At 41.0% G+C, this 141,839-nt stretch overlaps 4 protein-coding genes and 2 long non-coding RNA genes across 9 annotated transcripts; 4 read left to right on the top strand and 2 right to left on the bottom strand.

Annotated features, from left to right (window-relative positions):
• Nucleotides 1-24,360: 24,360 nt before the first annotated feature.
• On the bottom strand, nt 24,361-29,142 carry LOC132072008 (uncharacterized). 2 transcript variants are annotated; one of them, XR_009418279.1, is made up of 2 exons: nt 29,045-29,141; nt 24,361-24,701 (listed from the first exon to the last, which is right to left on the bottom strand). It is a non-coding gene; the product is annotated as an uncharacterized LOC132072008 (long non-coding RNA). The 2 variants fall into 2 exon arrangements; XR_009418280.1 differs by lacking the exon at nt 24,361-24,701 and adding an exon at nt 24,779-25,053 and having other exon boundaries at nt 29,045-29,142.
• A 13,228-nt stretch (nt 29,143-42,370) lies between these two features.
• Nucleotides 42,371-47,199, top strand: CDKN2AIP (CDKN2A interacting protein). Of its 2 annotated transcripts, none has more exons than XM_059470963.1 (3): nt 42,371-42,594; nt 42,690-42,820; nt 43,555-47,199. In XM_059470963.1, exons 1-3 carry the CDS (start codon nt 42,371-42,373, stop codon nt 45,120-45,122), a joined length of 1,923 nt encoding a protein of 640 aa, XP_059326946.1. In that variant the 3' UTR covers nt 45,123-47,199. The 2 variants fall into 2 exon arrangements, with proteins under 2 accessions (XP_059326946.1, XP_059326947.1); XM_059470964.1 differs by having other exon boundaries at nt 42,403-42,594; nt 42,690-42,789.
• A 9,912-nt stretch (nt 47,200-57,111) lies between these two features.
• On the top strand, nt 57,112-62,072 carry ING2 (inhibitor of growth family member 2). Its single transcript, XM_059471271.1, has 2 exons — nt 57,112-57,564; nt 60,812-62,072. Exons 1-2 carry the CDS (start codon nt 57,375-57,377, stop codon nt 61,480-61,482), a joined length of 861 nt encoding a protein of 286 aa, XP_059327254.1. The 5' UTR covers nt 57,112-57,374; the 3' UTR covers nt 61,483-62,072.
• A 1,747-nt stretch (nt 62,073-63,819) lies between these two features.
• Nucleotides 63,820-83,874, top strand: LOC132072593 (uncharacterized). Its single transcript, XR_009418352.1, has 2 exons — nt 63,820-64,315; nt 83,577-83,874. It is a non-coding gene; the product is annotated as an uncharacterized LOC132072593 (long non-coding RNA).
• Nucleotides 83,875-85,549: 1,675 nt separating this feature from the next.
• On the bottom strand, nt 85,550-96,895 carry RWDD4 (RWD domain containing 4). 2 transcript variants are annotated; one of them, XM_059470961.1, is made up of 7 exons: nt 96,763-96,895; nt 96,436-96,516; nt 93,957-94,066; nt 93,703-93,847; nt 92,828-92,942; nt 91,617-91,671; nt 85,550-87,174 (listed from the first exon to the last, which is right to left on the bottom strand). In XM_059470961.1, the coding sequence occupies exons 1-7, from the start codon at nt 96,784-96,786 to the stop codon at nt 87,018-87,020; spliced, it is 687 nt and encodes a 228-aa protein (XP_059326944.1). In that variant the 5' UTR covers nt 96,787-96,895; the 3' UTR covers nt 85,550-87,017. The 2 variants fall into 2 exon arrangements, with proteins under 2 accessions (XP_059326944.1, XP_059326945.1); XM_059470962.1 differs by lacking the exon at nt 85,550-87,174 and adding an exon at nt 89,454-90,490 and having other exon boundaries at nt 91,622-91,671.
• Nucleotides 96,896-97,186: 291 nt separating this feature from the next.
• On the top strand, nt 97,187-120,249 carry TRAPPC11 (trafficking protein particle complex subunit 11). Its single transcript, XM_059470919.1, has 29 exons — nt 97,187-97,503; nt 98,472-98,641; nt 99,059-99,129; nt 99,974-100,088; nt 102,373-102,472; nt 103,213-103,286; nt 103,510-103,606; nt 104,420-104,553; nt 104,855-105,002; nt 105,455-105,548; nt 105,900-105,979; nt 106,075-106,153; nt 106,235-106,289; nt 107,238-107,383; nt 108,406-108,467; nt 108,570-108,702; nt 109,288-109,418; nt 109,921-110,076; nt 110,558-110,745; nt 110,948-111,096; nt 112,673-112,794; nt 113,472-113,591; nt 113,951-114,016; nt 114,116-114,272; nt 115,859-115,967; nt 116,209-116,300; nt 117,190-117,323; nt 117,686-117,853; nt 119,313-120,249. Exons 1-29 carry the CDS (start codon nt 97,297-97,299, stop codon nt 119,355-119,357), a joined length of 3,402 nt encoding a protein of 1,133 aa, XP_059326902.1. The 5' UTR covers nt 97,187-97,296; the 3' UTR covers nt 119,358-120,249.
• The last annotated feature ends 21,590 nt before the right edge of the window (nt 120,250-141,839 follow it).

Here is a 141,839-nt window from a genome sequence, read left to right as displayed (position 1 = left end):
CCACAGGACAATGATCACAGAATTTTCTGCTATTGTGGTAAATGGAAAAATGGTGCATTATAGCCCTCCAAAAGTGCAAGTGAATTTCACTATCTGACCTATATGTCCAGCTATACAGACTGTAACCCACAGGAACACCACTGACAGCAGGCTGCTGAAATGCTTTCAACCAGGGGAGTTTCCCCAAAAAGGTAAATTAAATCACATCTAGCTTCCATACAAATTCAAACAATCAGTAAAAGTCACTTTTGTCCATCTCTGTCTTACAAGACAAAATGAAGCAAATGACAACTAATAGACAGTTACTTACCTTTCCTTTAAAAAAAAAATCTCAGCTGACAGAATAAACACAGCATTCCTAATAAACCTGTTCTAATGAAGCACTGGATTATGGATTGTATTTCCGAAGGCCATGTTCATGTTCTCACGTTTGGTCCTCCCTTTATAAGCAACGCTGAGAATCAGAGGATGCACACTGTCAGAAGGATGGGCACAGTCTGCTCTCTTACAAACCTTCCTCTTGTTGCAATCCCTTAAAGGAAGTAGCATTTTTTGGTTGTTGTCATCATTGAATCATATTCAGTTTTTGATTTGCTGTAATTTTAAATTCTGGTCTAATATTCACATTTCTTGCAGCACACATACATCCTCTGATGATGTTGATAAGATAAAGCCCTTCCCCAGCTCCTAGCAGATGCATGGAAGATGGGGACTGACAATCATTACCCTTCCTCTACTCCCTGCCAGTATCCCTCCATGCACCATGACAGAAAAGCCCTTGTTTCTCACCTCTGCAAGCGGTCCTGCTTGTAGAAATGTCCACTGAGCTCCCTGTTGAGCTCTTATTTCATCTCCATAAATGCCAGCCTTTCTGAGATTTCTGAATCAGAATTAAGCTATGTCCAAGTTGTGAAAAGCTAGAAATTAGGTGGGGTGAGGAAAGGGCTGGGAAAAGATATAGCCTGGGAACATCTGATTAAAGATCTGGAGCTTAGTTCCTAAATACTGTGCCCATGTGATGCATAGTGCATATGTGAAGAAAAGATGTGTCAGCATGTAGCTGTGGCACTTTTCCCCCCTTAATAAAAGAGCAGTCACATCTCTTTGATTATTTTCTAGAGCACAGAAAACCTTAATGTGCTCAAATGATCTCCCAGGTACCACACAGAACATTTAGCTTCGATGTGGTCACATTGTGTACCACAAAGTACAGCAAATAAACTTATTGGGCTTGTACAGGAAAACATGGTTTTACCTCCAGCTGATGTGGGGCAGCCCAAGCTGCAAAGCCAGCAATCCTCACAGGGCTGAGGAGAGCAGCTGCAATGAAACTAGTCAGAGGAGGGAACAGCTTTTATCAGAGTACAGCAATTGTGCTGGACACAGCCCTGAACTCCCAATGTAACAGGCAATGGTTGTTACAGACACACTGCTGACTACAAAGCTACATGTTTTGTGCAAGACCAGAAGCGGGCCATGGAAAAGTTTTCATGTTCCCATGGCAAAGAGATAACAAAAACAAATGTCTCCTTTGTCTTTTGTATGATTTAGCTTTTTATCAGAGAACAGCAGGACTGAAAACACACTGATAGAGCCTGCTAAGTGACCTAAACAACCAGCAACAGGAAAAGATCTTTGAGTGTGATTGAAGATACTCAAGTTTCAATAGATGGATCTACAGTGTCGGGTACTGCAGCACAGCCTGGGACTGCCACAATCCCCACTGCCAGTTGGAACAGGAATTAAAGGCAGAAATGAATGACTCTTGCAAATGAAACAGAAGCGACAAATGCATAATTTGGGAGTTCCCAACTGCTCAGGGAAGAAGCAATAACTGATAGAAAGCTAAGGGCTGCTGAGAGCAGCCTAACATTTCATCAGTAAAGGAAGATTTACAGTCAGCTGGGCAAACTGGGACAAGAAACTGTCTTTGGGAATGTGCCTCACAGAAATGCTGCAAACTGAAGCATAAAAAACATCTTTGAAATGCTATGCATGTGAAGCATTAGACAATTAATACAGAAAACTTCAGACTCTGCAATGCCATGAGCATCTGAAACAGATAAAAACCTGATTTATAGAGACATATCTAGGGCCCTGGAGGCACAAAATAAAATAATTTAGATCATAAAGCAAAGAAACACTGGTGTTAGAATTTGGTATGATAAGCAGTTAAGGAAGGGGGTTGTCACAGGACTCATAATGCAGTTTGTATCTTCATACATCCTGAACTGCCTTTGACTACCTTGTTTTACTTTGGTTTTAAATGGTGGCCAAGGGTGTGGGTTGGAGAACCAAGAGCTCAAAGCATTTCAACTGAAAACATACTGACAGCCCCAAGTATTAAGAAAAGTCTTCTGTTACCCAGACACATGCAGGTGTGGCCAAATCCAAGAAGGAGCACTAAGAGCACACATTACAGCCATACACCAAAGCACTGCTTAGCCAGCATCCTATTTCTGTCAGGGACTGGCAGAACAACAGGGTAAGGACATAATGCTGTATCATACCCTCAGTACCTTTTCCAGCTTTCACATAAATGCAGCTCAGGGGCTTCCTAAGTCTACAGGTTGTGTCTTTGTATTTAATGGCTTGCTCATCAATTGTCCAAGCACTTACTGAAATTATATTTAACTACAAAAAACCTTCTCAGGCCAACACTACAAAAAACTCTTGCCTGTAGAAGTGTTAGTGAACAGTGAAAGATGGTCCCTTCCTCCTCTTTTAAAATCAGCACCTAAATAAGTTTTTCTGGTTATTTCCATTTGAGGGACTAAAACAGACAGTAAGACACAATAGGAGAGCTTTCTAGTTCCAATATCCTATCAAGACTATTCAAGTTTTCACAAAAATAGGCAGATGACAGAAATATATATTTAAATAATGCCCATAGAAATGAAATATTTATATATAAACAAGCATATTCCTTCTAGTATTTCATTTATAAAAAAAAAAAAAGCAAAGCTGTTACACATTTCCTTCTTTTTTTTCTTTTCCTTTCTTTTTTTGGTGTATCTAGGCATCTGCTTTACTTTCAGAAACTGAATGCTGTTTCCACTAGCCTCATCTATCCTTGAAGCATATAACTTACACTACAAACTATTTCTTGGTGTTCTGAACAGTGCTTTGTGCCTTCTCTTTGTTTTGTTTTGTGCAAAGTAAACACTAATCCCCCTCCAGGCAAAAAAGACTTACTGCTTCTATCGAAGTGACAAGAAACTCAAAGATAGCCTAAAGTTATTGTCTAATAGAAATCTGAACCATAAAGCCACATCAGTCTTGATCCATGGGGAAAATATATAAAAATATATCTAGGTAAATATACAAATAAAGCATGAACTAGGAGAGTTTATACAATTGGCAATGAGAAGTCCTGAGCTTAAGTCTGGACCTCCCCACAAACTGGACCACTAATAAATCATCACAATTCACAGTCTGGATTCAGTGTCTCTACAGACCAAGGAAAGCAGTATGTAACACACAGAACATGGAAGATGACCAATGGCTGGAAGACAAACTCCAGCCTTTTTCTTAATTCTGATAACAGACACACTTTTAAGAAGCAATTTAACTACATTTTCTGCAAGTACTGTTTTCCTTCACCTATAAAAACTATTCCACATTTAAGGTGGCCAGAAAGAACAAAACAATAACTGTGGAAAATATGTGTACAACAAGCAAACTAATTATGCATATTTATAAGGCAAATCGTTTCACTTTCAAAAAAAAAAAGGCTTTATTGGATGAACATTTTAGTGCACAGTACATTTGGCAATAAGTCTAGCAGTGTCAGTATTCTGGTGAGGAAAACAGTCCTAAGGGTAGATACATCTAATGACTATAGGAGAATTGATAGTAGAAGAGAATTCTTTGATGTTTTATTTAAAATTTTGCTCAATAATTCAATAAAAAGATCCATTATAAATCAGGAAAGAGTAAGAACATGCCACAAGTACAATCCAGTAATGAATAAAAATCAAACCTACACAAGGACAGCAAGTATCAGTAATTTAGGCAGCATATAATTCACTACTTAACCCTAGCAAATTAAGTTATCTGGGGTATAAACCAAGATGGATCTAAACAGTGCCCCGTTGTAACTGTGAGAGTGAATAGATGAAAAGTACATAGCAGCTCCAATATTTTCCTTAACAGACATACATGATATGTCTGTTAAGGAAAATACAATGGTCTCATTTTTTTGATCACCTATTGATGCCAGATTTTTTTTCAAGATTCCAGGTGAGGCAAACATAAAAAGGAAAAACAAGGGGTATGTTTTTTGTTTTTTATATCTTTTTCACTCATCTCTGACCAAGCACTGGCAGCTCAGATAGGTATCCAATGCCTATTAATAAATCAAAACTCTGTTGTGCACAAATTTCAAGAACATGATTCAATAGGATTCAACCCAAAAAGGGGATATACCTTTACTTTGTAGAAAAATACATTGCTTTATTGCTCCTAAGTCTCAAAAAGAACATGCTGCATAATAGGATTGGATTTCTAGAATCTCTGGTGAACACACCTCCAAGGACAACTCATTTTCCCCTCATGCTGCCTGTGTTTATTTTCACACACAGATGATTAAAAATACTAAACTCTTACATTCCAACATACCTAGACATTCTGTACTTTCTAGTAGGAACTACAAAATTATTTTGCATAACCTCACAAGGAATCTGTGAGCATCAAAGAAACCAAACCAAATTAGGAAATTTCCTAATTTCCACAGAGTCTTCCATCAAAACACTGCAAGTATGTACATTTTCAACAACTCAGCATGTTGCTACATTGCCATTTGCCCATAAATTCCAATAATACATAGCTCTGGGATCCCACTAGCATCCTAGAGAGTAAATAACAAGTGAGCTATGAATCTCAAGCCCCATAATCACAGTCATTGTTACCCTATCTTTGAATCCTAAAGATTTTTTTAAATTGCATTAGTTATTTTTATTTTATTTTTGTGCCAAAATAAGCAATTCTGAATGAAATTACACCTTTTGGTGTCAACTTCAACTGTAACCCTGTTATCAAACATCACTCTCTGTAAACAAGACCTCCAGGTAGGGGGAAAAAAAGGAAAAAAAAGAAAAAAAAAACCAACCTCAGGATCTCCTATTACAGCAGCAACATCTCAACTAGATATAGAAGGCTAAGCACTGTGTGCTTCCTACCTTCCCACAAAGTAATAATGGTAATATTTATTCTATTCCAGGCAGTCCTGATTGTCCCTTTAGAATACATCATAATTGGTCCCAGATGCTCCTATGTAGGTATTGATTACTAGTAATAATATGACTCAGGTACCACTGAAGCACCCAAGGTCAATATCAACACAAACCAGAACTTAGAAGGACATGACAGTGGCAACATTTGCAAGTATACAAGATTTTGCTTTAATCAATCTCCTACTACTTTATATTCCTAATCTGAAGGCAAATGCCACTAGGTTGATATGCCTTCAGGTAAAGAATATCTGCCTCCATTTTATTATCCTAACAGGATTGTGGAAAAAAAATCAATTAAGAAAATCCATGTCTCTAAAAGATTACTTAGTAACAAGCTCTGAGAATTGTATAAGCCTTCCTTATGCTACAATGTAAGGCATAACTCAGAAGCCAGGTAAAATGAGAAACATAAACCTGAAGAACTAAATGCAAGTGAAGCAAAATTAAACCACCTCCTGCTAAGCCTCTATTTCTTCTTGCTTCTGTAAAGCTGTAGTAGAACCCTATTCTGCCTACATATATGGCAGTGGAAGTTAGAATTTGTTATACTTGCCGTTACATAAATTCCTAAAAGTCAGATCGGACAGTCATCTAAATTATGTTAGAAGTTAAAAAACAAAAAGTTAGTGTTGTAAAGGTAACATCTTTGAGCTTATTATAACTGTAGTGTTTGGGGTTTATGCTAATGTTATCGTATCCAGGTATTCATTTTCAAGAAGGCTGGATTAATTTACTGTACCATGAACTAGCTCTGACTTGCCAGATTTACTTCTTCTCAAGTAGAGCTTGTTCTTTTAAACAAATCACGTAAAAACATCATTCACATACACAATGTCCTCTGTTGCTACATATTTGAATAAGCAAAGTGTAAAGGCATATTTCTGCATAACAATGATCAATCAGTAGTAAAGTGATGAACAACCATTCCAGGTGGTTTGCCCACAAATAAGTTTCCTCTCCACTTAAATAAGAGACAGTTAGGAGGTTATTTCCAGCTACAGTTTATGTGTATTCATAAACAAAACCAAATGGTTACCTCAGAGAAAGTTACAACTGATATTAACATTACACTTACTTCTCCTACATTACAATTTCTCTTATGTCATGACCTAACCTGAGTGTTTTCACAGACTTTCAGTTAAATGCAGCTTGACTTCTTCAGCATCTGAGAGACCAACATCTGAACACCTTTATTATGTAGTTTACATTTTATTGCTAGCGCAATAGTGTGCCATAAGCTGATGGTTATAGCCCAAACATGAGAAGGGGCATATGGCTCCTGTCAGACTATTCCATTTATTTCATCTTTACAGCTGTTATGGAAGCAAACAGAAATTTTAGGTTGAACTCTCAAAACTTGAATTAGTTTCTGTATGCATAGCTATTTATGCTAAAACATTTCACTTAAACAAATACCTCATTGCAGTTGGCACAATCAAAAGCAATTGAGTTTGTTTTCCCTTTCAGGATACGACTTGTCAGTGATCCTTCACACAAATGCAGCAGTGCTTTGAGACATGCTATGACAACATACAAAGTGTTACTGCCTGAGCCTCAGAACTTTCAAAAAGAAAGGATTAAAATCTTCTGTAAGAGTTTCCCCAAGGGCCTGATGAAAAAGCCACATTTAATATTACTGCCAAAGTTCACTGGGGCTCCATCCAGTGTACAATAAAAGTAGATATTGTGCTAAGTAACAATATTTGCCTCAACTTTCTCTGGTCTTAAGCTGGGTCCCCCTACCAGGAGCACAGCCCACAATCAGATGGGAAGCCTGGGGCTACTTAAAGAAAACATTCACTCTTGTCAGCTTTCTGACAGCTTTTAAACAAGAAGATTAAAACTGCTTCCAACTTTTGAACATTAGAAATGGTCTCAGCAAAAACAGATCTGTAAGGCACAGAAGGTTGCTGGCAGTGAGAAACAAGTTGAATTGATGAAATTTACTGCCTTGCCATCTGATGGAAGAAAACACATTTCTTCAGACTGTAGCAAATAGATGCAAATATGTTTTATTCTAGCAAAATATTTGTTTCATCACATCTGGAAAGATTACAGCATTGCTCCTTTCCTTACCAGCAAATAAAAGCAGCAGCCTAGCAGTACAGGCAGAGAAGATTCATGCCTGGAGTACCAGCTTATGGAATCCTGCAATTTCATTCAAATCTGTGCTTCCGGTTTTTGATCACCAAACACAGCAATGCATGCCCAAGCATGCAGAAAGCCTAATTTAATTGCTTTAACAAACACCTCTCTTCTCCAGGGCTGGGCTGTAACCTCAGGCCCACTGCTAGACCCACAGGACATGCATGCCTTCCAAAACAGAGCTGTACACATCCCAGGGGCTCAACCAACACTGTTGCTCTTCAATCCATGCACTTGCTACTTGCTTGCTACTGCTCCCAACACCATTCTACAGGGGCATTTGGCAGCATAGAAGGGCTTCACAGCTTGGTGTACAGTCAAGCTTTTAGAACAGAATGCTCTTAGGAATTGACTGTGCCCATTCTGGGTGCACTTGTCATCAGCATATATCTAGCAACCAAACACATGCTATGAAAACACATCTGTGCCCAGACAGGAGTATTAATAACCAGGAGGAATAAGTGTGCTTCACATTTCTATTAACTTGCTGTAAATATTAACTTTGCTGTAGTTTAGACAGCTAAATGCAAATTAATGGAAAGCTTATGGGAACATAAAGAGACTATGCTCCTAATGATGCTCTTAATACTATCTTTCAGCATACCAGTGGGAATTATGGAGAGATGCATTGTGAGATACTATTTCTAGTGCCATTAGAGCCTTAAGACACATGGATAAAAGTATAAGATAACATAAGTATGCATAAGGAGGATTTTAGTAACTCTTAATAACTTCTTAATTATAAAAGTGTTTCTAATACAATTGTTTCCAGCATGTAATTTAAATTTAATGTTTAAAAGGAATAGAAGTAATGAGCCAGTTTTATTAGGATTCCTTATTAGAATATGTCAGTTCTGCAAATTAGCAGAAGCTAATATTTCGGTATCTGCCATGGTAGAAGACAAATGGTTAGAAGACAAACAGCAATGATTCTTTGTTCAACTATGTTCTGTAAGACAAATCAAGCACCTTTTCTAATATATGCCACTTAAAAGCATTGAGAGTGAAGAAAGAAGAAAATTTACATCTATAAATTAGTAGGGGAAAAGCAGCTGAATAACTTTATAGGGTAAGACAAAATATGTATCCTAGTTATAAAGGAGACCATTTTGTTTTTGCAGAAGAGATAATTGTTCTGGACAAGAGTGGAATAGATCTTCTCTAAGTAAATTAAATGCCTCCTTTTTAAGTTACTTCTAAATGGAACCATTACAATCTGGCAAAGTTCCACCTGATGAAAGCTCAAAACAGTTGTTTCTGCAATTACCTACATTGCCTAAATTTAGACCAATCCCATGCAAGAGTCTTGTGACAAGGTTCAGCCCTTACACCACAAAAGTATGATGAAAGACACACAGTGTCATGGGCAATAAACTCTACAGCTACAGAAGGGCCCCAGGTAACCAACAGACTTCCTCACAAAGCCACTATAGAAGCAACTCACTAGCTTAGAAGAGAAAGCCTTACATAATTTTTGTCTCTTTTTGAGAGTTGAAGCTAGTTAGAAGTGTGTGGACAAAAAAAAGCCCAGCTCCCTTATTTGCACTTTCTGGTGAGGTACACGGGGAATATACCAACAGATCTTTTAAGTCATGAGTTCCAGGTGCAGTTAGGCCTATGAAGCAAAAAAGTCAAAAGTTCCCAGTGGTCTTGACCAGTCTGTCAACTCTGCTTCTTGTATCTTTTCTGGAAAGCAGAGTTTCAAAAGCCTCTATCTCAGGCCTTAGAAAGAAATCCATAAGCACTCATTCCACATACCTGAGTGGGGACAGAGAGGACACTGCTTATGAATGCCAAGAAAAAAGCAAAAAAGAACTGTCTTAGAAGCATGAATACCAAAGCTATGTAGCATCCTCTGCCCTGCCATAGGCATGCAAGGACCTTGCTACATCTTTTTTTTTCAGGAAGGAAAAAAGCTTAATGTTATTTGTGGGGCAAGTGATCAAAGGTATCAACCTCTCTCCAAGAAACCACTCAACTTTTCCCTTTGTTCAATCTAATCTCTACGTGCAAACAACAACTTTCCACACCAGTGCTGCCATAAAAACCTTGCTGGACTGTGCAAACTGGAGCCTCAGTCAGAATTTAAGTGCAAGCATCACCAAAAAAAAATGAGCCTCCTTCTGGATGCCCACTAAGGCCTTGCAGTAACACTTCTCACAGGGGAGCAGAGGCTTCTCAACTCTCACATCCCTTGCCAAACACCACTGCAGATCAAGTAGGTCTGCCCCTCTCATGGCACAGTTCTCTGCAGACCTCCCATTTGAGCCCAGCCTTTCCTTACTCAAAGCACAAACCATAAAATTCCAGCTCTCAGTTTGGTTCCTCCAACTCCCTGTTTCCTCTCAGTTCACGTGGACTGTGATTTTCTTGCAGCCAAGCACTATCACTAACTACACTACATGGGTTTTCTTCTGTCATAGTCTTTCCTGCCCACCTCCTCGGCTGCCTCCACAGGCTCCTCAAACCCCCAGGCACAGCTGAAAGCTAACTAGTCTCAGGCTCCATTGAGCTTCCTTCCTGCTAATTAAGGTTATACCTCTGCAGTGAGCCAACCCCACAACAATTTTCCATCCCTATTGTGAAAAGAGGGCAGACTTCTGTAATGCGTACAGAAGACATTAAGGAATTTTTAGGTTGCATTTTACATGGAAGAAGGCAGGAAACAGACTGCTTTCTGTCACTGCAAAGATTTGCAGTGGTTTCAGAAACACAAGGTTTTTTGCTTTGAGATAAATCCTTATGCTTTAAAACCCTACAGGAATAAAATCAGATAGACCTGTTAATTCCAGAAGAATAAATAGTTTTAGTTGTTCAGCTGAGATACAAGAGACTCTATTCAAACTGATTTTGACCTCTGTCCCTTAGATTTCAAATGAGTGTCCCAGCTGTTTGTGTATGCTTACACACATGACATGTACTCACTTTTGACTATGTCATTGAATGTCATTTACACTGGAGAAGTTTCCAGTGAACAGGTGTGTTCTTGTGGATAGTAGTTACCATACTAGCCCTCCCAACGGCAAACAAAACCACTTCCCTCCCCAATAAAACATGAGATTTTTGTCTTAAATACTGCAAAACTGAACACAAAGTACTCTTGCCACCACATTTTACCAAGTTCAGAAACAGCAGTGAGGAGCTGCTCCTTAACCCAGGATGAAAGTACACAATTGAATGGCCCAGTTCTTAATTCTTGCAGGCAAAGGAAGTAACCTCTACAGCCTGGTGGTTAGATCTGCTCAAGAGGGGGCACATGGATTTCAGTCCTTCTTTTGGCAACTATCCTATGTCAACTATTTGGAAGAACCAAGCTCCCTCACCTTCCCTTTTCTTTGGGAGTCCTCTCACCAGCAAGTGACACACTCCCTCTTCCTGATCCAAAGCATATTTAATCATTTCATGCAAAACTTCAGTAAAAGGAATTCAGTAAGCAGAATACTTGAACATTTTATAGTCTCACGATTAAGGCATTGCATTTGGAATTCCTGCAGGCAGTAAATTAAATGGACTTTGTGCACCTACTGTGTGCATTAATGCTCTAATCATTAAGCCCTTGGATAAACAAGGAGAGGGTACAGGCCACTCTTCCACTTTCACTACTCCAATAAATAAAATTTTTCTATGTAAACTTCATTTTAAAAACAAACAAAAAATATGTGAAGCAAGACAACCCGGCAAGCAGCAAAATACTTTTTCTACCCTTTCTCTACCTGACCCTTCAGACCACTGTGTAGGAATGCAAATGTGTCACATAGGGTCACCTGGATATCCACATCCTCTGAACATTCATCCCTTCCAGAGAGACTTGTCTTTAGACCACCCACTTCTCTTTCTAGACTGGTATCAAAATTACACAGTTAAGTATGAATCAGATATCCACTGATTAGTTTATTAAGTATTGTGGCTGTTCTCCCAAGCCTATAGAATACCCTTTGCTCCATATTTCCTCCACTAAAAAGTACCACTGTTCCTGAGCTACTGTGTTTTACACGGACCCTGAACTCATTAAGTCCAAAATGGTGACAAGATTAATTTCCAGTTATGAAGGAGTTATCTCATTGTTGAACATCACTGGGACCTTGTCACCATCATATTTTCTGAAAAAGCCTCTTTGCCCAGGATTTCTCTCCTGGGAAGCGGAGAAGCCTCAGAGAAAAGGGAAAACAATATTACCTCATTTTCTTCTCCTGTGTTTTGCTGCTTTGCAATGTGGTTGGAGATTGTTTATCCAACATGTGAATTGTTTTTACTTAATGACCAACCACAGTCAGCTGCATCAAGGCTCTGGAGAGAGTCATGAGTTTTTCATTTGTTAAGCCTTCTGTCTGTATCCTTTTTCTATTCTTTAGTACAGTTTTAGTATAGTATTCTTTCATATAATATAGTAACATAAAATAATAAACTAGCCTTCTAAGAACATGGAGTCAGATTCATCATTTCCTCCATCAGGGGACCCCAAAATTACCACAGGACCTCTATAGATGAGAGAGCTCTCCAGCACCACCAAGCCTGAGACACCCAAGGGCATGGCACATGGTCTGTTGGAACTTTATTATCAGAGAAGCAGCACCTCTGGGTTACTGATCCTTCAGTGCAAAATTTAACATCACATACATAAATACCACTTAAATCCATTGGTAGATCTAACCTTTGGACCTTTAACAAAAACCCCAAAACTTAACTTCAGCATGTATATTTCTCTTTTTTGCTATGTTTCACTTTCCCATCTCACCTGGGAATTAAAAGAGCCAACAGGGCTGCAAACCAAAGTTTGGAAATTAAAAAGACAGAAGACCAATTTGCCTAATATATACCCCATGAATGAACCCCAAATTTCTCTGGCTTTTATCCTTAAAGCAAGCTTGACAATGGGGGAGCACGAGGCTGAAATGCTCAAAGGCAGAATTGTTCTGAGATAATCAGTTTATGCTCATTGCCAGAGTGTGCCAGTCATTGTGTGCCCAGCACAAACTCCCTGCCCTGCTAAAGGACAGCAAGGCTCTGGAGGTTACTGAAGTCTCACTGTGTCACGATATAAGCTAGCAAATCTGTAATGAATCCATGCCAGTGCATTACAGTGAAGGACAAAATAAAAAACAATGCAGACTAGAAATTCATAGGATAGCTGCTTCCCAGATACTGAAAACCTCTAACTAAATGCTACTTTGAGATCTGTGCAGCAGGCTCCTTGACTAACACTTGGCTCTCAATAAAGAGATTACTGTAGGATTAAGCCTTACCTTGGGAGGTAGAAAAGAAACAAATCTCTAATTATCTCTACTCTTGTACTCTGGCCATGATTTCTCTTTCTCTGGGGAAAAATAAGCTTTGTACTGTCTAAAGTTTAATGTGTGCATTCTTTCAGTTTATTTTAATGTATTTTAAAGTATTAATTAGATAACTTGTTACTTTTATATTCTAGTTTTTATATGTACTTCCTAATAGGAATATTTTTTGTGATTGTTCTTGCAGCATATACACATGCTCATGCTAAAAAGCCCTTTTATAAATATTTTACTCTGTAACCTCAAATTCCCTTTTATGTATGGCCTAACCACTTGAACCACTGCAGGAGAAGGAATTTTCGATTTGCAATCACACAGCTTACTTTTTGTTACTATTTAACCAAATTATTGACAAATATTTGCAAGGCAAACTGTCTGTTAATGACTAAACACCATCAAGAACAGAAATAACCTTACTCATGTAGAGAGGAATGCCATCTAAGAGGCAAAACTACTATCTAGTTCTTCCTCCTAGGGGCAAAGTTGAAGCTGGAAGAATAATAACCGAGGAAAAGCCCCCCAGAAGTCTTGATCTAGAAAACTAAAATCACAGCTGTGCTGAGTGAAGAGGGAAGGAAACTGAAGGACATGCTTTATAATAATGTGAGAGAAGACTCAGTATGTCATTCTCAGATAGAAAATGAGAAGTTCACATCAGGCTGGAATTGCAGTTTTAAATAACATTAGAAAAATGCATGAGAGAGTGCTTTTGGTTGATTTGATAAAAAGGAAAGAGAAATGCAGAGACATGAAGAGAAAAAAAATAGAGAAATGAGGAAAACTAACAAGGCATCACACGGAGGTATGGGAAGATAGTAAGAAAAAAACATTAAGATGATGTGAGAGAGAAACAAGGATTGTTGCATGAGACAGATAACCAGATACTGCACGTGCAGAAGAAAATAGAATAACCAGGAAAACTTACTAAGCTACACTAAAGAAACAAGCCAGAAAAGGAAAAAAACAACATGAAAAACAAAGAAAACCATAAGTTATCTGTCCTTTTCTCATTTGTACTAAACCTAATCTAAATTACACAGAATATTGTTTGATTTAGAGGAAGGCGGGAAGGTTCTACAAAATGTTTTGCTTTGCATTTCCCTGGAAAAAAAAGTGTCCAAATCACAATTTTCCTTAACTATTTCTATTCTGTTAGGAAAAGTAGAACAAAATCTATTATGCTGAGTTAAACTGAATTGATGTTTAGTTTGCCTAACCAATCAATCCCCTTGTCTGGGGTTAATCTATAACTAAACTTCTCCTGGGTGAATTGTTGCAGAGCTTCTGGGGAGTTATTGTTCAACTACCAATGGATTAGCTTTCCCAAGGAGAATTGCAGCTTTCCATCTGCCAAAACCGTTACATTATACAGTACTTGCAAGAAAATCCATATGTCATGGGACACAGCACCTAAACAGACACGTAGTCTGGAGATGAAAATGGGAATAGGCCACAGAACACCTTCAGAGATGTCCCTATTCCCACTTGTAGTTATTATTTGTTTCCAGTCCACAGCCTTATAATGGTTTTCTATTTCCTACTCTCACATCCTTTCACACCCAAAGATACTTTTCTAGGCTCCATGCTCTACACCTCTTTCCAAATTTCTGCCACCTTCTCTCGGTTCCCTCCTTTATTTACTAGACACTGCCTGCTAGACAGCCTAGTATGTCTGCAATGAAAAGTAATATTCTCTCCTTGGCATTTTGGGCACATCAGCCTGTCCAGGAATCTTAATTCTCAAATGGCTGCCACTCAGACCCTTTTCATGAGCCCATAAAACAAGCCTCTTGGCTGATGCTAGTTAAAGGGTCGGTAGAATATGTGAGTAAACCATTACGTCCTTGGTGTGTGCTGGCAAAGAGCATACATATTCATAGGGTTTAAAAAACAAATAAATAAATTTTTTCAGTGATGTGTTGTGATGTATATACCCAGGAATGTAACATGTAAGTATATGTTGATGATAAGAAATGCTTTCAGCTGCCACTGATTTTTTTCCTTGTCCCTAGGACTTGCTACAGATGTAAACAGATTTCCAAAAATCTATTACAAAAAATATAGCACGTACAAAAGAAATTGTGTTGGATTATAGATCAATTGTAATTAGATTACTTCTGTTTTGTTTTCTTTAAGACAGCAACTTCATGTATTTTACAAACTAAAGAAGCCTGCATGTAAAATTAACTTCTATGTACTGAAATGTGTAAGTCATTTTAGCCCTTCCTTCTGGAATCAACAAACCTCACAGGAAAAACCTTTTCGAAGCTTCCCTCCAAAGAACACTTGTGTCTGAATTATGAGAGACCTAAAGGATGAACTAGTCTAATGTTTTCCAAATCCAGAGCAAATCATCTTTGTGTTGGGGAGGAGTTGTCTTCAACCCCCACAAAGGGATTTCAAAGGTGCGAGTTACTCAATGTACTTGTATTTTTCAACAGAAATAACAGATGTTCTCAAGTTTCTCCAAGCTGTGACTCCAACTGTTGTGCTGAAAAAAGTCATGACCTAGCTCCTATTAAGAGCTACATACAAACATATTAAAACTGATTTTTTCACTTTAAATTTTATTAGCCAGTTGCTTTGCCTATTTATACCTTTAAATGTGATGATTTCAACGACAAAGGGACTCATCACACACTAATTGAAACCAATGTCAGCACTCCAACTGAGAGCCAGAGTCCTTTACAAACATTGGCAAGCATACTCAATAAACTCATGTTTTGAAAAAGTTCAATCTTTGCATAAATTCTAATGTCTCATGCTATTCAGAATACATAAAGAACAGGTATAGGAACCACAGAATTTAATCAAGGATCTGTCCCTTTGTAATTACATCTCAAAACTGCAAGATTAGACCTGCTTTATCCTTATTTTATAAAAGAAGTATTATTAGATTATATTGTTTGAATAAAGCTCATAGGAACCAGTGATGCAACCATGGTATAAATCTCATGAACTGCTAATTTAGGACTGGACTAAATCAAGTACACAGTGGATAAAAGCACTATTTTAAAAATAGACCGCTATCATTTTATGTACATTTTAGTCCACCACGAACCCTACCCAAGAGCATGGCAAGATACAGCACATGATGTGTAATTGCTGAGTTAGACCTATACCAAGTGGTGATCTAGTGTAGCTAAGGAAAATGGCAACAGCTGAGCCCTTTCCAGAGGGACCTGGACAAGCTCCAGAAGCTGGGCCATGGGACTCTCATAATGTTTACAAGACCAAGTGCAAGGTGCTGCACTTGGGTTGGGGCAATCCCTGATATCAAAACAGGCTGGAGGACAAAGGGATCAAGAGCAGCCCTGCCAAGGACTTGTGGATGTTGGTGGATAAGAAGATGGATATGAGCTGGCAATGTACTCTCATAGCCCAGAAAGCCAAACATGTCTTGGGCTGCACTAAAAGCAGCATGGCCAGCAGAGCAAGGGAGGTGATTCTGACCCTCTCCTCTGCTCTGGTGAGATGCCAAGACTCCACCTGGAATGCTGCATCCAGCTCTGGGGTCCCCAGCATAGGAAGCACATAAACCTGTTGGAGTGAGTCCAGAAGACAGATGCCAAGATGATTACAGGAATGGAATACATCTGCTATAAGGAAAGGCTGAGAAAATTGAGATTGCTCAGCCTTTTTGGAGAAAAGAAGGCTCTGGGGACACCTATTTGTAGCCTTGCAGTACCTGAAGGAGGCCTACAGGAAAGCCAGAGACCTTTTATATGGACATGTAATGATAGGACAAGGGGGAATGGCTTTAAACTGAGAGACAGTAGGTTTAGATTAGATACTAGGAAAAAAAATCTTTACAGTGAGGGTGGTGATACACTGGAACAGGTTGTGCTGAGCAACTGTAGATGCCTCATTCCTGGAAGCGTTCAAGGTCAAATTGGATGAGTTTCGAGCAACCTAGCCTAGTGGTAGGTGTCACTGTCCATGCCAGGGGGGGTTGGAACTACATGATATTTAAGGTCCCTTGCAACCCAAACCATTCTAGGATTCTATGATAAATTGGTCCATATATTCAGAACTTGTTATGGGCAGGTTGATAGAAAAGTAGCATGAAACCAGGTAAAACAGTAATGTTGCACAAAATTGATGCAACCCATTCTGCATACATTAAAACTGCCTGACTGACAGACCCTAGAAAGTAATTACCATGGTGAAATCATTAACTAGTACTGTGTTAACTCTGGGGAGCTCTGCAAACAAAGATTCTCTTTTAGTTTGTCAGAGACACAAGAGAATAATATCTTTCTGTTCAGGATTTATGGGCTGAAATACTAAAAGAGTTTGTTATCCAAGTCAGACAAGCCTATAACAGTAAAGCCTTCACTTAAAAGCTCTGTTGATAACACTAGTCACTTGTTACAGACATATTCACAATCCCAAGAAACGTTCTTTAACACAATTCAGGTTGCACTTTGTTACTTTAGGAGATATCAGATGATTACAAGCAACTAAAAAGTGTATTTAATTTTGTCTCTCTCATAGCAAATAGCCCCATTTTAAGTTTAATAAAATTAAATACACAATGTCTATTCTTATAGTATTGTCTCAATCAAAATATACTTTTGAAGAGAATGAAATGTTTTGACTGCTAACAAATTAACAGATCTTACAAAAAGTAATTTCTGTACTGGCTTTTACCTACACTCACCAACCAAATATTCAGGGCCCCAACTCTTTACACATTCATGACTAAAAAGACAATGTGTAGTCTTTGAGACTTCTTCAGACAAAGGAGAGACCCTTCCTTACCTGTAGTCAGAGATTTTGTCTATGTGATTTATTCATAGAGTGTGTATGTCACTTGAATTACTTAAGTCAAAGACCTTTTCACCATGTACCTGGTAGAATCAACACTTAATACCCAGATGAGAAATAGGCTATGCAGCTTGGGAATCAGGTCTTCCTGAATACCAGAGTCAGCTATCTATAGGTGATTACTGGGTGTATACTCCACTTTTTAAAAGTATAAATAGTCTGAAACTTCATGGCCTGTCACCTTAATTAGCCAGACTACTAGACAAGTAAAGAGACATTTTATTATCAGTGCTAGGGAAAAAATGGTTTCACCTTTCATCGCTTGCATGGAGAAATTACTAAGACATCTGATGAGAATTGCACTGAGAAGTGTACTGACATCACTGAGATTTAACTTTGTATAACTTAGTATCAGTGAATGACATCAGGGACTCCTCAAGACCACAGAGGAACTGAAGCTCTCTCTTCTCATCTGGCATATGTGTTCACACTGCTGAGGGCTCACTCTTACTGGGGCCTTTGAGAGTAGTTTTTGTTGAAATCCATAAAGTCAGAGAGTTTTTAGGAAATGGTTAAAAAAAGTATAGGCCTCAGACTGAAGTTTTGTTAGCATTGCAAATACAGCAGAAAAGTTTCCCAAGCAGTAGAGCATACGTGACAAATAACAACAGGCCTCTGTAGAATTTGCTTAAAGATGGCAACAAGGTTATTTAATGTATATCTTTAGAAGGTTAGCATGAATAGAGCTCTGTTCTTTGTCTCTTATGAACCAGTCTTTGTTTTAACTACCATTACGTGTGTTTTATAAGATTGGATAGAATGCTTGTCAATATGTGTTGTTCTATGTATGATTGGCTGAAATCTAGACTGAGATGGTTTTATGTCATTCTGTAATACCCCACCTTCTCTGACATTCCCTGTGGATCAGCGAGCTGTTAACATCCTGTCTCCATTGTCTAACAATGTCTTGAGACTGATGTGCTGAAACTAAAAAAAAAGCTCTTCACTGGTCTGGTTTGTCCAGTGTTGTCCATATCTGGACGTGTTTGCCGCGGCCCATGGTTTCCTCGGTAATGCGTGGGTTCCTGACACAATTAGACATATCTTTTCCCATATCTACCTGACCCCCGCAGTTTTCACCCTTTCTCTATTCAGCCCACAGATTCTCTTGTGATTAGTCCAACAGCATGAAAATGATAGCAGGATATTTTTAAAGGTATATTTATCCAGTCTGCACAGGATGGAGTCATGCCCTGCACTGGGCTCAGCAGTTCATGAGCTTTATTGCATGGTTGCATCACTGATTCATTCAATCAGGAACCTGATAATACTTATTTCATAAAATACAGAATATGTGACTACCTTAGAGCTTTGAGGTGTAACTAGAACAGGACACATCTTTGACAAACTGGTTTGGTTCCTGTGCCCATTGTTTGGTATTCTGAATACTTCAAGATGCTAGACATTATGCAAAGACTGGGCATTTTTAAACTAGAGGCATTATAAGGCAATAAAGTAAAAACACAGAAAGGAGCCAGGCATATTGCAGGGAGCTGTGACATGGCAAACAACCATATAGAAAAACACTTGTAAAATTTTTTGCTTCCCATACATCTCTTTAATGTAGGCTGCCACACAGAATAAAACAAATGCCCTACATAAACTAGTGCATTATGTCAATAGAGTCATCTTTATCAAATGTACTTGTAATCCTGCCAAAGAATGATATGAAAGCTATTTGACAAGACTCATTTTTCTTGAGTAAAACAGACACTTTGTGGTAATGAATGAAAATAAGATCTTCTAGCTGCTAAATATTGAAAGCATGTAGATCTCATTTCTCTAGCTTTTTACCCACTTCTCAGTGATATTTTAAGTCTCTAAGAATCTTGAATTGCATACCCTGACTATTACTCTAATTTCTGCTCCTGTCTTAACCCTTTTAATTGGTTTTTGAAAAGCATAACTTACAATAGAATACAAAAGAATAGAATATTCTTTACTCTATATTCTTTATTTTACTCTACCTACACATGAGATAATAGAACAACAGAATTTCCAAAAGGAACAGAAACAGGGGGGGAAATGCCATTTTATATTAGCTCTCCATAAAACAGAATTTTACAGAACCACTCCTAGTTCCATGCTAAAAGAAATGTGGCCAGATGTTTGTCCAGTCAGCACTGTGGGTGAATTTGGCTATGATCCTGGTAAGGGACCTGTAAAACACAACCCCATGCTCCCATTGCTCCATGCTGAGCATGGTTCTCACTGAGTGAATCAAACAGAGTGACTACAGCCCCTCAGGGTGCATTCTGGTAATTCTACTAAGCCAGTAACAGTCATCTGTCAGAAAAGGCACAGTTCCAGTCCCCCTCTTTCTCTCTTAGTCCCTGCGGCAAATTTATACCTGGAATCCACAGACTTAAGCAGCTTTGGTATGGCAAATTTAACAGCCTATGTTAGAATTACTTCCTCCAAGTATCTTACAGACTTAGAAACAAGACAAGTAATTTGGTATACTGTATTTTTATTGTTAATACCACTCTTAAAATTACACCTAAACCAAACCTAAACCCATCCTCACTGCAGCTTGCACTGTACAGACATAAAAACAACAAACTGCTTTGCCTTTGAAGTGCCTTATAGAGAGAAGATGAGCAGGAAGAGGTTATAATTGGGCCCTATGAAAAGCCATCTCCAGCAAAAGAGTTATGTAGCTATGCTCAGACTCTGACAAAGCTCAAGGCAGAGACTCGATGCTTGAAAAAGAAGAGAAAGAAGGGTTCAGGGCTATTACATAGATTTTGTGCTATGCATTATCAGCAACATGGGTGAAATCATGAAAGTGAATGTACAAGACTGCCTTAAAATACTGGTATCATTTGTATAATGGCAATGAGGGATACTTCTTGGTGATGTAGATTGGACATGGCTTTAAAAGTAGAGAGAAGTCATTTGTATTTCATGCAATGAAGAAAGGGAGCCAATGGCACTGTGCAAAAAAAAAAAAAAAAGTGACATTTTCTCAGGAGCTGAGAAAATGACCTTTACAATTGGACAGAAAGACAATGAAAGTGCTGTTAAGTGCATATATGTTATGCATATAGCTCCTGGCAGCTGGTTTTCTGGGGGGAGGTGAGGAGAGACCATGGGAGCTGAGAAGAGAAGGTAAGCCAAGCACACCTGAAAAAGATAAAAAGCAGTAACAGGACAGACATCAACTGTTGAAAACAAAGCACAGCCCACAGATTAAAACTTGAACAGCTGTTTTGGATGTGAAGAGACAGCACAAGTGTATTTACCATTAACTGAACTGTAATTAAAGGTTAGAAATACTGGTAAGAAATTTATACAAATCTGAGACTGCAGTCTGGAAAGCAGCAGTAATGAATACTATCTCAAAAACACTCTGAAACACTTAATCACAACTGGATTCAAGGTAACCCAGACAGTTCTTGGTGTTTGCTTTCTTAAAACAGAGGGGAATCTCAATTGAGTTTAAAAGAATTACAATATATTTCCTGTTTTTTTCCCAGTGTCTCTACAGTTTTCCCACTGGGACTTAAAAACTGTGAGCAAGCAGAGATGAAGGGCTATTACCGCGACCTGTGTGGGTCGCAGTTGGTGAGAGAGAGACGGTGAATCTTGTATCTTGATCAGAAGGCTGAATTTATTAATATAAGATATAATACATTATAATTATACTAAAAAGAATATAGAGAGAGGTTTGCAGAGCAGCTAGCTAAGCTGAGAAGAGATAGAAAAGAACCCACAACAAAGTTGTGGCCAAGGACTCAGTCCCCTGGCTTGAACTGGTGATTGGCTCTTAATTATAAACATAGAAAATGAGCCAATCAAGGTGAATCCTATTGCATTCCACAGCAGCTGATAATAATTGTTTACCTTCTCTTCGGGGGCCTCTGGCTCCCGAAGACACAGAAATATGAAAGGAAGGATTTCTGTGGAGAAATGTCTGCGACATCTCACCTTTCTCAATTGTATAAAAATAAAAGAAAAATGCTGATGTGGAATGAACAGGAAATTACTTCACCTATAAAATATAGAATACTAATAATTCACTAAAACAATCCTACAGTATAAGAAAATTGCAAGAAACAATGCAAAGAGAATTCAAGTCCATGCAGCTGAGTTTCAGGAACAGTCCATCAGCTGAAGTTGTTTCTTTTGGACATCTGAGAGTCCTTTTTGGTCCTGAAACAGCATAACACAATTTTAAATAATTTGAAACAATTTGAACAATTTTTAGAATGTCCTTTTCTGGCCCTTCAGTGCTTCAGCACTTCAGAGCTGCTGCCCGCCTATTTTCAATCTTTTTTATTTAATTTTTTTTTTTTTTTGATCGAAAAGCAAAAGAGCAGCAACCGAGCAGAGCAATGCCAGAGAAGGAAAGGCCCTGGGGGCCCTGGCCCATACTGGACCAGGAACCCCAAAACTGGCTCACACAGGGGGACCCGGACCGGTAGGACAAACCAGAATCCCCAAAACATCCCCAAAAACATCAAGAGGCCTCGCAGTGGGCAGGAATTTCCTGAGCCCAGCATCCCAGGCCAAACCCATGAGGAAGGCTCTGCATTCCTACGGGCCTGAGCCTTGCTGCCAGCACAATGGCAGCACGGGTAGTGAGACACTTCCTTTCCCCTAAACCACTGAGGCATGCCAGCAGCAGGGAAATAGAAGCTGCCCCGAGAATCTTCATCTCGGGTCTGGGAATGTTTGTTTCCCACAGCAAACCAGCTATGGTCTCCTCCAACTGTGCCCTCTCCCTCTGCAATACATCGGGTTTGTCTCTCATCCGCCCCCTGGCTTCATCCCCATCCCCTCCGGGCTGGGAATCAGAGGCAAAACTTTCGGGAGCCCCCTCCCCCTCGCCGCTAGGGCACAAGAGAGGCGGCGGCCTCCATGGGACAATCCCCGAAAAACCACCCCCCAAACCGCCGAGAATGCTGATCTTAAAAACAGGCAGCTGGACTGCCACAACAGTGAGCTGGCGGGCAGCCCCCGCTCCACGGAAGGAGAGACCCCCTGCCGGAGCGACTGCTGGGACGTCCGGTGGAAGCATCGGGGAGGGAGCCGAAACTGGGGAGGGAATCGCGCTGAGCGTGGGATCCGCCGCGGGCTGCTCCGAGGGTCCCGCGGGCTCAATTCCGTTTTCTGCTGCTGACTCTGGGGTCCTCTGCGGAGGCGCAGTCGCAGTCGCCGTCGCAGTGCAAACAGACAGCAGCGGAGCATCGCTGTTGCTTAGCAACAGGTCAATCGACGGAAGTGCTGTCTCTTCGGCCTTCTCCGACACAGGCTCTGGCGGGGGCAGGGAGGCCGATGAAACCGCGGGCGGGACCTCCTGGAGAGGCGGAGACGGGATCTCCTGGAGTGACAGCTCTAGCAGGGCCGTGGAGGAAACCTCGGAGACCGGTGCCGCCCCCGTTTCTGAAGGCGGAGTCTGAGAGGCCGGCGCTGGCTTGAGCGGCCGCTCCCATCCCCCCGGAGAGAGAGAAGGGGGGGAAGGAGAACACTCCATCTGAGCATGCTCCGGAGCAAGAGTAAAAAAAACTTCTTCGCGCCGCGAAGTTTCGGCCCCCCCCGCCGCGAAGCAGGGGGGGGGAAAAAACCCAAAGTCCTCCCCCACCGGGTCTTCTGCCAAGGGTGGTGGAAACGGAGCTTGGCCTTAACAGTTAGATATCCATTGAAAACAAGCTGCTCTGCGTTTCAAGACAGGGAAAAGCTTTATAAATGCTGGGTAGATGGAAGGCAACACGCGTCCCTCCAGGTAGACGCACTGGATAATCGAGTCCATGCACTCCCAGACAAAAACATCCAAAGCATATAAGACATTAGCAAAGAACCCAAAAAGCTTTGCCCATCGAAAGAATTCATAGATATCTGTTTTTGACAAAAAGAAACCGTCTTCCCTGCACCAATGTTTCCAGAGGGCTATTATTTTCTCCTCTGAAGGGGAGAATTGAATCTCTTCTGGCAAGGCATGGGTCTGCCATACAAACAGCCACAAGCTACGAAGGGCTGGTTCATCAGGGATAGAAAAGTGAACAGTACCTTTTGAAAGAGTCCAGCTTGCTCTGGCCAGCTCCACAGGTCTGCTGCTCTTTTCCATCATCTTTCCTGATGGTTTTCCAGAAGAAAGATTCTCTTTGTGGTCAGCCTTGGCTGTGAACTCTGTCCAAATCAGGATCTTCGGTTCTTCAGCTCCTGGCTTGAATCCACTTTCTGAGGTCACTTCAAAGCAACCCTCAAATGCCACACATACAGGATTTTTACCCAGTGCAGCAATTTCGCTCCTCTGGTCTTATCAGATTAATTTTTGCTCTTACACGAGGGGTCACCAGATATTACCGCGACCTGTGTGGGTCGCAGTTGGTGAGAGAGAGACGGTGAATCTTGTATCTTGATCAGAAGGCTGAATTTATTAATATAAGATATAATACATTATAATTATACTAAAAAGAATATAGAGAGAGGTTTGCAGAGCAGCTAGCTAAGCTGAGAAGAGATAGAAAAGAACCCACAACAAAGTTGTGGCCAAGGACTCAGTCCCCTGGCTTGAACTGGTGATTGGCTCTTAATTATAAACATAGAAAATGAGCCAATCAAGGTGAATCCTATTGCATTCCACAGCAGCTGATAATAATTGTTTACCTTCTCTTCGGGGGCCTCTGGCTCCCGAAGACACAGAAATATGAAAGGAAGGATTTCTGTGGAGAAATGTCTGCGACAAAGGGCAAGTCTTATGAAAGGGTCTGTCTTCTGCCAGAACTCTTGAGCACTGATTTGGGGATACAAAGATGTGGATTTGGATTAGCAGGCTACCCCATTGATTCTCCCAGCATACTGAATCCCCCTGGATTGCAAGGGCCTGGATATAGTATAAAGAGTAAAGGAGTTCCTGCTTTGTCCAAGAAAAGAACTTTTATTTTCTCATTCTGTCCAGGTGGTGTTGTGCCATGGAAAAGGGATTTGCTGTAAGCCTTTAAGTGTTGTAGTCTGACCAAATATTCTATTAAAAAGTTCAGTGTGGACAAATCAGACTACAGCACACATTTAGGAAGACTCAGGAGACTTACAGGAGTACTTTCATGCAGTGATAGCAACAAATACTATGACAGCTAGCAAAATTCAGCTGTGAGCTGCTAATTATTGTGTGCGCCAAATGTCTTTCACAGACTAAAACCCTCTGCAGTTCAAGCTCTGCAGTCTCCGAAAGGCTTATCTGGAGTTTATCCTCTGGAGGCTGTGGGGAGAAAGGGAATGATCCTTCCCTCACTAATTATGTAGTTTTATATGCCTTCTCAGATAGAAGATGAAAAGTCAGTTTTGAGAGCATTTATTTTTTTGGGATTTTTTTCTTTTTCATATTTAATAAATAGTTACTTGTTTTTACACTTATTAAAGAAAAAAAGCTTTTACATATAGGGCTAGAAATGATCCACCATTATTTTCCCAGGCGGAGGAAAAGTTGTCTGTGGGATAATGAATTCCTCTTTCTGTGCTTGCATACAGCCTGGTGGTGTCAGCCTGGGAAGAAATTATACCACGCCAAGGCTGCCTTATAGTGGGGAGAGGTGCCATCTTTCTAGCATGGCCTGTAAGGAATCAAAGACAGGATTACCCTGTGATACTAGCTCACAGCACAAATAAGAGGAAATAATCCTGTAAATCTTTAATATTCTACATATCTTGCTAGGGTTTTCCTCCTTTCCTTTTCTAGGACTAGAATCAATTCGTGTTTCATTGTGATCCTCAAGTTGTGAACTTCTAAATACACAGCCATCAGGTCTTGCAATCAGACAGCTCTTCATGGCACCCTGTCTGGGTTGTCTGGCAGGCTTTCACATGACACTGTGTTCTCAGCACAGCAACGTTCATCTGGTTTTGGTGGAACACACTTACTTGTAATAGCTTTCTTTTCTACCTGCTAAATGCATTTACTGACCAACATTTCTCACCTAAATAATAGCATAGCTCTACATTTGGCCTTCGCTTCTTGCCAACAGATTCCCTTTCACTGAGTAATGGAATTGTTACATTGTTTTAATTCTCTCTATACTGTTTTCAAATGTAATGTGTTTGTTTAGGAATGGGGGTTTGCTTCCACCATCTTGTCTAGGCTAAATCTCATAATTTTTAAGCCACAGTTCTGCATTTAAATATGAGAACAAGAAAAAAAAAGGTACCCTTCTACAAACTCATCAGCAATTTTTATCTTAGACATGTTTCATTGTTTTACTGTATTCAGCAAATAGAAAACCACAAGCTTGGGTATCAGCAGTCAAGTCTGTAGCTTATAAATGGAATTAATAACATCATAGCCATAAGTTTAATATTTTGCTTGTGTTGTTGCCAGCTCCCTGATCTCTGTGCACTCACTGTAGAAACAAACCTCTGGTGCTGGCCCAGAATAAGAATGTATTTGGGTTTTGCCCCAGTGTTAGGTTTTGAGTTCCTGTCTGCAATAATTAATTATAAACCACTGCTCCCAGGCCTTCCTCTCTATTACTGTTTTCTAAAGAGCAGCTCCTGATTTCGCATACAGGATGATTATTATTTCTTCCCAGGTGTATTACCTTACATTTATCTATATTAAATCTCATTTCTCTTTCCTCTGTCCATCTCTCAAAAGTTTTCCCTAACTTTATTCTCCAGTGAGGAGAGATCCTTTCTCAGAGCTGCTTTGTTTACGCAATGCATTGCTAGAAATGCATAATAGGTAAAATAATTGTGTATCACTTCTAGACTTTTCATTTCCTCTTTTCTGCATTCCAGCTCTGGTCCCTCTGATGTAGTCATTGACTTCAATTCAATCAAGAACAAGCATTTAAAGAGCTGGTCCATTGTTTCAATAATGGCAATAGTCCAGTTATTGAAATTTCTTAATCCTTTGTTTGGATTAAATTTCTTGTTCTCTTCTGAAACAAGCATGGGGAATGAGAGAAGAGATTAAACTATATTACACCGCATCCCAAGCCTACAAAAAGTAATTCATAAAAGTGATTTGTAAATAATCTCAGTGTCTGCTGGTTTTCTGCACCTGAAGGAAGTTGTGTAATTTCATGCCAGCACTTTCATCTTGGCATGTTTGGATTAATCTGTGTCTCTGCTGTATCCAAGTTTTACTTTTAGCTGACAGATACTTGGTTCTGGGCTAGCTTTTGGCACAGCAGCCCCAGTACTGTACATCACCATTGATTTGTACCCTGATGTCTCTCAAGTCTTCTATAATTCTCTCTACATATCCACAAAATTAAGATGAATTAGCTGAGAGCAACCCTTTGGGTTTTGGATAGCCTTTGACAAAATCTTGCCCAGGAAGATTTGCCTGGTCCCAGCCTGCAGTCTTACTGAATCTGAGCAAGGCCTTCATACAGATGAGAAAGTGAATCTTTTCTACCAGTGTCACTTGAAATGTTCTTGAAATGCTCTATAGATGACAAGAGTTGCTGCAGTAGCTTCTCAGGGGTTTGGGAGTTCATGCTCCCTTCCTGGCTTTGGCACTAATGATCACGCAGTCCCGCAGGGAGCCAGCTCAGCAATGGAGCTAATTAATTACTGCAGACAGGAGCTCAAAATCTAACATTGTTGAAAAATCAACTGCCTGTGCTGTTTTGTCTGCAGCTGGTCTCTAATGGCTGCATTTGGGGAAAACCTTTAGCACAACTCAGAGCAAAAATGCTCTCTTTCTTTCTTTCTCTCTCACTCTGCTGTTAAACTAATACAGCAGTGAAGATGGAATAGTACCAAATGCAACAAATTAGAAAGTGGCTAACTAATGTCAAATTAAGAAAAAGTAGTTCTTAACAGTTTTAACACTAGGGTACTCTTAGCATAGGTACAGCTAAAAATGTAAGAATGGAAGAGACCATCTCAGTCACTGAGTCAGACCCTGCAAACACAAGCTGTCATTCAATAATCACCAAGTCCAGAATGATCCGCAGAATATTGACCCTGCATGTTTACATGCAAGACAGGTCTCTTTCATCATTTTACAATAATCTTAAGACCTACTGGGAACACAAAAATTCATATCAATAATACGCTTCAGGAAACAAAAAAGGTAATCATGGACATTGTCCATGTCTGAGGACAGAGATTGCCAATCCAGCCCTTCTCCCTTCCCACCACATGTACCAGCACACTACCATCAGGTCAGGTCACAAGTTTAAAACTTAATAAAAGAGCAATTCATTTTCAGATACATGAACTCCCTGAAATGAGTGGAGAACCAGCAGGATTTTTTGGGGTTTAGTTCAAGCTTAGTTCTTGGCTGCAAAGCTCCCTGGACCAGCCTCCTGCTCAGCTGTAAAAGTACCAGACGACCAACCACGATAGCTCTGACTTAGATAAGGATAAACTGCTATGGAACTGTACTTCAGAGATGAAATCTCTCATTGCAGCAAAGCCAACTAAACAGTTAGCTGCCACTGAAAAGAGCTGCTCCACACAAGTCTGTCCCAACTGGCACTGCTACTCAATAAACTACTCAGTAATTACTTACTTTTTATGGTGATGTATATTTTCTTCTAGTTCAGCTTGCCATGGCTACCAGAAAAAGTGGAAATGAATGGCCAAGGAGGAGGGAGAGAATCAGAATGATCTCACTTTTTTTGTACTGGCAAACTGCAAGCATTGTGGTTACATTAGAAAGCTGTGCTGCATAAGCACTTCCCCTTGAATGCTCCTATCTCCCTTTTACCATTTGTGTCCCAGCATCCACAGTCATACAGCCTATGTCAGACAGGATCAATGCCTAATTAAACTCAAGAAATCTGGAGAAGTAAAAGGTATTTTTCTTCCTGATGGCGGTGTTCCCTGATTGAGTTCATGTTAGAGCTGAATAAGATTTGCCTGTCTGATAGTGCAATAAGAAAAAGGTGTGGTAGATAAGGAGTTGGAGGAGCTGTGGACAAAATTTTCAGATTTACCAAGGAGATCCATTCCTAAGTGAATGTTGGCAACAGCCTGCATCAAGCACAGAGCTGGACTAGATGATTTGCACATATCCTTCCCAAACATTTCTGTGATTTTATAATTCTCTACCACAGGAATTAAAAGTCATACACCTGTACAAGCACACATTGAGAATGCAAGTGTCAGACCTCCACAGTTCCAGACACTTTATCAACCAATCTATTGATACATGCAACGTATCAGCAAATGTCAGCTGTAATACACAATAACTGATTTTCCTCTGTATGAAAAAGGGAGTAACTATTAAGATATGACCTTGCCCTACACACAGCATCAGAAAAAGCAGTGCCCATGATTCAAGTTGGATATATAAGCACTAGAAAAAAAATTCAGAGGGCAGAAAAAATGATCCAGAGGTTGAAAACTAACACCTAAGGTATAAGGTTTAAGACATCTATTAAATCTGTCAGAGAAGAGTGGTGACTGGATCACTGTACCCAGATAATACACAGAAAAGGTACTTGATTGTAGGATGAGCTTTTCAGTCTTGCAGACAGAAACATAAGAAGACATAATGAATGGAAACTGGAGTCTGACAAATTCAGGATTGAAATGATGTGATTTCTTAGCAGTGGAGGTAACTAGACATTGGAACAATGAACAACTTACCTGAGGAGGTGGTAAGTCACCACTGCTTGGAGTCTTTCAGGCAAAATGAGGTATTTTCCCAGGAGACATTTTCCAGTCCAGCCTCTAGAAAATCTCCTGAAAGAGATTAGGCAAAATGATCACTTGTTTACAGCCTACCAGACAGGAATCTTTTTCATACAAGCCTATAAATGTACCCCAACAAAGTGCCTGCTATGCTGTTTGAGCTGGGGAACTGAGGCTGGGCCTACAGTATCAAATTTATTATGTCCCTTCAGGAAGAAATAGTGCCCTTGTATCCCAGGCACAAATTTGATTTAAATATTTATCATCTGGTAGCAGCAGATGGATTTTTAAAATAAATAAATAAATTTTGAAAAGAACAGAAATCAAACATATACTGCTTATAAATATTTACGTAGTTTTCATGGATAATGTTGGCTTTTGTGTTTCTCTCTTTAAAAGCATTTTGCAAAGTGCCATGACTTTAAAAGTCAGAGATATCTAGCTGTGCATGCATATATTTTTCTGGCAGGCACAGTGGAAAAAAAAAATCTAATTGAAGATAACATCAAAAAGAATTTTAGAAAATTTAAAATACCCAACTTTTGATAACTTACTCTGTGTGTGCCTTTTTCTAAGCAATATTATTTTTTAAAATCTATGTTTGTGTTATGAAGTGGTCACTATCACTGCCATACCTTGAATAAGAAAAAATTCATTGATGACATTATGAAGTTTACAATTGCTCAAATCTTCAGGGAACTGCATCACTCTCTGTGACATTAAACAATTTAAAAAGTGCCAGGAGCAACCATACCAATATCAAAAAGCTATGAATTCTCATAATTGCCATCATTTCACAGGTGTCATATCTTAATCCATTGTGTCCAAATATATTAAGCAACATAGTTGCTTGCTGACTTCCCACAGGTCAATTATCATAGACTATAGCACTGTTTGGGTTGGAAGGGACCTTGAAGACCAGCCAGTTCCAGCCCTCATGCCATACACAGAGATGCCCTTCACTAGACCAGATTTCTCAGAGCCTCATCCAACCTGATCTGAACGCTTCCAGGGATGGGGCATCCACAACTGCTCAAAGCAACCTGTTCCAGTGCCTCACCACCCTTATAATAATGAACTTTTTCCTAATATCCAATCTAAACCTAACCCCTTTCAGTTCAAAGCCATTCCTCCTTGTCCTATCACTACATGTCCTTGTGAAAAGCCTCTCCCAGCTTTCTTACAGCCCCCCTGTGTGTTCAAAGGCAATAATCAGGTCTCCCCAGAGCCTTCTGTTCTCCAGGCTGAACAACCCCAGCTCCCTTGATCTTTCCTCACAGGAGAGGTGCTTCAGCCTCCTAAACCTCCTGCTCTCCTCTGGACTCACTCCAACAGGCCCACATCCTTCTTATGTGGGGGACCCCAGAGCTGGATGTAGCATTCCAAGTGGTGTCTCATGACAGCAGAGTGGAGGTAGAATCCCCTCTCTCACCCTGTCAGCCATGCTGCTTTTTACTGTCACCTCATTGCAAAAGCTCCCACACCTTCTCAGTGATTTCTCATGGTCAGCTCTTCGCAGCACTGACTCCTTCTTCACAGCACAGCCAACAAACTGCATCTCTCCTCACTCAGCTAACCCAATCTTTTGTAGCACTCGTCTTCTTACTGGACACAGCTGTGGCCTATTAAGGACAGGCCTGTTCCTAATCTTTGGTGATTGGTACAGCTGCAACTCCTCACATATGAGATTACCTTCTGCACTATTCTCTTACATTCTATCCCTCCACAGCTTTTGGTGCAGCCCAGGACACTTTTGGCTTTTTGGGGTGCAAGTGCACATTTTTTGGCTCATGTCAATCTTCTCATCCACCCATGCCCCCAAGTCCTTCTCTTCAGGGCTGCTCTCAATCCCTTCCCTGCCCAGCCTGTATTCATGCCTGGGATTGCCCACACACACACAGTGTTGCACTTGGCTTTGTTGAACTCCATGAGGTTTGCAGAGTCCCATGTCTGGAGCCCGCCCAGGTCCCCCAGTGCATCCCTTCCCTGCAGTGTGTCAACTGCACCACAGAGTTTGGTGCTGTCAGCAAACTTGCTAAGGGTGCCCCCAACATCCCTCTCTATGTCACCTTGCCAAGGTGTTAAACAGTGCCTGTCCCAATACAGACCTCTGAGGAGCACCACTCCATCTGGACATTGGGCATTGACCACAACTCTTTTGAGTGAGACTATCCAGCCACATCCTTATCTGCCAGCTGGTCCATCCATCAAACCTGTATCCCTCCAGTTTACCAACAGGGCTATTGTACAGGACAGTGTCAAATGCTTTGCACAAGACCAGATAGATGATGTCAGCTCTTCTCTTATCCACCAATGCTGTTATCCCATTGCAGAAGGCCAACAAATTTGTCAGATTTGTCCTTAGTGAAGTCATGCTGGCTGTCACCAATCATTTCCTTATTTTCCATGTGCCATAGGGTAGTTTGCAGGTGGATCTGCTCTGTGATCTTGCGAGATACCAAGGTGAGACTGACTGGCCCCTAGTCCCCTACATCTTCCTTTTCTCCATTTTTAAAAATGAGGATTACACTTCCCCTTTTCCATTCAGAGGAAAAACTTGACCAAACTGTCACAGCTTCTCAAATACAATGGACAGTGGCTTAGCCACTTCCTCTGCCACTTCCCTCAGGACCTGTGGATGTATCTGGTCCCATGAACTTGGGCACCTTCAGGTTCTCAAAACCTGATCTCCTAGAGCAGAACCCAATCTTCTTTCTTTGAGTCCCTGTCTCTGCCCTCTGTAACTTGGGCACTGTGGCTGGAGAACCTGTCAGTGAAGACTGAGGCAAAAAAGTTGTTGCTTACCTCAGCTTTCTCCATACACTAGATAACCACATTCCATTTCCTTACAGACAGGGCCTACATTTTCACTAGTCTTTCCTAGTTATTACTGATAGCTCAGGACATTCTAATCAAACCTCTGTCTCATCTATCTGTCAAATGGAAATGAAACAACAGAGAGAAGTTGCCAGAACGACTACATGAGATCCTTTAAAAAATACAAAAAAAGGAGAAAGATTTTGTAATATCCTTTATCCCACAGGTCATTCTGAACACTGCCTCTTGAACAATGCTTCTTCAGCTTACCTTGTTCTTACAAAAAAGCACTAACCTTCCTAAAAACATCAACTTGAATGTTCAAATTTTGAAAGAATGCTATGTTTATACATATATTAAACAGTTACTCAAAGACAGCAATTCTGCAGTCAGTGCTTTGGGGATATATTTGCCATGCAGTTACATAGACACAGAATTTATGTTGCAGTCATGATTGTATCTCCAATCTGAAACATTGCTTTGTCTCACTCAAGGGGGAAGGCAAGTCTCCTGATAAATGTACTGGAGGAGAATGTGCTTTGCTCTTTGTCATACTGCTGTCTGCCTCCATGACCTTGCAGCAGATATTCATAATTTCTATAAACTTCTGGTGACTGAAAAAATTACCATCCCCTTCTTTCCTGCTCCTCTCAGTACTTACAGCCTTAATTAGGAAGTAAAACAGAATGAAAAGTAAAACAGGTTTTAAGAAGCAGCTATGTTGGATGCCCATTATTCCACAGCAACAACTCAGAGCCTGAAAAACACACTAAAAAGTGCATCTTCTGTTTTTACCAAGAGGGAGGTAAACTCTGGAACAAAGCCACATCTGACACCTGTATGTGGCAAATGCATCTGTTACTGAAGCTAAACCCTACAGGGGTAATGAACAAGAGGCCATGAGCAAACAATATCTCTCTCTGGCTGCACACATATGGGCTCGTGCAGCAGTTTGTGCAGAATCCTCCAGCCAGGTCTGAGCTGGACTCACAGCACTGTGTATTTGCGTGTTACCACAATGTTGTATCTGACCTAATTAGCACCATGTCCAATCTAATTAACACCACCTACCACAGGGTTAAGTACTTTGGGTGCAACAGCACTCATACACAAGTCTACAGCTGCTGTCTCCTATTCCACAAGTAACTCGATGAATATATGCTGTCCTGTGCTCTGTTGCATGGTGCAGAGGTGCCCCCTGTTGTGTTCCTTGTTTTTTTAAATAGCAAACACAGAAAATTTTATTTTATTGCTTCCAAGGCAATATGCTGCTCTGCTCATTGCTGTTTTTCTATTCTTCTATATAACTGAATGGGAAAAAGAATGCTTAGCACACCAAGATACTAGGATGAAATATTTTTAGGATATGCTTCTACATGTGTCTAAAAAGGACCCAAACAGTAGAAACAGCTAGGTGGAAAGAAATTCCTAAATCTCTATGCTCAGCTGCCCATGTAAGTGCTGACTCTCTGCTATCATATCTCTGGGGCACTAATTTACAATTCTGTAAGATGTTACTGTAAACTGCTTAGTAGCAATGCTATGTCCATTTGCACAAGCATGAATGATGATCCAAGGTGTGAAAGCAACAGAAAATAATCCTTTGATATTTATATATGACCTTAGGGAAATACATCTCCTCCAGGACATAGCTTTGGGAATTTTTTCTCTTAAAAAAAATTTAAAAACCCCAAATATATATATATTTTATTTAATCTCTTTTAGCTTATCAAATAAACTGATAGACTGTGCCTGTTTCAAGTTAACACATGGACACATTAAGTGTAGTAACAAAATCCAAAATTCCTACAAGCAGCTAAACTGGGCATTATCTGCTGGCAGTTTATAGTATGTGTCATGGTAATAGAAAATCTTGAGAGATCTGAAAGATGCAGCAATTGCTCCAGGGAGTGTATTCCATATGTTGAGGGTGACCAAAAGGACATCATTAACACAGCAACGAGAAAAGCAGATGGAGTAGATATGGAGACAGAGAGGACAGGCAACGACAGGAAAAGACAAAGTTGTGAACTGCTGTGGTGCAATTGAGGCCCAAGCTGAGCTGACAGAGTACCCAGGTGCTGCTGAGTGGGTGGGCTCCATGGGCTCCTGAAACAATAACCAGGAAAGGCTTCAGAAGGAGTGAGTGCTTCTGTGCTGGGTTAGCTCCCATAGCCGGCTCACTTGGGTGGGATAAGCACCTGTGCTGGCACCAGGGAAGGGACAGGAACCAGCCCATGCTGGGGGCTGAGGAAGGAGCTGCAGCAGCACCCCGCTGGCAGCAGGCAGCCATGAGCTTGGCTTAACATCAGAATCACAGCCCAACAGCTGGCAACAGCCCTACACAAACCAGCACAAGCCATGGCTGCTCCGCAGCCCTGCATCTCTCACCGCTTGTCCCTGCTGCAGGCCCAACTGCCTCATATTGGAGAAATAAGTTGGTTGTAAAAGGCTCCTCTCCTCCCTCCCCCATGCTATTTTTCAGCCAAATCAGGTTCCTAATCTGGTTTATCACACAGCTGAACAAAACAACTGTGCCAGCAAACCAGCGGGCATATCAAAGAGACAAGCAGGGATGGCTGGGAGCAAAAACTGTCTTAGGCCAGCACAGCTGCCAAAAAAATTGTCAAACTGCATTCTCAGAGGGCTACAGGGTTTGCAGAGAGAGGGAAATCTATGGGGATACACTAAAGAGGTAAGTACAAAAAGGAACCACAAAAATAGGCCAGGGAGATAAGTGCAAGAATAGTGTTTCAAGGGACCTTTTTGACAGGTCAGGTCAGGCCTGGGAAAAAAAAAAAAAAAAAAAAAAGCAGCTGTCATAAGCAGGATGAGACATAACAAAAGCCTTAAAAGGCATATCTGTGATGTGAACAAAGATAAGAAGATACTTTGGAGAAGAAAAGGAAATAAAATTCATATCCATCAAGATAAACAGGTCAAAAAAAGAGCGAAGTCAAAGATGACTCCCATGACTCCTACAGGTCTGACTGACAGAGTGTAATTGTGCACCTTCCAGACAGAATTGCAAACTCCTTATCCAGGAAAAAACAGTGCTCCTTGTGTAGGGACTGCAGATGGAGTTTCAACTCAGGAGGTTCTCTGAAACAATATACTACATTTCCTCAGCAGGTGGAAGCTTTTAATCCTGAATGCCTTCCTAAGTGTTTTTTTTCAAATTAGCTTGAAAACTAAAATACTTGCACTTGCTCATAAGGATAGAAGTGAACAGCATTGCCATGGAGGACAGGAGTCAAAATTTTTCAGATGCTTTGTAAATCTTTACTTAAGAATCCAGAATGGGCCAAAGCCACTTCTCTCAGCCTTTACCTTTGTTGGGGAAGAAGGGGTATTCAGATTCAGAAGCCTTGACTCTGCCCCCACTGTAATTTTGCTACTGTCAAAATGTAGAACTGCAGCTAGGAGTGTTTAAGAGCTGATTTTGATAAATTATTACATCAGGATGGAAAATGGGTCCACATTTGTCTGTTTCAGTAATGGAATGAAAAAGTAAGCCACTCTCAATTTTTGGAATTATACCCAACTTCTAGAGATATTTCCAGGCAATCTTGTCTCCTTCAGTGCCATCCAGTGGAATTAATGTGAAATATCACTCATGCACAGGGAGGATATACAAAAATACAACAGCACAGAGCACACAAAACAACTCTACATTTTCAGGAGCTGCTGTTCATACCAGGTAAATTGCAGGTTGTCAGGGATATTGGTATAACAGTAATGAAAAACAGAACCATGATTTCAAATAGCTATAATTCAAATTAGATCTGACACTGCTGCCTGTATTCTCAGGAAAGCTCCTTATATAATTTCTAAAATAGTTATTTGTGTCTGAAAAATATGTAGGACATACAAAAGTCACACTGGTACAGCATGGTATAATGATTTAACAGCATCTGTTTGTGTAATGCTCCTATCCGTAACTCAAGCCAGCAAAACATTATTTGTAATTTTGCTTCTCCTCTGAGGTATGAATACCTTAACTGAAAGATCAGGGATATCTGGATTTACAGGCACTCACATTATCAGTAATACAGGATTTTTAACATATATTCACACACATGTATATTGTGTTACATATGTGTGTGTATGCAGACATGCATACCTGCTGTATACATGGATATGCACACACACAAATAAAATGTAGGTATGCTGCAGCCTCACAATAGATTCTCTTTTACATAAAACCTCCTTGCCCTTTTAGGACTTCCCTGAATCCTCTCGAATTACAATGAACTCATGCCAATATTTGCATTAACATTCCTAAGGCCATTTTCTTGATTTTTCCAACTCCAGGTTACAGCTGCCTGCCAAAGGCCTGAGGCTTCCTACCTAAAAACTCTTTAAAGGTGGCTTTCAAGATGGGTTTCTGCAACCAAATGTAGTTCTACCTCTTTCTGTTCCTTTATAGGACACAGAAAAGACAAGAAAACATCTTTTTCTAAATTAAAAAGTCAGAATATTTTCTTGGTTTTACTTACCCTAGCATATAACTATTGGAAATGGAAGAAAAAAAAAGTAATTGAAATGCTAATGTCTCTGTGCTTGTGAGTTTTAACTTTCCTTTCTCTAAGTCTCTGTTCAAATCCCAGTGGTTCCTCAGTCAATGCTCCCCTTCCCATCATAGCTTGTCCCTTTTCTCAGAGTCAAGATTTGATTCTGTTTGATTTTGTCAGCTCTACCAATGTGCTCTCATTCTTCTAGTTTCCTCACTGGCCTCCATGTCTATTCTCTCATATAGATTCCTTGTCTAATGTACTTGTTCCATTGCCTTGAACTCATTCTCCTATGTTTCTCCTTGAGGACTTCCCTTCCTTCCTCACCTAATCCCAGTGTCCTGTCCCTATTGCTCTCATGTTAAGGTTTTCCACTTCCAACAGTTTCAGTCTTGCCTCCATACTTACTGTTTCCTTCCCTTCAGTCAGGTCCTTGTTCCCTCACCATTCCAATAAGACACACTCAAAAACCTGTGAAAAAGAGAAAACAGCAGCTTTTGGGGAGCATGGGGGATGATTTCCATAGTCTCACTCAGTCCACAGACCCACCCCAGCCCATAGTGGCAAACAGAGGTCTCTTTTGGGCCCACACCAGGGGAACACATGACTGCAATACTAGTAAGGATGGCAGGGACACATCCTAATTCAGGAACGTGGCAAATTCATTTCTTCAAGGCTCGTAGATTATGCTCCATGCAGTCAGAAGACCAGACACCTCAATTTAGCTTTCTTCTGACAAATTCCAAGTTTGCTCTAGAGTATAAAGGCATTTAAGAACCTCAAATATAAGCTCTCCACAATAATTTACCCTAGAAAAAGCCCTTTTTTCTTAGATCATATTTGCTAGTAGTAAAGTCATCCTAAACTTCCATCCTCAATATGGAACATTTCATGCCAAGCAGTGGACTTCTGGCAAGTGGCATGTTACCTAAGGCATAGTTTAGCAAGAAAAATTTAGCAATTGTTATGCTACCTTTAGCTGTAGTTGAAGTTTAACAAACTTATTTAAAGAACAACAACTGACAACCCTATTGTAGGCAGTTATATATGTAAAGTATAATGTATTACTAAATGCAAAATAGTGTTTAAGTTAATAATAAGAGCATGTAAGTGTAAAGGAAAATTGTTATGAATTCACCTTCCTTTCCACCCTTAGTTTTTATACTCTGTAATTACAATACATTTTCCTCAGCTGAGCAATCTCAGAAGAGTGGATGATTTTGTAATCCAGAAGTGCTTATGGTAGCATAAGAACAGTTGCATAATAGTAGTGAAACAAAAACACAGATCTACTCTAGTTTCCATTGACAAGCCTAGATAGTAATTAATGCTCTTCTAGCAAATAATTTCTTTTATTCCAAGGATTAGTTTACTGAACAGTAATGACTGGGTACTTTGGCACATACAGACACATCTCTGTGGAAGTGCTGTCCCTTGCCTGGGTAGGAGAACTTCGATGATCTGCTCTAGCAGAACACAGAACATGATATCAGGAAACAACAAAACGTTTCTGCCCCATCCTTCTTCAAGCTGCATTTCTAATGAGCTCAAACCAGAGCTCTCCAGTAGTTTACTTATTACATATAGCAGAGACCAACCAAAGATGGTGTTCAGGGGATTCACTGCACCAGCCCAGTAGTATTCCACTGTTACTGGCTTTCTGTGGCAACAACTCTGAGCTCCCTTTGCATTGCATGATGTTAAGGGCACAGCTCTCATATTAAGTTGAGTAGGGAATGTAACTGCACAGAACATGATTGAATTCAATGGGAGATACTGCCCTCTATGTTTCAGTGGGACTTGACTTTGAAGAAACAATAATTCACTGGTTTATAGAGGCACAAATAAACTTCTTATACAAGAAGTGCAGGTGCAATACTGTGATTTATAGACACTGGTATGATTCACCTTTAGATTTTTGTTGTATCTTGCCAAAAGCAGCTATTATCAAACCCCAAATGACTCCTAACAACACTACTATCGACATGGCATTTAGAAGTTCCTTCCCTAATGGGAACAAAACCATCTCTTTTTCTTCCAATGCTGAAAATTAAATGCACAGCATTAACACCATCAGTGAGGTGTTTAACCTCAAAATTGCCTTTCCTAGCGAGAATGAAAATCGTACTTGTTTTGTTTTTCAAAATTAACAGCAATGATTTTCTCTCTTTTCTAATACACATACTTATCAACCTGAGACACAGTATATCTCTTAGTGCTCAGAGTACTGCAGGTATACACCTATGCTTGTCTGTGCTCACCATCCCATACTCCAGGAGTAGGATTTATCCTGCTTCCAGTGTGATTCAAGCACACATTAATAAAGTAGAAAGAATATGACTGGAAAAAAGCAGCTAGGGAACATGAAAGGCTCATTTTAAGTCATATTTGTACCAGCAACAATACATTGATGCAGCAGTAACACCAGAGAAAATGAACCCAAAATTAAAGCACAGGGCTCCGGAAAGGTACCAGACTAGAGAAGCTCCTCACTACAACCAAAACTGTTGTGAGCCATTCTACATGCATGCAAAACTGCTCCTGATTATTCTCCAGATGTCACCAATATTTGTGTCCACACGTAAGGTCAGCGGGCAAAGAGGTGAAATGGTTCTCAGTTAATTTGTCCTCTAAAACTGTGCAAGAGTAAGTTCTTTTAATCAGTCCTTTAGCCACTCTAAGACTGGATAATGTGCTGAGTCTCCAACACTCCCTAGAACAATTCTTCTGCAGGAGCCCAGGACTCACATGTGAGTCCACATAATCTCATGCACACTGGGTGACTGGAAGCACTCACAAGGCCCTGAGGTGTGGAGTCCTGTCTGTGTGGTTTGGCTGTCATTAACCCAGCAACACCAGAATATGAGATCCCTCTCTGGAGTATGAAATCCCAGAGGATTTCTGGAGATCCCTCTGAGTGTATGAAATGTTCCTATCACCATCCTGTGGAATCTAACCCTCCCCAGCTCCCACCCTTAACTGGTATATGAGCAGCTCAATGTGTCTACTTGGCAGCTCAGATGCTTGTGGAGGAGGACAGGACATCCTTGTCTGTACTGCTTGCTCTTCTTCTGCAAGAGTACAGACAATTCTGTGCAGCTACTCAGGCTTGGTTGAATTCCTGCTCTCTCTGAGGGGCGGATCTCAAGCCTGGGTCAAGTCCCAGCCTTTCATTAGAAAGCAAACTGGCTCATTGAAGAGCATAAACAGGCTGGCAGAATGGATGAACTTGGCTGAGGTGCAAACTCAAACCTATGTTTGCCAAGGATTTCATTCACCCATCAAGGTCTGTGTGAACCATGAAGTCAAGAATTGTGGTATCACAGACTCAGAGGTCTAGGAGACAAGCTCACCTCAGCAGAAACCCTAATGTAATAGACCATGCCTCTCTTGTATTTGAGGAATTATATTACAAGATAACCACATATGGGACTGATACAACTAATGCCTCGAAATAGATGTGGTGACTAGTTTCTAAACTTTCTCACACTGTTTTGTAACAAACCCATTGTTCCAAGACACCCACAGCAGAGAGGGTACAAACTTTCTGCCCTTTTCTTCCTGTCAGCCCCATCCCATTCATTACTATTCCCTTGCTCTCTGCCAATGCACAAGGTAACATTGCGTGGCCTAACCAGAAAAGCAAAGAAAAAGCACTTCCATTCTAACAATGCATAAAGAGCAAAAGTGCATTGGACTTCTTTTTTCTGACTTCATTTCCTTAACCCCTCAGTTTTTGCTCTGTAGAGGTACTCTTAGTTAAACCACTACATAACAATTTCCACAAAATAAGACATCTAAGTCATTGAGGAGAAAAATACTCCGTCCTTCAATGCAATCTATCCTGTAGTTCAGTTCATGATGACATGTAGGTGTTAAAAATTGAAAACTTAAGCAAACCCAGACTTTTCATTCAGGAGGAAAAATCAATACAACTCTCCAGGGACAGCCCTTTGGAATTCAGAATTCTTTATTCTTTTGCACTGATTCAGCAAGCCCTATCTCAGACTGAAGCTTGTGGTATTTTCACAGTGTGCTTATCCCTTTTTCACAGAGAATTGTTCAAATGGTCTTAAATCAAATTCTGGAGTAATATTTTGCAAACTAAAGACAGCCTACAGAGATGCAAGAGCAATTAGCTGAACCCTTTGTAGCCAGCAGTCCTCATTTAATGCTTCCTCAAAAATGCTACAACAACCCATGCCCTTGCCACTAACTTTCTGTCACATGCCAATGTTGTAAAACCTGGAATATGTCAAGATTATTTTAAGTCTGAATAAGTCTTTGGTGCAAGCCATCAGGAAAGGAGACCTAATTGAGAACTAAGCATCCCTTAGTCAAGGACATCTAGGAGCTAACAGGCTTTAAGAATGGAGCAAATTAAGACATTGATGTACATCTATGTACACGTTTCTAACTTGCCAAGTACTCAAGGTCCATGTATCCTATACCTGAACTATCTTCTTATAAGAGTAGAATTCATGCCTATAGGTCAAAATACCCCTGCCCAGGTGAAGACCCCTCCCCAGAGCATTGGATAGAAGTTAGCTGGGGTTACATAACTTGTATGGAAATTACTAACCAAGCATAATAGAGGGGCTTCCCTTGGAAAGTAACTAACTCCAAACTTCTGTGTAGCAATAATGGCACGAAAAGTCCGGAGGGGTGTACCTGATTTGTGGAATACCACTGAGCACCCAGGCTTGTGCAATTCTGAAATAAATAGTCATTGTGTCTCTTGAGTATGCAATTTTGTCCTATTGCACACCAGGCAACAAATCCAATTGTATGGACAAAACCAAGGAGGAAAAGGGCAAAGGACCTGAGGGTCCTTTTCCTTTCACTGGTGGAAGATGATCTGGGGGTGCTGGTGGAACATCAGTCAGCAATACATGAGCCAACAGTTTGCCCAGGTGGCCAAGAAGACTAGTGGCATCCCGGCCTGGATCAGAAATAGTGCAGCCAGCAGGGAAGGGATTGCCCCTTTGTACTCAGCACTGGTGAAGCCACACCTCAACTGCTGTGTCCAGTTATGGCCACTCAGTTCAGGAAGGCCATTGAGGTGGTGGAGCAAGGCCACAGAAGTGAAATGAAACTGAAGGGTCTGGAGCACAAGCATTATTAGGAGTGGCTGAGGGAGCAGGGGTTGTTAGAAGAACAGAAGCTCAGGGGAGATCTTATGTCTCTCTAGAACTACCTGAGAGGAGGCTGTACCGAGGTGGGGATCGGCCTCTTCCCCCAAGCAACCAGTGACAGGACTAAAGGACACAGTCTTAAGCTGCACGAGGGGAGGTTTAGGTTGAACATTAGGAGGAATTTCTTCACAGAAATGTTGTGAAGCATTGGAACAGGCTGCTCAGGGAGGTGGTGGAGTCACCATCCCTGGAGGTGTTTAGAGGCAGACAAGACTTGGCACTTAGTGCCGTGGTCTAGCTGACAAAGCGGTGTTCGGTCAGAGGCTGGAGTCCATGATTTCAGAGGACTTTTCCAGCCTAAGAGATTCTGTGATTCTGAGGTAAAACACCACTTGATCCCCCACAAACAACCCGTAAAGCAGAAGTTTTGTTCACGCTTTCGCCAGTCACAACGCAGGGCTGGCAGCCGCGCCCAGAGCACCTCTTTTCCCCCGGTACCCCGACGTGTGCGGGTGGGACAGGCCACGGCCGGTTCCGGTTGAGCGCCAAGGCCCAACCGGCCCGGGGCGCTTCGCTTCGCTTCGCTTCCCTTCCCTTCCCTTCCCTTCCCTTCCCTTCCCTTCCCTTCCCTTCCCTTCCCTTCCCTTCCCTTCCCTTCCCTTCCCTTCCCTTCCCTTCCCTTCCTTTCCCTTCCCTTCCCTTCCTTTCCCTTCCCGTCCCTTCCCGCCCCGCCCGCTCCGGCCCGGCCCATGCGGATGTGAGCTCACGGCGCGCCGGGCGGAAGCAGCGGGGCGGGTGTTTCCGCGGCGGCGGCGATGGCGGGGAAGGCGGCGGCGGGCGAGCCCCTGGGGCGGACGGCGGAAGAGGCGGCCTGGGCAGAGACGCTGCGCGGGGCCTGCGAGCCTGAGCACCACTGGCGGTACCGCCGGGAGTTCCTGCTGCGCAACGTGGGGGAGCTGCCGGCGGCGGGCAGCGCCCAGCTGCAGCGCCTGGTGTCCCTCTCCATGGTGTGGGCCAACCACGTCTTCCTGGGATGCCGGTGGGTTCAGCGGAACGCGCCGGCGGACGGGGGGACGGCGCTGCGCGGCCGCCTGACGAGGCCCCTTCCCTCCTTTCCTCTTGTCGCCCCTCCAGGTACCCGCCGCAGGTCATGGAGAGGGCGCTGGAAATGGCCGAAGGCATCCAAGTGACCAACGCGCCTGTCCACACCACGAGAGACGAACTGGTTGCCAAGGTGAAGAAAAGAGGCATATCAAGTAGCAATGGTTAGCAGATCATAGCTGTGACAATACATAGGAGTCTAGAAAATGCTTGTTTCTGAATGTTCTCAGTTTGCCTCGGGCTTAGAAAGTAGTCAAAATAATTTACTTTTTAAACTCCCGCTAATAACTCCTCTCTCTGTGCTATTCTTTTTCTAATATAATGTCTCTAAAATGCACATAATGTGTACATAGTCATTTGGTGATGTAGAGCTGTTGTTTTGAATTTCTACAGCTGGTGCAGTTTAATCTGATAACTTGTGCGTTGTGATATGGGCTGCTGTGCTCCAGCTTAAATATGTTCTTGTTACTTTGCCTTTGTTGCCAGTCAGGCATTGTTGCTGTGTAAGAAACTGAGTTTCTTAAAGTAATTCTCAGACAAATGTTTTAAAGATATTTTGTGGTATTAGTAGACAAAATACACTTCCTTTACTTTTAGATCAGATAGCCTCTTTAATGTATGTTGGCCAGTTTTAGTTTGGATTTCAAGAATAGAAATACATACTTGGGTCCAAACCAACATCTGAAACCTCACATGAGTATTGTCCGGATTTTGTCAAAAAAACCCAAAATTCTGAAATTGTAGGTTAATACTTGAAACAATGGTTCAAGTGTATTGCTAATATATACCCTTTAAATTCACAGATAATATTGCTAGAAGGTTTTAGATTATTTTTCTCTACATGGCTGTTTGATAGTGCAGAAATCAAAGAGGATCACATATTTTACCTGTTTTGCAGAAGGGGTAGAGGAGCCATGCAAGAGACAAGCTGTTGAGAAAAGCAGAGACTCTAAGAGTGTTGGAAAGGATGTGAAAACAACCAAGGCAGAAGGAGTGAAGGAAACAGAGAGCACCTTGCCCAAAAAGCAGGAAAAAGGTACTAGCAAAGATCCAGAAACTTCCCAGTCAACTTGCAGTTCAGATCAAGAAATGGTTGTAGTCTCAGACATAGAAACAGAAGGAAAACCTGCTAATGCTGAAAGTACTGCTGAGAAAAAGCCACCTGCATCTGAAAAAGAGCCAGGAAAGAAGCCTTGCTCAAGCCCACCTAAGGAAAGCAAGTGTGAAAATGTGCCATCACCTGAAAAGAAAACTTCAGTAAGTGTAGCACCACTGGCTGCCAAGAGCGCCCCTCAGGCAGCAGCAGTGGAGGCAGCAATACCACCAACCTCCAAGAGCACCCCGCAGGCAGCAGCAGTGGCAGCAGCAGTGCCAGTGACCTCCAAGAGCACCCCACAGGCAGCAGCGGTGCCACCAACGTCCAAGAGCACCCCCCAGCCAGCAGGGGTGGCAGCAGCAGTGCCAGTGACCACCAAGAGCACCCCACAGGCAGCAGCAGTGGCAGCAGCAGTGCCATCAACGTCCAAGAGCACCCCACAGGCAGCAGCAGTGGCAGCAGCAGTGCCACCCACCTCCAAGAGCACCCCCCAAACAAGTGCTGCATTGCTGTCTTCCAAAACCCAGGTGGGTGCCCCAGCATCAGTGCCCAAGAACGGCGCTCAGGTGAGCAGCTCGCTGCTTCTGGCCCCCAAGAGCGGGACTCAGGTAGGCTCCTCGCTGCTGCTGGCTTCCAAAGGGCCGGCTAAGGTGGGCTCCCCGCTGCTGGCCTCCAAGAGCAGCGCGGAGGTGGCCGCCTCGCTGCTGGCCGCCCGCAGCGGTGCGCAGCCGGGATCCTCGCTGCTGGCTGCCAAGAGCAGCGCCCAGGCGGCTGCCTCGCTGCTGGCCGCCCGCAGCGGAGCTCAGCAGGGGCCCTCCCGGGGTGCAGCTCAGGCAGGCGCTTCCCTGCTGGCCTCCAAGAGTGGCGCGCAGGCAGGCGAGAGCCCTGCCAAGGCTTTGTGCAAACCGCTAACCAGCGAAGATGCCAAGGAAAGACAACCTTTTTTCAACAGACTCTACAAAGCTGTAGCCTGGAAACTGGTTGCTGTTGGAGGCTTCAGTCCTAATGTAAATCATGCAGAACTTCTAAATTCATCTATTCAGTCTGTAAAAGCTACGTTAGATGTTGCGTTCGTTCCCCTGAAGGAACTTGCAGACTTGCCTCAAAATAAAAGCTCTCTGGAAAATATAGTTTGTGAACTGAGGTGCAAGTCTGTCTACTTGGGTACTGGCTGTGGTAAAAGTATGGAAAATGCCAAAGCAGTGGCTTCAAGAGAAGCTTTGAAATTATTCCTCAAGAAGAAAGTTATTGTGAAGATATGTAAAAGAAAATACAAAGGTAGTGAAATTGAAGATTTGGTGCTTCTGGATGAAGAGTCAAAACCTTCAAATTTGCCTCCAGCTTTAAGAAATCCTCGTGAGATCTTGTAGGGGAGAATCACTGTTTGTACTGTGTATAGTATTTCAACACAAGGACTGCAGGTTAATTTTGTACTTTGAAAATGTAGGCTTCCAGATATTTTGTATTTCTTTCTCAGTTTTGCGAGACAATGATAGTTCTTTCACTTGGTAGCAATTGTATAAAACTTGTTAGAGATGACAAGTGCACATTTAAAGGTATTGCCTTAATATACAGCACACTAGTGTGCTGTTGTATTTGCAAAATAGTCTACCTAACTCTTCTATTTTTAATTAAACTATTAAGGTACAATTTGCTGTTTAAAACCTGACATTTTTGTAATTCTTACAATTTGATGGTAGTGTGCTCAATTGTCTACCATATCTTTTCTAGGCTTGTAGAAGTGTGTACATAGGGACCATAATACTTGAATAATTGAAAGTTGTTTAAAAATTTCAATCAAAAAGTTGAATTATATGTTTCAGGCTTGTTGCTCATAATGTTCACTGTTGCACATACTAGGAGAGAAAGTAGTTGGTTGACTATTTTTATGGGATGTTTTCATAACACTTGCAATATAAGTGACATCCGGATCCCATTTAACATTATGCTATCAGGTTAGAGCCCTTTTAATATCACATTGGCAAATTAGCAATTAGCAGTCAAGTCACAGCTATTTCGGCCACCAAAACTGTAAGCTGATTAATTTATATGGTGAAGTATCATTTACAGTTTCGTTTGGTACTTTTTTTTCCAAATGAACATCGATTTCTATACTAAGTATATTTTGACTGCTACTAAAACAATAAAACCTCTGTGATAAGCACTGTAGTATCTTGGTTTTGGCTACTAAATATTCCAGCCATTTCAGTAATACTGCAACACCTTCAGTAATGCTTTACATTGAGTGACTTCAAGGTGTAATCCCACAAGAATTAGTTGGTTTCTTTAGGTGTGTAGCTGAAATACTATAAAACTGATAGAGGGGACCTGTAGACTATGAATTTCAACTTTTGTAACACCAGGGTAAGCAAAATGAAAATGCTGCTGTCTGCTGGAGGCAGCAAGTGTATTGTAAAACATTCATTCTAATCAAGCCCTTCCTTTGCTACATTTTTACTCCCTGTACAGAATAGTTTGAGGCAAAGAAAGTGGGAGATTACCTTTTATTTTCAATGTTTCTGAAATACCTGCACAAACTGCATGTTTTGGTATATTGGATAATGACATGTAATTGTAAAAACATAATGTCTTCAGTGCTATTTTGAATTAATCTTGTCCTATTACAGTAGTTAGCATCATTTAGTGGTGTCCTTACACTTGACTGACAGATCCATTGATCAAGTGCTAGAGGAATGAATAGGAATTTCTGGGAACTCAGTAGTACATACGTCCACTTTCAGTTATTTTGTATGCTTTAAACCACAGTGGTATTTATCCTGTACCCTGTGTGCTTTTGAGCAGCAGTGGCTGTCCAGTCCATAGCACCAGAAGGCTGCAGGGTGCTCGCACTTCCTGATGGCTGGTTGAGAACCTCCTCCACCTGACCCCTGTGCTTCTGTGCGCTCGGTCGCCCTTCGCCCTAGTTAGGTTTCTCAGGAGTTCCCCCCGGCATTCCTGGAGCACCACCTGGCGTTCGGAATGCAGTGTGCTAAATTGTGACTTAGTGCAAGAATTGGTGTCCGCTTCTAGCGCAGGGCAAGCTTCGTGCCGTGCTTAGGAGCTGTGGTATTCATGATGGGAAGTGTGAGATGTGTTTTCAAGTAGACACATGTAAGGACTGTGCTCGTGAGGCAGGAGTTGCATCCCGTGCCCTCTGTACTACAGCTTTCTCTGCTGCTAGTTCGGTCACCTCCAGATCTCTGGGTCAGAATTGCAGCACATGCTGTGATGTGAAAACCTGTGTTTCTTGTCTGTAAAGCAAAGCTCTCAGTATTCACTGACCTCAAGGGGCTGTTAGGGCAACTGTGTTAAAAGGCTGAGGTGCTAGATGCCTTTTTTAAAAGACCTGATTTAGAATTACTTTTTTCAAAATTTTGAATGTTATTCCTCTTTGATGTTTGGTTGTGAATCATTAAAGAACAAGTCTGTAGCTACTCTTAAAAGAAACTGAAAGCTGAAGTGTGTTATTTTTATTTCACATTCTGCATGGAAAGCAACTAAACACCGATTCACATACAAGTGAATAAGCATTAGTCGAGTTTTCAAATGAGAATCTACTAACATTTTGTTAGCCCTAAAGGAAGAAGGAAATAGAAGGAACTGGCTGTGGCAAGATGTGTTTGTTCTAAAATCCTGTGTCCGTCCTCCAGCTACTGTCCTGGTCTCTAGTGACTGGGATGCTGGTCTTTACTTGTTGGACGCCGCTGACGAGGGCCAGGGTGAGCACCTGCACTTACACTGTCGGCATGCAGAGTTGTCTCGGGGGGACAAAGCAAACCAACCAACCGAAAGGAAAACTGACCCCGTTTTTTCTACGGAAGTACGGGAAATCGCAGCCATCAGAAAGTGACTCCCGTTTCCTCTGCTAGCACAGCCTAAGCACGCAGGGCAGGGTCCCTGCGGCCAGCCGCCCGCTGGCTGCTGTTAGCCGCTACCGGGTGCGCACCCGTGCGGGGTCTGTCGCCGCCGGCCCCGGTTGCAGCCTGCGGGCCCTGGGGCGGCCTCAGCGGCGGCTTTAACGGGACGGCCTCAGCGCGGCGGCCTCAGCAGCGGCCACACGGCGGGGCTGGCGCGCCCGCCCGGCTCGGGGCGGGGCCGAGGCGCTCTATTTGCATAGCCTGTTCCCGGCGCCCCTCCGTTCCTCCACGGCCGCCTTCCGCGGCCGTCCGTGCCCCTCAGGGGGCGGCCAGGCCGCCTGCCCACTGTGCATCGCCTGCGGCGACCAGCAGGGAGGCAAACGCAATGTAGAAAAAAAATCCAAAAAAAACAAACACTCACCCTGCCTCAGAAGTTCTCCTGTCGGCCGTGGTTTATATAACGTCACTAGAAAGCGAAGAATGCTGGGATGTTCTGAAGACCTGCTCGCTAGGCTACGCACGGAGGACAGCCGTTCCTCACGGGCCTCGCGCCCGCCTAGGGGAAAGTCCCCGGACCGCAGGCAGAGAGTGCCGGGCGCTGCCGCGCCCCCGCCCGCCGCCGCTGCCTCACACCTCCCGCCGAGACGCCTGCGGGCCGAGCGGATGAGCGCGGGGCGGGCTCTCGTCACGGCCACAGAGACGCAGGTAGCGCGGCAGGCGCGCTAACAGAACGGGGCTCACTCTCAGGCCATCCTCTTTTGCCGGGCGGGGGCTGCACGAAACATCTCAGGGCAGGCTGGTGCCTCCCACAGCCTTGCGGGGCGCAGCAAAGCGTGTGGGGGTAACCGCTGCTTGCCCGACAGTGGCGTGTAGGACAAGCGGCCCGCGCCGCGCTGCTGCTCGCACCCGCTGGGCTTCAGGTGCCTCCTGGCCCGCAGAATTATTTAGGTTGGAAAAGACCTTTGAGATCATCGAGTCCAGCCTTTGGCCGAACACCACCTTGTCAGGCAGACCACTGCACTAAGTATCATGTCCAGTCTTTCCTTAAACGCCTCTAGGGACGGTGACTCCACCACCTCCCGGGCAGCCTGCTCCAATGCTTGGCAGTCCTTTTTCTGTGAAGAAATTTTTCCCATTGTCCAACCCGAGCACATGCTATTGGGGAAGCACTTCGGGCAGAGCACTTACCTGTAAGTGCTTTCCCTCCTTCCCCGCTCCGGGAGGCAGCAAGAGGCCCGATGGCAGTACCCTGACGGGGTACGCGCACCCCGCAGAAGTTCGTGGTGCCCCAGCACAGGAGGGCTCGGTGGCAGGCTGAGCACAAACGCGGACACAGCACCCAGCACGGGCCACGCTCTTCCAGCACAGCGGCCACTTCCCCAGGCTGTGCTGTGCGGGGCACACCTACCCCCGGCATCCCCTGCTCCACCTTCTCAGCTAAGGAGTGCATGCCGCCAGTGTTATTTGCCCACTTTAATTAGGTTCTCATGCTTAAACTCCCAGGGACTAACTCTGCAAGATGCTGCTGCCTGCTGAAAAACTGAATTAATGTCATAGGCAGTGCCACTTTTGCCTCTAGTATGTCAAGCAAATAGCACATGATCATGCCCCACTGTGGAATAAAGCCCTCTGCTGCACTACAGTCATGTCTGGGTATAAAAAGTGACAGAAGAGCACAGCAGAGATCCCCAAAATGACATAAAATTTGGGCATCTCAGACCCAAAATAAATGGTTTATTACCTTACCCAAATTATCTTTATTACTTTACCCTAAAAGATCCCAAGCACTCCAAAGACAATGCTTCCTTCTGGTTCATTCTGTCTTGGTATTTTTGAAGTTCCTGTGGTGAGGCCAGGTCTGCTAAACAGTGTCTTTCTCTTTGGCTGAGCCTCAGACATGTGGCCTATGTGCAGGCACAGTACAGTTTGTAAACCCTGTTAGTTTCCTGCACCTGCTGTTCCTCTTCCAGAAATATCCTCATGGTGACCTCTTTCCAGCCATGTCAGACCAGTGTGCAGAGTGGGGAGCACCTCTGCAGAGTGGGTGGTGTCAGCTCTGCCTGCCTCACATGAGAGCCCTGGAAGGGTTCACAAGAAACCATCTGGCCTGAGCTGTTGTTTTGGTTGCTGTCATAGCCACTTGAACTACTTGAATGCCTTTCTTTTCTCCTGCGATCCTGCATGTGATCACCTATATGTATGTGGGAAAAGAGAGATTTTAAATTAAAACACTATCAAAGAACCCATCCCGAAAGAAACAACTAAACTGGGGCACAGCTCTATGAAGTCTTGTTTTTTTGGCCGAGAAACTGTGATGAAATCTCAGTGTCCCAGTTTCATCTACTAAAAGGATATATCTAAAGCTGTATGAAGCACCTGCTGTACAGGCTAAAGACCTCAGTCAAGCTTGTGGAGACAAGCTGAAGCTTGTGCAGTAACTGATGTGTGCTTGTTTTTCTTTTTTGCCCCTAAAATTGCACCATAGCACCCTAATGACTTGAACTGGTTCTGTGCACGTCAACAAAATGGTCTCACTTGTAGGTTATGGTAAATGTTGGTCTTCAAATTTGTTAGTAGGAGAAAATATGTCAAACATCAAACTTCTCTAGCCTGTAGGCTAAACTAAACTGACATGATATGGTCTAGTGGTCCAGAGATTGAGGCAAAAAAGCACACATTGAAAGAATTTTGATGCTGTCTCTCTCTTTCACTAGGCAAATCTGTCCCCTAGCTTGTAAGTTGCAAAATACAGAGAAAATAAAAGCAATATCTGTATTTTTAAAGTTTTTCTTTCAGCTAGATTTTCACTTTTGCCTAACTTATAATACGCCACACTTTTTGTTCAGGTAAGAACAATTGACTTGTGTTTGTGTATGTGGCTTCTAGATGGTTCTGTTAGTTGCCACTGCCACAGCAAAGGTACTGCCATTAGGTAGGTTAAGCATTTTTTAAAAAATGCTGTCATTAAATCTGCTGTCAGGATGCACCAATTTCTAGTCTGTGATTAATTAACATTCACTCACAGATGAGGAATTAGGAAAACAGGTTTTATGCTGATACATGGTAACAGTTTCAAATATGTTGTAGGCTAATCATGAAAATAGTGCATGATAATTTCTGAGCACTACTGCCTGTTCCTAAGGTAATGGAAGATTGAGTTACAGTGGTTACCAACTATATATTTTCCTCCTCTAGTAACATTCCTGCAAATAAAAAAGCATTGCTCAGCTCCAGTATCTGAGCCTGCAGCCCTTTAAAGTTTTCATGGCCACTAGTGGTCAAGTAACATTAACTGTTAAGCCCAGGTGGGCTGCAAAAGGACTTCTTCTCAATATGAATGTAGAGATTAATCACATTGGGCAAAAGATATTTTGTCACTAGTAAGAAAACTGATCTAACCAATGGATTTACTAAATCCTCTGATGTTTTACATTTTACATTTCAAATCTTCCAGAGAAAAGACAGCTGAGAGAGCCTTTAAGTATCCAAAGGAAGAGTCAAAGAGGATGGAGCCAGGCTCTTCTAGGTGGTTCCAAGAAATAGGACAAGAGGCAGCATGCAGAAATGGATATACAGGAAGTTCCACCTGAATACAAGGAAGAACTTCTTTACAGTGCAGGTAACCAAACACTGGAACAGATTGCCCAGACAAGTTGTGGAAACTCCATCTCCAGGGAGGTTCAAAGCTGTCTGGACACAACCTGTGCAATGTGCTCTAGGGGACCCAGCCTAAGCAGGGAAATTGGACCAGATGACTCACTGTGGTCTCTTCCAGCCTCCCCTGTTCTGTTATTCTGTGATTTTAACTGCAGCTAAGTTCTATGTTCAGTCAGATGCTGCCTATATTTTGACAGCAGTCTTCCAGCCTAAAGCCTCCTTTACACTGGAGTAAATGCCACATTTCTCATTATTTTGGGGAAGAGGATGTTTGAGGGGCAGGAATCTATTCATCTTGTTTAACCATTAATTTTTCTCACAATTACAACTGAATAACACAGAAAATGTAGACTCTGTGTGCTCTTGTGAAGAAAACCCTGTACATTTGTCATATCCTAGTAGTAAAGGATAATACCACTTTTTGGTAACTGGGAGTAAGTGATGGCACTGAAAAATTTGCTTAGCAGAAGCACTGCTGGAAAACCCCTAATGTGGGTGATTTGGTGCTATAGGGTTATTTTGAAGATATGAAATTACTCTCTGGAGCTTGGAAATGACTATGAAATTACTCTCTGGAGTTTGTGGTGACTTTTCAGTTGCACTAGAAATTAATAATTTTTACTAGGTTAGGATAAGCAGATTCCAAAGAAGAAAAAAAAAATCCACACTAGGAATCACAGAATCACACAGAATCACAGAAGTTCAAGACTGGAAGAGACCTATAAGATCATCAAGTCCAGCCGATGTTCTAACTGTTCAACTAGATCATGGCAGCAAGTGCCACATCCAGTCTTTTTTTGAATTCTTCAAGGGAAGAGGGAAATAAAATGAGGCTTCCTCCTGTTTGTTGCAGAGTTTTAATGAAATATGCCAAAACTCTGTCCAAGTTTTCAGGGAACTCTGAAATTCATAAATAGTAATCATAGGCATGTAATTTCCCCTTTTTTGCACACAGAGTGGAATTCATTCCACTGACTCCTGTGACAAGAGACCTGGGCTACCCTTACAGTCAACAGAGACATTTTTAGAGCAATACCTATTTATACTAAGATTTTCTCTCATTCCACATATTTAGATGGGTGACTCCCACCTTTATTTCCTGAACTGGAAAGAAAAATTAACATCTGCAAATAGGAGAGTATTATGAATGTCTTAAACCTTCACCTACTGAAACTTTCTGCAGGTGTACTGTCTGCCCTCATTTAATAATCTTGATTACAAAGGTGCACTTGTGTAAATATGTTCTTCACAAAAGGAAGAAGTAAGAATGTGTTTTTGACGTGTGCTCAGCTGATCAGCACTGTCCCCCTCCTCTGAGGAGCTGCACTTCCTATGCCAGCCAAGCATGCTCCACAGCACCTGTGAGAAGCTGGTGGTGTGCAGCCCCTGCTGGTTTCCAGAGGGTATTCCAAACAGAGCTGGTAGCCTCTAAAAGGAGCAGTGTGGTTCTACTCAAAACAAAGTGACAGTGTATGAGTGTGCTCTCATGAAAGCAATGAAGTCATATATAAGTGAATTTCTTAACATGTCTTGCCTTGGACCTACCAATTTCTCAAAACACGTTTTGCTGTGCCATTAGAGTATGGAAACTGAATGTGAAGAACCATAATAAATAAATAAATAGTTATTACAAAACAAAGCATGGAGTATACTTAGTCTGCACTTTTAGTCCCCTTTTCAGTCTGCTCATGGTGAAATTAGTAGAACCTTTCTGCTTAAAGAAAAATTGAGCAGGATATTGTGGCTGCCCTCTTTCCTGTCAACTTGTTAATACAAGTCAACTGGTTACTAAGATTCAGGAAGAGATTTTCTATTAGAGCATATTGGCAGAAAACAGAGTAAATGTTGTGGATAAGGAAGAGCATACATCTCCTGATAAGTGCAGGATATTTGTCACTTGGTACTAGAAAGCTCTTTGGTACAGTCGAGGATGAAGCTAACAGGGAAAAAAGCACATCCCAGTATTTTCAGGAAATCTACTGTTTAGTTTATCATCTGATTGAAATTATCTGTTGTCAGCCCATGTCTTATTTTTAAGTATTCTACACTTGTGTAAATGAAAGAGAAAAATAGTAATAATAGTGAATTCATATGATTTGTATTCCACTAGATAAATCAAGCCTAATATTTTAAGAAAGCAAACAGCAATGTCTGGCATTACAGGGATATATCTTTTTTGGATGACCTGATGTTAGAGAAGCTTTTGAGAATAGCTTGCCTGGTCAAACACAGCAGTACCTCTGGCAAGGATAGCCTCTTCCCAGAATATCAGCTGTACAACACTCTGCTATGGCCTTTTGCTTCTTTCAGCTGACTCTTAAGAAGCCCATCTGGTTTGTACTTATTCTTTTTAAAATCTATTTATTTTTATGCTATCTCGGATAATTCTTCATGCTTTTCATCCCATGGAAGACAGAGAAGCATTTCTGACAAGAAATATGTATCATCAAAAATCAGTTCTTTTGCTTAAAAGAAGGACGTTGTTGTCATCCTTTGAGCATTCCTACTAAATGCTAAGAAGGTCTTTCACAATTACAGCCCCCTATGGACTTGTCCTCATCAATAATGCTGCTTTTCTTTTTCCACAGCTTCCTGGGTTATCAATAAAAAGCAAGGGAAAAAAAAAGCAATCCCAAACAAAACCAAATAAACCAAATAAAACCAAAACCAAACCAATCCAAACCGAATCCAACAAACAAACCAACCCCCACCCCAACACAACAAAACCAAAAAACCCTCACCAAAGTAAAACAAACAAACAACAAACAAAAACCCAAACCAAACCAAAACCAAAAGAAAAAAAAAAACCCTAACCAACTTATGTATTATTATGTGAAACAGGATAGGAATCATGGGTGGTTTGAGAATTTAAAATCAGGATTATGAAAGATGAGAGGCAAAAGTTTAATTGGGGAAAATAATGGATTAAATCTCTGGAAATATTTTTATCATAGTAAAATCTGTAATATAATGAAATCTTTCACAAAAAGAAGGGGAATACTTTGGTTTGGACTTTAAAAACCTATACTGGTAATTTTTAAAGAAACAAAACCTGTTGGGATCTATTCTTCCTGAAAACTGTGAATAGTTTAGAGATATATAAATAAATCTAAATAAACTGGATATAGGAGTTCTCTGTATTACTTACCCTTGGTGGACAACTACTGAGATATATGTGATGCAATACACCCTAATATCACATCTCTGTGTATGTCAACCTCAAGCTGACAGTTTCCCACTTAGCAGAGAGGGTTGGTGGAAATATGTGATCATTCTGCCTGTCCATTTCTACAATTAGCAAGGTTTTGCTCTACCATGCCTGTTCCTATCTCCTGATTATTCTCACATACAGACAGTGAAAGAAGGGACACAATTGGTTCTCAGAGCTATCAATCAACCTGCAAACTTGAGCCCAATACATCAAAATTCTCCTGTGCTTGCTCCTAGCCATTTTGAGCCATGAGCAAAGCAGGGAATTCAATCAGCTCTTCTTGCTTTCCTTTCCCCTGAGGCTTCAAACATGCAGCAAGCTAAGGCTTCTTTTTCCTAGGGAAGTCTGGTTCACTGCCACTGCTGCATTCTTGAGGTTCCCCAAAATTAAAATTTTTATTTTAGTGTTTGAAAGCAGCAGATAACACTAAAATTCAGAATTCATTAGCTATTCTCTGCTGTACCTTAGATACTGTTTCCCCCATAGTGACAAACAGCAAGTTTTAGCACAGAAACCACCTGTAACAAATGTTATGAATTATTTTCTTGGCTATTTCTTTATGGACAGTTCATGCACAGTTTCTTGTGAGAAAAAAAGAGTTATGCCAAAATGTTTGGTTTAAATTAATATTTAATAATAATTATTATTTAATTTTAAATATTGTTAATTTTGATTGAACATTTTTGCTTTGTTTTTTCTGCTCTCTAGGGGAATTTCCTGTTTCTTAACTTTATTTCTTCATGAGATGGCAGAATGTTACACCTATTCAAACTGACTATAAGCAGAAACACAACCCCTCAAAAGAGCCAACACCTTTCTCAAGAACATTGTATCAATTATATAAATCCAGGTCCTTTTCACTGGCGTAAGTGTTATCTGTTAATATTATATCAAGTAATTCAGTCTTCAGTCACTCAGAAGTGACAGCAATGACCACTACACAGGAAAGTTTCAGTGAGTTAGTGCCGATGGAAGCCAAGGTAACCACGTTATTGCCACTTGCTAAATCTATTTGTGCAAAAATGAGACAAGTAGCAAAAAATTATCTGAGGCTTCATTAAGCTGAGCTGTAACAGTGCACACACACAAAAAAAAAAAAAAGCAGGAAAAAAAAAAGCAAACAGTTGGTTTTACAGATGTTACACTGTAAATTAAAACTGTTCATTTTAAGATGAAGGTGCCCTCTTAAGAACATGAACACTCAGAATTACAGACTTCCTGTTTTTTTGGCCAGAGTGACATCAGTGTAGTGAAGGATGTTTTGAAAGTACTGTCTACAACTTTTTCATTCATTTTTATGACCTTGCCAACACATTGCTGACTTGGGCAAAGCTGACTGGCTGCAGCCACAATTACTCAACAGCTTGGACATAGACATATGAAAATCCCTGCCATGTAGAACATCTGCCTACAGCTGTGCGACTTGGAAGTTAGGAATGTTTAAATAGTTCTGTGAACTAGGGTCTTAAGAAAATAACACTTGCAGACTGCCATCACGTGAGATATTAATTTTCTTGTAGGAGTAGCCATGGAGCTATTTGGCACAAACCACACAAAGAGAGAATCCCAGGAAAAAGGAGTCTAGATGGGATCCTTGGGAGGCCACCAAAGCAGAGTCAGCTTCACAGCCAGATCAGGTTGTGTAAGGCCTCATCCAGGCTTGAAAAATATCCAAGGATGGAGATTATGAAACTTCTCTGTGCAACCTGTGCTGCAGCTTCACCACTACTCCAGATCTTGCCATCCTGAAATGCTATCTACAAGATTACTATGGGTATTCTTTTAGTGCTGGCTACTCAACTAGAGGTAGGAATGTAAGACAGAAGAGAGTCTTGGGATTTGAATTTGCTTCTTTTCAATTTTATTACTGAATTTAATAATCTCTGATTGGTTTTTTGTTTGGTTGCTTTTTGCTACATTTACCATGTGCATTTTCCCCTGATATCTTTTTGGATGCCTAAAGTATAAATGAAACAATGCAAAATATACAGGTCTCCTCGGGGTGTTTGAAGACTCAGCAAAATGAATTTTCTTCCCGATGCTTACCAATTATTATTCATGTAGTAAAGACCTGAAAAAGGCCTCAAAGAGAAGTGGAGATGAAATCTCGACATTTTAGTATATAGTCAAAAAGTATAATTTAGCTTTTGTTTCCTACTATAATTGTTGTGGCCAAGATTTGATACAAATTCTACAACGGGAAAGACAGGATACTCTGTCAAATTTTCGAGATTTGCTGTTCGGCGAGTGCCGTTGAAAAGGCCAAAGTTCGTTTGCCTTATTTAAAATACTCTTGAAATTATTTCTCAGGATAAAACTGTCACTCAGCTTCCCTAAATACTAGCTCATCCCGAATCCTCTTTGCTCTCCGTTGAAGACAGATCAGGCGGCTCTCGCTGCGGCAGGACCGGGATCGCGGCGCGGGGCGGCCCCGCCGGGCACGGAAGCGCCGGAGCCTGCGGGCGCCTTTATGGGAGGCCCCGCCCCCCGCGCGCGCTCCCGCCCCTCGCCGCGCGCCGGGCCAATGGGAGCGCGCGCCCGGGGAAGGCGGGAGAATGTGAACGCCTGGCAGCGCCGCCGGCCGCGCCTTATAAGGGCAGGGCCTCGCGCATGCGCGCTCCGGGCAGGGGCGGGGGCGCCGAGCAGGGGTTTTGCTCCGGCGGCGGCACCGCGGGAAGGGGCGCGCGACCCGCGGGACCCCGCGGAGGGGCGGCCGCAGCCACCCGGCCCAGCCCGGCCAGGCTCGGCGAGCGCTCACCGCCCCCCGGGCGCGGCCGCCCCAGGGCAACGGGGCGGCGGCAGGAGGAGGAGGAGGAGAAGAAGAAGACGGAGAAGGGAGCGGGGCCGCCGCAAGGACCCCGCTCCCGGTGCGGGCGGCGCGGCGGCGGCGGCGGCGGATGTGCTGCTGGCGCGGGGGGATGATGCTGGCGGGGCCACAGCTGGTGGCGGGGCCGGCGGCGCCGGGCGGGGAGCGGGCCCGGCTGCTCTCGCTCTACGTGCAGGACTACCTGGAGTGCGTGGAATCTCTGCCGCTGGACATCCAGCGCAACGCCTCGCTGCTGCGGGAGATGGACACGCAGTGCCAAGGTGGGCGCCGCCGCGGGGCACCGGGCGGCTGGGAAAAGGGGAAAGGGGACGGCCTCCACCCGCCGCACATGCGCCCGGCGCGGAGGAGTCGGGGCCGGGGTGAGACCTGCTGGGGCCCCGCGGGGCTGAGCCTGCGGGGGCGCGGGGCTCCCGGCGGGTCCCGGGGAAGGCCGCCCCGCCTCGGGGCCGCGCTGCCCGGCGCTAGGCCCCGGCTCCGCCGTTTGGGGTCGCTTCCGCCCCGCCGGGCTGCCCTGCTGCCCGAACCGGCGGCGCTGCCGCTGGAGGTGCGGTCCGGAAATCGGCCTCCCCGCAGCTCCTCCCGCCGTGCGGAGCCGGGGGGCGGCGTCCCGGCGGGGCCCAGCGCCCGTCCCACGGTAGACCGCACGCACGGTGGGAGCTGGGATACATAAAGCGCCGGCAGCGTTCCCTTGGGTCGTGGAGGGAGGCTGCGGAGCGGGAAGTTGCCCTGAACCTCACCCGAAGGCTCCTGCGGGAGGAAGGTTCAGTGCCGATGGAAGTCCTTGCGCCCCGCGGAGTTTGCGGCGCACGGCAGCTGCAGCCGGCCCTGCCATGCGGCAGGAATTTGATCCCGGGCAGTCGGCACCGGAGCCGCATCTCCCTCCTTCGGCGTGGGCAGGAGGGACCGTGGGCACCGGCAAGGCCTCTCAAACGCTGAAGGGCCACCTCAGGAGGCAGCTGTTGTGAAGGGATTCTTTCAATTATCTTTCTAATTACCCGAGCAAACACATAAGAACAGGCTTTTGTAAGTTGCCTGGGATTTTAAAGTTTAAATGGCATAGACTTGCCTGCAGCATTTTGAATTCCTAGTCAAGGCTGGCTCTTTACCTCCTGATCGATGGTGACTAGCCAGCAATCCTCAGACTTTAATAGATAAAATATTTTCTTTAGACTGTTTATTACTGACTGTTTATCCAGCCACCAATACTGGGTCATATAATAAATTTGTTGCTAGTTTTAATCAAAGCCTTCAACTGGTTTAAAACAACAACAAAACATCTTCAAAACCCTAAAAATGGGATAAAAATATTTTAGACCCAAGTCTAAAAATGTAACAGCAATGCTATATTATTTCAGCTAATTTAAAAGGTAATGGTGGTCTGTGGAGAAGGGAAAAAGTCACTCTTGTGCTTAGAAAACAAATCGTTTTAGCTTTTATTAGCTCCACCAAACTTAATCAGATTATCTGTAATGAACACTTGGCTCTGGTTAGGGTTGGGTTTTTTTGTGGGGTTTTTGTTTTGTTTTTTTTTAACAGAGGTTTCAGAGCTGTTTATTAGGGTATATGAATGCTTTGTCTAATCTTTGGGGATTCACAAGTAGTTTGGTAAACTTCCGTCTCTGTCAGTCCAAAACTTCTTTGCGTTCTTTAGTGGCTGTTGATCCCTGTAAAGTTCAGCGTATCCTCACAGGCTGCATCCAGGCAATAACCGATGTAGGATGAATGTTGTTCTGTGTCACAGTATGAACGAGTGAACAGCTATTGTTTGTGAATGGTTCTCCATAGGGCATTCCCAATATGGGAAATCTAGCTCATCTATCTGTATCTACACTTCTGCCTCCAAAAAAAGAAGTCTGGGTGGGAGATTGTGTGGTTGTGCAATATTGTACTCTGGTTATGCCGTTCTTGTTCAACAGCATACAAAGTACCCTACTCCATGCTTCTCAGGAGCTGAGAGTAGGGTTTTTAAAAATTTTATTTCTCTTGTCACTGCCAGAGGCAAATGATGCAGCTGAAGGTGTAGTGAAATAAAGCTTATGGTTTAAATGGTGGCTGGAATGCTAATATTAAAATACAGAAAATACAAATTGAGTTACTGGACAGGCCAGAGAAGTGATTTTTATATTACCATAGTGAAAATCTGGAACAGAACAAAATGCAGTTGGCTCCTGTTGTCATACACATTTCAGAATTTGTAGCAAAAAGCAGTTGTTCATGCTTAAGCTACTGTTCCAAGATATCAGCAGGGAAAGAAATATCACTAGGAATGATGTTGAGATAACAAGCTTGAATCAATTCACAACAGTGCAGACAAATTCTTTTAAAATGAAACCAAATTATTTAAATGCAGGTCTTTAGGAGGAGGTAGATTGTTCTGCATAACTTCTGCTTTAGAAGTAAATAGTTTAATACCATTTATAAACTCCCTTACCTGTTCAAATAAAATCCTGGGTTCTTACTGACCTGTTGTGGTGTGATGACTGAACCAATACTGTACCTAACACTGTACATCAAGTTTCACTGCCAGCTCTTCTAATTATTTCCTTCCCCATTTGGAGTTTCTCTGTCCTTTATGTGTCGATCTAGTGTAACATTTGCCTTGGAAAAAGTAATTTTAAAATCCAGCAATACAGAACAGCAGAGTACAGACTAAGACTGATTTATAAGACGTTGATCTCATATTCGGGTTCATTCAACTTGCTTCTTAGAACTAAATTTAGTGAAAGATTCACAGCAACTCATGCAGTTATTTTGCGTGACTTGGAAGAGGGAAAGCTTGGAAATCAAACTGTGAGCTACTCATTTACTAGTTGCTTAAAAATACCCTATGATGCACTAAAGAGAAGGTCGCCTATTCTGAAAAGTTCAACCCTGATTTAAAATAATTTGTTTTGGCAATAGGGAAAGTATTTTGAGGGGTGTAAGTTGATTTTCATTCTGATTGTAAATTTGCTATTATGTAACTTCAGTTGTCATACTCCTTTTATAACTGTGTCTACTTGAAAATGTAATGCCAAACCTTGAGATGAGTAAGAGGGGAGGGCAGAGGACCTGGATGAACTAATTCTGGAGTGTTATATATCATGATATATGACAATTCTATGAATTTCAGGATTCTTCGTGTGATAAAATAAGCAATTGCTTTGGTTTGCTGGACGAGTTTTGGAATTATTGTGGTAAGGACTCTTAGGAGAAACTCCTCCTGTTTCAAATGGAAGGAGGATCTGGATTATCCATGCCTTAACAACTACTGTGTCCCCTCTCTTGTATTATCCTTTCTTTTTCCAATGGCTAAAATAAGCTTGCTCTTTCTTAGAACATGAGAATATTTTCTTGCAACATATTGTGACCTTAAACACTGATTTGAGGACCACATGCACTTAAATGATATCTAGGGTATACTGTAATTAAGATTTGTAGTATTTCTCATCAGTTAGAGAATGTTTTTGTTTTCTTGAGCATGTTTCATCTTGTGTAATTATTCCTGTGATTATTTTTATTTTATAGAAGCGCTAAAAGAAATAGATGATGTCTATGAAAAATACAAGTCAGAAAACGATCCTGTTCAGAAGAAACGCTTGCAGCAGCATCTTCAGCGTGCATTAATCAACAGTCAAGAACTTGGAGATGAAAAAATTCAAATAGTTACTCAGATGCTAGAACTGGTAGAGAACAGAGCCCGTCAAATGGAGACGCACTCTCAGTGTTTCCAAGAGCTGTCTGAGAACGAAAAGCCTCTAGAAAAGGCCAAGATGGAGTCGTGCCAGCCAGAGAGATCCTCGCGCAGGCCTCGTCGGCAGCGCACCAGCGAGAGCCGCGACCTGTGCCACATAGCCAACGGCATCGACGACTGCGACGACCAGCCGCCGAAAGAGAAAAGATCAAAATCTTCCAAGAAGAAAAAACGCTCCAAAGCCAAACAGGAGAGAGAGGTTTCACCTGTAGAATTTGTAATTGATCCCAATGAACCAACTTACTGCTTATGCAGCCAAGTGTCTTACGGCGAAATGATAGGATGTGACAATGAACAGTGCCCTATTGAGTGGTTCCACTTTTCCTGTGTTGGACTGACGTACAAACCGAAGGGGAAGTGGTATTGCCCCAAGTGCAGAGGAGACAATGAGAAAACGATGGACAAATGTACTGACAAATCAAAAAAAGATAGGAGGTCGAGGTAGTGAAAGCAATTTATGTTTTAAAGAGTTGCTCCTTTTATATTAAAATGTTTCATTTCCACAGAACATTGTTTTAGGAAATGCATAAGACTATGCAATAATTTTTAATCTATAATATTAATATTAAAAACTGTTATACCTTCTGTGATCTTTAACTTTCTGCACTGAATAACCAAATAATTGAAACAGGGTGGCTTCAGACCTTTCACAGAAGACATTGCAAGCGGATGACGCTTGGTTCCAATTTGCTTTAGTATTTTAAAGAACCTTGTGAATCCTGAAATAATGGTGGTGGGAAAGATACTGAAGAACTTCTCATGTTATGGTAAAGGGGTTGAAAGGCCTCATATCTCTGCTAGCATCTTAACAACTGAGTTCTTTATCCCAAGTTTTACATTTTCAGTTTTTGTGTTAACATCACATGTTTGGAGTTAGGGGTTTTAAATTCAGCTGTAACTGTAAAAGTCTTCCGAGCTATAAGCAGACCTCTCCAGTGACTTTCACATGAACAGTATGTTATTGCAAGGAAGAAAATACCACTAACTTAAACTTTTCTTTTTTGCCAACATTAAACTCTTGTCTTTGTGACTATACTTGGGAGTCAGTTTTTGGGTATGATATAACTATGGTGTATACTCAGTTTTTCATAATAGGTTTTGTCAAGCATCCTGATGTGGTCTTTATCATTAAAGATGATCTCTCTATAAGCCTTGAAGTGGTAGGATCCCTTGAGAGGAGGGCATATTAACATTTCAGGGAACAGGAACTGGAAATGTGATGGAATCTTCATTATAATGTTATGGAATCTTCATTATAATCCATCTGTTGAGAGCTGAATCATGACTGGTATTCTCTGGGGTGTAAACTTTGCTCTTCCTCAAGTAGGATTTGTGTGTGCATGTGGCCAGACCTGGGTTTAGGCACAGCACCAAAATTCTTGCACTTGGGCAACTACCTTAAGAGCCTGAAGGCAGAAGCTTTCAATAAAAAAGTTGATAGATACAAACTAACAAAACATAAGCATGCATGGCACAGAACCAATAGACAAATCCCAGCAGGTTTCTGACAGGTGGTGTAACAGCTTTGTCCTGAAGTATGCTGGTAGTATCTAAACACTACTTGGGTGGTAGTTAAAAGTGAACTTCCTCACCCCCATGCCTTAAAGGAGGTGGAAAAAAAAGATGAGAACAGCTGTTGCTGCTCCTTTGCAAGGGGAGATGCTAATGGAGAGGTGAGTGGGTACCAAAGCTCAGTCCTAGGGTTCCTGCTCAGCAGTGCTCTTGAGACTGGAATTGGGGTGGGCTTGGCAAGGCAGGCAGCAGCTCTGCAGGGCTGGCTGTGGGGTTACCTGAGGGTGGGCTGCAAGTGCTCCTAGTCCCTGGAGGTCCCTTGCTGCTAAGGTGTCCCTTGACAGAACAGAGAGAAAAGTGACACCAGCTCTGGCCAAGGCCAATTAGAAGCAGTTGTGCTGAGTTGAGAGCAGCCCAGAAGGCAGGCCATGAGCAAAAGGGAGCTGGGATGGATGAATGCCATCAGAACTCCTTCCTGCATCTCCACTAGAGGGCTGTGGGCTTGAGGGGGGAATGTGCAGAGCAAGGCACAAAGCCTCGGTGCTGTCAGACCAGGTGGCACAAATCAGTGCACAGCATGCTCAGTATCATAAGGTAAGTAACATACTAAGCCTGTTTCCTCAGGTATGATCTGATTCCTTAGCAGGATGGAGCATTTGCAAGTAGTTAGCATGTACAAAGGGAGTGGAAAGGCAGATGTTTGAATTTTTGCTCTAAAACTGTAGGTTTATGAAGTGGAGCAGTGCTCCAGTAGGGAGATCTGTACCACAGTAAGCAAACAGCTCCGGCAGGAAACTCCGGTAAGGGCTCTGACCATCAGTAGGATGGGATAGAGGGTAAACCTTATCCCTACCTTGCTTTTCAGGCCTACTGGCTGATCTCAGGTTGCAAATACTGTCTTGAGGGGCTGGATCATGGCTTTTGATGGAGAATTATCAGACCTGCTGTTGGAGATAAGTGGCAGTAAGTTGTCTTCTGAACATTTGACTCCTTTTTTGTTATGGCTTAAGGATTCTCAAATTTCCTTTTTGAGAAGATTGATTGGAAGCCTTGGGCTGAGGATTACATGAAAATTTAACGTTTACCTAAAATGGACAATGCTCCCTAGTATTAAAAAATAAACATTGCTTAGGTAAGCATTGAAGCTGCAGGACAAAGTACAAGTAAAATTATAACTATTAATGTTACTGATTTATCTGGAAAAGTATTGCTTGAATTTGTACTGGATAAATCAAGAATACTTCTTTCCAATGTAGAGAGGAAATCTGGGAGCCTTACATAATTCATCTGAAATAATTACTGAAGTAGGAGGTGTATGTTGGGGTGATACAGAGAGGAAATTTTAGATTTTGAAAGTGGTCCAGATAAATATCTTTAACGCAGGGATGCTTTCTTTTATTCTAATGACCCTTCTAGTAGTGAATAGGAATTCTCAAGGCTTCCAGTGAAGATAGTGCTTGAGAAATGGCACTTGCTTGGCCTAATATATGAAATTGCTCAAATGTAACAATAGTTCTGTTTATATTGCAAAATAGCAGCATGCCTCAAATATACTGGGTCCTTCTGCAATTATTTCTTTTAAATGCTCTAGCTAATTTTTTGTTAAGACATACATGAGAAAATATCTGACTGAGGCTAGATACCAGATAACATTTCACCACTTTTTTTATCCAAACCTAAATTTTATGGGTTTCTATCCATTCCCATAGAAGATCAATGATAAATTGCTGAAGATGCACATAAGATGCTAGTATGAAATCAGAAAGGTAAGTAGAGAATTCTTATGTTGCTTCTTAATGTTGAGTTACATTTCTTAAAGGGATGAACCTCACTAGTGAAGTCAAAATGAAAAGTAAAGACTGTTAAACCAGTATTCAAGATATGTATTGAGTCTCATGAAGTAAGTCTGTCTTCTTGCAAAAACAAAAAAATGTAATCAGGGCAATGCATACTTTGGAAGTTGATAATAGTATATGTGACTACACAGTTTACTGCTTTCTCTTTTGAAAATCAATGCTGCATCCTAATTCAGCCTAGTTACATCTTGTTTTCTTGGAGCTTTTGAAAAATTGTGCACTTCTAAGTTTGTTCTTTTCGCCTTTCAGTTTTGAAGTAATGCAAGTTTATCAGCAGCAAAATGACCCCAATAAGCTATTTAAAAAAAATTTTATTGGAGCAAGAATGTTTCTTGATCACTATCCTGTGGGCTAGTTTGATTAATTTGGATGAAATAAGCTTTAAAGCAAAACACAAATGCACATAAGAGAAAGCATACTGTTTTGAAAGCAAAACAAGCAATTTAATACTTGTCATCTAAATTGTAAGGTCATCTTGATATCTGCAGCACTGTGATAATATTCTGTATTTAAACTAGTTTTAACTGTATTTCACTGCCAAGCTTCAACTAATCTACATACCCAGAAATGGTAATGTGATACTGACAGGTCTTGAAACTAGTTCAGAATAAAGGTAAGGGAAATGCCCCTTTCTTCCCTGAATTTATATAAGGATTTTGTTTTGGCTCCTTTTAGAGCTGAAATGGGCCTTTATAAAGAAGATGGCATTTCATAACTTTGAAGACTCTTCATTTAAAAGTCTCTAACTTCGGCTTTAAGGAAACTGCTATGGTTTGTCTGAATTCACATGAGCTGTTTGGCCACACCAGCAAGTTAAGGGCTTGGACTTCTTTCTCCCTCTTATCTGCATATATATTTCTTTTGTTAAGAGGTGTCATTTCCAGGAGCTCTGCAAGTCTTTGATATTGACACCTCAGACTGAAAAATATACCACAGGTCTTTGCATTAGATCCTCTGAAGTTGATGAGCAGGGCTTTCACTCAAACCCACAATTGTCTTTCTGTCCAATGCTAGTTAGGCAAGACATTTTTCTAGCAGTGGTAGAAACAGATGTTAATGTGCAAGTGTTCAAGTCCCACACATACTGTAGAAGTGAAAAGATGTATTTTTCTTTCCTGCCTCTTTTACAATACATGCCATGAAAGAGTTGAAAGGAGTTTGAAATTCTCTCCTGTGACAATTTTCTGATTACTCTGCAGTCTTTGGAACAGCTTGAGAATTATGCAGTGCCACTACAGCCGGGCAATAAACAGTTGTATTTAGTGAAAATTCTGGGAAGTTTTTCATTAAGTGAAGCTGCCATGTGCTTTTGAATCCTAGTTTCAAGGTCAAGGTAAGATTGCATCTGAATCCTTTCTAATTTTTTGGTAAGATTTCTAAAAGCTCATTTTAACAAATTCATTTTTTTATCTAGATCTGCATTCTTTTAATTTACCTCATATAGGGCAAGTTCAGTTTTAAGTGCATGTTTTAACTGCAAGTATTAAACTGAATTGCATTTCTGTTCTGCTGCAGCTGTGTTCCAGCAGAGCATTACTGGCCAATTCTGTACTGCTCAGAGATGCACTTTATGCATTGTATGCTTTTGGGGATTTTTCTTAAACATACATCAAGGAAGTTATAAGTAGCATAGACACAGATTCGAACTGTAATTTCTGTTTCAAAGGCCTGTTTTCCAGTGTAGAGATTAGTGCTTAGTGTGTGCATAGAAAAATTAAAATCCTCCCTAAAGCTTTGCTTTCATACACATACAGAATGCTGCCACTGAAAATGAAAGAACTGGTGAATGAATTTCACTACAGTGATTAGCTGTGCACGTGAAGATTAGAAGAAAGTTACAGTTTATAGCTGAAGGAATAGAGGGGAAGCAACGCAAGTACTTTTTGGGTTGAATGTAATGTGGTTTAAGAATCTCAAAAGAGAAGAAAATAGAATGAATTCTAGAACCTTTGATACTAATGTTCAGCAGAAAAATTAGGATTAAATCCTGCCCCAATTTGAATAAAATTCTATTGAGCAAGGTTCTACCCAGCATCATACTGATTTCCAGCTTCCTTTGACTAAAGCCTAAAAAAAGATTAAAGCTCCATGGCAACTACTATCTTAACTCCTGACAGCCATAGTATAAATTACATCTTGTAAAAACCTAATACTGAAGAGTTTTATTTAGGTCACCAGTCAGGCTAGGAAATGGAAGGCTTTGGAAGGTAGATGCCACCCCAAACTTCATTTTGGCCCTTTATGGGTATCAGTGAGGCAGAGATTTTTGTGGGTGGCAGACTGGATGCATATGCAGTATGAATAAAAAATCTGTTAAGTTTTGGGTGTGTAAACTTTTTTCATACTTCTGGGGGAAAACTGCAATTTACTTGTGACTGTAACCTTCCAGTAAGGAATACAGCAAGGTTCAACTGGGAGACAACAGCCCAGACAGGGACAACATGAGGTTCTCACGATAGTTGCATTTGCTGCCAGTGGAGGGACAGTACTGCGCTGGGATTTTTTGTGTTTGGTTTTTTTTTGTTTGCTTGGTTGCTCTTGGGTTTTGGTCTTTGGGGTTTTTCTTTTTGTTGTTGCTTTTGTTTGGGTTTTGGCTTTTTTGGGGTTTCTTTTTTTTTTTGTGGGTTTTTTTTTTTTTTGTTGTTGTTGTTGGTTTGGGGGTTTTGTGTGTGGATTCTGGTTGGTTTTGATTGGTTTCTTCTCATTTGTTTTTAATGGAGAGGGGAGGGAAATGGATGGAGTACAGAGTGGAATGATCATCATGTACTTCAGCTGGGAAAAGAAGGGAGTCATTCACAAATAGTCATACCTAAAACCAGAGTCGCATGCACTGCTTACTAAAGATGCACAAAACAAAGCCTAATTTCAAATAAATCATGCAACTTCTTATCAATGAGAGCCCAACATTCCTGCTCATTTCCAGTTTAGAAGATGAGAACATATAAGCAGAAATTAATATATTTGTGTCATTACTTAAAGTAGCAAAAACCTGGCAAAATGACTGACCATGGTTTTATCACAGTGAAAGGAGGCAAATGAGTGGATGAAAATGACATGGGAGTAATTTTGTTTAAGAAGATAAGTTGAAGTAATTTTTACAAACATTTACACTCCTTGACTTATCAGCAGAAGCACAAAATTTATTAACTTATTCTTTGCATTTCATGAAGTTACCTTATCAGCATTTGCCAGCTTCCTCATTTTTCCTTTTTGACCAAGTCACAGGGTAGAAGAATTTGATAGTTCTGGAGTATACCATTCATGTAAGAAAAAAGAGGAACATATTCAGGAGTTTACCTGTTTTCCATCATGACTCCAAACCCAGTTCTCCTGGTGTCACATGTAATTGTCAAGCAGTACAAATCTGGCTCATTCTTCAGTAATTTTTTAACTTAAAATTAAGAAAAAATAGTAATTTTAAATGTCTGTCAGATAAACATATCTAATATTAATTTGATACTAGTGTTAAGGAATACCACTTCAATGATTATTTAATATAGTACAATAATTAATGATAAAAACCCCCAGGATGTGAAGAGATTAAGATCAACATATTGCTAATTTTGTGCCATAGCAAAAAGAAAGCTGCAAAATCCCACCAAATCTTGTGAGATTAATAAATAAGAATTCTGTTTTCAGATGTTGAGTAATTGTATGCTATTTAGTTTCAGAAACCACACTTAAAGGTGGTGGGAGTTCAAACAAGCAAGATAGAGAAAAGATATAGAAGACAATGACTTCTAATGATAGAACAGAGCCTAGAAATGAGAGGACTGAGGTCAGGAATCCTCAGTGATGTGAAAGTTTGCTTTCAAGAGGAAAAGGACAGTAATTAATGTCCCTTGGATGGAGCACAGGAAGTTTAAATATGACACTAGGGAAAAAACAAAACAAAAAAATGTGCTGTCCAACCGTAGTGACAGTGAAGCACTGGAATATATTACTTTGGAAAGTAAAGATCTCCAGTGACAAAGATGCTACAAGGCAGGCTAGACAATTATGTTGACATCAGTTTAATTGTAACTGATCCTGCTGGCAGGGGAAATGGATTGGATCAGGAGTTCCTGAGCTGTGGTAAGACAGTGACATATCCCTGAAGGCCCAGGCAAAGCTCCAGAAGAATTTAATTTGGTATTTCTCTTTCTTCCAACCTTTCCCCTTTGAAGTTCTCTCAGAAAGTCATTTGAAGAATGTTGTGCTTACTCTCAGGCAGCAGGACAGGAAGGGAGCAGAGCCATCAGATCCTCCCTACCTAGGGGTACATTTTGAGGATTGCCAGTGGCCAGCTGGGGGACACTTGTTCCATGTTCTCTGCATTCCCTTGGCAAAAGTGAACTGAACTGTGGTGAGGGTTATGCTGCTACCCCAGCAGCAGAAATTCCATGTGAGCTGACCTTCCCTTTCTAATGAAATTCAGATCCACTGCTGAGGAGCATTTAGAGGCATGTGAGGAATGGTGCAATTTCCCTGGGGCATCAAAACTTGGGTCAGGGAGAGGAAGTTTCTATTGATACCTGGCAATCCAGGCAGTGGCTGCAGAATACAACTACCTAGGGCCAAGATTCTAGCTATCGTACAGAAGTAACACCTACTGGCTGGACTGAAAATAGGAATATATGTATATAGGGCTCATATAGATGAAGGCCCTATCCCATTGCAGTAGAAAGATAGGCCCAGTAATAATAAATTTCAGTACCATTGAAATAAATGACCTCCTAACAAGGATTTTCAGCTCCACTTCCTACATGCTGCACCTACTTAATAAATTATTAACAAAATAATTATATTCTCTGCAGTCATAGAAAATCTGATGTTCAGGTATCTTAAGCAGCAATCCTGGATATTTTGCTTTGGTTTCAACCTATTCAAGAAACCTTGGAATAACATTTCACAGTATTTTCTTTGGTAAGTGTTAATTTTTGGTGGAGGGAACTGGTAAAACAAGAGTATGAATTTTTAGCAACTTATTCAGATAAGATAGTATGTAATCCTTACTGTGCTAATAATTTCTGAGTAGTTTCATGAAACTATTCATCATCCAAACTATTTTTATAAATATAGCAGTCACTTTTCAACATGAAATGTGTATCAAAACTTAGAAAAAGTAATACTTTGCATTCCAGTTTCTCTGTTTCATGGTATGATACATGGTATGATTTACTCTTCTTCAGTGTATCAGGAAAGCACCAGATGGGGGCCATTGTAAGTCAAGAGAGTAATGTTAGAAAGAGGATAGATGGGCTGTTTTCAAGAAGGCAGAGTTGGCACAAGGCTTGCACACTGAACTTAGAGACACGGTGCATGTGGTGTATGAACACACTGACCTAAGGAGAGGCAGATCATGTGGTAAGTCAGTCACAAGCTCAATAACATTTCTACAGATTTGTCTGCATTTTTCCATCTCATTTCTATCTAACTAAAAATATGTACCCTTTTCTGAGTCTTAGCATATTTACTTACATAATTAGTTAAGTGGCATTGGTGGTGGTCAATGAACTTTAACATCAAATAAACCTCTAGGCATAAGTCCTTTCACATGGACATATAAATTTTTTATATATGTACCTATATGCACTTGTAATAACTTCTTCAGCTGACCTGTTTGCTGACCAAATGCAGTGATGGCTGAGAAAAATCAAAGTGAATCATGTCAAATGAACACAGGGCTGAGAATACCTCCAGCAGCTCAGATAAAATGCTCACAGTAAAGCAAAGCACAGCCCACCAGTGATATAGGCAGGTGACAATAAATAGCAAAGATTATTAATATTCTTCACAAAGTTGTGGAAAAAAAAGTTCTGCTTACAAAAAATGAAATTGTAAGATTCTTATTACAATTTGAACTTGAACTTTAGTAAGAAAATCAAAATTTCCTGATTTGAAATGTAATCATCAGTGTAAACTAAGCAATTAAAAAGTGGCCTTAACTATGGTTATGACTCCAGAACACATACCTATTTTAGACCTTCCTGACCAGATCATAATAATAACTATGGAGTGAAATCAATACAGAAATAAGTGGCATAATAATTAAAAATGGAAGACATAGTTCGACAAAACAGCTTCTCAGAGTTCTAACAGTTGTAACATAACATATTCATCAGTAAGCAGAACAATATTTTGTGAGCTGAGAGAAACTGTATCAACTTGATCCATTAGGATATTGTTATCCATTTTCGTCTTCACTAAGAGGAAGGATGCCAATTTACCTAATATGTCATCACTGCAAATGTAAGGCTTCTGGAAAATCTGCTTCCTTCTCATCTTTTGTGTATTGTAGATACATGGTGGCACGCTGCACCTTAAGTACTATGCACAGCAGTGGGAGATGAAGCCAAAACAGGATGTCTGTAATTCCAGACATCAAGAGGTGAATGGAAGTAGTGAGGAAAATTGTCTAGATGTTTACCTCCCATTAATCCAGGACTGCCTTGTCAGTGAAGAAAACATGGATGACACATTGAAAAAAAGATTGGGAACTACCAGTTTAAACTGATGTCTAAAGAAACAGTAATGCTACTGAAATAGTATTTAAGTGAGGTCAGTCAAAATCCCTCCTTCCCACTTCTCAGGCAGCTTGAGTCACTAATTCTTGCAGTTGAAGGAATATAATAATTGCACATCAGTCTGGGCTTCATCTCTTTGATCTCCCTGCTTCAAGACAAGGAGAGTCTGGCTTTAAGAAAGATTACAATGACCTCATTTAGTTATTCCAGTAATTCATATTTCAGTGTAAACCCATGGCCTGGACAACTGATGTTTCAATTTCAGCTCTGCAGTGTTACAGAAGTTAAAATTGTCACTTTTGCTCATGGTCCTGTTGGGTGGAGCCTGCTGGTACAGCTCCCTGGAGGCTTTGACTGAAGATGGCCTGCCAGAATAGGTTGCTCAGGAGTTCTCTTTGTATTGCAGATCAGCCAACTCTTTGCAAGACCAGCCTCTAAGTTCCCAGTGACAAAAAGATCCCTGGCAAAACATCAGGATTCTTTGATACCACATGAACCATGTTCTGGGAACAGCACCAAAAGATCTTATCCAAACATTTCTCACAGACTTCACAAACACTAGGGAAAACCAACTCAGTCCAACAGGCACAGGGAAGAATGAGTTGCATCTTTCTGCTCCAATGAGGTCTTTATTACTATTAAAGGGTTTTATCTCCAGGAAGCGACTCCTTTTGTCTCCCTCTATTTCTGGAAAAAGGGGCCTTAGCTCCCATTTCAGATCCCACAGTAGCTTTGTAACTAAGAAGTAAAGCTGACCTTAACCAGGTCTGAACTGAATAGTTCCTATTCAGTTTCACAATACACCTTAAAGAATTGCTTATTTTCAGATCTGAACTTTGTTTAGAGACTCCCATAAGTATCTGATGAATTTTTTATCCCTTTATGCTAATAATTATTGTGACTCAAGAAAATAAAATGAAGATGGTTGACCAAACAATCATTCTAATTGAAAGTATTTAGCAGTTAGTTGTATGGAGAGTGAACATATGGTTTGTTCTATATATAAAACTTTGTGGCTGCTGCAGTCAGTGCCAGAGACAAACTCCTACCTATTCTCAGAGAGGCCAAGCAGTAGTCCTCCCTCAAGAATCCAGTACTCTTTACTTTGGCACAGAACGATGCAATGGCCTGATTGTTTCTTCACATGCTTTTTCAAAAGGTCATAAGTCAACAGAGTCTAGGAAAAATGTATTTTAAAAATGCCTTGCTTACTTTGTGCAATTAATTATATGAAGACATGTATTATTTAGTTAAGTTTCATAGAAATGTAAAGAAAAAAAAATCCATAAGCATGCACATCCCCCTAAACTTACTTTCTGAGTAAATTTGTGTTTAGTACCTGGAAAATGAGTGTTAGAGAATCTGGAAGAGAGGCAAATCCCTTGTTTGTAAAGACAAAGAGTTTTGTATCCCTCATCAGCACAATTTCAAAGCTTTCTACCTTTTCCATTTGAACAGCATGGCATTTCGATTTCCCTGTGTTTAACACTGTAACCACTGCAGCAATGAGATTCCTGTCTACATCTCCGAGGCAAAAAAACCCCAAAAATTCATAATTTCTGACAAGTAATTGTTTTGCCCCCAGAGTTGTCACCATTGTGTTTTAAAGTTTGACGTGGCTTGGTTTGTGAATCCGCTGAACAATTCTGTGACAGTGATTTCCAATTCCCCAGCACAGATGTAAATGTATCCAGTTGTAACTCAGGGCTGAAATCCTGGCCTCACTGAAATGAGTGGAAATCAGGAGTTCACTGCTGGAGTTCTGAGCTTCCCTAATTAAGAAAAAAAATCCTGGTTTTTGCTGTAATTTGGCTGAGACATGGCCCAAAAAACTTTCCACATCAAAGTGTTCCAAGGATGAGTCCTTGGCTAATGCTTTGTGTTCAACATGCTTTCAAAGGAGATGATTTCAGCAATGCTCAGAATTGTGTTAATCTATGTAACTCTGAATCCAGCCATTTGCAGTGTGAAAACAGGCAAGGCAATTCAGGCACAAATTGCAGAAAGTAGTACCTTTTGTGTGTCCTTTTTGGCAAACCCAACCTTTAAAGGTTTCAGTCATGTTTTCAAGGGCAACATCATGCTTTTTGTGTTGTCTTGTCAGCTACCTCTCCTCATCTGAAGGGAAGGCAATGTTTAAACATCAAATATCTGTTTATTTTGAACTTGCCTGGAAAATTTAGTGTAGTCACAATTTCTCAAATTCCATTTGTGTTTTTTGCCTGGTTATTGATCTTTGCAGCCAAGTTCCCTTTAAAGGTATGCTCTCCATCACAAAAAGCTAAACAAAGAAGGTCAAGAGAAACACCCACATATTTGAGGTTAAACTGAAAAAGAAAGCATTTGTAGTACAGCAATAGAATATTCTGCATTTAACATGTGTCTGTGGTTGTTCTACTGGGACTAACTTGGGAGTTTGAACAGTCTACTTGAATTTTGCTGCCCACCTTTTTGGTGAGTACACAAAAGTCAGGTACACCAATGTTTGCAGTGGTGAACATTTCACTTTCTAGGTGATCACTATGTGTGAAGCCTGATGTAATCTAGCTTATAGAGAAAGTAGAAATCAGCAAAACTTTCTCTCTTCAATTGTCTTACCACAACAGCTGTGTTCAGAAGGAATGTTTCCAGGTATCTTCTTCTGAGCCAAGCTGCACAGGACATTTTTTAAAACATGCCATGGTTTATGATTTTAATGCCATCAAATACATGTATTAATTTCTTATTATTGATAAGAAGATCTAAAATGTATATTCAATTATTGATCTTTGATATCAATATCCAGTGAAGTCAGCACTGAAAATCATACCTTGGTTTCCAGAATATGGAGATTTTTAGGATTAGAATACATTTCATTGATAAGGAGCATTTGTAATGTTTGAAACTTAATTTAAATTATCTTAAAATTCCACCAAAAATTCACATGAAATTTGGTTCATATCTCTTGTATTCTCACAAGCATGAATACACTTATTCACAACTTAAGCCCATCTCCTTTGTCACCTGATTAATTCCAGAGCATTCAGGTCACTTGGTATTAATTTCATTAACCAAATGGCACGCTGGTTTTCATTGCAACTTTGTTACAGATGTTCGTGTGAAACAGTAGGAAATTAAATAATATACCATGGTAAAGCAGAAGAGATTATTGAAATAGAATATGGAACAACAATAGTAATAGTTTGAAATTTCCATTTGCATGATCCTTTCAGAAATTTATCAAACCCAAAGAAACAATTCTCCTTTTTTAAGAAATAGCAACTGAAATGAAACCACTCACCTCCAAGGTGAACTGAAAGTAACTGGGCCATGTGCCTGTCGTCTTTACATTCAAGAGTATTATCTCAGCAGTGTCAGCAACATGGATTAATGCCATGAGATGACAGCCCAGACAATTAATGAAGCAGGTGCAAATAAAGTAATTGCAGCGACCCTGAACAGTGTGAGAGTAGACAAAGGTGCCAACACTGAAGGTTCTACTTGCTGCTCTGAAAGGAACAGCAGAGCTGTTCATAGCAGGAGGGAGGCACTTCATAACAGCAATTGTTTTGAACTCTCTAAGATTATATGAAAAGAAAACATGCTCTATCAAGAATATTTAGGGTCAAACTTATGTCAGGGAAAAGTGAAGGCAGCCCTGCAGACCATTCTGAAAGTAATGGAGTAATACAGGATTTGCTCTTGGAGCATGAGAGGATGCAGGTACCAGAATCTGGAAGTTGAATGGAGATGTAAAAGAGCTGAAACCTCCTGCCTTCAGAAAAACATAGCTGGATGAAAATACTGTGGGTAACAGCCCAGACTTTTAGGAAGAATTAGACACCTAAAGCTGTTGAAAGGCTTCTAGTGTGATTTTCAAAAACTCCAGAAAAATTTACAAAAGATGCCCTCGAAGACCTCATGGACCACTGCCAAAGTATTTTTTTAAATTGCACACAACTTCCTTTTCTGAAGAAGCAAGAATAAAGTCTCTAAACATTTATTAGCTAAAGATCACAGGGAATTAGTCATTAGTTACAGCTTCTCCCTGAACAACGGCCACAGAATCCCAACATATCAATTCAACCACCACATCTCCTTTGGTAGTACTGAATACCCTGGCTGCTTTTCTATTTCTGTACAAAAGAAGAGTAAATTAAAACAGAAAAAAACCTGTAGCACTAATGTATCACACTACTAAATAAAACCTGGAGGCTTAAGTGCATGTACAAGGAAGAATGAACTGTTTCCAGATGTATGTTGTGTATGCTCAACCCAGTGCCAGAGGTATGTGACAATGTCAGGTCCATACTGTCAGAATCAACCAGATGAGCAAGGTGCAGAATAACCCCCACATGCTCTGATGCAGCCAGATTTGGACTTTTCATACCAACTATGACATGACTAGGAAGGGGAGGACTGCTCTGGCAGTGACAGTTCAGGAATAAAAATTATCACCTTGCTAAATACTCCAGTTAACTGCACATTTTAATGCTCTAAGTTGTTATGTATGATAGTTAGGATTGTTAATGTGATTTGATTTTTCTGTTTTCAAACTGTTTTGCCCCATCTCCTGTTTCTGCCTGCATTGAATCTAGATGCAGTATTCATTATGATTTGCTATCCTCTCAGTGTCATCACCATCTGTAAATCTAGTTTTATATACTTCAGATGTTCCGAAGATAAAAACTAGGACTGAATAAGAACACCAGCAGACAGTTTGGATGATTCCCTTTACAATCTCTTGCATGTATGGTGTATTGCTTCCTTCCTTTTTCATCCATTTTCTTTCTAACACTTTGTCTTAACTCCTAGCAATTAACTCCTGGATTTACCTTGCAAGTTATTTCTGTCTTTGATACAGAGTATTGCCAGTGGCATTTGAAAAACCAAATTAATGTGAGTGGCACACACTTGTCCTATACCTCATAATTCAAGTCCTGTCAAACATGCTGCAAAAGTAATTATAACCATCCTTTCCTAGCATTATATTCTATAGAAGTGGCCACCCTTAAGAAACCCATCACTTTTTACATGACTACAATATTTACACAGCAAAGATTTATAATGAACCCTGATCTGACACTGGGAATATGACACCAACTGAGGGAACAGTCCTGCACTGCATTAGCACAAATCTAGTTCTCAGAAAATTCAGTTTGACAATTTCAACAAACATAAAGCTGCATGCCAGACTGGTGTATCAAACCACGAAAGAATGGCTTTCAAATTATGTTTGGAAGAAGCACTTGAGTAGCAGTTTGTTAGTGGAAGATATAGAAGGTTGCTTAAGACACAAGAGAACTCAAACCTACAAAATTTATCCTTGGAATCCCTTATAAATTTGGATTTGGTTTCTATAATGACAAAGTATCAATTATACAGCAATGGAGTAAATATAAAGAAATTATTAACAGACCTGACTTCTCAAAAAGATAATGATGGAAGGCTGATACTCAGTTTAGTTATGAAGAAGAGCTTTTTAATACTGAATTCCCAATGGTGAGAAATACTTTCTACCAGCCTATAAACACATAGAATATAATCTTTCACTGAATTTCCAGACATAAGTATGGAGAAATTCTTGTGTATAGTAGTATCTGCTGAAGAAATGAGTATTTCATGCAGCAACTGGCATGAGTCCATCAGATCAAAACCTTAAAACAATAAAAAAAAAAAACAAACCAGAGCTGAGTATATTTCCTGAGTTTGTAGCTGGCATGTATTCCTTTCCCTTTCCTGACCTCAGAATGAAGTATGAACCAATAAAATTCTAAAGGGAAGTCAAATAAGAAAATAGAGAATGTGAAAGTATAACCCACATACAAAGCAAGAGAAAAATAAATCCAAACAAGAGAGAGAATTGAAACAGAGATTGAAATGACAGCAGAAATGAAGTGCAGAGAGAGAAGTAAAAAGATGTCAGAAATAGAAGGAGAAGCATAAAAAGTAATAAGAAAACGCCTAAAAAAGCAAAGTGAAGGGTCATTTTAAAGCTAGTTAACTTCTAAAAGAAATTATAACATGTCTCATCTTCAAAAAGAGTTGTGGAATTTTCTCCCATACTATTTTCTTTAATTAAGAAAATACAAAGTGTGTGTAATTTATCCAATAGCTACTGCTGAGAGACACAATTGTAAACTGCATAATTTAAGGTTTGTTTTAGTTTTGAAATGATAGAATCTCCTGCTAATATTTTTAAAGTTTTTACCTTACTCTCTTTATTTTCTACATTTGACGGATTCATTCCCATTGAAATGTTGGAAAATACCTATTAAAATTCCTGACAAGTTACCCTACTATTAACTAAATTCATAAGCAAAATAAATACAGTAACAAGTCCCCCTCTCTGAAATGCTGAAAAGAAAAGGATAATGAGCCCTTCATAAGTTAGACATTTAAAAAATAAGGTATTAAAACCTCATGCTCCAGTATACAAGGCAACCTCTAACTGAGGAAGCCATTAAGCAAAGTCCATCTGACAGCAATTTGATATAAACTGTGTTGTACCTTCCTTTGAAGGACATGACAAAATGCTGTCAAGGAACAGAAACCCGAGCTAAAACTGAGCTTACTTGATGAGAGTTTTGCCATTTTTGCAAGACAAAATTTTGAAACTGAAAAAAAATGCCATAGGAAGTCTAGGAGGTTGTTAAGCCATAATTGGTGGCATAGAAAGCAAATTTAACTATTACCTAGGGAAGTTTCTGTCTCCTGTCAGTCAAAATTCTCATGACCAAAAGACTGACCATTTTGCAGAAGTTAGAGGATGCCATGGCACTGAAAATTACAAATGACTTGAGCAAGTAGCAGAGAGGCAGTAGGGACGAGCCTTGTACATAATTGCTCAGCCATAATTACCTATGTGAGCTTTCCTTCCTTTTGTAGTATAAAGAAGTCAACTCCACCTTTTTCTAAATACTGTTTTTGTTTATGTGGTCAGCTACAACTCAGAAATGGTATAAGAAGATATTCTTGACCACCTCTCAGCCATTAATCTCTATGTCTCAACATCTACTTATTTCTCTGAGGATGACTTATTCTGAGTGCAGAAGGAAATATGCAGAAATAAACTCATTTACTCATTTGTCCACAAGGACCAGCATTCCTCCCATACTCTAAGTCAAAGGAAGATTTTTTTTTTTTAATTAAATACAAATTGATCTTATGATTTAACAAACTAGAACAATAAATCCCCTTTCACCTGGACCAATTGTTTACCAAAAATAAACACCCCAAGGAGTTCCTGCTTCATTGCCTGTGTCAGTACTGGCACACTGTTTGTAGTCAAGAATTTTGGGAGATTTTAAAGACTCAGAGAACCTATTCACACTTGCTTCTACCTGGCCTAATCTTCTTAGGGATGAGTAGTTTATTCCCAGTTATTCATATTTTGTACAATTCCGTTGACTTTACATGAAGAACAGCATACATAAAAACCAAAGAATGATGACATGTATATCACAAGGTTTTGCTTTGCCTGCTTTGACACTGAAATGAGAGTTCCCAAAAGAGGTAACAGCATAGAGAGGCAAAATTATTTCCTACCTGGTCATCATCTGCTCCCAATCTAGCTTGAGGACAAATGCCCAAATCCAAAGCTCTGTGAAGTGTAAAAGATGACTTTCACCTGGCAACCTCCTGGGTATTCAAAGTTGCTCCAGAAGATGGCAGATTGGATTTTAGGAAAAATTTCTCCACCAAAAAGGTTGCCAAGAATTGGAACAGGCTGCCCAGGGAAGAGGTTGTGTCACCATCCCTGGAGTTATCTAAAAGACAAGTAGCTGTGGCACTTAGGGACATGCCTTAATGATGGACTTGGGTTAATGGTTGGACTCTGTGATCTTGCAGGTCTTTTCCAACCTAAATGATTGTATGATTCTATGAAAATCAGACTGCTCTTGGATTCAGCTCCCTCTGGTGGGTAATGCATACTCCAGAGACCAGCAATTACTGCTAAAGGCAACCACCAAAAAATGAAAGAATCTGCAGGTTGCCATATTTTTCTTAAAATACACATAAATACACTGGATGAGCAAGGATTACAACAGAGATCAGAGTTAAAGCTGTAATTTTACACATCTGTGCTGAGAAGTTCATGTCAGAACACAACTCCTTTTGAATTCAGAGAAGAGATGGCAGTTTCAGTCCAGGCAGAAACTGATTTTCAGCATCTAACACTGATTAAAATGAAGAACTAGTTAAAAACAATTTGTTTGCATGAGAACATTCACTTGGATTTCTGTTCTTGACTGATACTTTGAGCTGTCCTGGCTTCAGCTGGGATGGAGTTAATTTGTTTCCTGGTAGCTGGCGCAGTGCTGTGTTTTGGATTCAGTGTGAGAATGATGCTGATCACACACTGATGTTTGGTTGTTGCCAAGCAGTGCTCAGCCCAAGTCAGGGACTTTTGAGTGTCCCAGGCTCTGCCAGTGAGGAAGTGCACAAGGAGCTGTGAGGGAGCATGGCCAGGACAGCTGACCTGAACTGGCCAGAGGGATATTCCACACCACGGAATGTCATGCTCAGGACATAAATTTGGGGAAGGTTGGTCAATGGCCACTGATGGCTGGTCAGGGACAGCTGGGCATTGGTCAGCAGGTGGTGAGCAACTGGACTGTGCACCTCTTGTCCTTCTTGGGGTTTATTACTCTTTCTTTTTGCATTACAATTATTTTATTATTACTATTATTAGTAGTATATTTCATTATTTTTAAATTAATCAACTGTTCTTGTCTCAGCCTGTGAGCTTTGGGGCTTTTTTTCATGATACTTAGTTACTGGCTAGGATTGAAGCACAGCAAATGCATAAAGGTTGATGCCCTTTCTAAATAGCATTTTGTTGGCAGAAAATATTCATTATTTGGCAAATCTCACACCCCAGAGATTCTTCATTTGTTAAAATTAATTTAGTTTCAGTGAAAAAGAAAACTATGCTTTTAAATCTATGATTATCTTGCTATAAAATATCTATGCCCACCTATTTATCTGCTGAAATAACTGAAACTTACAGCATATTTTATAATTTATATACCTGGGGACAATTCTAAGTCTTTCCACAAGGACAATGTGCAGACTGTATGGAAGTATCCCAAATACATCAGTTATGATAATGGCAACTTGTGATAATTCTTATGTTAAAATAAAATCAGTAATCTCTCCTCTACAAAATAGTACTTAAATTTTGATTACCTCTTAAAAATGCATGGAAATGTTGCCAACATCAGCAATCTGACAGAAGAGGCTTAGAATGAATTGTACTTTTCTGCTCTCACAAGTGGCACCAATAAATCAAACGTTAGTTCTTGCATCTCTGGGTTGGTTTTTCTTTCATTCAGAAGCTTGGTTGTTGGTGTGAATCACATACTGACAGTTGTTTTGGAAAAAAACAACCCCATGTTCCCATCAGAAAACTGCAATTGAGTATGAGAACATTTGGGATGAGAATGGTCAGGTAAACTCATGTTCTTCAATGGATCACAACCATACTGCTCAGGCTGATGTCCAACTTAAGCAACTGTATAGCCTGTTCATTAAATGGCTTATGGAATTACATTGCATTTAAAGACTGCTCAGTGGAGGAGAGGCTGGACATGACCTGGCAATGAGCACTGGCAGCCCAGAAAGCCAAACATGTCCTGGGCTGCATCCAAAGCAGCATGGGCAGCAGGGCAAGGAAGGGGGTTCTGCTCCTCTGCTCTGCTCTCCTGAGACACCACCTGGAACCCTGCATCCAGCTGAGGTCCCCAACACAAGAAAGACATGGACCTGTTGGAGCAAGTCTAGGGGGGGGCCACAAAAATGCTCAGAGGGCTAGACTACATCTCCTCTGAAGAAAGACCAAGGGTTGGGGTTGTTCAGCCTAGAGAAGAGAAAGTTCTGTGGAGACTGGATTCTGGCCTGTCACTGCTTAGAGGGGGCTTCTAACAAAGATGGGAACAAATATTTTAGCAGGGCCTAATGGTTTTAAACTTAAAGAGCATAGATTCAGACTGAATATGAGGAAGAAGATTTTTACCATGGGATTGGTGAAACACAGGAACAGATTGCTCAGAGAGGTGGTGGATGTCCAGTCCCTGAAAACATTCGAAGTAAGATTGGATGGGGCTCTGTTAAAGATGTCATTGCAGGCAAGTTGAACTAGATGACCCTTAAAGGTCCCTCCCAACCATTTTTTGATTCCTTGGTAACTAAGCTGCAGGCATGTGTTTTACATTCCAACTTTCATTCTGAAAGAAGCTGCGGAACTTACAAAAGACATTTCTTTCTTATAAACATTTTTCTCCTTTTAAAAAAAGAAACCATCCAACTTTCAGGTACAAATAAGAACCTGATATCAGAAGCTCTTCACAAGATATGTAATTTTAATTGGAATTCTAAGCAATGCATAAAATACCCTAGAAACTTCTTCCAGAATTATTGTAATTAGCTCCTCTCCCCTTATGCTGCTTCATATGTTTGCACTTACATGAAGTAACACAAGGCTTTTATGAGGTGAGGGGCTTACATGGAAGTCATATACAGTACAGACAGACATGTTTGTAGGCAAGTAGGACAAAATTCTCCATGCAGTGGAGGGTTGAGGACAAAGCACATTTGTATGAACATGCTTGCAATACTCATAGTTCTGTGCTTAGAAAGAAATACTAAATAACTTCATTAGCTCTGATGTACAACCGCTTCGAACCTCAGAGAAAATATCTGATTTTCCTTTGTTCTTAATATTAAACCCAGAAAAGATCTGTTTGCAAGAAGCTCATGAAATCTGTGGCTTTGCTGTTAAAATATTATTGTGCTATTAAGACTACTCTGCAGTAGTCATTTTATTCTCTGCAGTTAAATAGCATTTCACAGCATGTTTTATTTTGTTTGGCTAAACTCCAGGCTTTCTGGTCCTCTAGTAGAGCCTAAAGAGTTGCCTGCAGACTGTAAAAAGAGTTACATACATTTAAGTGGATTAAAAAACACATTGAACTTGGAAAAGGCATTTAGGGTTATTGCAAAATAATGTCTATTTTACATATTTATGACAGTGGTAACCCTCTCGCTAAAGGTATTGTTTGTCCTACCACAAGATTCTGAGGAGTGCCAAAACTGATGACGTCTTCTACCTTATTTTATTACCTAAACTAATTTGTCCCCCTCTTTTAGGAAATAATGTATTGCTGATCATTCTGGCTAAATGCCCTTCTCCTAATTTTGGGTTTCTAGTCTCACCTGTCTCCAGAAGCTCAATGGAGGCTTCCTCTCTGAGAGCAAGTGGAGCATACTCTTGAAATATGTTATGCGGTTTCTGGAAAGTGCTCAGCCGTTTGCTCTTAGCTTGCTGCCTGTGTGCAGATCCCTGCTGAAAATATCCCTGAAAAATATGTTATGAACATGACTAAAAGGCAAGCTGTGAGAACATAATGGAAAGTTAAGAAGCTGTTCTAATCATAAAACATTATTAAAGAACACCATTACTACTTCAGGTAGGTGCAGCTCTTGCCTACCAGATTGCTGCAGTTTGGCAGATGGGCAGATGTGGATTTGAGACTTATGACCTCTATTTTAGCAAGTATATATCTCAACTGGGAAAGTTACACATCTCTAAGATGGGGATAAAATCTTATGTATCTATTTGATGACAGTGTAACCAGCATAATCTATAAAGGCTCAGGGAATATTTTCCTTCAGAAAATATCTTCCAGTGCTGTACTTCATGCTATAATGAGAAAAGCACTGCTGCTCATTTAAATATACAATTCATTTGCACCATAAAATGTTGAAGGAAACTCCTCAGATTCAGTATTTTTAATGTAAGTACTTAGCAATTAGATTTCCATTGATAAAAGAAGTGAATCATCTTCAGATTAATTAAGAATAAATTAATCTCCTTTAAGGATTGGAAAGAAATGTATATTTATTCCTTTACTGAGCAACTTCTGAACAGAGAGAATTCAGCACTTACCTGGTAGGCTGAAGTTTGTAAGTATTTGCAACAAAATGGACATGAGAAGAGTAGATTTCAGGTTACTCAGGGAACTAGTAAGTAAGATCTCCCAGGAAAATGTTTTTGCTGGTGCTGGGGTACATCAATGCTGGTCACTTTTTAAACATCACCTCCTCAGAGCACAGGAGCAAAAGTTCCCAAATGTCAGAAGTCAGACAAGGCAGAAGGCTATTTTGGCAGAACAGGGACCCTCTCTTGCAAAAAAGGTGAAAAAAGGGAAGGTGTATGCCCAGTGAAAGCAAGGTCAGGTGATGTGGGAATACAGATATGCCTCTTGCCACTGTAGGGAGAAAGTTGGCAGAACCGTCGGGGACAATAAAAGGTTTTTGTCAAATATATTAATGGCAATAGGGAGTGAAAAATAACATTGGCCTGTTACAGGATGAGGATGGTCACCCCCAAAACAGGGACAGGGACCAGGCAGAGGTGTTTAATGTGTTCTTTGCCCCTGTCTTCAACACAGATGATGGACCAAGGGGGTTTCAGTGCCATGAGATGGAAGACCAGGGCTCATCCCAGTTGACCCTGAAGTCGAGCAGATCTGCTGCTTCAGCTGGATCCCTAAAAATCTATTTGGCCTGATGGGATTTAACTGAGAATCTTCAAAGAGCTGGCTGATGTCATTGCAAAACCTCTCTTGATTTTTGAGATTTTTTTCTTTTTTTTTTTCTTGATTTTTTTTTTATTTTTTCAGAATCCAGAGAGATCCCTGTGGACTGGAAGTTGGGTGACACTAACCTGACTTTCAAGAAGGGCAAGAGGGAGGACCCTGGAAGTTACAGGCCTGTCAGTCTCATTTCAGTGCCAGGTAAAATCATGGAAAAAACTGTTCTGGAAGATACTGAAAAACACCTGGAGGACAATGCAGCCATCAGTCCCAGCCAGCACAGCTGCTTGAGAGGGAAGTCCTGCTGTCAAATCTGATTTCCTTCTATTTCAGCTTCCTTCTGGGAATGAAGATGACACATTAAACAGATCCTGCTCATCTGAAATGTTTGAGTCCAGTTCTCTGTTAGAATGAACTCCATTTATACTTTTGATGATTTGCCAGTTCCCAAAAAGTATTGAGTAACACCTGCTTGATTACAATCTGTCTGCACTGCTCTTTTGATACTCCATGAGATGCAACACAACAGTGTCTGCTTTTGCATTATGTCAGTTAGGTTAATTCTTCCAATTATACCTTTAAGTAATTATAAGATTTTCTTTCATAATATTCCTGAGATGATGGGATTATCAGGCTTTTTCCCCATAAAACCTGAAAACAATGGAAAAACCCCACATATTTAAGGACACAAATACAAACCTAATCTACACACAGCAGAAACCTAACAGGTTTCTTATGGTGTGCATCAGTCAAGACTTTGTATTACTGTCCCTTCCTCTTTTGCATTCTAGATTTACAATATGCCCTTTCTTTACATACCAAACCAAATAATCCACTTACTGTACCCTAAAAGTATAAATTCAACAGAATTCCAGAATTAAAAACAAATATCTGGAAAACCTTACAACAAATCTTCGGTATCTCATTTCTTATACTTCCTCAAAATTTCCAGATGTAGTGAAACATGATGGTGATAATTTCTGGCACCACCCAGAAGCCCCCATCTCAGGTCCATCAGCTGGAGTTATAACCTCTTTCTTTACAGTAGTTGTCTAATTGAGGAAAGCATTCTTCCATTAATGCATTTCCTTCTGCCTCTGACCCTAGCACAAATAAGCACAGTGAGATCAGATTGTTGTAACTTAAAAAGAAATCACTGCAATTTTGATTATCTTGCTGTGTTTGATGGCAGAAGCTTTGAATGAGTCAGAGGATAAATATTTCTTAAATAAGACACATATTCTTACAGATATTCTTAATCTTTGTACATTGACACCCAATGTGATATGATGTAATGAGGCACCTCACCAAGACTGCATTTATACTCACATGCATAGTAAATCACATTTTAACCATTCTGCTTACAAGACACAGATTTAAATACTGATGAGCTGGATTTACATTTGCAAAACATACATCTAAACCCAAATTTTGTGCACTCCCCTTCCTTCCAGCAGAAAAAATTCTGAGCTTACAACACTCAAAGTATTAAAGTATTCAGAATCTTGCAGAAAAGAGGAAGCGAGGCTTTAGGGTTATCTCCACTTCTTCACATAACAGAAATTGCATTTGCTTGATATACAAGAATCCCACAGCTTCAAATCAAAATTTCTAGATTTGCTCCTGTGCATAAACTTTTTCTGGTGACATTCTTTCCTCCCATCAAGGGTTTACTATTAATACTTTAAATAATACTTTATCATCTTCTAAAATACCTTAAGAGATATGTTAACATACAGAGAAACAACATATGTTTATCAACTGTAATTTTTAGAAGACTAACCACCCATGTTCTTAAGGCTACAAATTCGAGATCCTTCCTCCTTCTTCCACTCTTCACTTCTACTGTCATCTTTTCTCCCTAAACAGATATCCAAAGAAGTTGAGTATTTGCTTTTCATATTTAGCATGTGTCTCCTCATAGAATATCTTTCCCATTTCCTGATCTTGCAAGACAATGACCTGCCTTGCCTCCTCTGTGTTCATCAGTAGAGCATCTAACAGAGTAGAGCTTGTGTCTGTGAAACAAAGATTATTGTGATGATCACAAAGAGATTCTGCCCAATTTTTACCAGTCAGAGTTTGGAGCAGAGGTCTCAAGTGTATACGTTTAAAACAAGAGAAAAAGAGAAAATAAACCAGGAGTGACACATTGTAGCTTGTGCATTATATTATATCCAACACGACACAGATTATGTTTACTCATTCCAGGTGTGAGGCATAAACACCACTCAGTAGTTTCTATCTTCTTCCTCCCCCACCCAATACACCTTTCTGTATAAAAGCTACAATTATTCATAAGCATTTATAAGTCACAAATCCACCACATGAAGATAGACTCTGAAGCAGACTAAACCACTCACATCCCGTCAGTTTTATTAAAGCAAATTATTTGCCTCATTACCTGGCCATCCTGTTCAAAGGTCCACATTGTTCCAGGGACAGGTCTGTTACTCTACTTGCTTTCACTAAGTGAAAACTTTTTTCTCTTTTCAGCCTTAGGAGAGTACTAAAATTCAGTTTTTGTATTGCTTTCCCACTAACAGGGCACTAGGAAGAAAAGCACTAACCATCTGTTTGAACTCTACTGGGGAAAAAAACCAACCCACAAACAAACCCAGAAAACACGTAGTCACAGAAAGAAAATATTCCTATGAATTCTTTTTTTATATAAACATCACATACCCAGCTTTAATTTTGGCACATCCTTACTTCTGAGTAGGATTATTTCCTTTCCTTTAGCACTATTTTAATTTTGGAAATAAATGTCTATATGACATCCTGTACTTTTATCAGCTAAAGACATATGGCATGAGGAGGGGAAAGGAAAATCAAAATTATGCAATATACCAGTTAACTAAAACCTGGTAATACTCTAGTGCTGATCTTCACAAAAAATATCATTTTTCTGATAATGCTGGGCAAAATTTGTTAACTGTCTACAGAAGCTGTCTACTTTTGAATGATGGGCTCTTCCCTGAGCTATTATAAAATCTGTGTCTTCAAGGTCAATTGAAGCATCATTTTCACTGTAGGTAGAGATCAAATGGTTCTCTACAGTGGAACAGCAGCTCTTCACATAGCAATGCTTTGTTCACATTTGTTTTACCTGCAGGAAATCATAGAATGCATTACTGACAGAGATACTTGACTTAAAGTTCTGCTCTGAAGAGCAAATTCAGTCAAGGTTGTGTTTATTGTCTTTCAATGACATTATAGCAGATGATTGTTTGAGAAAAAGATTTCTTTCTTTCTTTCTTCCTTCCTTCTATATCACTTCTTGAAGGGTATCTTCCAAACTCAGACTAGGCTAATTTCCCTTTCTGACCATCAGCAATAATGGAGACACTGCAGAGGCAACTCTGCCCTCAGGGACACCCACACACCCTCACTCCTCTCCAGTGAGGCTCTGGAGTTACAGCCTGGCTTTCCCTCACTGCTATGACCCATATCACAACATACACAACTTGTGGTAGCTAACCACAATAGCAGTTTTCAAATTTCTGCTCTATTTCTAACATGAATACTTCAAACACAACATCTGTAGGAACCACAGGCAAGAATGCTCAGACACAGTAGCAGGGGACAGCTATATAACATGTTCAGTCTGACACAGGACACCAGGGCTGGATGTAGATATTCATGTCTTGTGTAACTAAGACATTTGGAGTCACTCTTCACTTTGCTCTGAATGAAGGAAAGAGAGGACAAATAGTTAATGATTTTCCAGTGCCTAGTCAATACGTTTGAAGTTATTTCTGAGAGCACACCAGGCTTTCAGAGGCTGCTTACATGGGCTCAGAAAGAGAATAACAGGAAACATAACAGGCAAACACAAATTCTTCTCACAGCCACAAAACAGACCCATTCTGAGATGAAGCCAAATCCATTTTGGTGAAGGAAACCAGAGCAACGAAAAGAAAATCTACAATCCTCTTGTCCTTTACCATACCCCAAGCTCATGCTAGAATTTAGCTTTTGTTTTGTTGTATTGTCCTGCAGCAATGAAAATTTATCCCCTATGCTCTTCTAGTTTTGCCTGTGGGGATGTTTTCCCCCATCCACTTCCTCCTCCAGTCCACCCAGAATTCTCACACTTCTGGTATTTTCTCTGTTGAATGAGCATCTCCTCCCCACTTTGTTCTGCTGTTAACTGCAAGAGCTTAGGGTGCCGTACTGTTGGAAGAAACAATTTCCAAAGGGAAAATATTTCCGGTTCAGATCAGTTCAAGGATTTTCACAGCACAAATTTCACAGTATTACCCAAAATCATTTGTATTGCCTCAGATGCAAGGAGGATAGCATCCTTATATTTGCACTTTTGTCACAGGTCCTCTGTGAGGAAATGCTGACTTTTTTCCTACTGGTCTTTTACTCACCAAAATGTAATTGCTCATCAGTTGGGCACTCTTTATCTGTGCATCTCACATACAACCAGTCAGAGCAGGACTGAAGAAATTATCAGCCTTGATTTCAGTGTATCTGTGTCAGGCTGACCAAGGGGTGAGCAGGATCTGCTAGGCACACACTGCTGACTAATCACAGCTGTCATCCCTCTATTCAATGTACTTAAAGGCAGTCTGCATTACTCCCTGGAATTGGATATGTTAGAGAGCAATGGGGCATCTTTGGTCATGGTACCCACAGCAATTCTGGATATTTGCTACCTTTATTTTACTGTTACTGGTATTGACACTTGTCTTCCCAGGCCAAACAAAGCTCTACTGCAAAACTCATGGATTTAAATATGTGGTGTAGCCATACAATCAAGACACTCTCATCCTACTGAGTAATCACTGATTTTCCACTGCCACTAGGTCTTTGTAAAAAATAAAGAAGGTGGCAGGAGATTTTTCAAGTGTTTAGAATTCCTTCAGGAGTCTTGATCTTATTTACAATTGTGCCTTACCAGATAATCATTAGATTTTTCCTTACCCTCATTTATCACTGCTCAGGCCTCTCCATAACATCAAATATCCAGATTCTTTAAATGATCCTGTTCCAGCCATCACATCATATCAGAAAATGGTTTGAATGATACAAATTACCTTTCACAATTTACACAGAAGCAAAAAATGAGTATAAAAATTTCCAACACAAAATATTTCCTGTGAAACTAGACTTCAAAGTAAACACATTTACTAACACAACCAGAGAAGACTCTCAGGTATCTTCATGAGAGCATGTGATTTACAGGCAAACTAGGAGCTGAAAAACCATGCATTTCACAAGGTTACCAGGTTACACACAGTAACTATAACCATAGAAGGCAAGAGATGTGGTTCTTATTTGTTCTTCTCCCACCCTCTCGTAACTAATCTATTCAGATAAACTGTCAGAGCAACTTGATTTATACACCAAGGATACCAGCAAAAACATGTCAATTCCCCTTGGGGAACTCATGAATAGAGTCCTGCCTGTCCTGGTGCTGGCAGAGACTAAAACTAAATGTCCTTCCCTGCTACAGGTTCACTGTGTACTGCCAGAGCAACTTGTCCTGGCACTGGCACTCTGTGCTGGGTGCTCCTGCTCAGACTGCAGCCATGAACCCCCAGTTTATGTCACAGGCAAGGCTGCATCGGTCAGAAAAAGTCCTCCCTTTTCTACTTTACAACATTTTACTACATGAGAGTAGAGCTCAAAAAGAAACCAGCCTTTTTGAAATGATGGATGCTGTACACAGTGGAGCGCATTCTTCCCAAGGGACACTGGACTTGCTCTGTGTGTACTGAATGCAATGGATACTGTCCTGTGCTCCTGGTAAGTGACTGATCCTCCTATCAACAACAAACACAGCCATCCTGAAGATCATGTAAACATATACCACAAGAGGGGAGACAGAATTCTCCCAGCAATTTTTTGAAAATAAGCCTTTCTTTGTAACAGAGTCCTTTCAATTTCAAATTTGCAAATTGAAAAGTGCAGTAGGCAATACAGAATTTAAAGCAATAAACAAATACCACAGCAGATAAATAGGCATTTATTAAAGTTCATCTCAAAACAAACAAAAATAATATAAGACATTAAGGCATCTTGTATTCAATGACAGTTCATACAGTAAAAATGACTTCTCCTTCTTATACAAGAGAGCAGATTAGGGAAAAAAAAAAAAAAGAGCTCTCACAAAGAACTTCTCCCAAACTGTTTGATGGATTACTGATTTCCCCTGTCCCACCAGTTAGTCAGGAAATCCCTCCAAAGAATGCCTATTTCTCCAGTGAAACAGCTACAAAATCCCAACACTCATTGAGACATGTGCAAGAAAGCACTTTTGCCCCTCCTCAGACATCCCACTGTCTGTAAACATGCACACTGGAGAAAGACCAACAGATGGATATTGTGCACAATAAAGAAGCTGCACTCCGGCTTTAACCATTCATTTTTGAGCAGACTAGAATATTTGGCCTTGCTTTCACTAGTAGTTACTATTTCAGCCAGTTACTAGTGAAAATGAGACCACAAACTCTAGCCTGTTCTGCAATGCAACAATTTGTATGTCCTCCTTCTAACTCATACTAGAAAACAAATGACAAAGGTCTTATTTCCATGGAACAATTTATTTTGATGAATTAAGCCATCAAGCCACCAATCACTGTTATAGTGCTTTTTTCTTCAACTGGAATAAGAACATCATGAAATGTTTACAGTATCATTGGGTTCACTATAACAGGATTTTACTACAGACTAAATATAAATTAATAAACACTTCAGCACTATTCACCACACTGGCTCACTGGCTCCCTATATCCTTTGTCACATTCTAACCTTCATTTAAGGCAAGTTTGTTGGTTGATTTTTCTGAAGACAACCACATGGTCTCTAGACAAGCTTGTGTGACTAGATTTACAAGTTAGGAAATCAAGCTTTATAAAATGTTTACTTCAACAAATATGAAAGTTATTAAGAGAGAGATGGTGGCCCAGAATTGCACTGTATTAAAAGGTGGAGTTTCCTTGTACCAAAGTCCTTTATTCATCATCTTTAGAACCAGTTTTGCTTAACTATAAAAGAGACACAAAAAGAAAGTATTCAAATTTTAGGCTGTCATTCCATTTATTAGGAAACAAGAACATTATTTCCATCTCACACTGAACATGCATTTACTTAATTAACAATACAGACTGATTGTGCTACTGTATCAAAAGACTGAAAAGCATCAGAAGTTAATTCTTAAGCTTAAACACTAAATGAGCTTATTTCCTGATCATGAAAGTTGAATTTTAAAAGAACAAACAACAAACCCCAGAAAAGCCTCAGGGCACTGTTTCTATTTAATTTGAAGGCTTTATCACTAGCTCTCCAAAAAGAAAAAAAAAGATGAAGTAACAGAACTTTATCTTCATATATCTCTGAGAGAATTCCCATATAGAAATTTAGACAGTATAAAAATAGACATTAACTTAGTATTTCTCACCTTTTAAAGCTAAGCTGATAATTATCAAAAGTAGCATACCTGTAATGAAATCTATCTGAAAACCAAGACATCCACTATAAATAGCCACTTCTAACTCAGAAGGACTCTGCCCAAAACAACCTTCATCATTTACTTGCTCTTACTTAACAACTGGAACTGGTGTTAGGTCTTACAGCAAAAATTACCTCAATTGTGTAAAATAAGATAGTTTGCTTTCAAAATTGTAAAGCAGTGATTTTCACTGAATCAGCAAAGACAAGAGAGTGGAAAAAATCAATAGTGAGGGAGCAAGCAGAAAAGAATTATTCACTGGAGTAGTTGCAGCAGAGAATGAGGCTTGTAGGAGAGAGCAAGGTGCTCCCACTTGGGACAGCTCCCTTTTATTCCTTACTTACCCACAGCCCTCCAGAACCTGGCAGCACTACTAACTTTATTTAAAATCTTCTTGTCATATGAAGACAGAATATTTGCAGCACATTTCGTTAGCAAAGCCCTCTCATAAAATTAAGATTTAATTGCTCAATAAATAAGAGAACTTGAAAATACTTACATGCTGGACACATACAGAAATTAATCAGACATCATAGTCAAATCCAAACATAGTTAGGAAGAAAAGCAAGAAAAAAGTAGATCAGTTTTCTTCAGATATAAGTACAAATAATTTTCAATTTACATACACAGCATGTTCACAATACTGTATATAAGACACTCACTTTACCTTAATTACATCAACCCAGTTCCATCCTCGTGGAAGCTCTCCTTTGTTATCTGCAGAAAAAGGTTTTAATTTCAGCACACAAGCAAAGGGGAATATTTACCTTTCTTCAAAATCAACCCACAAAATGCTAAATAGCCAAACCCCTCAATTTCTGCACTCTGAAGCCATGAGGACAGAAACAGATTTTAATGTCTTAAACACAGTGTGTTCTTCAACCAACCTCAAAGTGAAAGGAGGAAATGAAATGGCTAAGGGAGGTTCAGATTAGATTTCCAAAAAACATTTTTCAGTAAAAGAGTAGTTAGGTATTGGAGTAAGTGGCCATGGGGAGTGTTGGAGTCACTGTCTCCAGAAGTGCTCCAGAGGTGCCTGGATGTGGCACCTGGGGACAGGTTTAGGGGTGATTATGGTGGTGATGGGCTGATGGTTGGATAGATGAACTTGAAGGTCTCTTCCAACCTTGGTGTGATTCTCTGATTATGTGACTCAAAGTAATTCAGTTTATATAAAAAACACCTCAGTCCACCTGAAATTTAGTTTAGAAAGTAGTTCCAATATGAGCTGGGCTGACCAGCAATGATGAATTCTGTCAAAGAACTAAATTTTATGCAGCTTTTCCTTTATACAGTTGACATTAAGCTTGCCAATTATACATTAGGTTAGGTAGATTATGTGTAGGAATTGCTATGACAGGGTATAACTTATTGCTACAACAGGATTACTGGAAACTGAAGGTGAACATGAAAGAGTCATCTGCAAATTAACTGAAGTAATCAACTCTTTCAATCCAAATCCTTCTATTTCATTGAAAGCATTAAGTATCTGCACAAGCACTTCTATTTCTAGAATGCAAACTAAATTAGATGCTTTACTCTGGGTTCCAAATAAAATACTTTTGTTTAGAAATTACATTTTTAATAATGTGAATTATTTATGAGAGCCCATCAACAATTTGCCCATCGGCATTTTTTGCTGAAAGTCAACAAAAGATGTCATTAAATTATAACTCTATAGAAAGTTGCTGTGACCAGAACTAACATCTCAAGCAAGAACAATTAATCTAAAACAAATAAAATGGAGACCACAGACTTAAAGTAGCTCATCTTATGAACAAATTACTAGTTATACTTTCTCTAGCCAGGTGTCCCTACTATAAAATTTGGATTTTCATACTGATCAAAGCAAAGATTAGTATAGTGAACAAACCTGTTTTATCAGCTAGTTTTCGTTTCTGGGTTTTGGATAACTGCTCCTTTTTCTCTTTTTTCTTACTTGGTGGCACTTCAGGAGTTCCAATTGAAATACTATTGCTTACTGAAGTCTGAGAAGGATAAAAGTGGTTGTAAACATTTTGCATATTAGTTTCATGGATATCTCTGTGTAATGTGATTATTAAACCTGACATACTGAAATACCTTGACTGTCAGAAAGAAGCAATGCTGTCAGCAGCCTGCAGCTTTTAATCCACATATAATCAGGGCTGTACTTTTAAAAAACATGTGTTAGGGACTGGAATTATTCTCTTCCAGTTGCAAAGGGCACCTTTTTCACTTTTAAAATTTAATCATGGAGTGTGATTTAGTCTGAATGGATTCAGACTTCTCAAACATAGAAATCATTCCTACCTCCTCAAAGCAGATCTGCTGCACCATCATGGCTTACACAACTCAAAAGCCACAAATGGACCCAGCCCGACTACTTTAAGACCCTGGAGGTGCACTTATACAATCTCAGGAAGGCTGCAGTAAATTGCCACCCATCCAATCCTCAGCAGACACATCTCTGTTTCAGCTTCCTTTAGTTTTGCTTCTGCTCAAAATCTCTATTTTAATGTTATCCTGTGGGACATAACAGCAGGCTGCAAACATTTTGGTGTAACAGCAAAATAACTATCAAATACAACAATTATCACCACAGAGCATTGTGGCACCATACTTTGTGTGTCACTTTTGGCCACTAACATGTATAACCAATGAAGGAATTTTCAGCTTAGAGAGAACTCTGAAGTATTCAGGTTATAATATCAATATTCTTTTTCAGTTTTAAAAGCACAAAATTAAAATCAGAATTTATCCACTTACCACAGTGTTAACAGGTTGATTTTCCATGAACACCTCCTTATTGTCTTTGGCATATTCAAAAAGTGTGTATGTCATTGCAGTTCCGAGATTTGCTTCAACTTCTACCATTAACTTATCCAATATGCTTTGCTTAATGGCTGAAGATCTAAAAGAAATCATTAAACTCAACTGTGAACTAGACAGATAATAAAAAGCTTTTCAAACAAAGAGTTCCCACCACAAGGCCAGGGAGTGAAGCTGTCACAAATACTCACATTGTGTTGTTGAAGAAAGCATCCATCGATATGACTGGTGCTGTTTGTGGATATGTTTCTGGCCAAGAAACTTCTATTAAAAAGGCTTTGGGATCTCCACTTTCACCTATCTGAAGAGGAAAAAAACCCCAAAAACTTTATAAATCAACAGTTTCCAGTTACTTTCTGAGGATTAAAGCCAATAAAGAAGCCTATTACTGCTTTTAGACCATCAAAATTCCTTGAGATTACTATTTTGACAGTTATCAGTTAGAAAATAGTGCTATTATCTAGAAAGAGCATTAAGTTTTGGACACCAATATTAACATTTACCCTGCAGTTTTTTCATTCTAGAAGAAAGAGCAGTAACTGACAAATCTCCTTTTATGGTTAGGGTTTTTAAATTCCTTTGTTTAAAAGCTACTTTGTAATATCTTCAAGCCAAATATTATACTATCACATATAAGAACAGAAAATATGAAGCCTTTTCTCCCCCACACACATCTAATCACAGGGCAATATGAAAACAAGCCACAAGACAGGGCTGAAATAAGGATGGTAATAAACCACTAAGCTAAGATAGCAAAAATAACTGGTAAGTATATCAATATTTACGTCTCATGGCTACAGATATTTTATTTCCCTATATGAAAGAATGACTAGTAAAAGATTTAAGAACTCAGTAGAATGAGTCTGGATTAAAAACAAAAAAGGCAGCATATTACTGACATACAATCAGAAATAACTGTTTCACACAAGGATCTGGAAGACTAGCACAGTAAGGTTTCTAAAACCACCCCAAATTTTCCCTTATTTGCCTCATTAGAAAAATCAGCCTTTATCTAATTATGTAGAATAAAGTGTGTCCACAACAGAAGTCCTAGTCAAGGTAAGGCTATGGTTTCAAAATTTAAAAAGTAAACAAAAAATTGTTGGTTTCTTATTTACAATATCTGTTTCAGCAGACTGGACTGACATTAAAAACCACTTGTTTAATGGTGAAATAAATAAAACTTTAAATCAAGAATCTGCAACATTTTTCAAGGCAGTATTTACAGTTCATTTCCCACTGCTACCAAGAGCAGAAGTGGCTGCAAGGTTCACAGGGTTCTCTCAGGAAAGCAGTCTGTGTGCAGATCAAATTCCACAAAGCCATACAAATTCTTTCTATCTTCTCATGCACTTACTTGCATGATGATTTCTCACAGTACAATTTTCTCTTAATGAGAAAGATGTATTATTGCCTTTGTATGACAATAAGTTTTATTCTATTTATTTATTCATAAGTATTTATTATTTTATTTATTATTAACTTTTGACAATTATTTTTTGTCTAATAAAAATCAGCAACAACCAAAGCTGGTGAAAAGTAAAATGACTTAGGCTTGTAAGCATGTCTTATTTCCCTTTTCAAAGAAATTTAAATTTATTAAGAATGATCCAATCAATGAAGAAAGGCCACTCTTACATGGCTGGCATTTCAAGGGCTATTAATTAATTGAGCTGTTTCTCATTGCAATTAGTGACATTATTTTAAAGTTATTTGAGAAGCCACAGAAAGGTGGCTTTAGATAGTTTCTCCCTGAAACAGGCATATAGCATTTTCAGAAGTCTCCCTTCTGTCCTGTGGGTGCCTAAGTAAAGTCTTCTGGCCATCAAAAGATCTGCCTCAGTGTGTGCCCAGAAGAACTTCCAGGTTTTTAAATCTGAGAAAGCTGGTGAGAACTTCATGTCAGAATCTAGTTGTGTACCTTGAACTCAGCACTGACTGTGCCAGTGCACATATCCAAAGCATTTTGTAGATCTTCTCTTTAGCAGGTAAACAAGACACAATCAACAGTCTTTGGACAAGAGACAGCAATCTTGTAACTAAGCAGTTAACAAAGGCTCCAAATTTTACATAGAAACATCTCTATAAATCTTTCCATTTCTGATCTGTTAGGGTAAATACTACACAGCAGGCCTTCTTCAGAAGCTGTGACAGTTCTGGCTAGGCAGGGCACAGACACACAAGTGGGATGCCTGGCTCAGGGATAACTGGCAATAGGGCAAGAGGCAATGGGCAGAAAGTGACAGACAGGAAGTTTCACCTGAGTGTAAGGATTTCTTTATTGTGCAGTGACTGAGCATGGAAAGGTTGTTCAAAAATGTTGTGGGGTCTCCCTCACTGTAGATTTTCAGTGGTATTCATTGTAGATTGTGGATACAATCCTGTGCCACGTGCTCTAGGATGGCCCTGCTCGAGCAGGGAGGTTGGACCAGGTGACCACTGTGGTCCCTTCCAGCCTCACCCGTTCCGTGACTCCGTAACAAACCGTGCTGGGGGCAGGTTCACGTACACGACACTCTGTGGTGTGAAGCCCTGTTGTACCAAACAGCCTGGAAAGAGCGCCCTGTGGATCTATCCTTTACCGCACAGCGGATACCCCTTTGCCTTAGAATCCCCCAGAATGGCAACAGCAAGGCAGCAAAGTAACTCCAGGGTGCACCTTGGCCTTACCCTGTACTGGAAGGACACGGGGCTGAGCTCCCTGAAGCACACGTCTCCCTCGTAGATGGAGCGCAGCGCTTCCAGCTCCATCTGCAGCCAGGGCCAGAGCAGAGAGCAGGGGTTACGAGAGAAGGGGTTACCGACCGCAGCCCCAGCACGACCTCCCCACGCCCCGCCGTGCCCGGCCCCGCCGCCGCCCAGCTCCCTCCCCCGCTCCAGGGCCGCCGCTCCCTTCCCGCCCCCGCCACGGCGGCCACCCCCTCACCCCGCACGGGGCTATCCCGCCCTCCCAGCCCCGGTTCCGCTCTCCCTCAGGCAGCGGGGCCCGGCACTCGCCTCCTGGTCCTCGTTGGCCGCCATGGCCGGAGCTCCCGGCCGCGCTCCCTGGGCCCGGCCCGGCCCCGCTGCCGCCGGGGCTGGGCGGGCCTGCCTGGCGCGGCCCCGCCGGACTCGCACGGACGCGCCTTCCCCGAGGGCAGCGCGGGGCAGCCGCGGGCACCGCCCCCTGCCCTGCCATTGGCCGGCCGCGCGTCCCCCCGCTCTTCCTCCTTCCGCTCACTGGCCCCTTCGCGGTGACGTCCCCGCGCGGGCGCCCCTCACTGGTCCGAGGGGCGCAGCGGAGGCGCCGATTGGCCGCTCGCGCTGCCCTTCCGACGCTGCCCGGCGCTCGCTTCCTGAGGCGGCGGCCCGCCCGCGCCGCCTCCCGTGACCCGCGGCCGCTCCCAGCTGGCGCTTCCCGGCTCCATCTCGCCGCAGTGAGCGGCGCTACGGGGAGCGCGGGCCCGGGACAGCGGGGCGCTCTTGTGGCCGGCCTGGGCCGCCCTCCCGCCGCCGTTCCGCTGCCTCGCAGGCCGCCGTCCCGGGCGCAGGATGACCCCTCCATCTCACTGGGACTTCCCGGTGGAGCTGTGCTGCCGGCCCATGGCGTTCGTCACGCTCACCGGCCTGGACGTGGTGTACAACGCCGTGCACCGCGCCGTGTGGGACGCCTTCTGCGCCAACCGCAGAGCCGACCGCGTCCCCATCTCCTTCAAAGTGCTGCCCGGCGACCACGAGTACCCCAAGTGCCGGACGAAGGTAGCGAGCGGCGCCGGCCCCGGCGGGCTCCGTGCCGGCCCGCTGCCCCGGCGGGCTCCGGGAGCGGCGGTGCGGGACTCGGCGGCTCCCGGCGGGGAAGGGCCGTGCTCCGCTCCGCCTGGGCTGCCGCCCGCTGGCACCGCGCTCTGCCGGCCCTCGGCTGCCTCTGCCCCCGAGGCTGGAGTGGGAGCTTCAAGGCAGGGAATTGTGAGGGCGAAGGGGAAGCCGAGGGCATTGTGATGGAGCGCTGTGGGTGCATAGGAAGCCCAGGGGTGCCTTAGCTCATGAGCCAGAAGCAGAGAAAGCCCGTGTGGTTTTAAAAGTACTTTTTAAAGTACTTGCTGCTCCTGTACATAGCATTAAGGTGCTTTGTAAAGTTTGAGCTTTGATAAAACCCGAAATTTAACTCTGGAGAAACTAGACACTTAATGTATTCTGAAAAAAAATCCTAACCTAACCTCTAAAGCTATTTTTTACTAAACATTTAACTTTAACTGAGTGAAACACAGCAGAAGGAATATCTCTGCTATTCTTTCTGCTTTGCAACGTCAATGAGTTTAACTGTTATAAAACTACATAATTCCATGATGCTGGTAAAAACAAGGCCTCTAAACTGGTGTGTCCTTGCACTGTTTTGAGAGCTCTGTTTTCAACTGAGCCTAGTATTTCATACTAGCCTAGATTCTCATACATGGCAGTGTGTGAGACTTGCTCCAAAACTTGACCCTCTTCTCCAGCCTCCCTGGAATCTGTTGTTCTTTGCTGCTAATATCTCAGGCACCAGGCCCTGATGCCTGAGCTACTGAGCGATATGGCTTAATAGAAAGCAAAAGCTTGAGGGGAACAATGTTAAAGGCAAGATGACAAAGATATTAAGTGGCAGGAATGTCGAGGATATGCCCTTTCTCCTGCTATAAATGTTTGAAAAGGGGTTTTGTAGCTTGCTTCAATATTCTCAATATTTTCAGAGGACATCCTATGAGTGGTATATTCCAAAAGGAATCCTGAAGACTGGTTGGATGAACAAACACCTGAATTTGGTTCCAGCTCTTGTGGTGGTGTTCTATGAACTGGACTGGGATGAGCCACAGTGGAAGGAAAAACAGTTGGAGTGTGCTACTCGAGTTGAAATTGTCAGGTAGATTTTTTCACTTGCTTCATTATGTACTGCAAACTAATGTAAGTGTGAATTGCAGAATCTGTTTGCATTCTAGAACGTACACATTTTTTTCTTAAACATAAATTAAGAGGAACTTGAACTTTGCTTTTTAATATGCAACTCAAAATAAAGAACTTTTTAATGGTTTATTTGTAAAACCATTACTTATTTTACTTCAGTAAAAACAGCCCCTGAAATTTTTCTTGCTAAACTCAACACAATTCTGTCCCAAAAGAAGGAAGACAGCATTTTTGAATGATGGAGTATATTGTGTTGTTTGGCTTTTTCATGTTTGTGGCATTCTTCCAGTGCTTCCATCTAGACTGATTTTTTTTCCTGTTTATTCAGAAATAAGAAGTGAAACCTTGACACTGTGCTATGTTGTCTTTATTTTAGGCAAAGTTTACAGGGAAGAAATACCAAAGTTGCTGTGGTTTTGATTCAGAAAAAAACACCATTGCCTCCAGGTACTTGAAAACTCTGTGCACAGTTGTGGAGTTCTCATTTTTCAGAAGGCCCAGTGGACTGGGCTGACTTTGGTTTGTCACATCTGATGTCATCTACATTCATTAAATGCACTGTGACTGCAGCAAGGTGTAAGATAAAAAGAGCATTCAGGACAGTTGACCCTAAACATTTGATACTTTTATCCCTAACTTCTTCCTCTTAAGTTCAAATACATTTTTTGATACACAGTATCAGAGATGGCTTGTATGGTAATACATCTGACCTGCCTTCTTGTAAGCAAGTTGCATTTTAAGCATTGCTTGGGATCAGGAAAAGCAGTAAAAGCATTGAGAACCTAGAAGGAAGGGTATTTGGTACCTACTGAGGTCTTTTGTCTTAACTTGGTTTTAATCAATAAAATCTTGGAGCCACATGGAACTGTGAAATGTGATGCACTTTAAGTTCACGTTTCTGTAGAGCTACTGTGTGCTTTCTAGTGTCTGGCAAACCATGTTTTGTTTTTTGCTCTACCTGCTGTATGTGTTTGTCTTTCCAGGATGCCATTGTATTTCTCAAGACATGGGATATTTAATTCTGTGAGAGATGAAAAACTTACATCAGACTCGTAATTTTCTGCTAAAAACCGCTAGAAAGTTTCTGCATGTGTTCTGCTGGATGAAGCACATAGTACTCTGAAAGAAATAAGAAAGAATGTGCTCTTAGTTTTATCTTTATTAGGATTTTCAGAACTGTTTAGACCTTTTGGTCTACCTAAGGTTCATAACCTGACCTTTAAGCTTTTAGAACTGGTTTGACATTGCAGCACCATGTACCTCTTACTTGTGCTTTCCTTGACTTCTCTAGGGGAAGATGTTATTGCATCAGAGAGAGCTGCAGCTTTGTGTAATGCTTGTGACCTTTCTGGAAAATCCCTCTTTGTGCTTCCCCACACTGATCATCTTGTTGGCTATATTATAAGGTAAGTGTTGTAAAACCCCTGTCTTGCCCTGTTTGCAGAATGTGGGATGGCTTACAGGGCACCTGGCCTGCTGGCAGCAGATGGTGAACACTTGTCTCACAGGGGAAGAGAGATGTGCACACAAGAGTTAGCAGAGCTTACTGAGGGGGCTTTAAACCAGACTTAAAGTGGGAAAGGGATAAAACCAGTTTCACTGGAAATAAGCCTGGGGTCAGCATGCCAGTGTTGGACTGTTGGTGTGCTAGTGAGGGCCTTCATTCTGTGCTAGTGGAGATAGTGGATGGAAATCCATGCAGTGTCCAGTTCTGGGCACCTCAGTGCAAGAAAGACATTGAGGTGCCAGAGTGTGTCCGATGAAGGGCAACAGAGCTGGTGAAGGTCAGGAGCAAAAGCCTTCTAAGGAGCAGCTGAGGGAACTGGGGGTCTGTAGCCTGGAGGAAAGAAGGCTTGGGGAAGACCTTATTGCTCTCTACAACTCCCTGAAAGGAAGCTATAGTGGACAGGTTGGTCTCTTCCCCAGAGCTTTCCTTCAAGCTGTAGGATGAGAAGAAATCACTTAAGTTGCTTCAAGGGAGGTTTAGATTGGTGAAGAAATTTTTCCCAATATCCAAAGGGGTTATCAAGCATTGGAATAAGATGCCTAGGGAAGAGATTAAGTCACCATTGAAGGTATATTTAAAAGGCATGTGTACTGTGCTTTGGGACAGTAGGATGGGCTTAGTGGTGTGGCTTGGTAACAGGTTGACAGTTACATTTGATGATCTTAAAGGTCTTTTCCAATCTAAACAATTCCATGATTCTGATGGAGAATTTGAGAGATCATAGGTTGAGATGAATGCTGTTGGCACTGATTGTAGACCAGCAGTGAATGTTTTACCTGTTTGCTGGAATTCTTCAGGTTATTCTGATGAATTCTGCACAATTTCATTTCTATGTGAGGTTGAGTAATGACAGTCAGAGATGTTGCTTTTAAAGAAATATTTGTAGATATCCCAAGTGGCCTTTTCTACTTCTACAGTGGTTTTGGCCCTGCTGGTTTGAAATGATTTTCCATACAAATATGTTTTTAGATTTATCTCTTAACAGGATTTTGGTTTTTCCCTCACTTTCACGCCCTGGCCATGTAGTTTTCTCCTTCTCTTTATGTAAAGTGGCATCTATCTGGTTGCAAATATTATGTCTTTGTCATTTTCTACATTTCTTGTGCCTTCTGTTTTGATATTTACATGGACTACAACTTCAAATAATTTAGGAAGGCCTTTCAAAAGCAGATTGAAGAAAGGTAAACACTTTTGTGTAGCTCTAAAAAGAAGGGCTCAAACTAACAAAATCATGTTTTACAATAATTAGTTCTAATTTTTCCGTGTATTCTCAGGGAGAAGACAGGTCACAGTCTGAGGTTAACTTTGCTCTCACCCTCATATTTATATATAAACAGTATAATACTCAACATAAATTAATGCTGCTATTGTATCCAGTCTGCTCACAAACTGCCCTGGAATTGATCAAAACAAAGTAACCATTACTTCTAGCTTTTCATATTTTTTTCAATGCTAAATTGAGATTATAGTAACAGAACTGGTACTTCAGCCTTTATTTCCTGCATGTGCCAGTGCTTTTGCATGTATTCCTCTCCTAGATTTTGATCTTTTTCTAGTTGATTTTACTCCTTACAATATATGCTCCTTAGGTCCTCCTCTCATGTTGCATTTGGTGTGCTTGTCCTTTGTCCTATCCCCCTGTGAGTTGCCGTGGGCTATTTCTCTTCCTGACAAGTTTCACTGTTACCTCTGCAACCGAGGTAGCTGTTGATGTTTGGGCAGAATGATGAGACCTAGTCTACCCTCAAAATTTTATTTACTGCTGTTTTTTCCTTTCCACTTCTTCCCCCACAGTCCAGCAAACAGATGCACTTCAGATGTATTCTGTGAGCCTCAGCAGGGTTTTCTTGTTTTGACTTAAGGGCATCTCTCATCTTTCTATTACCTTGCAAAATCAGAACAGCTTATCCTGAGACTATCTTAAATTAAATACTGGTGTTTGTTGTATGAGAAGTTAGTATATAAAGCTCTCAACTTACTTGTTCTACTTATTACTACCCTTTTTGTGAAAGGTTTTTGTCTGCTGACTGTTATCCTGTGTGGTAACTCAGAGGAGTTTAGTAATACCGCAAGATCCTTTGCCAACACTAAAATAAACATGATTAAAAGTAACTTATTTTGAAGAACTTAAGAATTTCTTTGGGGGAGAAACTTTGTGACACTTATGAGCAACTTTGTTGCAGGTTGGAAAATGCTTTCTATGAGCATGCACAGACTTACTATTATACAGAAATAAGAAGAGTTAAATCTCATAAGGAGTTCTTGAACAAAACCACTCACCAGGTAACATTACCCTATTTGTGAAATACTGTGCAATCTATTTTGCATGTTAAAACATGAAAATAAGTGTTTGTTATTTAAATGTTTTTATTCTTCCCTTCCATTTAGAGATGTCCTCTCAGTATAGTAAGTAAATTTGGTTCTATTTTCTGCAATGTAAACTTTTATTTTGATTGGTTTTGTTCTTACATTTGTCTTTCTCACATCTTCCTTAGAAGAGCTGCAGGGCAAAATTAAGTTTTCAGATTAAAAAAAGAAAAACTTCTCATTTATCTACGTGGTTTAGCATATTTGAGTGTAGCATCTTAAGTTGTGGGATGTGTTTCCCTTAGATATTTTGTACTCAGAATTGCACTTGATTTCAGTTTTTAACTTTTGCTTTTCAAATCTACTCAGACACATTGTGTTCTGTTGTGATTACCAGCTCTGCTCTCTTGGAAGCTGGAATCCAAGTGGTGAGCTCCAAACCACAATCAGCTCTGTTGGCATAGAGATTTTGGGGTGTTCCAAAGCTTCTCCCTTGTGCCAGGGCAACAGGCTTTGAATAGACGAAATCTGTTGAAAGATGACTGCTGGGTCATGGTGAACTATAGGCAGAGCTATTAGGAAACAGTTGCACAGTCACTTGTTTCAAGTCAAGTGCTGTATTATGTAAACTTCTGAAGTTACCACTTGTATCTCTTTGTAGGTAACAAGGTCTGTTTGGATGCTTGTGAATGATGTGCACTGGTTGTGTTTTGCAGCTTTTGTTTGTTAGACACCAGTTCAAAATAGCCTTCTTCAGTGAGCTGAAGCAGGATACGCAGAATGCTCTCAAGTAAGACTCATGTTACCTTCCCCTACTCTCTCTACCCCAAATTGCTGCTAAGCCATAAACTGACAAATATTTTCCTGAATGCAAAATTATTTGAACATGTATGTAAGGGGCAAGTTCTTCACTGGGAAGAATGCTCTGGTTGGAAGGCTGTTTTTCACTGTTGGCAGTCCTGTTCTAGAACTTTATTATCATGTGTGATTTAACTCTAATTATTCCTGCTTAGGAATTACAGAACTGCATATAATCTTGTGCATGAATTGAGGGCTCATGAAACAAACATGCTGGAAATCAAGACCATGGCAGGATTTATAAATTACAAGGTAATAACTGTACTTCTAGTGTTTGACAACTGTTACTTAAAAGAAAAAAGTTGATGCACCTTCAATGGGGAAAAGTTGTAAAGTTCAGTTTTATATTGCTTTTACAGAGATGGATTAGAAAGAGTTATCATTGGAACACCAGTTATGCTCAGACTTGCAGAGACTTCTGAATTCCACACAAATAAAGATTCTTAGCTGAAGTTTGGGATTATTTTGAAGGATTTAGGTTCATTTGAGATGCAGTCTTCTGAAAGAATAGGCTCTAACTCTCACTCTGAGCAGGGAGAATGAACACCAGGGCTGCTTGTTCCTTGAATATTTTTGTCTTCTTGCAAAGCTTAGGCCAATTTAGTTCAGTTACTGCTTGTTTGGGGAAGAAAGTAATTCTCTAAGAATCACTCCATACTTTCGTGGTATTTTGAGAACTTTTAGGTAAAGCAGAACTATCCCACCACTTACAAGAATCTTGGAGTTGTATTCCATCAAATTCCATTTGTGAACTGCAGGCTTCTAAATAATGATTTTTCTAGAGGCTCTGAAGTTCCCTGTTATATTTGACAGTGAGTTATGCACTCTTCTGTTGATGTCTTGGGCAAGAAGGGGATGATAAATAGTATTAGATGAAATAGAGAACCACATGGTTTCAGGTGTAGTACATTATGGTTTACACCTGTAAACCATAAACTTCCTTTTTTTTTAATGCAATTTTTGTTCTTCAGAAATATGTAGAATTAGTTGGGGGACTGGTGGGGTTGAGTGCTATTCCTTAGCAGCCTAACAGTGGTTTTTCATTTTACTTTTATCTTTACCTAGATCTGCCGCCTCTGTTTTCAACATAACACTCCACTGGATGCAATTGCACAGTTCAGGAAGCATATTGACCTATGCAAGAAAAAAATAGGAAGTGCAGAACTGGCTTTTGAGCATGCTGCCTGGATGTCTAAACAGTATGTTTTTGCTTAGTAGTGTTTTAGACAAACAGTGAACTTCAAAAGGTTTACTTGTCTAGACAAGATACCAAGTCTTAGTTCTCTAAGAGATGCACAAGAACATAAAATACGCTGTTGTTCTGTTTTGCATTGATCATTGACTGCTTTTCTCTTTGAATGAACAGAGTATGAACAAATGCAGCCATAGAACTTAGATGTGTCTTGAGTAACCAGAACTTTTATTTGTAGGGTACTTTTTAGTTAATATTGCTGTTCTATACACAATCTTGGTTATGAACGTTTTGGGTTTTTTTAACAGGTTTCAGGCCTTTGGTGACTTGTTTGATGAAGCAATTAAGCTGGGATTGACAGCAATTCAAACTCAGAATCCAGGTTTCTATTATCAGCAGGCAGCCTACTATGCACAGGAACGGAAACAACTAGCAAGTATGCTATGTAACCATGATGTAAGTTGGGAGGGAGAAAATGCTTTGTAATTAACCACATAGTGAAATCCCTAATGTAGTCTTAAATGGAAGTGGAACAATCTGTAATACCTGTAAATGAAATCCTAGGAAAGGATATGTGTCTTTGTGATGCTTGTTAACATTACATGTATTTGTATTGTATGGAAAAAGTTGCCCCAAGACAAATACATCAGTATTTATTTATTTACAAATAATTCTGATATGTTTTAAAAAACTTTTTAAAATATATTTTTGCATCTCTGGATACTTGAGAACTGACTTTGTTTTTCCGGTATATTTACATACGTACTGTGTCTGGTGACTTACAGGAAGCAGAGGAGCAAGAGCATTGGTACTAGGATATGGGGGGGTATTGTTTTAATATTTTTCTAACACTTATCTGGCAGAAGACAAAACAGGAACCCTTTTAATTGCTGTATTTGAATTTCCAGCCCTCTGTGCCATATCCCAATCCAGATCCCCTGGAAACACAAACTGGAGTGCTTGACTTCTATGGGCAAAGACCATGGCGGCAAGGAATACTGAGTATGTTTCTCTACTGCTATGGAAATAGGAGCTTGAATCCTTATTTGAGATCAGATTAGAAAAGGACTAATTTGTCTTAACATACACACTTTAAATGTTAAAATGTGCAGTATAAAGACTAAGTGGTTTGACTGTAATTTGCTGATTTTTGGTAGATTCTTAAAAGCATGGGGAAAGATAGTTGTGTTCTAGAATTTCCCTTCGAGGGAGATATAGCTGCATGTGAGGTAATAGAATATGTGAGGGTGTTTTGAGTTGAAGCTTGCATTGGATATTGCTTATGGTATAAATTGTTCCCTTTGGGTCTGGACAGAATTCTGATTTCATGGATTTTTGCATTGTCTTATGCAGGCTTTGATCTTTCTGATCCTGAAAAGGAGAAGATGGGGATTTTATCCCTACAGCTAAAAGAGAAAAATGTTCTTCACTCAGTAAGTTTTATTCTTTAAAAAAAAAAATTCTGTTGTTTTAACATGACTCTAATGTTTGCATATATAATGATATTGGTAATGATTTTATCCACTAGGAGCTAATAATCACTTTGTTGAGTAATGCTGTCGCACAATTCAAGAAGTACAAATGTCCAAGAATGAAAAGTCATTTGAGTAAGTATAGATAATCAGATGCATTTTAAAAATTTAATTTTGCAAAGGTTTTCAGTAGTGATCTGGATTTTTTTTTTCCAGTGGTTCAAATGGGAGAAGAATATCACTATGCTAAAGATTATGCCAAAGCTTTGAAGTGAGTATCATTCATGATTGCTTCTTTTATGTGCTGCCTTCTCACTAAGACCCCATGTTTTATTGCTATGGAATAATGTTGGAACCTTGTATGACATGCTCCTTGTATCTGGTTGTGATTGAAGGACAACCTATTGAGTCTATGAACCCCACTTATATTAAAGAAACTAAAACATATGAGTCAGTTATTACAGCATAAAAACTTCCTGCTCTGAGCTGTTGTGGGAATTTGCCATATTGGGCAAATTATCTATTTCTTACTCACTGATTGAGTGCTGTCTGTCTCTCTTGTTTGAAGTAGGAGAGATGTATTTGCTTGTTAGTAGGTAACTGGAGTTTACATGGAAGAGAAGATAGGCTAGGATAAGCAGATCAATTTGTGTCAAGTCTGATTGTTCTATGAATAAGCATTTTTTGTTTGTTAGGTAGATTTTTCTGAAGTTGGCAGAAATTCTTGTCTTGAATAGTTGATAAGAGTTTAAAAAATTACTGCTTAGCTAGTAACAGCAAACAGTGGTCAGTACTAGGAACATATTAAGGTGTGTGGTTTTGCCTGATAAAGATTGATGCATATGTTGTGGACCTTTGCACCCTTTAAGGGGAATAGGAAAGAAAAGAAACATCTTGGCTTAAGGAACATTAAATTTCTTCTTCTCTTGGACTAAAGCAATTCTGTCCAGTTGCTGTTTTGCTAGTTCTTTGTGTGAGGACAGATGAGTTGTCTTGTGAAAATATTTCTATTTAGAAATAGAAAATTCAGGGAATAAATGTTTCTTTATCATAGCTTCATGCTGGTTTTGATAAATCATTGCCTTGTATAAACAGTAGGCTTTAATCTAGCATTTGTATTAGTGAAAATGAATTTTGTATTAATGATACCAAAAAATGCATGCTTCTAAAAAGTGTTGGTGAGCATAACTTGTTTCCTCTCAACCTTGTTGTGTTGCAGGCTGTTGGATTATGTTATGTGTGATTATCGCAGCGAAGGATGGTGGACCCTGCTCACCTCCATACTGACAACAGCACTCAAATGTTCATATCTGATGGCCCAGCTGAAAGATTATATCACATACTCTTTAGAGCTACTGGGCAGAGGTATTCTTCTTTGAATATTTTGAAATGTGACAAATCATTGTCAGACACAGTGCTTACAGTACTTCAAATTATTTGACTACAAAATAACTGTGTACTTGTGCTGGATTTTCACTACTTTCTGTGCTACACTGGGAGTTGAGTTGCATTCAAATAGACTGTGTTAGGATATCTGAGATGCAGAGCTTCATTTGAGACTGTTCAAATAATGTAACAGGAACTTCCTGAGCTTTGGGATGGCAAAGAACAGTAGTACAGCTAAAAGAGAAAAAAATTTTTTCCTAGTAACAAACCTAACACAATTTTTCTGGACTTTAATATCCCAAATATGCTCCTCCAAGACTCCTTCTAGAACTCTGCTGATGAAGTATGTATGTGGGATGTTTTAGGGGAAAAATGTGACATAGGGTGGCTCCACAGTAAAAATGCAAGGACTGGTCTGTGTAATGCCTACTCCTTGACAATGCAGAAATAATCCTTTGGGGCCCTAAATTGCTAATACCACTATTAGTGCAGGTGTGGGAAAAATGGCTTTGAGTCTTCTTAGAGCTAGCCAGGCTATGCTGCTTTGTATTGAAGAATAGAAAATGATGCAAAACTACATTTCTTCAAGAAAAGAATGCTTATTTTAAGTAGTCCTTGTTTCTTCCTTTCACCCACTGTAGTTGGTTTTTCCAATATTATCTGAGCTGGCCTCTTTGGAGTTCCAGACTTGTCTATGCTTTCTTCTGTTTTTAAACATAAACAACAAGGAGACATAAGCATTATTCTTCTGAGGCTTTGTTCCAATAAATTGCAAAATGCTTATCTAATAGAAAGATATTTTACTTGGTTCCAGTGAAAGTAAGAGGAAACATTTAAAATGGGAATGTCCTTTGTTATGGTAGACGAATGTTAGAATTTTTTTTCCCCTGGAATGTGTTGTTTGAATGATGCAATCTGAGTGTAATATTTACTGTTAAGTTAAGAGAAAAGTAGAGACCCTTGCTTCTGTCTTGTAATCTTTGTTTTGTTCTCTTTATTAGCATCTACTCTTAAAGAAGATCAGAAATCCCGAATAGAAAAAAATCTCATAAAAGTTCTGATGGTAAGTGGCAGAACTCCTATTCCCCTTTCAAATAATGCTAGGAGTGGTCAGTGTCTGGTAACCTTCTTTTGTTGTTCTTTGTAATCCTTTGCCTGCATACAGAATGAAAGCCCTGATCCTGAACCCGATTGTGATGCTGCTGCTGTGAAAGCATCACAGAAATTGTGGGCTGACCGTGTTTCCTTGGCAGGCAGTAACATTTTTACAATAGAAGTCCAAGATTTTATACCATTTGGTAAGTAAGAAAGCAAATTTACACTAGATCATAAATTTGGATTACACCTTGAAAGTAACTAATCAGGATGAAAATATGAAGGATATATTAAAACTAACAACAGTGTTCCAGCCTTGCTCTGTTCCTTGTCTAAATCAACAAGATAAATAATGAGAGAAGTTGGTGGTCTCTTATCCCTGATATGGATTACTAAAGAATTCCCTGTTTTTTGAAAGACTTCTGATATTCAGGTGTCCTGTGAAGTAGGATTCTGAGGAAAGAGGGCAGAGTGTGTGCAGAGTAATACTTGCCATTGAAAAGGGAGCATGCATGACATCCAAATGCACAGAACTGTCTGTTTTTTTCTGGACATCTGCATCTCCTCTCCTGTGCAAAGGTTTTGGCCAAGTGCTGAAAAATGCCTTTCTGTGGCAGTGTTAGTTGCCAGATTTGTCCTTGCAAAACAGAGTTGTAAGAGTGTACACAGAACAATTCTTGCCACAGTCATGTCAGGAGTGTGCTTCTGGAATTTAATGTTGTAGTTTGTTTAACATCTACTTCTTGTTTCTTTTTGCTTTTCCTTTTTATTTTCTTTTTTAATTCCAGTACAGTGCAAAGCAAAATTTCTTGCTCCTAGTTTTCATGTTGATGTTCCTGTGCAGTTTGATGTGTACCTGAGAGCTGATTGTCCTCATCCTATCAGGTTTTCTAAGCTCTGCATCAGTTTCAATAATCAGGTACCTATGTTCTAACTATATCTGACTTAGTGATAGAAACTGATAATAAGAATGGAATAACATTTTATTGGTTTTAAGCATTAAAAAAAAATTGGTTTTGCCTAAAATTATGTTAATACTTAAGCTGAAAGATGTCTGGGTTTTTAATACATTATCTGTTGCTTTTGACAAATATATTGATACATTGATATATGGAATAAGACTGGTTAGTTCATCTGTCAAATCTAGGGTTTTTTATGAAGCTTGCTAAAGTTTCATAAGGATCGTTTTAATCTCTTATTTCTTCTGATTCGTTAAGTTATATTAATATAATGGATATCTTGTGTCAAAGAATTGCAGTGTAATTACTAGCTAGTTTAACTTTGATATTGTGAAAAGTTAGAAAAACCCATACAGTTTGATCCAGTGACACAGAGCTTTAATATTTGCTACATTGCCATTACTCTCTAAAGATGTCTTCTGAATGAATGTATCAACTTTTTTCCCCACTTCTCCATTGTAGGATTACAACCAATACTGTGTTGTAGAAGAAGCCTATCAGAAAAGTGATATTCTAGAACAGTCATCACAAGGAACAATGTGCTTAGTGCCTGGCAAAACAAGAAAGTTCTCTTTTAAATTTGTTGCAAAAACTGAAGATGTAGGAAAGAAGATTGAGGTTTGTTCTTTTGTTTTGTACTCTTCTTACTGTTACATGCAATGAACTCAATCTACAATGCATCTCTGTTCTAGCACCAGTTAAAAAGTCACTGCAGTTCTGAATGTCTGAATTCTTGAAACTGAGTATCAAATTGAGTGAAACTATTGACAATGGCAAAACATTAAGAAAGCCAGAAAAACATAGAAAATTTTATCATTTTTTTAAAATATGAGTAGTACTTAAAAGTGAGTGGTGGTATAGTACTATGGGAGGGTAGGAAGTTACAACCTATTACACTGCTTGCACCTGAACACAGATGCTTTTTCCACTGTTGTCTCATTAAATGAAATCCTGGGGTGGTGAGGTCCTCAGTCTCCAAGCTGTCAGAAGCTTTCTGATGGTACATATATTTATGATGTCTGTCTGTGTTGGAAAACTACATTCCTACAGCAAGTGATCAGAAGACTCACCAATAGGTGTTTAAATTTGTGTCTGTCAGATCACATCTGTGGATTTGATCCTGGGAAGTGAATCTGGCCGCTGTGTGGTTCTGAACTGGCGAGGAGGAGGGGGAGATGCTTCCTCCTCTCAGGAAGCACTGCAGGCAGCACGGTCCTTCAAGAGAAGACCTAAGCTTCCAGACAATGAGGTGCACTGGGACACTTTGACCATTCAGGCCAGCACGATGTGAGTAACTGGGGTTCCAGACTGGTCTTTTTTTATTGAGTTGTTCCCATCATGTTGTTTTTCAGGAGTCTCACATCTCTTAATTTAATAGGCCATCAGTTGTGGGAACTTTTATACAATAGGGTGTTTTAGCCTCCTTTAAACTAGGCTTAAAAGCAAGTTATTTAAGAAAGATACAATAACTGAGTCTTTTCTCTTACAGGATTATTTCTAGAGTGCCGAACATTTCTGTTCAGCTCCGTCATGAACCTCCTGCCCTGACTAATGAAATGTATTGTTTGATTGTGACAGTCCAGTCACATGAGGAGACAGTGGCCAAAGATGTCAAGCTTACAGCAGGTTTAAAGCCAGGTATTTGGAGTTATTTTCTTTTGATTCAACACTCTCATAATTGACTCCTTTTTGTGGATGCAGTGCAGAGAAATACAGTAAACTGTTTTTTTGCAGTAATTAAAAGCCAAAACAAAGTGAAAGTTGGGAATGATGAAATACCACTGGTAAGAGCAGCAGTTAACAGACTCATTCAGTTCTGATTATTTTAACCACTGCTTATCTGTGGTGATTACATAGGTATTTTCAGAGTATAAATCTTTAGAAGTTTGAAAGAAAACATGGAAGTTTTTATATTCTTTTCTGACTTTTTATTCTATTTGCTTGTAACTAATGTTTTCTTTTTCCCAGACAGAGATATTTTCCTTGCTGAGCTGAAAGCACTAGACAGTGCTAGATAAATGTTTTCTAAGTATAGACTTTGTGGGTTTTCTCTCACACCCACTCTGGTTTTTTTGTTTTCCCTGCCCTGGACAACATGGTTTGGTTTTTAAACCACTTGAAATTTGGGGAACAATGGAGCACTGAAGCAGTATTTCTTAGAAAGCAAAGGAAAAAAATGCATATATTTTATGTCTGAGTCCTAGCTGTCTCTATGTAGATATTTCTGACAGTTTTCAGTGTGTGAAGCCCAAATGTTATACTCGGTATTCATCTTTGTAGCAATTCTCCTGAAAGACAAAAGTATTTTTTTCAGTCACTAGAATATAGGATGCCATACATTCTGTGTATTCTGAAATAGAGTTTTCTGTAGAGTTGTATGGTTCATTAAAGTCACTGGAGTATTCTTGAAACTTGTTTAATTGGATGTTTGGGCTTGGCTCCTAAAGCACTGTTTAATAGATGGTCTTTGTTCTTAGGTTTTTTTTTTCCTTGCTTGATCTAATCTCTTTAACATGGGATATGCAAGGTCAGTGTGGGTTTGCTGATTGCATTAAAAGAACAATTGAAATCTGACATTTCACTTATAGGGAAGGTGATGTATTTTCCACAGTAGTAACTCTTTGGCAAGATGTGGCTTGTTTTGCTTTGAAAATTATGCCATGTAATTGCAGTAATGCCATTATTCTAGTTAAGCTCTGACTGAAGAATGGTGTCATTTAACATCTATACATTTCTTTTTATGTACTTTCAACACTGACTTGAAAGAAACATTTTTAAAATATGTGAAATCATTAAACCACATTCTTGAAAACAAAAGAATCACAGAAAAGTAAAACTTCCTTTCTACTTCATTATAGAATATCAAGAAAAACTCGGATCACATAATCCTGTTGTATTACATAGATGGTAGGCAATATCTGGATATAATTTCTGATTTTTGAGATTTTTTTTCCTAGCCCAAAGAGATGTAACTATAAACTTGCAAGGGTACAAATGCTTCCAAAACTTGGAAAATTTTGAGGTGTTGTCAAATTAATCTTCTGCTGGTACTTTTGAAAGATTCTCTTGACAAAATGAACCGTGTTAATTTCTCATGCATTGCTTTTAGAGATTTTTTTTTTTTTTTTTTTTTTTTTTTTTTTAGTTTTAGTTATTGTTTTCATGCTTTAGTGATGTAAGCCTGTGTGGATATGAAGACTGTTTTTAATCCTAGGGCAAGATGCTAACCTGACTCAGAAAACTCAGGTGACTCTTCATGGAACAGATGCATGTGATGACTCTTTTCCTGCACTGCTTCCTGATATCCCTGTAGGAGACTTGCAACCAGGGGAAAAGGTCAGGGCTTAAAACCTTACTTCTCTATCACACTCAAGAAAATAGGGACCACCTGATAAAAGATTCCCTTAGACAGACTTCAGTTTACTTTCTGGTATCTGAACCAATAAATTAAATGCTTATGGCATATTTTGCCTACTGTTTAGATGTAGTTTAGCATTCTTTTAATGAGATCATCTTTTGGACTAAATTGGAGAATAAGGTATGTTCTGGGTTTGATGATACAGCTGGGAGATAAGAAATAAGGAGGCTAACTTCAACTGCTAATGAAATGTACTGCTTAATGGACAGTAGATAATAGGCAGCAAGTGTGTTCAAGATGGTAGAGGACCAAATATGCACTAAACTGAAGTTGTGACTAGTTAGTTAGAAGTTGGTTATGTCATGTACTACACAGTTATGGTTCTTTTTTTGTATTCTTAAGTAACAGACAAGCATCTGGAACAAATCCAGCGAAGCAACTGGAGTTGTGCTGGTCTGGTTAAAAACATTTGCTGCCTGATCCAGATTGTGCATTCTAGGAGATACATTTTGGTCAAAATAGTGCCCATTCTACTGTTGCCCTGTTGGACTAGTCAGGGCAGATAATTAAGTCAGATAATTAACAACTTTTGGACCGCTCTAGCCCTAATTAATGTAGTTTAGCTATAGCTCACACAGCCTCCTTTATTTTGCAGCTGGAAAAACCAATATACATCCGTTGTGGAACAGTTGGTGCAAGAATGTTTCTGTTTTATATTTCTTACTTAATCAACACTGTTGTTGAGGGGAAAGAAATCCTCTGCAGGTGTCACCGGGTAGGTTTTAAAGATGCACTGTTTGCATTTTATACAGATAAATTTGTGAAATACAAGAAATATTCTAAAAGCTGTAATTGAGTATCTTAGTAACCTTTCCAGGAGATAGAATAAATGCTAAGTCAGCAGTATGGTAGCCCTTTTTAGCATGAGCAGTTCTGTAGCGATTAGCAGAGGAAAAGTTTTCTATATTTGTTCATAAATATCTTTAAAGATACATTCTTCCTTGGGGAGGACTGATTAAAATAACAATTAAAAGTAACTTTATATTAATATAATCTTTGACATCAATAGCCAGGCCTTAAGTTGACTATAACTTTTTTCCTCTATTCTTCCCATCTCTTGTGTTGCTTCTAAAGGATGAAACTGTAACCATAGACACAGTATTTCCTTTTGATGTTGCTGTCAAATTTGTCTCCACAAAGGTATGTGTTGGAAAAGTTGTTCATGTTTTGGAATCACAGCACTTTGGAGTCAAACCCTGTTTAGTTAGAAATAGTCAGAGCTTGTGTGTGTCTCTACAGCTGGAGCACTTGGACAGAGTATTTGCAGATATACCATTTCTGCTGATGACAGACATCTTGAGTGCCTCTCCTTGGCCTCTCACTATTGTAACAAGCAAGTTGCAGCTGTCAGCTTCCATGACCCCAGTAGATCAACTGGAATCTTATGTGGAGAATGGTAAGTTTCCTTAGAGTATGTTCTCTGTCAGGAGGATACTTTTTGCATAAATTGGGAGTAATAAAGGGGAACACTTTAAATAATGTTTGTTTATTGAATTGGAAGTGGAAGAAAGATGCTTAGTACTCTAGTTGCTTGCCAGAATACAACTTGGACTGCAGCATGCTTTAGAATTTAGTTCTGCTTCACTAGGTCAACTAAATAGACTTGGATGATGGATGGTAAAAAAAATCTGATTATACTAGACATGAGGGGAAGCACCTGAAATACTTCTGAAATGCAACTTCTTAGATATCCATATCAAAAGATACTCAATATTTCCAGTGTTTCTGGGCCATATATACTTTCTGTAATGCACTTTACCATATGATAGAGGCAGTATCCAAAGGCCAGTGATCCAAGTCCATGATTACTATCACAAAACTGAAAAATGTGAAGCTAGAAAGGGTAGGTTATAAAGAACAACTGGTAGTAGCCAACTTTTTTTTCAATATTACCACAGTTTAGTAACTTATTATTTGCATTTTAAAAAGTTATCTTGATGATCTCAGCCATTAAAACTGCAGGGTGTTAGCTTTGAAGTTAAATAATTGGAGTACTTAAAAGTAGAGCTGATCCAACATCTTCCAACGAAACATCTTCTTTGCATTTGTGGCATCAGAGATGTGAATTATGTCTTCTGTCAAACTGTGGATGCAATGAGCTATTCTGGGTGGCTGCCATGTGGGACAGCTGTCCACTCATGTAATGAAGGACTTGCAAGGCTCTACTTGATCTGTTGATTCAAGGATTGCCTGTCAAAAAGCAATTATTTCCCAGATCCTTTACTCTTCAAACTATGATATTTCATCTTCAGCTCTGGCACTTTGTGCTTCATGGCTTCTGGCTGATGCTCAGAAAGAGCTAAGTGCCAGGACATGGGAACCATGTAGGTATCAACTGTTCAGCTGTCCATCTTTTGGTTGATGGGGTTTTTTAAAATATTAATGATAAATTTTGAAAGACCAAAACCTATTTTCTTATTACTTTTTTAAAATCACTCTCTACATGTAAAGGCACTCCTTTTTTTAGTTTATTTGAGTGGACAAACAAAGAAAAGAAGAAAAGTGAGAATTCAGTTTCACTGAAAAGCCTGTAGATGTTTCTTGTATTCCTTCTCTTCCCCTGCCCTCATCCATTTCAGAGGGAGAGGGGATGTGTCCATGTTAATTTTAGTTTTCAAGCATTAGAGGCATCTTATGCTGATGTCTTGGAGTCTGCTGTAGAAGTGTAGAATTTGAATTGACATTATTTTGCTTTTTGTGTGTGTTTATGAACTCTAAATTTGCAATGATTCATTCTATGTGTACATTAAAGATATTATAATGCTGTCCATGAAGTAAAGTGACATGTATTTGTGTATGTTACCCTTTCATGTATTAGAATACTTCCCAATCTATTGGATTTATACATTATATAGGTATACTTTGAAAAGCACTTGAAAGGCCTTTCTGGCTGAATGCTTGTGTTTGTGTCATATTGCATTTCTAGGCTTGGTGGCTTAGGCTGTTATTATGCTTTGATTTTAAACAAAATCTTGCTGATAGTTGTTTTACAGACAGGTGAGAGTGCCAGTGAGTGCTTTTGCCTTCGATGTCCTCCAGTTACTAATGCTAGTGGAGTGGCAACTGGATGTTATATAATTTCCTGGAAGAGGTAAGTATCTCTTGGCCTTGATAAGGAGAGAAGTAAGCTGGTTTGGTTTTAGGAATGATAGTAAGATGTTGGGTTTGGGTTTTTTTTGGGAATGAGGAGGAGTGCAAAAAAGTTCTGTATTTTCCTGTAACAAGCACTGTTTAGACTTTGGACCTACTAATTACTACTTAATTTGTATACTTACTTGATAGTTTATGTAGTGTAATGTTCAACATGGTCTGCATTTGACTTTTTCCTGCAGAAGTTCACCTGTGGAAAGTGTCCCTGTTGTTAACACAGTCATCACTCTGCCACATGTGATTGTAGAGAGCATTCCCCTCCATGTTAATGCAGGTAATATTGATTTGGCAACATACATGTCCTAATTAGAATTTCAAAGACTGACAAAATTTTTACAGCACCCAGAGCTGTAAAATTTACTGTAGCAAAATACAGAAAAGTGGTACTGAATGTTATGGAGCTAGAGAAAGATACTCCCTCTAGGCTTGCTCTTCTTTCCCCTTGAGGGGAAGAGGAGGTTGGTAGTTGCACAAATGTGTTCTCCTGAAAGCTGTCAATGGAGCTGACATAATACTCAATGTGTGTTATGTGGCAGCCCAGAGACTGGAGTTTGCTCTGCTGATGCTGCCTTCCCAGTAGGTTTCTCTAGATGCCTATGGCAACAGTTGTTCCATCCACCCACGTTCTGGGTGCATCCCAGGAAGAAACAGACTGGAGGGCTGGAGATGCTTGTTGGCAGGTGAAATGTTTCTTTTGTAGCACTTCACCTGCACAAGAACAGAGGGAGGTTGAAATGCCCACCAAACACACATCATTTCAATGCTTTCCTGAGCTTGGTTTCATTTGTACTGAGATTCTTCCACTATCCTCCTATCCTGTTACAATTTGAAGGAGCTTCCTGACAGTATCTGATTAGATTTTGGTAAGCTGAAAATAGTCAGCAGCAATGGAAGTGACTTCCTAGTTAGTATTCTTGGGCAGTGTTAGCAGCTGGGAGGTTTGTAACTAGATGTTGAAACATAGTACTGAAAAACTATAATAAAGGTGTGTTCTGTTGTTTAATATGTTTCTAAAAAATCTCGTCAGAAGGACTTTAGCTGCCTAGTGCTTGTATCTTTTTTCCTTGATCTTTCATTGCTTTTTGCAATAGACCTTTTTTTTTTTTTTTTGAGTGGAACTTGAAGATGTGTTTTGTTTGAGATAACTTACTTTCTCTCCAAAGATCTGCCATCGTTTGGTCGAGTCCGAGAGTCCTTACCTGTGAGGTATCACCTGCAAAATAAAACCAATTTAGTCCAGGATGTGGAGGTGTCTGTGGAACCCAGTGATGCCTTCATGTTCTCTGGCCTTAAACAGGTACAGAATTGTCACATCCACTGATCCTGCTGGTAGTGAAGAGTACATTAGACTTACACTGATGTACAGAGAGGATAAACTCATTGGTTTTTAGATGTTTAAAGTAAGGTAAATTCTGTCTGGAAGAATATATGAACGCAGATTCAATTTTGGGCTAGATGGAAGCCTGTCTAGGAGCTGTTTGTCATGTCATTCACAGGTAACATGTTGTTTTGGTATAGAAGCAATACTTCAACTAGAATTGGAAATTAGTTGCATTCTTTCCAGCTTCAGAAGGTAACCAGTGCATAAATAGAATATAGGCAGAGCTTTTGAACACAGACTTACCTGTGGTTGTGGCTTTCTTTTCTTCTTTTGTTAAGATCCGTCTTCGGATCCTCCCTGGCTCTCAGCAGGAGATGCTGTATAACTTCTATCCCCTGATGGCTGGCTATCAGCAGTTACCTTCTCTGCACGTTAACCTGCTGCGATTCCCTAGCTTCACCAACCAGCTGCTCAGGCGGTTCATACCAACACACATTTTTGTAAAGGTAAGGCTGGGAGGAGTCACTTGTGTTTCAAGGCTCCCCTTGGGGCTGCTCACATTCTGGGGACAGCCACCCCAGCTGTGTTCAAAGCTGAGTGTCTCTAAGCAGGCTAAAATGTCCAGCTTGTAACAGGGTCACTTGCTTTGAAAAATCTTGTGTTGTGCATTGGTGTTGTCAGCCAAAATCTTTAGGAAGTCTGTTTCAGTGCAGTATGTATTTGGTTACCACTAGGTGAATGAGCTGAATGTGCTTGACATGTCCCTGATGTTCTGTTCCATGTCTGACTCTATAAAAGGAGTTTTAAAATTGCCTCTATTTTGAGCACAGTAGAGCAAGCTAAGTAACCAAATACTTTTAATACCATGATTCATAGCACTTCTGAAAAAAGTGTTTGAGCAACTCATATGACTAAGTTCAGAGACACTGTAGCATCCCACACATCCATAAATAACTTCTAAAAGCACATTCTGTCAGTGAATCAGTCTAGAATTTTTTTTTCATAGGTGGTATAACTCTGAAAACAGTTCAATCATGCCATGAAAAACAGATCTTTTTACTTTTTAAAAATCATTTAAATCCATTTGCCCAAAACAGTGCTTTCTCATTCCACTGCTGCTGTCTCCAGAATATTTGTTCACTTTTTATTCAGACTCTTAACAAGCAAGGAGCCCAAATACTTGTTTATATGATTTGAGATGTACTTATTCAAAAATATGCAATCATGTTCCTAGGAAATTGGCCTGGTGTTATTTGAATTTTGTTTTAATCGAAAGAGATAGGCAGAACTTACTTTTTGAGTGTGCTGACACTCACTGGCTCTTCAAGACTGGTAGTCAGGGTGTCCTCCTAAGAAAATAGAAGAGGCATTTTTTCTCAAAAGCGTGGTGTTCATAAAACTCCTGTGGACTCTCAAGCTTCAGAATTCTTTGCTTTTGCTTTGGAGTTGTAAGAACATTAGAAAGCCTTATTGTAAGGATGCCTTTTCTTCTTTAGAACTTCTTCCTTGCTCTCTTCTATCTCTAGTGATGTCGCTTAAAATTTCTCCAAGAAACTGTCAGTCTAATTCCTGTTTTACACATTAATATTTATCAGCTTTCTATACTGCAGTAATGCTTCCAGCTCTGATCAGCCAGGCCTTGTCCAAGCTGTGCACATGTGTGTGAAGGAGGCATTTACCAGGGCAGTTGAGGAGCTGAGGCCTCCAGGGGCCAAACTGAAATTTCGTTTGGATGTCCTGTGTGTTTGTGCCACTGTTGGAAACCTTTAGGAGTAGGATAAGCTTGATTCTACAATGTAGAGCTACATTGACAACACAGTGTGTTGCAGACTTAGTTTCCTAGTAGTCTATCTTTTTTGCCTGGGTGTGGGTTTTTTGGTTGGGTTTGGATTTTTGAGGGAAGGTTGTTTGGGTGGCTTGTTTTGTCTTTGTTTATTTAAATTCTCTGTCTTTATTTTCTTAAAGCCTCAGGGTCGCCAAGCAGATGACAACTCAATTGCAGCTGCATAACTTTGAGACCTGTACCTCTGCACCTAAAGAAATGGGATGTTGCACAGAATATGTAAAGCTCACTTTGATCAAACCATAAAAATTCAATTTTATTTTGAAATTACAACTCTTAGCAGAACTAATGTTTAAAAAAAAGCTAGTGTTTCATAGACTTTCTTTAGGGAATAAACACATGGGGAAATCTTGGTGCTTTATTTAACGGGAGCATTCTTTTGAAGTTAATTTTGAATGTCAAACTCTGAAAAGTGTTATTGAGGCATATTAAATGTCTTGAATATTTAAGAAATGCTAATTCATTTAACCAAACCTGAAAGATGTTTTCACAGTTACCAGTGCAAAGTGCAAAATTTGTATTTACTATTAAAAAAAAATTACCATTTTTTACAGAAGTTTGTCCTGTGCCACTTGTGTTGAAGACAGAGCAGGTTGTGCAGTAGCACTGTAAATTACAGATGGCTACATCTTACTGTTGCAATTGAGCAGCTTACTAGTCCTTTAAAACCATAACTCTCAAAAGGCACTATTTCTCCTAGGTAAGCCATACATCCAATTTTGAATTCAGCAGCTAGTTTAAAGAACAGAGATTCAGTCATACCAGTTGGACTATCCAACCTGGAGCTGGTGTGGTTTGGGGTTACTTCTACACACAGTTTCCAGATTAAAAACATGTCTTGATATGCTCCTGCTGTGTGAATTTAAAAAATAAACATCCTACTGTTGTACAGCTCTGGATGAACTGGTGTGTAAAGTACAGTAAAATATGTATATATAAAAAAAATGCATTGTGAAAATTTGCGTTGTTTAACTTTCTAAATAATTACATTTTGATTGCTTGGGAAATACCTTATTTATTGTCAAAGTGAAGTTCTAATAAACTGCTTGTGACAGAGTACTTGTGAAACTGTCCCTAACTGCGTTGCTTTCACAGTTTTTTTGTAACTCTGATCTCACTTGTGGACTGATACATCCATCTGTGGCATTGAGGTCCAAAAGAACAGCTGGGATACTTGAAAGAAAGCATGAGTGAAGTCCTGAAAAAATATGTGTGAGGATATGCTGTTTTTCCATGGAGTGCAGAGGTAGCTGTATTATGAGGGTTTTTCCAATGTATAGATGGGGATGAGAAGATGACTGACAAACTGTGCAGGGAAGAACAAATTAAACCTTCCTTATTCTTTGCTTAATGTACTGAACTAAGTGGCAGTCATGGAATAGGTATCTTATCTTTCTCTTTTGTTTTAGGGGTTTTTTTTTTAGAGTGGAAAATGTATTTCTTTTCCAGATTTTTTTTCTCTTAAGTAATCACTCAGGTTGCAGCAATGCTGGCACCTCTGTTACTTCTTCTTGAAAGACATGTTGATGCAAGTAGTGTAAGTATTTGGTGGAGAATCGGGTGCCTTCTCCCACCCCCAAAACAGTCTAACAGTGATTTTTCTCCTTTTGAGAAAGGGTATGACATAAAATATTTTACATAAAATATTTATGGTTACAATAATGTCGAAGTCTTAAGGGAATTGTGTAAATACATTCCTACTTAAAATTGTGAGTAGTAAGAATAATATGGAAAAAACAGGAATGCAGGCATATCCCACACCGTGGCAAAAGCTTGCTACTTTGCCATAGTCACAATTCCTGTTCTTTCATTTGCAGAGGGAATCCTTTCTTGTTTTGTATGATCTTACTATAGCTGTAAATACTACAAAGCAAATATTTTTGTGCTAATTGTCTCTAAAGTGCTAGGCACATCTTTTATCCTATGTAAATGACTGATGTGAATGAAAACATGCAGCAAGCAGGAGCCACCTTGTTAAAAATGCTCGAGAAGTGATTAATGATGACTATCTTTCTGACTCATAAGATCTAATGCTGAGGGGAATGTTTGTGATTCATTACCCAAATCCCTTTAGAAGTCTTAAGGAGATATTCACATATATTTCAGGGTAAGTGCAATCTTTTTATTATTTACTATATTTTAATAAGCACCATTCACACTTCAATGTGTACTACATAAAGGTAGTCTATTTTAATTTGAACTAATTAAGTATCAAAGAAAGGAGAAGCTACATATAAGTTTAAAAATAGCTTTCAGGGAAAAAATATTGAGATGAACATGTTCAAACTGCTACTGAGCTGAAGACCTAGCCCTAGCACTGTAGTTTCCTCCCCTTTATGCTACTTGCTGCATGAGAGGGGGAGAACTTGTCCCATCTCAGTGCTTGGGAGGGGAAGAACATTTCCCATCCTCTCTGATCTAGCCTACAGCAAAGTCTGGAGTGGAGAAAGTACTCTGTTCCTTCTCCATTGCTTCCAACCACTAAACTCTAGTTGTAGGAAATTAAGGAAAAGTGAAAGTTTCAAGGGAAGATTTTAATTTTAGATTAATTTTTAGTGTCTTATAGGAATTACTCTCAGATTGTCGATTTATAGAGGAGTTTGAGTTTCTGCCAGCTTCCTGTTTTGATATCCTAATGAACAAATTGTTTATTTTCATGCTTTCTCTGTCTTCACCTGGGAGATTGGAAGCCTCTTGGGGGTAAGAATATTCTGCTAGTACCCTCCTTCAGGTTTGAGGTTACTGTGTCTAAAGTAAGAAGGAAAAAAATCTCAAAGGCACCTCCTTCCTTAAACCTTCTCTGCTGCTTCATTTTCCAACAACAAGCTCCTGCTCCTTCATGTCTTTTCAGGGAAGAAGTTTGGCTGAAGGAGAGCAACATGGGTATCTTACACCAAAATACATTCCCAACCCTCCTCCAGGGATGGTTTTGGCAAGAGACTTCTAGGGCTAAGGGGGCAATCTCTGCTGTATTCCAATGATTAGGCATGCTACCTGGTTAACTGAAGTGGAGGATAGGGCGCTGTGCAGGACTTGTGACTGTGTTTAGTTCTCTCAGATGCAGGATGCCCATGCAGAGTGCTTTGCATCTCTCAGCTTTCAGTGTATCAGGTGTGCCCTCACAGACACTTGGCTTATTAGGCTGCTGAGGCAGCTCCTGCTGACCAGTGCCCTGGGTTGTAAAATAGTACATGATTAATAACACTCCTTACCTCACCAGGAATATGGTTGTTGAGTAGCTGTGAAATGAGTTGTGTTTTCAGTAAAAAAGTGTATATCCCAATTTTGTGCTTAAAGAAAGTCCAGAAAAGAAGTTTATATGATGTGTAAAATAATTTCAGAGAGTGGTTTCTTTAGAGCTCTCTGCAGGGATGGTTTTGGGTACTGTCTGAAAGAACTAGATAAGGGGAAAAGTAGTTTCATCTGCTTTGAGGTTTCTGCTGGAGTAAACCCCAGAGATGAAGAAACCTAGTAGAGTTGTTAAATGCCACCTAGAACCTGTTTAATCCTACTAAATTTAAGGGCTAGCATGCTGGGTTACATCCGTCTGCTTGCAGAAATCCACAGAGCTGCCTTCAGATAACATAGATGGAGACTTGTCTAGATGGAGACTTATTGCAAGCTGGTCAAAACTTATCCCAGCTGTTCTGTACTTTGGGATGTCAGCAATCTTCTCTACTGCCCAGAATGTCATCCATGCCGAGTGTGACTCCCTGCCTTTCCCCTTGCGGCCAGAGAGGGCTCTACAGAAGCAAGCTCACTGCTTTTCAATAAAATTGTTTGAAGGTTCCCTTCACACTCAGGCAGTGGCCTTCCTGCTTGCTTGCTCATGCAAATAGGTGCTGGCTTCCAGAGGGCATTGGGGCCTTCTGTTTGATGTCTGTATGTTGAAGTTTCAGTCAATCATTCTAGAAGCCTAACTGTTCCTCCTCCAACAGTATTTTTACTTTAAAACATGCACACACTTTCCCCACATAAATAATTTTGCATACAAAAGTTTAACTTTTTTGTACTCTTTAGCAATGACTGTGGGGTTTTTAATACTTTAGAGTAGATAAGGGTAAATCTTGAACTTGTAAATTTTTTTTCCTTGAGTTTTTTTTTTTTGCTAATCAGTATTTAAACTACTCATTTCCCAAAGTATTTCAATAAGTAATTAAATTAATTAGCTGAAATATATTGAATCCCGTAGCTTCTCATTATGTACCTTTTATATATGCATACATGTATATGTACTCATACCTAGGTATGCCAGTGAAATAAATAAATTCCAGTAAAAGAACAATGAATACCTAAATCAGGATGAAACCCCTCATATTTCAGTTCCCTGTCCTACACAGAAGACATTCCAATAGCCTGCAGCTTGGGATGAACTTAGCCTGATTTTTCTTGCAATGCCATAAAAAAATCTTCTTAGCACCTGTTTTCACAAGCAGCAGAGATGGGGTGGCTGTCTTGCACCCTCAACCAGGGGCATTCCAAGTGCCTGCTCCAGCCCTAAAATAAACAAAATCATGGCTATGGGCCTGCTTTACAGCAGCCAGTCCTTTGTCCCTCCAGAGCCACCAGCTGTAAGCCTGGCATAAGCACATAGGTACACACACAGATATATAGATATATACACCCTCTGTTCTGTAACTGACATCAAGGAATCCCACCTCAGCATCTCCTGAAGCTTGGGACTGGGACATATGTGCTCAGTAATGGATTGCTTTCTCAAAATAACCTATAAGTGACTGTGCAAACACTTGTAATGCTAAATATAAAAATATATATGATAATTACAGAAGGAAGGAATATAGAAATGTACTCAAAGATATCAAAATGCTCCCTATTTGGTTTTCCATAGAATGCTTTCTCTGTGCACCAACATTAGGAAGATACAAAACAAAGTTATTTTAGTCCAGTTTTCAGGCACCAGCCTCTTTCTAACAGGAAAAAATGCTGATTCTTCTCTACTTACTACAAAAATTACCTTATAAGACAAGATGTTTATAAGAGGTTGCAGAGGTCAGACAAAAATTATCTTTAGTAAAATCTCCCTCTCTCTTAGGGTCACTGCTCTTCCACTGAAGACTTTCATGTGGCTAATGTAACAATTGCTTGCATTAATTTATGACCTCAAAGATACTCATCACTTAGAGTGGAATTGGACTTGAGAAACTTTTAGTTCAAGTACTCTTATACCAGGAACAAAGGGATGCTGATAAGAACAATTAATGAATTCAGTGAAGGAGTTTTTGGGTAGTGAGAGAGGAATGCTCTTATCTCCTCAGCCGTGTACTACTGTGTACACCAGCTAAGTTTAAAATAAATGTTTTTCTAATTCCTGGTTATTTTTCCCTAAGTAGGTCATGCTTTTTGCTGGAGCAACCTGATATTGCTCCACTGACTGGAAAGGAGCTGTGCCCATTTGCAGCTGGGGGGAACCGGCACAATTTCTTTGTGCCACGGTTACTCCATGAGATGAGGCATGCACTGCTGAGCAGAGCACATGAGATCTACCTGGAATTTCATTGCCAGAGGAAAACCAGCCTTAGTAACATGCATGATCAGTTATGAGCTATCCATGATGAGCAGAGGGCATAGTGTTTTCTGAAGGGAAATAGAGATGTACAGCTATGATTAAACTTTGTGTTTGTTACTGTAATGCAAATCAACGTGGTGAACTTTGGCTTGTGATTGCTGTCCTATTTCTAGGTAAATTAATTTGATGTTTTATTACTTTATCCATGTGAGAAGATCTACAAATGCAAGCTGTTTGAATTGTGCTGCATGAGTTTACTGGAAGTAACCTGCCTTCTTGGACTGTAAAACCAAGGACTGTCTGCTGAAAACCACAATCAGGATCTCTTGGAGTTTCCTCTACCCCATCCAGCAAAGGCTGGAAGGAAGATTGGTTTGATTGAAAGGTCTGATTGATGGAAGGAGGACTAAGCAAGGAATCCTGAGAAACTGTAGACAATGAGTGATGATCCCTGACTGTGAAGTACTCTTGCCTGCTTTGGAGCCTGAAGAAGCCTCAAGAAGAGGGCTGATCCAGCCACCCCCTCTTTACCCTGGCCTGGATGCCACCTCCCTTCTCCCCTTCTTATCCTTTGGTGATGGAGAAGAGGAAGTTAACAAATGGAAGCCCAACTCCTAGGACCACCTAAACCAGCACTGGTGGAGCAGTGGGTCTGCCAGGACATTCTCAAATGAAGTTCTTCCATCCTTGGTTTTCAGTGCCTGCCAGGTGTCCCCTTGGTGTTCTGCTGTCAGCTGTACCCTTTTGTGCTTTCAGGTTTCCCCAAGTCTACCCACAGCTGAGGATGAAGGGCATGACTCAGTGCTCTCTGCCTGAGCCCCACAGATGGCTACAGACTTTGTGCACATTGCTCTGCATGTCAAAAAGATCAAGTTTGAAAAAAAAGGCTGCTGAGGCTCAGATTAGCAGCAAACCCAATTGTTCCTGCTCCCCTCTGTAGAGCACCATCCAGTGGCACCCGCTGAAGCAGGATTGCCACAGCCACCAGCCAGTCAGAGCAGGGTGATCTCCAGCTCTGTTCTCCACAGGAGTCTTTCCAGGTACACTGGCTCAAGTGTTTTGTACAATGAGTTAGTGTGAGCTAAAAAGGAAGCAAGGAAACCCTAAGATTTCCTCTCTCCTTCCCCCCTTCCATTGCCTGGGTTGGTGTGATATTCCTGGAAACCATCCAGCCTTTGAAAGCAGCAGTAGGTTGGCCTCAAAAAGGGTCAAAAAGTCAAGTAAGGGTTGACCACAGCTGGTTGCTGCAGCATCTCTGAATGTGCCCTTTCAGTGTGTGGAAGCAGCTAGTACAAAAGGTGGCTGTTGGGGTCTGTAACTTGCAGCATTTCCTATGGCAAAGAGAAGGAAAAGCCTTAGGAGTTTTTTTCTAAATTTAAAGCATACCCTGGCAAAGCTTCTCTCATAAAACCCATGATAAAAACGACTCATTCCCACCTCTTCCTTGCAAAGAAATTATCTGATTCTTGGCTACTAACATGTAACTCTCTTCTGCACAAATATGAAGCAGTAATGTGTCCATTTTTATACAAGCAGGGAACCTCATTTCAAAACCAAGACAAAATTCATTTATAGGTATAATATTTATTACCTTTGCAGGAAACTGTATTTTCTCCTGGGTCTGGCATTTACCAATGGAGTGGGCTCAGATTTAGTTGCTGAAATGTGCATTGCCAAAGAAATAACCCAGGAGATCTTACCTGATATGTCTTATGGTCCCACTATTGAGCTCTTGAGCTTTTGGTGAACTTTCCTTTCTGAACTCAACCTTCTTATCCTGGTGGGACTGAGATTTCTCCCCAGAACCACAGCACTGCTGTGGTGATTGAGGTCAGCCCCTGCTCTCTTCTTCCACAGAGGATCTCAGCTGCATTCTGGGAATGGCAGGGAAATGCATGGTGGTATTGCACAGAGGTCCCTAGGCAAAGTATGAAAATGGAGGGAGAGGAGAGAGAAGAAAGACACTGCTCACCATCCCTAGGATGTTTAAAACAGTAAGCTGATAATGGCTAATAGAAGAACAAAAGCTAAACTTTCTGGTTTAGCCTGGTGTTTTGTCCATGGATAATCTTCAAAGAAGAGCTACGAAATTTAAAAGGAATTAAGCTCTGGGAAATGTTAAATCTGGCACATCTGGTTTACAAAGGGGTTTGTTGTTTTTTTTTTTGTTTTTTGGTTTTTTTTTTTTTTTTTTTTTTTTTTTTTTTTTTTTTTTTTTTTTCTGGATGCTGCTATGTTTTCATTTTTTGTTGGAGTGCCAAAGGCAATTCTCTGTCAAATGTAGACTCTTGACCTTCTAGTCAGGATGACAAGAAAGTCATCCCAGGGTGTGTCCACACCTGTCAGACAATATTAGGCACAAAATAGAGCTGTCTGTCTTCTTTAGCTAACATGGTTTCACAAATAGTTCATAAATGCCTGTCTTCACAGAGAAGTGCCTTATTATCTTGGTGCACTCAATATTAAGATTGATGACAACTGGGGTCATTGGTTAAACTGTCTAATCTTGGCAAGCCAAGGCAAAGAGAAGAGGCAGGAGAATAGCATGGTAGCTGCTTAAAATTACCTGCAAGAGAGATCAGTCCTGAGAGCAGGCAAGGCTAGTGAGGAAACTGGCAGGTCTTTGCTGTGACTCACCCATTATTAGATCTGCTGCATGGAGACACTGTCTCACAGACATGGCTGTACTTGAGGATCAACACTTGGGACACTGGGCAGGTTTACCTCGGCTCCCATAAAACAAAAGCAGAGCTTGCAACTGTAATTACAGCCATTACAGAAGGACTAATACAAGGGAACAATGTTCAGGAGATGGGAGCCAAATTGCTGTTTATGCAAAAGGCTTAGTTATAATGAAGGGCTATTAAACCAGGAATAAATTCTCTTACATGCACCCCACCACCCCTTTCACCAATTCCTTGTTGCCGAAGGGGACCTGAAGGTGAGCATCTAGCCCATCAGCATTCACATTTGTCCCTTTGCTCTGAGTGAAATGAAAATGATGGAGGAGTGAAGAAGCTGGCTGGTGGCTGGCTGACACTGTAACCTGAATGTGTGCCAGTTCTTGGCACTCGCCCGACAGGCACAAAACAGTGCTGGAAGAGCTGTGGCAGGTCCTGTTGGAGGAGGGATCTGTTACCTCCTCCTCTGTGCATTTGCTGGGCTGTTCCATCACTCTTCACCAGTTAAAAGAATAAAAGGGAATGTTTTTCAGCAGAGTGTAACAGGTATTGGTCTGCTTTAAAAAGTAATAGTTGTGTGTTGTAGGCAGCTGTAACGTGCCTGTTGCTCTCATATTTGTAAACCAAGCATGGCTTTGACTGAACCTAGTTCATCAAGAGCAAGCAACTTAAGGCCTGAAGTGAAAAGAGAATTGAGGTTGTTGAATAGAGGAAAATGAATAAGATTCTGTAAAGGAAAAAGAGGAGGAAAAAAAGCCATGATGGTAAATTTATTTCTCAGGGATACTATAGTAGGAGTCCTAGTAAAATATATGTATTGTATAAGTGGCCTTGCCCCAATCCTAGTTGTTCTAAATGGGCTGCAGCTGCGATGTCCTTAATTGGGTGGCAGCTGTGGCTAATGAAGATAACTGGGATAAAAGGGGGTGGGCTGGCTGGTCAGGGAGCGCCTTGGAGGAGCCCTGCTGAAGAAGCAGGAACAGCACTGCTGTGAAGAGCTGTGTGTGAGAAAACCACCCAGAAGGTATGGGACTCGAGAAATATGATAACAGCAATATGAATACAACAAGTGGTGACCCTGATGTGATAGAAGATAGGACAGCCGAGAGCTGTGGAGGAAACATGGCCTTTGAGTCAAGGAGCTGTGACAGCCAGGAGCTGTGAGAATATGGCCTTTGAACAAGGGGCTGTGTGTGTTGTAAATGGCCTTTGAGTCATGGGGAAATGTATGTATTGTACCTTAATATCTGTATTGTATTTGAATATATGTAAGTAAAAGAAAAGGGGGAAATATAGTAGGAGTCCTAGTAAAATATATGTATTGTACAAGTGGCCTTGCCCTAATCCTAGTTGTTCTAAATGGGCTGTAGCTGCGATGTCCTTAATTGGGTGGCAGCTGTGGCCAATGAAGATAAAAGGGGGTTGGCCAGTCAGGGAGAGCCTTGGAGGAGCCCTGATGAAGAAGCAGGAGCAACACTGCTGTGAAGAGCTGCTTGTGAGAAAACTACCCAGAAGGTATGGGACTCTAGAAATATGATAACAACAATATGAATACAACAGGATAGTTTGTCCCTTCCCTGAGGCATTGGTATCAAGTGAGAAAACCCCACAAATTGAATTGGTATCCTGATCAAGAAAAGGCATAGATGAGTTAAAAACATGCTGGTTTGTTGGTTGGTGGCTGGAGAAGAGGCAAGAAGAACAGAGAATCAAAACCCAAGATGGGCATGTTATCCAACATTCTTTGCTGCCTCCAGTCTTTCCCTACCTGCAAAGACTGTGGTAGGGGTTAGTTCTGCTTCCCACAGGCATTTTCCTATGCCTGATTGTAGAAATCCTCTTTCTGCAAAGCTCTGTGGGTGGGAAAGACAAGCCCTTGGTTTAGGGAGGCCCAGAGGGATGCTGTAAGCCTGAGTCATATTTTCTGAACTTGGTCACAGTGGGTGGATCAGTAGACAGAAAGTGGGAAGGTGTCGCAGGCCAGGTACAGAGAACAAGCCCATCCTTTGGCCTCTGCTTCCCAGCAGGAAGAGCAAAAATGCTGTGGCACAGGTAGAACCTCCTTGTATCTTGTATATTGAATCCCTGTGCTGTGTATCAGTATGGGTGTCTGCCTGTCTATCTGAAGAGCAGGACAAAATCTCAAAGAGCTTTTACCTGAAACCAGCAACACCAGTTGCTTTCCCTTTGCCCAGTCAGAAAGGAGAAGCTGCCACCCAAAAATTGGTAAGACGAATGACTGTAGAGCTTTCCCACCCTGTGATCTGGGAAAGCCTCCCCATGTTTGTGCCACCATGGGATCCTCAGAGAAGCCATCATGCACCAACTTGTCCTTCAAGCACCTTGTGCCAGCTCCCCCCCATGCCAGAGGGCACCAGTGAAAGTCCCTCACCTCTGCCTGAGGGATGGACTGTATGGTTCCCAACAAGGCAGTTCTTCGTAGCTGTATTTGAGCTAGAGATGTGGTATTCCTACCCTTTTCAAGCTCACATCAGAGCTGTTCAGACCAATGTCTACTTGTCACCCACAGCTCTGCCACCAGGGCAGAGCAAAGGCTGCTCACAAAGCCATGCCCAGCTCTGGTTCTCTCACCCCGTGTGCTGATCAGCCTGCCTGCAGGGTGTCTTGTGGTGCAGAGTACCGTTTTAAATTTCTTTTTTAACCCAGGTGGTCATTGTAATTGCAGCTCCTGATTAAATTCTTCTGGAAGGTAGAAGAGTTCATTTAATTCTTCATTTAGAAGTGGTCAGCTCTGCCTACCTTGCTTTCTTGCTTAGGCACAAAATATACTTCCCAAATGAAAGTGTGGAGTCACAGATCATCATTCTCCCTTTTTGGCCCACAGTCTGATGAGCTTCCTACAGGAAAACCAAGCCAATATGGGTTGGAGCTCTTGGCTGCACATGTTACATGAAGAAGGATTTCCCTTTATCTCACTTTGCCTATGTATGCCATTTACATTTGCATACTCTTAGGGTGTAGGTATCTCACTGGGGTTTTGTTCTCCTGAGTGCAGTTTTCCACTACCCCCAGCACCTACAGGACTTGCCTTGTACTACGTAAGAAGGGACTGTAGGATGAAAGCATTCCATTCAAGCAGAGAAATTTCAGATTAAAATGCCAAGGCTGGGGAAGAGCTTCTGATCTCCTTGGTGTGACTTTGGTGTCATTAATTTGGCAATATGAGATCTGCCAGGGATCAACCATATGCCTTTGCTAGACTGGCTCAGGCCACAGGCTGTAAAAGGAAATATGAAAAATGATGGAGAAATAGATTTTATTGCTTTCTTCCAAAGCACTCATGAAAATTAATGGCCATTTCATTCACGAGCTCTTTCTATCACTGGTAGGGGAATCATAAAAACAAACCCTAGTTCTTTTTGCATGTCATTGCCTGAGCTGCCTCAATGTTTCAGTAGCTCTTCCAAGGCAACATGACAAGCACATATTTTTTGAAGGCAAACTGGTGTGCCATTTCTATAATTAAAATTGTATGTTTCCTCCAAGTATTGAGTCCTTTATGGCTTCAGGAGATTACAATTGCAGAGTTTGAAATAAATCCTGTCTTGGTCAAATACATCACCTAAGCCCCCACCTTAGGGTCTGACTGTAATCTGGCCAAAAGCAATCATCAATACCACAGCAGGTAAGAGACAAATATAGGTTGGAAGGCACATAAAAAACATCTCTAGAAAAAAAATTTAGAAAGTCAACATATAAACATACCCTTCTCTTGCTTCTATTATTTTAGAGTCAAGAATTTCCTGTGCAGAAAACCTATTCTGGCCCCTTTAACCCACACTGCTGTTGTCAACTGTACAACTTTTTTTTCTACAAAAACATCTGCAGGTCTTGTTTCCCTCTTTGCAAATTCATATATAAACAGAATTAAAAGGCTTTCCAATCCAGGTGTTTTAGTGCTGTGTTATTTACATGTCTAAACATAGGCACCTGAGTTTCAATGTGAGAAACCTGTACCTTGTATTGTGAGTAAAGTGAGGATTTATTTTCAGTGCCTGCTGGGAAGTGATTTTCCTCCTAGTCAGTTGTAACTTCCCCAGTATGTGTAGGCTATTGTTAAGCAGACAATAGATAATAGCCTACCTTCCAGCTCACCTATGCAAGCAGCACTCACCTGGCTGCAAAGGTTTAACACTGTTGCCAAAGATTTTCCTGAAGAAGAAGATAGACACGCCTGCCCATAACCTGGAGTCTCCTCTCCTCCCTTGGGTCGCATCCTGCCCCCAGGATCCCTCTTGATGCCAGCGTGTCTGAGTCAGGTAAAAGCACACAGCTTTAAAATCATGCAGTCAGCTATTTCCTGCTCTGTTTATTAGTTGGGTGTTTAGTTTGGACCCAGCTCATCACTCTGCACCAGGAAACTCCCATTGACTTCACTGGGAATACTGAGCAAGGATTTCTGAGAAGGGCTTTTTGATGGAGGAGGGCAGGACAGGACTGAGCACAGAAGCACTTGGCCCCTAACACAGCAGAGAGAGTGAAACAGCCATTCCTGATTTTTAGTAGCTGGGGACTCAAGGGACTTCACAAATGTGAGAAGTATTATTTTCCCTGTATTGCAAAAACTTGTTACCAAAACAAAAGGGTGAAGTTAACATGTATTGTTTTAGAAATTATTGGTGGCAAATAAGCGTCATCAAGTGATGCAAACTAGGTGAATGTAGGGCTACAGTTACCTAAAAAGAATGTCACGTTTCTGGAAAGAGTTTTGAGGAACAACTACTAGTATTCCCCTTCCACCATTTTGCTTTCCTTAGGTGCAAGTCTCCACTGTTCATGATCTGCTGTTTCACAGCATTCACTCTTCTAAGATTTATCCTGTTTTTTCTCACAGTATGACAAGAAGAGCAGCATCCAGCCCGTGTGTTACCAGCAGACCTGCTGCTGGCCCTTCTCCTGCACACCCGCAGCAGCAAAGCCAGACCCAGCTTACATTGACTCCATGTCCAGGAAAGTCTAGCCAGGCTAACGTCAGTCTCAAATGGGGCAGGGGGAGGGAGTAACACTTCACAAAATCTGTTATTGAGGTCTGCATGCTCTGGTCTCATTAGGGCTGCAGTCAATGCCATTTCTGACAACAGCAGTTGCACTGAGCTGTGCGACTGCACCACCAGTGTGAGTCTCAAGCTTCAGTCAGCCTTCCACATAGGAATATATGCAGGTGTGTTCAGAAAAATATCCTGTCAGAAATATCTTAAAAGACCATCCTGTAGCTGGCAGTTTTGTGCCAAACATGCTTCAACCACACAAAGGCCCACACAATGATAAAAGAAGCTTCTTCCTGGGAGTGAGACCACTGGGCTGGGAAGTATCCAGGACTGTCTTGACAGGTGGCAACACTGGATGGACAGTGGGAGAGCAGGTACCATTTCTACTAGTATAAAATGACTAGAGAGATTTAAAAATAATTTTCTGATAGGAAATAGTCTTTCAAAACCTCTCTGGAAGGCACTTGCTGACGTGCTGCCTGAGTACTGCATCTGAAGCAGACCACTTGCTGACATACTGTGTAGGCTGTGAAAATTCTGTAACTTGCCTTATTATGTACAATCTAGGGATTCACAATAACTATGTATTCCACCTCAGCCTTGCTTCTCCATCCTGTGGCCTTGGATGAATTCTGGGGGAATACCCTTTTCCCAGGAAGTTTTTAATGAGGCAATGTTTACAGCACACAGATGTGCCACTCCTGAGCTATGGGTCAGTACAACCAGCCAGAGAACACAGCTCTGTCGGGTTTGTTTGGCTTTCTGCTCCACCCAGAATGGACAACACCATTTGCTGCAGACGTCCTGCGCCACTGATGCATTTCAAAAAGATGTGTCTAAATCTTCAGGGGTTTTGTCCTGCTATCAATGTAAACCTCTGCCTTTCCAAACACTTCAGAGGCACTTAAGAGTTCCACTTTACCTGCCTTCATAATTTGGCCATAAGAAGATGGTAGGCTGTCTTCTCTCTTATATTTCTAATGGGAAATACCGGATGGGCTTTAGTCTGGCTATAGATGTTGATATCTTGGAACAAGTCCCTTGAAGTGAATGAATGAAAAGGGAAGAGATGCTATTCAACACCAAATCCACAAGCAAAAAATGCAAATAAACAAATATAAACCAAGCACCCCAGATTCTGAGGATAAAAAATGTTTTGCTCAATAAGGAGATGGGAAAAAAAGGGGAGTAATGAATGATGAACTGTTTACTCAGTGACATATTTGTTGTCCACAGCCTATCCCCTAGCCCTGGGCATTTCTTAACCAGGCCCTCAAGAACTTGCTTAAGCAGTCCTGGCACTGGCTTCTGTGGGGACAGTACCTAACACCTAGCACGCTGTGTATTTTGGTTTGTGCCACAGCTTCATCTGACAAGTGTTGGACAAACTATTGCACGCCCTCTTTCATTGCCTTGTCATCACACTTCTGTGTGACACTACAGGTGGGCAAGCAGCAGAGAGGAACAGCATGCTGAAAAGGAGAGGAATGGTGGGAGGGAAGGAGGGAGGGAGGAGGGAGGTCCAGCCTGTGAGCACTCCAGCCTGGAGTGGCGTGAAGGAAAAGGTGTTGAAAGCGGGGTGGGAGAGGCCTAGCAGGCTTGGGACAGCCTCTACAGGAGGTAAGAGGTGACACCCACAAACACTAGTGCAAGCAGGAGGGACATGACTGTGTGGCACGTTTCACCACACCAATTGCTTCAGAAATCAGTATTGAAGGGAAAAGGAGCTCAGCTAATGGAGAGAGCTGCACTGATGCCATGACCAAAGGCTGATGGGCAAGCCACACTGAGCGTGTGTTTATGTCAGAGGCAGCTGAGGGATCACAGATTTGGCTAGCACTTGGGATTTGGGGGCTGTAGGCAAAGTGTGGGGCTCCACATCTAGGCATTCAGGATGTAACTGGTGCAAAAGCCTAAAAACAGTGAAAGGGCTTAATTTGCCTCCTTTGTTCTGCAGGTAGGAATAAAAATGAAAACTCATCCAAGCCCTGAAGTTACCTGGTGACTCTGCTCAGCAGTTGAGATGTCAATGTGATGTGCTCCACAAAAAAGCTACACAAAGGTGAGCCCTGCCCAGAGAATTGAAATGCAAGTATGATGGGTGAGATAAAAGGCTGATATAACACAGAGGAGGAAGGCACAAGGTAAGAATAACACAAATATGACAAGATCATGACAGTAGTTTCAACACACTGAGACTAGGTCTTTCAACAGACAACCAGTGGTTCAGTTGAACTTTGGGAAGCATTTTGGAGGACAGTGAGGGTGCCAGGGGGGTCCTCTTGCAAAGCTTAATAAAAGAGCTCCTTTGAAATCCTGACAGCAGCAACATTAAAACTATTCCTGGCTGTGGTGAGGGGCCTCTTGAGATCTTGCTGTGCTGGAGACTTGGGAAGGGATAGAGATAGAGCCTTGCAAACTGAGTATTAATACTTTCTGCTCCTGGCTCAAAATTACTCCCAATGTTTCTGGATAATTTATTTAACCTCTGATTTCTGTATGAAACATGGGTTTCATACAATTTGTTTCCTTGTAAATCTCTTTGGGATACTGGTAAATTTAGCCTTCCACAATACAGTGACAGCACTGAATGAAACCCTGAGAAGGAATTGGATGAAGCCAGCTGGCAAATGGCAGAGGATTTGAATGAGATTGCAACCAAATGGGTGATAGTTTAAGGGGGCCAAACATGCCAAGGGATGTTGATGTGAGTGAACTCAGAAGCAACAGGTAAAACATTTTTGTTTGTGCACAGCATGGAGTGTTGTGACTGTAGCAGCTCTCAAACTGCTGCCTGGCAGAGTGGCTGCTGCCTGCTCTCTCTTCTCACTCACCTCTCTTCTGCCTGCATTCTTGCCCCTGCTTCTCTACACTAGATTTCTTCTTTGTGTCATTTGTCTTTCTGGAGCTTTCTCATGCTTCACTGCCCGTGTCCCAAGTGCCACGGTGCCCTGCTCCCTGGGGCAAGGTGAGAGCTGCTGCTGAGGCCACCCACAGCTCACACACCACCATGGAGTCCAGCAGCTACAGACCATTCAGGAACTCAAGAGACTTTTCAGAATTGAGACTCAGTTATACTGTGGGTTTTCACCCCCATAGAAGATAGGAGTGAAATTCCTAAATCTCCCCTCTCACAAGCATGACCAGCACCTTGCTGCCAGCACCTGCAGCTCAGCTGCCACTTACCACCTTGATTCACAACCCAGCTGCCAGCCTTGCACTGCCAGCAAGGACCCCTCCAGTTCTGCTTGCACCTTGCTCAGTTTTGCTGAGCTCTCCCTTGAGCCTCACGGGCAGCTGGTGATCCAGAACGCAGAGGATGCAAAATATTAAATTTCTGGGGAAAAGCTACAGAAGCAAGGAATGAACCTTACACTTACTCCATATTTCACTGCCACTGAGACACAAAGTGACTCAGGACTACACTGAGTGAAGAGAGAGGCGTTTGGACATGACAGGGTCAGTGTTGCTCACTGTGTATGTTACTGCACGTCTGTGTGTTACATCTGTACACACAGATGTGCAACCACGGGAAGAAACAAAACCATAAGGAATTATAAGCCTTGCTGGGATAACCTGGCTGTGGCCGGGGAATGCTTCACTCGTGGAAGGGAAGGGTGAGGGTCTCCCGAAGGTGAGAGGGGGAGAGGGGATGGTGCCGGGAAGCCTAAACTACCGGCCGGGACAGTGACCGGGCTCGTTTCCTTTCCAGGGATGGTGCTCCCGTGCTGGGACAGGGGAGCGCTGGGTTGCACGGCGTGCGCACTTCCCGGGACCGAGAGCGGCGGGACGCCGTCTCCGCCTCGCCCGCGGCACCGGACCGCGCCGGGGGTGTGCCGGGGGCGGAGCGGGCCGGGCCGGGCGGGGGCGGAGCGGCGCGGAGCGCGGACAGCCGGCCGCGGGAGGAGCGGGGCCGTGGGGAGGTATGCCCATGCCCGTGCCCGTGCCCGTGCCCGGCGGCAGGCGGTGAGCGGCCATGCCGCGCAGGGTGGAGAAGTGCCTGCAGATCGCCCCGCACTCCCTGGCCATCGTCCTGGACGCCGCGGCCGGGGGGCGGCCGGGGGGCGACGGTGCCGGCGGTGCCGGGGCCGGTGCCCGTGCGGGGCCGGCGGCGGAGCTGGGCCGCCACCGCATCGGCTACGAGATCTTCGCGGACTTCAAGCGGGAGAACATGCAGCACTTCTGGGACCGGCGGGCCACGGCGGCGGTGGCCGAGACCTTCTTCCTGGGCTGGATAGACGAGCAGGTGCTGCTGGTGCAGGGCAAGGAGGAGCACCTGGAGGTGCTGCGGCAGGGCTGGGCGCGCCGCTCCCTCAAGCCCCCCAGCGGCTTCCACATCAAGTGCCTGGGTAGGTGCCGACGGGGCCGGGCCGGGCCCCCGAGCTGCCCCGGGACACCCTCCGCGGGGGCCCGGCGGGGTCGGGGAGCGGGGGAGGCAAGGGGGCCCTGGTTTAGCTCCCAAAGTGGCTGTGCGCGAACGGGGTGAGCCGGGGTGGGAGCGGCGGCATTGCGGGATGCGGCTGAGCGGTGCTCTCCCGCCGCGGCTGTACGGTCCGTAGGAGAAGCGCGTTCCCCCGTTCCCCTCGGCGGGCGAGGGTAAAAGCGTAAACTGGAAGGGTTGGAATATACCCCTGCAGGGTGAAACGCCCGCTGGCCTCCTGCGGGCCGGCTCCGCCCGCAGCGTGCTCCCGGGACTGCTTGGCTCGGGAGTTAAAAGTTTTGTTTAGTATTTCCAGGTGTGCTGAAAGAATATTTTACTTTATGTTCGGCTCTATGTGCTGTATCAAACTTCTATCCCAGCGTTGCTGTGAAGGTGTCTTTCCCAGCGAGGAGTAGTAGTAGGAGATGAGTAACGTGGTTTTTTGCGGTGCAAGCAGGTGGCTTTTGGGGTTATAAACGACAAGGCTGTTATGCCATGATGGGTTGAAATCTCAAGTTACAGTGTGAGCACTATCTGAAGAATAGTGAAGAACAGCAGAGCAGAAGTTTTTCTTAAGATTTAAGTCAACTCAACATTCATCACAGCTTGAAACATGCAGCTTCTCTTGTAGAGAGAAGGAAAATGATGAGAATTTGGTTTATTGCTGGCTTACTTACTGGCCGTGTCTGCTGCAGTGATGGTGAGGCAAACTGTCTTTTCCTTGTGTACAACTTATACCATCTGTGTCCTGTGCAGCAGGCACCATGAACAGGTCAGAAAACTAGAGATGCTCTCTCTCTGTGCTGGGAGTTTCAGACCCTAAATCAGGATGCTTCCATGCATTTCTATTTTTAAAAAATAGCTGAGTAAGGTTCCTGAAAAGAATGGAATATAGATATTCGAGGTTTCCCTGTTTCCTGTTTTTAATCTGGCTTTTGTATGTTTTTAGCTGCCTTTGTCCTTTTGAACAAGCAATGCTGACTCATATAATTTCTAGTTATTAGCAGTCTTGATTCTTGCAGAGTTGTCAAACACTTGTCTGTCACTCACTATTTCCCCATCAGACTTACTTGAATATTACCATTTTTTTCTGGGCTGAGAGGGAAGGTCAAGACAAGTTGCCCTGTTAAAAATGAGCTGATGGACTTTTTTTCCTCGTAATAGCAAATTTTCCTTTGAACCTCAGATGACAAGACTGTTGCAGAGCAGGTGGTTAACCCTGTTCTGGTGATAGGAAAGTTTTGTGTGGCCCACCACTACCTGGAGAAGGGAAGGAGCTGGGCAGTGGTTAGTGCTAGCTGCTCAGCTTAGCTCATGTGGGCTTTTTGGCTGCAGCTGGATGGAGGATGAAGAGCTTTTGAACTGGCCCTGTCACCTGATGGAGTATCAGGGTCAGTGTTTGATTTCTGGGGTGTTCCTGGACCTTGCTCATTGGGTGCCAGTCCTCAGCCTGCTGCCCAGGAGGGCTGTGGAAAGGTGCTTTCTGACCTTGACTTTACTAAAGCCACCCAGGAATGTAAACAGGCCTTTGTGGCCTATCTTAAAATATGGAAACAAAACTTTTGCTAGAAGTTCATGTTAATAAGTAAGCTCACTGGTGTGCAAATAATATGCATTCCTTTGGGGGTTATCTTTGCTGCAAATTTACAAAAGACTGGAGCCAGAGTTTTTCATTTGGCTTTAAAAATAGCAAATGCCTCTCAGCATTTAAGGCTATGAAAGAAGAGCAGGGACCTGTTGGAGTCTTGCCGGTTGTGTAGTGCCTTAGCTGTGCTAAATATGATGGAAGGAACTGATTGACTTTATTTTTTTTCCCATCGTTTTTTTCCCCACTCCCAGACTGATAACTCAGGTCTTGTATCTAAGTAGATTCAACTTGCACTTATTGGAAAGTTAAAGAATTGTCAAAATAATGGGCTTGGCCTGTGGGCATGAGCATCTGCTTAAATGCATGTAATTGTATTTTCAGCATAATTAGGTAGCTAATGTGTAAGTGGCTGTGACTTATTGAAGAACTCTCTCACAGTTTATTATCTGCTTTGTTTCATTAAAGCAGCAAACAACACATAGACAGAAAGGAAAAGTTCCAAAGCTTTTCAGCTTTAAAAAATGTGCTTGGTATCTTAGGCTGATAGGAAAACCTGCCTGCTGGGAGTTGCAGCATAGTAATATTTTACTCCTGTTAATAAATAACTGGTAGGGCCAAGGGGGGAAAGTGGCATAGTGTTTTTGATGAAGGTGACATTGTTGTTTTCTCTTGCTCTGGATCCAGCTGGTAGTCCCTACACTGTGGGAGGAATAGGGGTTGCCATGCCTGGGCAGTGGGGGGTTGTGCATGGGGGGAACGGACCAGAGGGCCTTTCTCTGCACCCCAGGGCCACTGAAATACCTGGACAATGCTGTGATGAGTTGTTGGGTTGGTTCTTGTCTCATTTCTCAGCTGGCTGTCTCTTTGCAGTCAGGTGGGGGCAATTTCTGCCTCACCTGCCCCTGGAGTCCAGCTGGGATGGAGTAGCTGGATGATCAGCTGGACTCCCTGCCTGCCCCAGGGTGGGTGTGGGGACAGCATCCCAACCTCCTGCTGCTGTCTAGCATGGCACAAGGGACAGAAAGGTCTCCTCAGCTGCACAACCTCCGTGCATGGGTAGTAGAGAGCCTTGGACAACACTTCCCCCATATTAAGTGCTAACATGACCCAGAAATCACAACTGCAGCCTGGCTTTCAAGCCTCTGCTGATGTTGCTGGTGTTTCTTTTACATTGTGGTCAAGTGTCTTGGCTCTGGTGGATTGTGGTAGCTGTGGAAATAATAACTGGAGGAAAATATAGCTGGTGAGGAAGAGGGAATGCTAAATCTCTAGTGTGCATATCATGTTTTCTGCTGCTGGAATTGTAAAATGTAAACCAGGAGAGACTCACTGATGAATAGTCTTCCCCACTTTAAGTAATCCTGACTAGATAATGAAAAGTTCATGAAAGTATGCACGTAGTTGGCAGGGACTGGGCAGTCCTATTGTGCTCAGTGCAGGTGTACCTGAGCCACAAAGTGAATGGATTAAAATCCACATGAGATTCCAGTCTCAGAAGATTTGAATTATAAAATTAGACCTGAGAATTAAATACAGGAGGAATATGAAGCACATGAGAAATTTGCGTATTGCACTGACATCTTAGGGCTGAAGGGTACGGCCGATGAAGTGATTCATGTGTGACTTTTAAACTTACTCCTCTGGCAGTTTTCTTGAACTAAATGGTTACACCATAAAAGCTTGCTCAGTTACCAGTTTTGCAGTGATCAAAGTTATTCGGATATTAGGAAATTTTGTTGGGTGTATCGAGGTTTTTAAGTTGGCAGATGGGAAACTTTGGGAAACATAAGTAGTCTTTGAATAAACAGAATCCCCAAACCAGCACTTGCTTAATATGTTGATTTAGGGGGTCAAGGAAGCTTTATGCAAATCTATAGGTCTAGTGATGAAATTAATGGTCTTCGGGAGCTCTCTTGTAACTTTGCAAGACTTTGCAACTTAAGTCTTTAATGAGCGTTAGTATTTTAATAAGATTTCTTTTTTTTGACACACCTTCTATTTGCACTTACAAATATTTGTCATCCTGAGAGCTGTATTTTTTTTTCTTTTTTAACTTTTCAGCTCTTCTGTGCTAGATGCTGTCAGTGTGGCAGGATGTTCCACCTCATTTTCATGTCTTCATCTCCTTTTGTGTTCCCAGATGAGACTTCCTTCTGTATCTCTTGCTCTTGATTTCTGTGTCACGGACAATGGGCATCTTTGAGAGGTTTTCATGTGCTTCGCAGAAGGGCCATGCCCTTCTGTAAAGGTTGCTTGAAAAGAACTGACCAAACTGTATAACAACCCTTTGGCCATGCCCAGAGCAATTTCTCCAATTAGAAGCTGATGTTCAGATGGAGTTTTTAAGAAATGTACGTGCAATAATTAAACTAACTAGCAGGAGTTGTAATTCAGCAAAGTTGGCAGGGCCAGGCTGTTGTGCATTGTTCCTGCTTGGCCAGGCATAGGGGGGAAGCTTTTTTTGCCACGCTGGAAGTTGAAGCTAAGTGCTCCTTTTCTTTTCTCTCCCTGCCATATCCTCTCATGCCATCAAAAAATTAAATTAACACCCCACCAGTTTAGGTTTGGTAATTTTCACAATAAGTTTTGCAGTCATTAGTGGATGATTATGGTGAAGCATAGACTGTTGGACATTAAATGTTATTCATCTGTAGGCATTTATAAATCATGATTTTTTTTCTCCCAATTATCTCCTTCATATAATGAAAATTTCTTTTCAGTGAGGGAGCATTAGGTTTCATAGTAATAAAACCTCCAGTGACTTTACCACACACTCAACTATACCTTTTGATGCCTGACATGAAATTGTATTCCTACCATGGGAAATTCAGTGGATTTACACTACAATATTTTTTTCTCCTTCTCTTCCACTCCAACCTAGAGCCAGTTAGAGATTGACTAAGTACTTTTTATATCTGTGAGGTGGTTGTTGCAGCCTGAAAATAAAGGGTAAACTTAAGCTTGTGGCCAGGCTGAAGTGCTTATGAATTTACTCCCAACTCTGAGTAAAGAACTTCACTACTCACAAGTGTTGGGTTGGGCCTTTAATGTAATCTGTAAAAGCAGCTTTCAGAGACTGGGGAGACAGACACAAGAGCTAAATGAGTATGGACTGCATATAAAGTGCCTGATTTCTCAGTATGTGGTTTGTGCTTGTGTTGTGGGAAAGAAGTCTTAGAGTCAGAATTGCTTTCTGCTCTTTAAAGAAAACTGTGGATGGCCTGCAAGGCTAATGCTAGTCATCAAAAATGTATTGTGAAAGTAAAAAACACAAGGGAAGGAAAGATATGGCCTATTTAATTTCATTTTTTCACTCAAAGCAGCTTCTCTTGAACAAGCAAAGTCAAATACACAGATGTGTGGTATTCATTGTGCAACTCAAGGGAAGGATTTTTAAGGTTAATAGCCAGCTAGTACTGTCTCC

The sequence above is a fragment of the Ammospiza nelsoni genome, chromosome 4 (genome assembly GCF_027579445.1).
Source record: "Ammospiza nelsoni isolate bAmmNel1 chromosome 4, bAmmNel1.pri, whole genome shotgun sequence".
In the NCBI taxonomy this organism is placed as follows: Eukaryota; Metazoa; Chordata; class Aves; order Passeriformes; family Passerellidae; genus Ammospiza; species Ammospiza nelsoni.
Note: the sequence above shows the minus strand (reverse complement) of the source record. Positions and strands in the feature narration are given on the sequence as shown.

Excerpts from the sequence above, each read along its gene's own strand:
- RWDD4 (XM_059470961.1), bottom strand. The coding sequence starts at position 96,786 with ATGGCGGCCAACGAGGACCAGGAG. Across the intron at positions 94,067-96,435 it reads CCGTGTCCTTCCAGTACAGG|ATAGGTGAAAGTGGAGATCC; the intron begins GTAAGGCCAAGG and ends TTTCCTCTTCAG. Across the intron at positions 91,672-92,827 it reads AAAACTAGCTGATAAAACAG|ATAACAAAGGAGAGCTTCCA; the intron begins GTTTGTTCACTA and ends CTTTTTCTGCAG.
- ING2 (XM_059471271.1), top strand. The coding sequence starts at position 57,375 with ATGTGCTGCTGGCGCGGGGGGATGATGCTGGCGGGGCCACAGCTGGTG. Across the intron at positions 57,565-60,811 it reads GATGGACACGCAGTGCCAAG|AAGCGCTAAAAGAAATAGAT; the intron begins GTGGGCGCCGCC and ends TTTATTTTATAG.
- TRAPPC11 (XM_059470919.1), top strand. The coding sequence starts at position 97,297 with ATGACCCCTCCATCTCACTGGGACTTCCCGGTGGAGCTGTGCTGCCGG. Across the intron at positions 108,468-108,569 it reads ATCTCATAAAAGTTCTGATG|AATGAAAGCCCTGATCCTGA; the intron begins GTAAGTGGCAGA and ends GCCTGCATACAG. Across the intron at positions 113,592-113,950 it reads TCCTCTGCAGGTGTCACCGG|GATGAAACTGTAACCATAGA; the intron begins GTAGGTTTTAAA and ends TTGCTTCTAAAG.
- CDKN2AIP (XM_059470963.1), top strand. The coding sequence starts at position 42,371 with ATGGCGGGGAAGGCGGCGGCGGGCGAGCCCCTGGGGCGGACGGCGGAA. Across the intron at positions 42,595-42,689 it reads CACGTCTTCCTGGGATGCCG|GTACCCGCCGCAGGTCATGG; the intron begins GTGGGTTCAGCG and ends TCGCCCCTCCAG. Across the intron at positions 42,821-43,554 it reads AGGCATATCAAGTAGCAATG|AAGGGGTAGAGGAGCCATGC; the intron begins GTTAGCAGATCA and ends CCTGTTTTGCAG.